The sequence below is a fragment of the Pantherophis guttatus genome, chromosome 7 (assembly GCF_059756535.1).
Source record: "Pantherophis guttatus breed Tessera chromosome 7, ASM5975653v1, whole genome shotgun sequence".
NCBI lineage: Eukaryota > Metazoa > Chordata > Lepidosauria > Squamata > Colubridae > Pantherophis > Pantherophis guttatus.
The window spans coordinates 9,281,355-9,403,596 of NC_142069.1; the positions used below are offsets into that span (position 1 = coordinate 9,281,355).

Genomic DNA, 122,242 nt, shown 5'->3' on the forward strand with positions numbered 1-122,242 from the left:
AAAGAAAGAAAGAAGAAAGAAAGAAATGACATTTGCATCACTACTTCAAGAGCCAGGAAGCTGGCATTTGCAACTTCACAATGATTGATTTTGCTGTGAAAGCTGAATATTGAGACAAAAGTCGAAATATTACAACAGGTTAGATATCCAAACTACTCACTTGCCCACAACTGTGGTCTTCTTTATACATCTCGATTTAATTGTGGCTTACTGAATAAGACAATGTTACTCAAGTTCACACAATATGCTAAATTTAACAAACCACTTTATGGATTAGCATAGTACTCTTATGGCAAGTCTGAGGTAATTTTTTTTTTTTTAGATCCACATTAAACTTGATTTTATTGTACCACAATTATCCATGGCATATCAGTCTAACTCTCAAAGCCTTTCATTTCTTAGCAGCATCCACTCCTTCATCCAAACCAAATAGCAGGCTGCAAAATTCAGTTTCACATCTGGTAACCCAAATCCTCCTCTTTCTTTTGCATCCGGTAACACTTTAACTCATGTTTTTCCCCGATACACAAATTTAGATTACCCTTTTGCCACTATTTAAAGCAGACTTCAGATGTCAAAAGAGGTAATATCCGGAACAAAAACATAATTCTAAGCAGGACATTTAATTTTTATAACATAATGTTCCCTCAGCAATTACAATAATAGTTTGTCCCATCTTAAGATATCTTTTTTACACTTCATTCCACATCTTAATATGTTTTGAATAACATATAATTCATATTTGTCATAATGATACCCAGATATTTTTAATTTTTTTTCTTTCTTTAAAACCATTCTGTTTCTCGATTCTGTATGATCTTCTGTATTCATGTTATTCGTGGACATCTTCCTCTTCTGTTTGTTGATCTTAAAACCTACAAATGCACCAAATTCTTCTAGTTTTCCCATGAATGTTTCAATTTCTTTAAATTGTCGTCATCTGCAGAAGCCCTTAAAGCAGAGGTCTTGGCATGCTATGCTATGCTCATAGCTGGCTAGAAAATTCTGGGAGTTGAAGTCCAAAAGTCTTAAAGCTGCCTAGTTTGAAGACCTCTGCCTTAAACTATATGTTTCTTTTTTTATCTTTACCTCCACAATTCTCTCATCCTGTCTTCTATCTCTGTTCAGTATTTCAAGAACCAAAATAAACAAGAAAGACTTGGCCAGTGGTGGTATTCAGCTGGTTCTATCCGGTTCGTGTGAATCGGTAACGGTGGCTGCGGGAGACTCCGCTTACCCTCCCGGATGTTATCCCATCCCGTTTTTGATGCTTTGCGCATGCGCGGAAGGCCCTGTGCATGTGCACAGGTGGTACACATGCGCTCACTTTTGCGAACCGGTAACAAAGGTAAGTGAATACCATCCCTGGACTGGGCATCTCTGTCTTGTCCTTTTCGGTACCTCACAAAACTTTGTGAAATCTCCATTAACAGTTATTGGTGCTTTCTCTGAAGTATAAATCCATCTTACCCATTTTATAAAGTTCTGTCCAGAATTTATACCTTCCCAAACTTTGAACACGAATGCAAATTTTCAAAGGCCTTCTCTAAGAAAATCAGTGCGGCTTGCTTTTTATGATGTTGCGCCAAATATTCCAAAATATCCTTAACTATCCAAAATACCTGCCCTTTCACTGTCTTTAACTTTTGAAGGGATGCGGTGGCTCAGTGGCTAAGATGCCGAGCTTGTCGCTCGAAAGGTCGGCAGTTCAGAGATTCGAATCCCTAGTGGCGCGTAGCGGGGTGAGCTCCCGTTACTTGTCCCAGCTTCTGCCAACCTAGCAGTTTGAAAGCACGTAAGAAACGCAAGTAGAAAAATAGGGACCACCTTTGGTGGGAAGGTAACAGCATTCTGTGCGCCTTTGGCATTTAGTCATGCCGGCCACATGACCACGGAGACGTCTTCGGACAGCGCTGGCTCTTCGGCTTTGAAATGGAGATGAGCACTGCCCTCTAGAGTCAGGAATGACTAGCACATACGTGCGAGGGGAACCTTTACATTTATCTTAACTGTCTTTTAGATTAAAACCAACATTGATCCCTATAAGTAAATTGCCAAAATGAAAAGAGCTATTATATAAATTGAATATTGTATCCTTTTTGCCTTCTCTTTGCTTCCCCTTCCTTCTTAAATCACAACCTCCACTTCATTTTCTTCCCTTAATAACATCAGTTCTACTTATTTCTTGGCTGATCTTTGGATTGTCCGTTTTTTACAGCCATGTAGTAAATCAGCCTGAACAGCATTAAGATAACAAAATCCTTCCACTCTTGACCTCAACAAAGAATTCAAGCAACTGGCCAAGTCCTAGAGCCTTTGTGACTTGGATTTGATCATGCAAAATAGCCAATTCAGGTGGAAGGCAGAAGGTATTTAAGACCTGCTGAAGAGAACAGAAATTCCTCAATTTAAATTTAAATTTGACAGGCAAGTCAAAAAAAAAAAAAAGCATAGCAATTAAAGTATTGAAGCGGGCAAGAGATGATGGATAGTTTATTTCTCTTTTTTGTTGCTCTGATTTGCCTTTCCTCTTATCTCTCTTCATTTTCTTTTCTTTTTAGGTAGGTGACATGATTAGAAATTAGGTAGGTTAGAAAGAAAATGTCTTTTAATAAAGGGTGATATGATTAAAAGTTAGAATCAGTGATAGAAGTAAGAGAAGGGGGAATATTAGTGTATATACACTTTTACATAATAAAGGAATAATAAGAGAAAACATGGAATAATTGAATAATGACAGATTGCAACTTAATATAAATGGGTATTATTATTAGAAATATATAAGTTGATTGAATGTAATAACCATGATTAATTATACTAGTTTTATTTGTATGAGAATGTATGACATCCAGGTGCCACACTGTTCACGCATTGATATGTTTGTAAAAAATAAGAAATTCCTCAATTTAATTATTTGGCATGTGGAGGCCTTTCTTTTGTCTATTCCAGGGGTCTCCAACCTTGGCAACTTTAAGACTTGTGGACTTCAACTCCCAGCTGGCTGAGGAATTCTGGGAGTTGAAGTTCACAAGTCTTAAAATTGCCAAGGTTGGAGACCTCTGGTCTATTCTAAATCTTGTTCTAATCAGTTTCAATCAAGGATCCCTTTTCCTTACAATTTGAAAAGAGATAAAACTAATTTCCCTTGTCCAATTTTTCCATGCTATGCAGATAGAACACATTTTTTGGCTGATGAACATTATCAGCCAAGTCAGGAAGATTAAAATGTCCATGTTTCAAAGTCTTAGCTATGATCTGAATCAAATTTTCCTAGCCTGCTGCCCTTCAGGGGGTACACATTTCCATAGCCACACTTTAAATCTTACCATCTCCTTTTAAGAACATCTCCAGGAAATTTGGCCAGGAATCTACGGTGGGAAGATTTGGATTCTCTTGATAGTAATGGAACATGGATACAGCGATATCCTTTGGATTTCTGACTATATAAATGGTCTACAAAATAGATATAGAATGTTATAATTGGACCTCAAGAGCTGGGTTCATCCAGAACCTTTAAAAATCTAGCATCCACATTTATCCAACATTTTAGATTTGCTTACTTTTTAATGTGTATTTGATAAATAAATAAATAACTTTATTGTCATTGTACATGTATACACAGTTTACCCATACAACGAAATTCACTTAACACCCAAAGACCAGATCCAACACACATAACAATCCCCAAACACACTCCCACCCACCACAATTCCCCACCCCTAAACCACCCAAACATCCACACAACAGATTAAGTAATGGTGCCAAGATCTCAAATTAAATTTAACCTTGCAATGCTTGACCCTGAATGTCGGTGGCAGCAGATTGCTGTCCAAGTGAGTCGGAATGATCCTTTTGCAGGAAAGGCGATCCAGTTGATCCAGTTTGGAAAGGTCTCCAAATTCAATGGGAGAAGTCAAAGCCACTTTGGATGCATAGATGTGGGTAAGGATTTCCGCCAGCCAATGGGTCCCTAACAGGAGAGAGAAGTGAAAAAGGCATCGGATTGGCAGAATGTCAAACCAGGGTAGGACAAAGGTTGTGTGAAAAAGTCTGTAGAGATTCTCCGTCATTCAGGACATGGTTGTCCCAAAGGTGCCTTTTCAGGAGGCAAATGGACTTTCTTGTTTTTTTCTTTTGAAGATGTTTCGCTTCTCGCCCAAGAAGCTTCTTCAGCTCTGACTGGATGGTGGGGAATGGAAGGATTTATACTCCTTGCAGACCGCTGGTCATTTGCATCCTTTTGGAGCAATGTTTCTCAACCTTGGAAACTTGAAGATGGGTGGACTTCAACTCCCAGAATCCCCCAGCCAGCAGTGCTGGCTGTGGGATTCTGGGAGTTGAAGTCCACCCATCTTCAAGCTACCAAGGTTAAGAAACACTGTTTTAGAGGGTCGTTGAAGCGCTTGGAGGTTTATCTGTGTCACTCAGGGTCACCTGAGTAGCACTCCTATAGCTAAAAGTCTGTAGAGATTCTCAGTCATCCAGGTCGTGGTCGTTCCAACAGAGCTTTTTCAGGAGACAAAAGGATGGAAATGACCAGCTGTCTGCAAGGAATGTAAATCCTTCCATTCCCCATTATCCTGTCAGAGCTGAAGAAGCTTCTTGGATGAGTTTTCTGTCCCCAACCACACGCACACACACCAACAGACGTTCAGGAGTTAAAGACCAAACCAGCCGGCAAAATCCTTTTCCTTATGATAACGGAACTTGGCAACAACCTAGTGGCTGCCTGCCAAGAGTTTATTATTTACAAAGAGGAGAGATAACGTCTCCCCACTTCTGATACATCAAAGGAAAGCAGTTCAATAATTACAGAATTAAATCAAGTCCAGAGATACTTCCAGCAAAGTCTTAAAGCAAAAGTCCGGCAATGCAGAATGGCGTGGAAGCTTTCAACTTTGTTTGTCACAAGGTTTGACTGGCCACCACGCTCCCTTTTATATCCTGTGGGGTGTGGTCCAGTGACTCAGCCTAATCTTGGGCACGCCCTTTCTTCTGTTGCGCGCGCTTATCTCTGCGACGCTGGCGTGGGTCCAGCCAAGACTTATTACCCTCATCACTGTCCATCTGTGGCTGCGTGGACGTGCTTGGCCCCGGCCCTATCTCTTGCCCTTCGGCGGACACCGAAGGCATTGCCAGAGAGGAGAGTCCTGGAGAGGGAGCCCTTGCCAACTCCTCCCCTTCACTCTCGGAGTCCTCTCCTGCCGATGACACAGGCTCAGGTAACGGAGCCACAACAATGAGAAGCGAAAGGTCTTCAAAGAAAAAACAGAAAGTCCAGTTGTCCCCTGAAAAAATCACCTTTGGGACAACCATGACATGGATGACTGAGACTCTCTATAGACTTTTAGCTCTACAATTTGGGATGGACACCCTTGGAATGGTGTGGGAGTAGGAATGGATTTCCAGAGGAAAAACTGCCGACTACAGGAACCAGGAGCACCACTCAGGTGACCCTGAAGACAAAAATAAACCTCCAAGTGCTTCAACGACTCTCTAAAAGGATGCAAATGACCAGCTGGCTGCAAGGATGATAAATCTTTCCATTCTCCACTATCCTGTCAGAGCGGAAGAAGCTTCTTTCAGGAGAAGCGAAACGTCTTCAAAGAAAAAAAAAACAAGAAAATCCAGTTGCTTCCTGAAAAAGCACCTTTAGGTTGTGTGAAAGCAGGCTTGGAAGAAGCCAGTGGAGGGATTCAGCCGGTTCGCACCACTTCAGGAGAACCGGTTGTTAACTTTCTGAGCAATTTGGTTGTTGGAAGAAATCATTAGGGCAGAGAACCGGTTGTTAAATTATTTGAATCCCACCACTGGAAGAAGCCTACCATCTATTGGCCAATGAGAAGAAAATAATGCAAAGGATAGGCAGGTGAACCTTGTAGAGGTAGATGCAGAAGCATGAATTGATTGCACTGCAGGTAGTCCTTGACTTACCAACCTTGAATCACAGTTCAAAGTTACAACAGACCCCTGAAAAGCTACATACGACCCATGTTTAAAGTACTGACATTGCCCTCCCACCCTGCAGTCACGTGACCACTGTAGGAAGAGGGATGACAGAACCTGGGGGTGGAGTTAAAAGGGGGATCAGCCTAGAATCTCTACGTAGCCACACGTAATCTCTACGTAAATCCAACCCCCCCTCCCTTGAATTCTATTGACTCTTATTTAAGTCCCAGCAGGTGCCGACAATAGTTGAGATGTTTCCTGTCCATAGGCATGATTAGCAATAAATCAATTTAATGTTGGACCTTCATGTGTGGATCTGATCTTCTGAGCCTAACATCTACATTTCAGATTCTCGGGAACCAGTCCGAATTTACAGCCATTTGCAGTGCCTGGTGATCAAATGACCACTATTTATAACATTTTTGCCAGAACGGAATGTTTACTTCCATTTTTTACAATGCTCAAAAAAGGGCTTCAAGTTCTTGATTGCAAAAACCACAAATTCACCCATTTTTTCTACCGTGTTTCCCCGAAAATAAGACCCTGTCTTTTATTTTTTTGAACCCCGAAATAAGAGCTTGGGCCTTATTTTCGGGGAGGTCTTATTATTTTGGGGCGCGTGGAGGAAACCAGAGGAAATGGCAGGGACCAGCTGCGCATGAGTTTAAATATTTTCAGGGAGGGCTTATTTTCGGGGGAGGCTTATTTTAGTGCATGCATTCAAAAGCCCGATTGGGCTTATTATCAGGGGATGTCTTATTTTAGGGGAAACAGGGTATTTTGTACAAGATCCAGTAGTTACAAAAACTCACCAATTGGATTCACCTGACCGGCTGTGCACTTAGAAAGCCAATCACCTAACTAATATTAAAACCAACATAGCTTAGTTTATTGTGAGGGTGAACCCAACCTGGTTCCTTGCATTCCTTGCATTTCTTACGGTACAGAATTTCTAGCCCAGCTTTCGACAATATTGAACGAATTCAGCCGAATTCGTTTTCTTTTCTCACTCATTTAACTGAATAACGAATTCTCTTTCGGCCAAATTCCAAACGAACCTTACCAGATTTGGGGTAGGAAACCAACAGAATATCGTCTTCTCTAGCATTGAAGGAAACCAAAGAATTTAAAAGTTCCGGCGTGGATCTTGTAGTAAACCTGATGCCGTTGAAAGTGTGCATGAGTTTCTCTTCGCTCCACGACATTTGCAAAATATAATCAGAGGTTACCACTGCAAAGAGACGGTGGGAAAAAGCTCCTCGCAGACCAGATGGTTATAACTGACCAGGGAGAGCATCAAAAAAGACATATTTATGCACTTTGGACAATCTTTAAAAAAAAAGTATTGGGAGGATTATCTTTATGGATTACCCTACTTGTAAAGCTATATAAAGGTTATCCAGATAAGCCTCACTTGCAAAAACAAATAAACTAAGGAATTTGGTTCACACGATGCCTGGTGTCTGGAGATAAGGAGGCCAAGATAATGCACAAGTGGAAAAAAAAAAAAAGAAGTCTTCAGACTTGTAATCCAAGCAGGGTGTGCAGGGAACTTATTAACAAAGTGTGACCTTAGCGCAAGGGCCATGTCAGTTCAGGAGCTGAGTTCCTAATGAAGCAGTGTAGCACGTGAGTGTCGAAACTACCCTGTATCTGGTTGGAAAATTCCATCAGTGGATGGAAATAGCACTAGCTATAGCCCTTAGACTTCGCAGTGTTTTATAGCCCTCTCTAAGCGGTTTACAGAGTCAGCATATTTTTCCCAACAATCTGGGTCTTCATTTTACCAATCTCGGAAGGATGGAAGGCTGAGTCAACCTTGAGCCGGTCAGGATCGAACTCCTGGTCGTGGGCAGAATCAGACTGCAATACTGCATTCTAACCACTGCACTACCATGGCAGAGATAGCAATAGCACTTAGACTTATATACCACTTCACAGTGCTTTACAGCTCTCTCTGAGCGGTTTACAGAGTCAACCGCTACAATCTGGGTCCTCATTTTTACCAGTCTCAGAAGGATGGAAGGCTGAGTCAACCTTGAGCCGGTCAGGACCGAACTCCTGGTCGTGGGCAGAGTCAGACTGCAATACTGCATTCTAACCACTGCACCACCATGGCAGAGATAGCATTAGCACGTAGACCTATATACCACTTTACAGCCCTCTCTAAGTAGTTTGCAGAGTCAGCCTACCACGCCTAACAATCTGGGTCCTCATTTTACCAACTTCGGAAGGATGGAAAACTGAGTCAACCTTGAGCCGGTCAGGATCGAACTCCTGGCAGTGGGCAGAGTCAGCCTTCAATACCGCATTCTAACTACTGCGCCACCATGGCTCTAATGCTTGGGGATTTTAGAAACCTTAAAAAAAAAAAATCACCACCTCTTAAGAATTTTTTTCTCTGACTCTAGAAATATGAGTAGTAGCTAAAAAATTTTTTTTAAACCCCACAAAACCATTCCCCCCCCCCCCGTTCTTCTTCCAGGAAGTTTCAAGACAGGGATGGGTAGATCCACGAAAGAGAGGCATACTTCACCTTCTTAGGGGCCGCTGGGGGCTGGCCAGGGATGGTATGGGGGTCTCCAGAATGGGGGGAATACAGTATGCCTGGTCCTGTTGGGGGATGTGGAGAGTACCCAGGAGGTGAGTATAGGTTAATAACCGATGCAAACTCTACCTGTACCATCGCATGGGCTATCTCACAATGCAAATTCAAAAGGTGGAGCTGGCATGATGATGTCATAATGCATATTTGATCAGGTTGGCATCATTGTGGGAAAAGACAAGTGCCCCTTAAAATGGATGGACGACACCTGTTTTGTCCCCAAACTCTCCAGAATAGGATATGCCCCACACAACAGCAAGGCCGTAGGCCTTCCCACTCCTCGATGGTCTGGGGATCCCCAGAAGAGACAAATGTTTGCAGGGGAGTGAAAAATGGGGAGTCAAGGATGGCAGCCTTACAACTACACAATGATTTTATTTTATTTATTTATTTATTTATTTTATTAAATTTCTATACCCTCCTACTCCCAAAGGACTCAGGGCGGTGAACAGCCACAGAATAAAACACATAAATACAAAAATTTAAAATAGAATAAAAACGAATTAAATAATTTGGCCGAGACAAATTTAAAATACCCCATAATTTAAAAACAAATTAAAATTTACATTTAAAAAGGGGAGAAGATTTAGGCCAGGCCAGCTTGATGAAATAAAAAAGTCTTAAGTGCGCGACGGAAGGCGCGCAGATCCGGGATCCTCTATATCTCCGGGGGGAGCTCGTTCCGGATCGTAGGTGCCCCCACAGAGAAGGCTCTCCCCCTGGGGGCCGCCAGTCGACATTGTTTGGCCGACAGCAAACAATGTCGTTTTTACAGGAACAATTTTGTTCCTGTAAACATGTAATAAGGTGGGATTGGCATTCATAGCTCGGGCACCCTGGTCTGCTCTATCTTGAAAGTGAAGATCAGTCTTGCAAATCTGAATGCACTGCCCCCATCCCTCTATCTTCATGAGTAGGGGTCTCCAACCGTGGCAACTTTAAGAGTTGTGGACTTCAACTCCCAGAATTCTGGGAGGAATTCTGGGAGTTGAAGTCCCACAAGTCTTAAAGTTGCCACGTTTGAAGATAGAGGGAGGAGGGCAGCGAATGGCACAAACTTTAAGACTGGTGGACTTCAACTCCCAGAATTCCTCAGCCAGCCATGAGGAATGCTGGGATTTGAAGTCCCACCAGTCTTAAAGTTGCCACGTTTGAAGATAGAGGGAGGAGGGCAGCGAATGGCACAAACTTTAAGACTGGTGGACTTCAACTCCCAGAATTCCTCAGCCAGCCATGAGGAATGCTGGGATTTGAAGTCCCACAACTCTTAAAGTTGCCAAGTTTGGAGACCCCTGCTCATGCAGATAGAGGGAGGAGGGACAGAATGTATCTGCCCTCAGTGTGGAAGGGATTGCCACTCTCAAATTGCCCTTTTTAGTCACACCAAATGCTGTTTTAGGGCCTCTTTCCAGAGCACGATACCATAGTCTTTTGAGACTGAAGGTGGCCAATGGTCTACAAAGGGAAAACACTCTATTGTGAGTCCATATTTTGGACGGAGAGGACCACTGGTTTGGCAGAGGGGTTAAAGAGGCCATCTATGTTAAGGCCATCTCCTTAACAGAGGAGGACGGATACGGCATCATCTAACTCCAATCTACAACACAGTCCTTTCAGCAGCTCCAAGAAGGCTCCACTCAGGTGATCCTGAGGACATAGATAAACCTCCAGGTGGCCTCAATGACTCTCTAAAAGGATGCAAATGACCAGCTGTCTGCAAGGAGCATAAATCCTTCCATTTCCCCACCATCCAGTCAGAGCTGAAGAAGCTTCTAGGATAATAATAATAATAATAATAATAATAATAATAATAATAATAATAATAATAATAATAATAATTTTATTTATATACCGCCCATTCTCCCGAAGGAATCAGGGCAGTGTACAGCCAAAATTAAAATACAAATATACAAATATACAATATCTAGTTAAAATTAATTAAAATCATTAAATAGTTTTGGCCGAATTTTAAAACCCAAAAATTAAAACCCAATTTAAAATCAATCAATTTGATAGCCCCGTCTGTCAGAACAGTAGGGTCTTGAGGGCGCAGCGAAAAACCCGGAGGTCAGAAATGTTACGAATATCCGGGGGCAATTCATTCCAGAGGGCAGGAGCTCCCACAGAGAAGGCTCTCCTCCTGGGTGTCGCCAGCCGACATAACTTGGCTGACGGCACCCTGAGGAGTCCCTCTCTGCGGGAGCGAACTGGTCGGTGGGAGGCTGTTGGTGGCAGAAGGCGATCCTGTAGATATCCTGGTCCTATGCCATGGAGCGCTTTAAAGGTGGTGACCAACACCTTGAATTGCACTCGGAAGACCACCGGGAGCCAGCGCAGCTCGCGCAGGAGAGGTATTACATGGGCATAACGAGGTGCGCCCATAACCACCCGCGCGGCCACATTCTGGACCAGTTGGAGCCTCCGAGTGCTCTTCAAGGGGAGCCCCATGTAGAAGCAAAACGTCTTCAAAGAAAAACCAGAAAGTCCAAAAAAAGCCCCTTTGGGACAGCCATGACCTGGATGACTGAGGATCTCCATACTGTGAGAATATGAAAAAAGACTTTGTAATATTCACCTGCCAATCAATGCAGATTTCACTGGTGCTATAAATAGGCTTCGCTTGAGACATCTGCCTATTAGGGCAGCCAGAAACTTGCTGGCTAACAACTTCAATCTGCTTCAGGCCTGGACACAAGAATGGTCCTCTTCTGCTCCTTCGGTGTGTCATTCCCTATTTTACAGCTGAACTTAAAGGATTCAATCTAACCCATAAGACCTGGATCAATCCTCAATAGCAGTGTTTCTCAACCTTGGTAGCTTGAAGATGGGTGGACTTCAACTCCCAGAATCCCCCAGCCAGCTCTGCTGGCTGGGGGATTCTGGGAGTTGAAGTCCACCCATCTTCAAGCTACCAAGGTTGAGAAACACTGCTCAATAGGATTAGGACTCAACATGCCAGGTGTACTACAGTGGTGGGTTTCAAAAAATTTTACTACCGGTTCTGTGGGTGTGGCTTGGTGGGCGTGGCATGACTTGGTGGGCGTGGCTTGGTGGGCGTGGCAAGGGAAGGATCTGCAAAATCTTCATTCCCTCCCCACTCCAGGAGAAGGATATGGCAAAATCCCCATTTCTTCCCATTCAGCTGGGACTTGGGAGGCAGAGAATAGATGGGGGCAAGGCCAGTCAAATTTTTTACCACTGGTTCTCCGAACTACTCAAAATTTCCACTACCGGTTCTCCAGAACTGATTAGAACCTCTGGTGTACTAGTGTCCTCCATAAATGGGGGAAGATCTCCTCTTTGGAATGTAATTCTGGTACTCCAAAGCAGACACTGTGACATATGATGGAACAGTGTCCTCTGATCACATATCAGGGAAATCCCGGAGACTTTCTGCATGCAACTGCATCATGTATTGACTATAAAAATAGCCTCCCATTGAATTTATAAATACAGGTGGTCCTCTGACTTACGACCACAACATTTCTGTTGCTAAGTGAGATATGTCAGGGTTCCAAGTAACACCCCACAAAGAAAGGAGACTCCGAGGCTTGAAGTTCCTCCAAGTTCCATTTTATTAGAGATGTCATATTGGCACATCTGGGAAAACCCAAATCTGAAAGCTTCCAGGTTTTCCCCACCCAAAAGAAAGTCCAGATCCCTGCCCAGCACCCACAAGTCCATCACATGGTCCAATCAAAGCACCATCCCAACTGGAGATGCCTCCCAGTTCCAGCCTTCCAGGTGCAGGGCAAGATGTCCTTGACTCTCTGAGAAAGGAATGTTATTATGACTACATATCACCCTGGCTCCATACAATCCCCCCCCTCCCAGTTTCCCACAGTAGGAAATGTGGCAGGCCTGAAGGCCCAATGCAAAAGAGGGCTTCTGGGCCTGACAAGATATTTGTTAAGGGAGTTTTGCCTATATTTGCAACATACCTTGCCACAGAACAACTTCACTTAATGTGAACCACTGCAGTTGTCAAGGTTGTAACACGGTCTTTAATCTGGCGTCCCCATTGACATTGCTCGTCAGAAGGTCACAAAAGGGAATCACATGACACCCCCCCCCAGGACACTACAATTGTCATAAATACGAGTCAGTTGCTAAGCATCTGAATTTGGATCATGTGATGCTGCATCGGTCGTAAGGGGTGAAAAATGGTCATAAGTCACTTTTTTCAGTGCTCTTGCAACTTCAAATCATCGCTAAATGAATTGTCGTGAATCAAGACTGCCTGTAGAGGAAAGAGTTTCATATCGTATTTTTTGGAGTATAAGAGGCACCTGAGTATGAGACACACCTTAGTTTTTGGGGTGGAAAATAAGAAAACAGCTGATTGGCAGGTGGATCAGCCTCCCGGAATATCCCCAATCAGCTGTTCCCAGAGGTGAATTTTAGCAACAGGTTCCTTGGTTGTGAGCTCTGTGCCTTGCTTTTTTTTTTGCTTTTTTTCCTGCCTCTGAAAGCCTCCGAAACAGAGCTTCAGAAAAAACCTTTTCCTGCCTCTGAAAGCCTCCGAAACAGCTTCAGAAAAAAAGCCTCTGAGCCTCTATTTGGGGGCTTCTTTTCTGAAGTTTCGTTTCTGAAGCTTTTTTCAGCCTCTGAAACCTCCATTTGAGAAGCTGGGTGGGGCTACATTTGGAGTAAAAGACGCATCCAGATTTTCACCCTCTTTTTTTAGGAAAAAAGGTGCGCCTTATGCTCCGAAAAATACGGTATTTTCTCATTGAGAAGGTAATTGTCATGTGCTTTTTAAACATTTTTGCCACATGATAAATAAATAATTTAAGATATAAACGTTTCCTTTCACAGATGGAAGGGAGCTGAACTCAGCAGGTCGTTCATTCATTCCGTCCACTTCATGACCTGAGGTACTGATTAATGATGGCAATTGGGATTGCTGGGATTGCAGTCATTGAGTGAAGCATTCTCACAGACATCTTGTTTAACAACCACTTCGTTCAGTGACCAAGATTTCACTCCCAGTTGTGGCTGCAGGCTGGCATGTGAGTAACATCCCTATGAGTTTAACTACTGGCTAAGCAGCTGAGAGGTTGTAGTGCTGACCTATGTTATATAATTACCCTTGTCAAAACAAGCATATTGTGATGATCCTCAGTGGAGCAGGTAAGTAAACGAGCCACGGTGGAAAATTACCCACAGAAACCCTTCGATGTGCTCAAGCAGAGCTGAACCTCTCATAAACCTTTTAATTTGGATACCTGAACGAAGGACGGGATTAAACTCTTTGAACTCAATGCTTCTATGATCATCTCAGTCAGCAGCTGGAACGGTGGAGAAACGTTGAGGGCACTACATGTTCCCTGTTTAAGAAAACAACTTTGTTGACTTAAAAGTGAAGTGGGTGACCCGAGGAAGCCAATATATTTACGAACAAGATCACAGAGACATCAGAGGTAGGTCCAGTAGTGAAATCCAAATTTTTTTACATCCGGTTCTATGGGCGTGGCTTGGTGGGCATGACAGGAGAAGGATATTGCAGAATCCCCATTCCTTCCCGACTCCTGGGGGAAGAATACTGCAGAATCCCCATTCCCTCCCCACTCCTGGAGGAAGGATACTGCAAAATCTCCATTCCCTCCCCACTCCAGGGGAAGGATATTGCAAAATCGCCATTCCCTCCCCACTCCTGGGGGAAGGATACTGCAAAATCCCCATTCCCACCCCACTCTGGGGCCAGCCAGAGGTGGTATTTGCCGGTTCCCTGAACTACTCAAAATTTCCGCTACCGATTCTCCAGAACCTGTCAGAACCTGCTGGATTTCACCCCTGGTTGGGTCTCATTTCCAAAATAAAGTTTCTCCACTCTTCGTGAATGGAAGGCGTCACCTGAGTAGAGGGAAAGAGATGGCTTTGGAAGGATTCGTAAACATGGCTGCAAGCGATGACAGAACAGAAAAGAGTTCAGATTTGTAGATGGCACACAGAATTTGTGGATGGCACATAAAAAAAAGCCAACACAGTTCTAGGAAGCATAAAGAGAGGGATAGAATCAAGATCACGTGAAGTGTTAATACCACTTTATAATGCCTTGGTAAGGCCACACTTGGAATACTGCATCCAGTTTTGGTCGCCACGATGTAAAACAGATGTTGAGACTCTAGAAAGAGTGCAGAGAAGAGCAACAAAGATGATTAGGGGACTGGAGGCTAAAACAAATGAAGAACAGTTGCAGGAACTGGGTATGTCTAGTTTAATGAAAAGAAGGACTAGGGGAGACATGATAGCAGTGTTCCAATATCTCAGGGGCTGCCACAAAGAAGAGGGAGTCAAGCTATTCTCCAAAGCACCTGAGGGCAGGACAAAAAGCAATGGGTGGAAACTAATCAAGGAGAGAAGCAACTTAGAACTAAGGAGAAATTTCCTGACAGTGAGAACAATTAATCAGTGGAACAACTTGCCTCCAGAAGTTGTGAATGCTCCAACACTGGAAGTTTTTAAGAAGACGTTGGATAACCATTTGTCTGAAGTGGTGTAGGGTTTCCTGCCTGACCAGTGGCTTGGACTAGAAGACCTCCAGTGTCTCTTCCAACTCTGTTATTCTGTTCTATTTTAATTGTTATTTGTGGTCTTTCTGATTTCTCATATATAGGTAGTCCCTGTCTTGCAACCATTTGTTTAGTGACCGTTTGAAGTTACAATGGCAGTGAAAAAAGTGACTAATGACTGTTTTTCACATGACCATTGCAGCATCCCCATGGTCACAAGATCAAAATTCGGATGCTTGGCAACTGGCTCCTATTTATGACGGTTGCAATGTCCTGGGGCCTTCCGAAAAGCACATTCAGTGGGGAAGCCAGATTCACTTAACAACTGGGGTTATTAACTTACCAGCTGCAGCAATTCGCTTAACAAGCGTGGCAAGAAAGGTGGTAAAATGGGACAGAACCAGGGGTGAAATGCTCCCGGTTCGGACCGGATCACCCGATCCGGTAGCAATGGAGGCAGGTTCGGAGAACCAGTAGCAAAAATCCCTGCCCCCCCCCAATGCCCAGCTGACCCGCGCGATCATCAGAGGCTTTTTTTCTTTTAAATGCCTCAGAAGATCCAAGCTGAGTTGCCTGATTATCAGAGACATTTAAAAGAAAAAAAGCCTCTGCTGATCAGGCAACTGAGCTGGGATCGTCAGAGCCTTTTGAAAGCATTTTTTTACAACCTCTTCGCCGAAGAGGTTGTAGAAAAAATAGTTTTAAAAGTAAAAAAAAAAAATTGGCCACGCCCACCCAGTCACATTACCCCACCATCACCAAGCCATGCCCACAGAACCGGTAGTAACAAATTTTAGATTTCACTACTGGGCAGAACTCACTTAACAACTGGCTCACTCAGCGACAGAAATTGTGGCCTTGGTTGCGATTGTAAATCGATACTACCTGTATCACTTAGTCATTTAAAGGTCCAATGGCTGCATTTCCCTCCTCCCAAAAAATCAGACTTTAGTTCATTTTAATTTTGCCTTGATTTTTCTCAGGGTTGAGTAGGTTGTGTGGATTGCAGCAGTTTGAACAGTCCCAAGTTCGCTAAACTGGGCGAACTCAGAAAATTGGTTAACTGGGTAAACAGGTGGATAAATAGAAGTCCGAGGGCCGTGATGGCGAACCTATGGCATGTGTGCCCGAGGTGGCCCGCAGAGCCATCTTTCCGGGCACACGAGCTGTCGCCCAACTCACCTGCAGCTGTGCATCCACGCACGCCCCAGCTTGTGTTCGGGCCTCTGATGCGCATGCGTGCAATTCAGGGGACCCAGCTGGTCTTTGGAGCTCTCCTACACATGAGCGCGCATTTGCACATGAGTGCGAGAGTCTTTGCGTGCAGTGCGTGCATGTGGAGATGCCGTTCATATGAGTGCATTGCGCGTACGAAAACCACACACATGCGCAGATGGGGCGATTGCGCACGCAGCACACGGGGGAGCCGCACAAAAGCCGTGTGCATGCGCAGATGGGGGAGGAGCCATGCATTCACGCAAATGGCACGCACAAGCATGAAGTGTGCAAAGTGTACGAAGCGCATACCTGTTCGGCATTCGGAAAAGGTTCGCCACCACTGTCCTAGGGGATGACTACCTAAGAGAATTGCTTTCTTTTTCTTTTCTAGGCATATTTGGTATTCAGAAGAATAATTTGAAGAATTTGAAGAAAAATTTGGAACACACTCAGAAGAATTTGAAAGGCTATTTGTATCAACTTCTCTGAAAAAAATGTTCCCAGCGGTTAAGATGCTGGGCTTATTGACCGGAAGGTTGATGTTTGAGACCCGAGCGGCGTGTGATGGAGTGAGTTCCTTAGTCCAGCTCCTGCTCATCTAGCAGTTTGAAAGCATGCAAATGTGAGTAGATAAATAGATTAGATTTAACAAAAAATATGCATCAATATGGTTGCCATCATCACCACTACCATCTGTTTAATTAGAAACGCCCACAGCCTGGCACCCTGCCAGCCCACTTTTAAAACCCAGGCAAGATTCTATTACGCTCACTTGGACTGAAAAATTGGCAATATCATGTTATTAAAACTTCAGCCAGGGGCAGCGTTTAACCTACCTTGGCTGACCTCCGAAAACTAAACTGGCTTGCTAAGTGCTTGGATGCAACCGGTCAGGAATTCTACAGCCGTAGACATAATCAGGATATTAAAAAAAAGCATTTCAGGATGACAAGTCTCCTTTTTGATTCTGCTAAAAAACAACGATGATATAATCCCTAGCCCTTGAGTTCAAGCTGAGGACATAATATCCTTTTCTGAAAGGTAATAATGTGCAATATATAACTTAAACCTGCAATAAAATGTTCTGTTATGGGAAAACCTTGGCTGTCTTGCTTTGTTTTTCCCCTAGAGCAGGGGTCCTGTGGGCCGGATGTGGCCCGCTGGACCCATTAATCCGGCTCCTGTGGGACCATGAGGCTGCCCTGCCCCCATCGCCCCACCTACCCGCTGGCCCCTACCTACCTTCTGGAGGCCGAGGAGGCCAAAAACGGGATGCGCGGAGGCCTCGGGTGGCCAAAAATGGGCCCGTTTTTGGCCTACCCAGCCTCCAGAGAGAGAGAGAGAGAGGGAGAGAGGCACACACACACACACACACACACACACACACAAATAGAAGTCCCTCACACATACCCCAAGTTAGCCACATCCCTTCACTAGCCACCTTTCCACCCCCAAGAGCATAACAAATGAAAGTTTAATTTGTGTGTATTGTTTAATGGACTTCTAAATTGGCCACGCTCACTCAGTCACATGACCACCTAGTCATGCCCACTCAGCCGGTCTGCCCCCCCCCCCCAACAGACCGTGAATTGGCCCCCTGTTTAAAAAGTTTGAGGGCCCCTGCCCTAGAGCAATGTAGCTCAACCTTGGCAATTTATTTTATTTATTTTATTTTATTTTATTTTATTTCCAATTTATATACTGCCCTTCTCCCTGAGGACTCAGGGTGGTGTACAGCCAGAATTAAGAACATGAAATACAAATATTAAAAAAAAAAACAATTAAAATATATATAGATTTGGCCCCAAAATTAAAAATCACAAACCAATTAAAACATTTAAAATTTCTTCTTAAGCCAGCCCGGCTTGCTGGAAAAAATGGGTTTTAAGGGCACGGCGGAAGGCGCTGAGGTCTTGGATTCTCCTTATCTCTGGGGGCAACTGATTCCAGAGGGTAGGTGCCCCCACAGAGAAGGCCCTCCCCCTAGGGGTCACCAGCCTACATTGTTTGGCTGATGGCACCCTGAGGAGGCCCTCTCTGTGGGAGCGCACGGGTCGATGGGAGGTCGTCGGTAGCAGCAGGTGGTCTCGAAGATAGCTAGGCCCTATGCCATGGAGCGCTTTAAAGGTGATGACCAACACCTTGAAGTGCACCCGGAAGACCACCGGGAGCCATTGCAGCTCGCGCAGGAGCGGTGTTACATGGGTGTGCCATGTTGCTCCCCTCACTAGCCACGCTGCTGCATTCTGGACCAGTTGGAGCCTCCGGGTGCTCTTCAAGGGGAGCCCCATGAAGATGGGTGGACTTCAACTCCCGTGCTGGCTGTGGAATTCTGGGTGCGCGAAGAGAACCGGTGGTAACACCAATTGGAACCCACCACTCTGCTTTAGTGTCTTGTGAGAACTAGCCTGGACTTCTTTTAATCAAACCCAAGGAAGGGTTTTTTCCCCCGTGGAAGAGCTGCCAAGCTCGACCGTGAGACGCATAAAATCGTTTATGAAACTTTAATTGGAATCTAAAGTCCAACTTGAAAGGTAAGGAAAGAGACAGGCTTTGTTGTAAAAAATTTTTTGTTTGTTTGTTTGTTTATTTATTTTAAAGGCTCATATGGCCGCCCATCGTCAACAGCTCTGGGACACTCACAACAGCAGTAAAAACCAGGAGCTATAAAACGGTCATAAAACAATAAAACGGTAAAACGGTCAGACAAAAACAAAAAAACTGCAACATAATCATCATCTCCCTAGGATTCCCCACAGCAAGCTCTCCTCTCCCCTCTCCCCTTTCCTCCTTGTTTTGTAATATTGCCAGGGGTGGGCTTCAAAAATTTCGGCAACGGGTTCTCTGCCCGGTTGCTGGGTGGGTGTGGCCATGGTGGGCGTGGCCTAGTTAGTCTCCACCACAGCGGGGTGGGGGTGGTGTTTTTACCTTCCCAAAGCTCTGGAGGCTTTCCGCGAAGCTCTGGGAGGGCGAAAACTGCCTCCCCCAGGCTCTGGAGGCCCTCCGGAACTTGAGGTGGCCAGTTTTTCTCCCTCCCCGAGGCTCCACGCGGGCCCTGCACTTACCTTACATTCAAAACGGGCCACGTGGAGACTCCTGGGAGGGGAGGGGTGGGCAGGGTGGGGCCAGCCAGGGGTGGGATTTGGAGGTTCTCCAAACTGGCCATAATGTTACCTATAGGTTCTCCAGAACCTGGGCGAACCCGTAGCAGCCCATCCCTGAATATAGCAGAGAAAAAAACAACCTCTTGGATCAGGTCAATTCACATCTCAGTTCAGCAATTTCTTACCTTGGCCAACCAGATTCCTCTCGTGTTCTTTCTTCTTCAACCTAGATGTTAGGAGGAATTTCATGGCAGTGAGAACAATTACAGGTGGTCCTCGACTTACAACAGTTCATTTAGTGACCGGCACTGAAAAAAAAAGTGACTTATGACCGTTTTTCACACCTACGACCGTTGTAGCAACCCTACGGACACGCGATCAAAATTCAGATTCTTGGCAATCGACTCCTACCGTGTTTCCCCGAAAATAAGGCCCTGTCTTATATATTTTTGAACCCCAAAATAAGCGCTTGGCCTTATTTTCGGGGAGGTCTTATTATTTTGGAGCGCATGGAGGAAACTAGAGGAAATGGCGGGGACCGGCTGCGCATGCGTTTAAATATTTTCGGGGGGGCTTATTTTCAGGGGTGGCTTATTTTAGGGCATGCGCTCAAAAGCCCGATTGGGCTTATTATCAGGGGATGTCTTATTTTCGGGAAAACAGGGTATTTGTGACAATTGCGGTGTCCCGGGGTCACATGATCCCATTTTGCGACCTTCTGACAAGCTTGGGGGGAAGCCAGATTCACTTAAAAACTGTGATATTAAATTAACAACTGCAGGGATTCACTTAACAACGGTGAAAAGAAAGGGCGTAAAATGGGGCAAAACTGACTGAACAAATGTCTCACTTAGCAACAGAAATTCTGGGCTCAATTGTGATCGTAAGTCGAGGACTACACCCAATTTTAAGCCGTGCCTGTTGAGTGAATTACTGTGGACAAGTGAACCCACGGTTGTTAACCAAATCCAGCTTTCCTCACTGACTTTGCTTATCAAAAGGGAAGGCAGCAAATGACAGTCACAGGTACCTAGGTTGCTGCAACCATCGTAAATCCCAGGTCACATGACCGCGGGGATCACACAATTGCAAAGCTCATACATGTGAAGATCAGTTGTAACTCATTTTTTTCAGTGCCCTCATTGCTTTGCACAGTTGTTAAACGAATGGTCGTAAGTCAAGGACTTCCTGCACCCAATCTGTTTCTCGTTAACAGCATCACCACGTCTTCTGCTAATGAATCCCATTGATTGTATTGTAATTAATCCCATTGATTAATTACAGGCTAATTGAAGAAGTGCTTCCTCACATCTGCTTTAAATCTTCTGCTGAATTGTAGTTGTTGTGGCCCGCCAGCGGCATGCGCGGATTGTAGCTGATTCCGACAGCGAGGAGGCTGGTGTGGTGCTGCGCCAGCAGCCTGTGCAGCCGGCGCTTGAGTCGGACAGCGAGGAGGCTGGAGAAGATGTGGTGCCAGAGGCAGAGATTCAGCCAGGGCCTTCAGAACCTCCAGAGGCTCCTTTAAGTAAAGAGGATGAAGAGGAGGAGCCTCTTCTCAATGCACGGGCACACAGAGCTGCCAAAAGGCAGGAGTGGTTCCTCAAGAGTAAGGCTTGGGGCTAATTGGCCACGCCCTTAGCCTGTTTAAGAAAGAACGCAGCTTGTAACAAGCTGCAGGAAACAACTTTAGGTCATTAATCATCACGTTGGGATTTCTCTGCAACCTTGCTTCAGGGCTTTCTGCCAACTCCAGTAAGACTCTGACTATCTTATCTGTGGAATTCTGGCAGGCTGTTAAGAACGCTTATTAACAGCCGGCTTTTGCTAAAACTGTGTTATTTGAGTAAACTAAGTTTTGTTCAGAGTTTGTGTGTGCTGTGTTCTTTGGGATCCGGAGCTGGGGCAGAACAATAGTTCAGCTTTGACCACAAGACCACAAGAAAAGAGCCTGTAGTACAGTGGACTAAAGCACTGTTATTAACATCTGCTGCTTGCAATTACTGCAAGTTCAAATCTCACCAGGCTCAAGGTTGACTCAGCCTTGCATCCTTTCTAAGGTAGGTAAAATGAGGACCCAGATTGTGGGGGCAATAAACTGACTTTGTATAAATATACAAAAGTATGAAGGCTATTGCTTAACGCATTGTAAGCCACCCTGAGTCTCCGGAGAAGGGCGGCATATAAATTAAAGCAAAAAAAAAAAAAAGTTATTAGATTCCAGCTCTCCTGGGTAAACCAGACAGAAAACAACTAGGTGAGCTAAATCCAGTGGTGGGATCCTCCCGGCTTAACAACTGGTTTGGTGATCGCGTGCTTCGCTGTGTACGTAGTTTGAACAAATCTTCACTTCCGGGTTTATTCGGCGGAGTAACACAGCTGATTTGCGTGGCAATCGGCTCTGCCATGCAAATCAGCTGAGGAGATAAAGGTAGGAAAATAGCACGGGCAGGTGGATGGACCCATCTGATTGTCAGGCCGAACTGGTTCTCTCCCAGCTGATTGTCGGAGCTACGGGTTCGCCTGAACTGTTCTGAACTGGTAGAATCCCACCACTGGCTAAATCTACTTTGTTGTAGAGCAACATTAGCTGAAGATGTTGTGGTGCTATTAACCAGAAGAGCCGTGGTGGCACAGTGGTTAGAATGCATATTGAAGGTTAACTCTGCCCCACTGCCAGCAGTTCAATCCTGACCGGCTCTAGATTGACTCAGCCTTCCATCCTTCTGAAGTCGGTAAAATGAGGATCCAGATTGTTGGGGGCAATAGGCTGACTCTGTATACTGCTTAGAGAGGACTGTAAAGCACTGTGAAGCCAGAGGTGGGTTTCAGCAGGTTTTGGAGAACCGGTAGTGGAACTTTTGAGTAGTTCGGAGAACCGGTAGTAAAAATTCTGACTATTCTCTGCCTCCCAATTCCCAGCTGATCGGGAGGAAATGGAGATTTTACAGTATCCTTCCCCTGCCATGTCCACCATGCCACACCCATCAAGCCATGCCACACCCACCAAGCCACACCCACAGAACTGATAGTAAAAATTTTTGAAACCCACCACTGTGTGAAGCAGTATTTAAGTCTAAGTGCTCTTGCTCTTGCTATCTTACAAATTTGAAGGCACAGACTTCCTGCTGTCAAAACTGCTTGATGCATTAGGGAAGATCCTTCCTAAATTTCTTTCTCTGATCTTTAAGCCACTGGGAGGCCTCCTGCCTCTTTTTTCTGATTGTGACTTTGGCAGCTTCTCTCCCTCTCGTCCCCCAAGGTCACCCACTCATCCCATCACAAGCGAGGAGTTTCCATTACGTTTCTATGAAACACTATTCCCATGAAACACGGAACCATAAGCGGGTACATCAAATTTTAGCCGAATGAGTTAGACAGATCCAACTTGCATGATTAATTTATGACTGATTTGAGTAAAAAAGGATTAAATGAATCAGGAGTGTGTTGCCGAGACATAACCACAATGTCCTTGTTGGAAATGATTAGATTATTCAAGGTCAGAAAACAAGCCATGGATGGTTAGGAACCTTGTAACCCTTTTATTAATATATAGCTAACTATGTGATATAACATACTAATATCTAAAGGTTATTGCTAGACCAATTCTCGAATACAGCACATCTGTCTGGAACCTGCACTGCATATCATACATTAATACAATTGAGCGCATCCAGAAATAATTCAGGAGAAGAGTCCTCCACTCCTCCGCTCGCAACAAAATACCTTATGCCACCACACTTGAAATACTGGGTTTAGAAAATTTAGAACTACCCCGCCTTCGGTATGACCTAAGCATAGCTCACAAAATCATCTGCTGTTGACTACTTCAACTTCAACCACAACAATACACGAGCGCACAATAGATACAAACTCAAGGTAAACTGTTCCAAACTCGATTGCAGGAAATATGACTTCAGCAACAGAGTTGTTAATGCCTGGAATGCACTACCTGACTGTGGTTTCATCCCCAAACCCCCAAAACTTTAAGCTAAGACTGTCTACTGTTGACCTCACCCCATTCCTAAGAGGTCTGTAAGGGACGTGCATAAGAGCACCAAGCGTGCCTACCGTCCTTGTCCTAATGTTTCCGTTAATTGTATTCATTTTATGTATTCAATTCATGCTTATACTTACATATATTATCTAATATGTACTCGACAAAATAAATAAAATAAAAAATAAAGGTTTTCAAGAAATGTTAATTTTATCTTTTGAAATAAATAATTTAAACCTTCCAAATTTTAACCTTTAGGTGGGTGTGTTTTGCTGTAATTAAATCAATTGTTTTACTGAACAAAACATTTCACCTTTAAACTACCAAAATGCTTGAGAATCAGAGTGGCAAAAAAACAGCTCACCTTTTTTTTTTTTTTAATTTGATTTATATGCCGCCCTTCTCCGGAGACTCAGGGCGGCTTACAGTGCGTTAAGCAATAGCCTTCATACTTTTGTATATTTATACAAAGTCAGCTTATTGCCCCCACAATCTGGGACCTCATTTTACCTACCTTAGAAAGGATGGAAGGCTGAGTCAACCTTGAGCCTCTAATGGAATTGGAATGGGATAAAATCTGACTTCATGAGTTTTTAATTCAAAATTGGACCTGCCTCTGTTACAAAACAGAATTCCTACAAAGCTTGCAAATTTTGTGGGTTTCATCCATCAGTAATAAGACAGATGGATGTATTTCCAAGGGACAATAAATGAATGAAAATATAAGGTGGCCTTGAAGCCACCGACACACTGAGCCAAGAAAGCTATTTTTTAAAAATTAATAAATGAGTTCTACTAAAAGCTTCTGAGATCATCATTCTTGATTTATTTCTTTATATTTTTTTTGCAGGTCAGTTATCAAAACAGGCTGCTCTCTAGCTTAGTATACAGTCACTTTTATTCTTTCTTTCCAACCTAACAAAATGTCTCTAAACATTGAACAGAAGGAGCGGGGAAATGGATATCGGAAGAGAAACTGCTGCCGGAGAAAAATTCAATATGAAATGGAAAGTTTTTTTTAAAAAAGAGAATATTTAATAGAATCATTTGCATTTCCTTCACTTTCCTCTAAAAAAAAAAAAAAATCCAGATTCAAACTTTTTGATCAGTTAATTAAATGGAATGATTTTAAAAAGGACTGAGTAGCTTTTGGGAAATAATTTGGCTCTCAAATTTAATATTTGCTTACAACTCTTTAAAACATCTATATCCTAGTCCGGAAGGATTCAGCTGCTCTTTGAAGCTGTCATGTGGTCTTGGCTGCAAAGACCCTTTTTGAAATGAAGTTTGAAGTATTACAAAGGATCTAGGACAGGGGTATCAAACACGATTTAATTGAGGGTCGCATCAGGATTATGTTCGACCTCGGGGTGTGGGGGAGGCTGGGGTTGGTGTGGCCAGGGTGGGCATGGCCAGCTTCATTTCACTCATGTCAGAAATGCCTGTGGTGGCCTGAACAGTCTGCCAGCGAAAATGGGCTCCCGAGTTCCGTTTTCAGCTGTGACAGCCTCCTGCAACCCTCCGCCAGCAAAAACGGAGCTTGGGAGGGCCCCATGTGGCAGAGGTATCATGGGCCAGTCCTTCACTATTTCCACGGCTGCCCCACGGGCCAGATCCGGCCTCTGGGACTTGAGTTTGATACTCCTGATCTAGGACAATTTACCACGGCCGATTCATCCCAGCTAATTCACACCAACTGTCTTGCCCCGGCCAACTCGCCGTGGGACAACTCATCGCCAGACAAATCACAGGACAACTCGCCGTGAGACGATTCAAGGCGGGATCACTCAAAGGAGGGACAAGTGAATTTCAATGTGCCTTATCTTGCTTTAGGTTTGAACCTTCTTAAGTTAGAAGTCCTCGAGGCTGGGATGAACTGCCTCATCTACTTGTGCCTCTCTTGAGTTATACTGCATTAAATTGTCCCGTGGTAAATTGTCCTGAGGCAAATTGTCTGTGGCGAGTCATCCGGGATGAATTGTCCCATTCCATTGCAACAGCCTTTTTTTTTTTCTTTTGGCAAAATTGAAGATTTGGAAGCAAGTAAAATGAAACTATCATCGGAAAGTTATTGTCAACCCTGAAGCAAGCCATCTTTGAGTCTTCATGGTTGCCACAAAGCGAAGAGGGAGAAAGGGAGGGGGAAATTTTAGATAGCTCCGCTTGGCCATCAAAATAAAGCGTTTTCCTGTGGGAACCAAGGTCATTCCAACAGGTAGCTGAGAAGAGGAGGAGTGGAGTAACCAGGAAACCTACCAGCACCACTATTGGACAATGTGATCCGTGATCTGGGGGGAAGGGGGAACGTTTCCTTTTTAATTAGGTGAAAAACCGTGGGAACCTTCAGAGTCGGTTGTCACCAATTGTGCCAATATGATGTATCCAATAAATTGTTCTTTGAGGAATACACCTGCCTCGGAGTTCTGCTTTCAATGGGTGCATTTCTTGAAACGTTGACAGTTATATGGAGTATAAGGCTGTTCTCAGTGGCAAAAAGGCAAATACTGGATATTTGTAGCTCAGGGTTGACCTGTGGAGTCCTTGGTGCTCTCTGAGCTCGGTGGTTTTCTTGCAGACATTTCATTACCCAACTAGGTAATGTCATCAGTGTTGCTGATGAGGTTCTTGGTGCATCAGAGAGTCAGAAGTACAGAAGCACAGAAGTCAGCCGCTTGGTTCAAGGAGGCAGCAGAGGTAGACGGAGGCCAAAACCTGCTTTGAAGGCCACCTGGATGGACAAGGTCAATTATCCAGGGGTGAAATCCAGCAGGTTCTGACAGGTTCTGGAGAACCAGTAGCGGAAATTTTGAGTAGTTCGGAGAACCGGTAGTGGAAATTTTGAGTAGTTCGGAGAACCGGTAGCGGAAATTTTGAGTAGTTCGGAGAACCGGTAGCGGAAATTTTGAGTAGTTCAGAGAACTCTGGGACCAGCCAGAGTGGGGTGGGAATGGAGATTTTGTAATATCCTTCCCCCAGGAATGGGGTGGGAATGGGGATTTTGCAGTATCCTTCCCCTGCCACGCCCACCAAGCCACACCATGCCCACCAAGCCAGGCCCACAGAACCCGTAGTAAAAAAAAAAAAAAATTGAATTTCACCACTGCGATTATCCTCTCTCAGCCCAACTTAGCTCCCTTGTTTTGGGAGTAAAATGAAGACAACCTTTTCAAAACGTTTATGTCAGCTGTCCTGAAATCCCAGAACAGGGATGGAACATTTATTATTATTCATCAAGGAATATCATATCGCAAGAGCCAATGGGGTGGGGGGGAAACCCTACCTCTTTGACGGATGTTCTTTGACATTTGAGTTCCAGATTATGGTACACGTAAGTGTACCGAAAGAATGTATTATTCTTAAATAAGCTGCACGCTAGCTTATTTGGGTAGGAAAATAAATCGAAGACTGGGCTAGCGTGACTCTATAAGCACCACGGAAGGAATGCTATAGCAGAGTCAGGCTGAGCTATGAGGAAAAAGGCAAGATGCATATTCATTGCATGTGTTCGCAATGGGAGCCTGTAGGAAGAAAACACTTTCGGCATAAGGAAACAGAAAAGGTTGCTTTGTGTTGTGAGTTTCCTACGCACTCAAAGTGGTGCGGAATAATGCAGTCACGATGCAAATCAACCATGCAGCTTCATTCATTGGGGGAAATACTGTTGAGGGGAGAAACATATAAATAAACTTTTGGAAGGCTGTGAAAATATTTACACACCTCTCACATCCTGGACATAAACTGTTTCAACTCCTACCCTCAAAACGACGCTATAGCGCACTGCACACCAGAACAACAAGACACAAGAACAGTTTTTTCCCAAACGTCATCACTCTGCTAAACAAATAATTCCCTCAACACTGTCAAACTAGTTACTAAGTCTGCATTACTATTAATCTTCTCATCGTTCCCATCACCCATCTCCTCCCACTTATGACTGCATGACTGTAATTTTGTTGCTTGTATCCTTACGATTTATATTGATATTGTTTCCTACTATGATTTGATTGCTTATTTGTACCCTATGACTATCATTAAGTGTTCTACCTTACAATTCTTGATGAATATATCTTTTCTTTGATGTACACTGAGAGCATATGCACCAAGACAAATTCCTTGTGTGTCTAATCACACTTGGCCAATAAAGAATTCTATTCTATTCTATTCTATTCTATTCTATTCTATTCTATCCTATCCTATCCTATCCTATCCTATCCTATCCTATCCTATCCTATCCTATCCTATCCTATCCATATTTTCTATTCTATTCTATTCTGTTCTGTTCTGTTCTGTTCTGTTCTGTTCTGTTCTGTTCTATTCTATTCTATTCTATTCTATTCTATTCTATTCTATTCTATTCTATTCTATTCAACTTTTGGAAAGGTCAGAATCAAATATTCAGGTGTCCAGTAACAGTAACAGAGTTGGAGGGGACCTTGGTCATCTAGTCCAACCCCCTGCTCATGCAGGAGACCTATACTCGGGATTCAAACCAGAGGTGGGTTTCAGCAGATTCTGACCAGTTCTAGAGAACCGGTAGCGGAAATTTTGAGTAGTTTGGAGAACCAGTAAATACCACCTCTGACTGGCCCCGCCCCCATCTATTCGCTGCCTCCCGAGTCCCAGCTGATCAGGAGGAAATGCAGTAACCTTCCCCTGGATTGAGGAGGGAATGGAGATTTTGCAGTATCCTTCCCCTGCCACATCCACCAAGCCACACCCACCAAGCCATGCCACACCCACCAAGCCATGCCCACAGAACCGGTAGTAAAAATTTTTGAAACCCACCACTGATTCGAACCACCGGACTGCCGACCTTTCTGATCGACAACTTCAGTGTCTTAGCCACTGAGCCACCTAGCCCAAGTCCAGATCTTGATTTGATCTTGATTGGCAGTCATTCTTCCTGGTTTTCCTACCAGGCGCTACCTGGATGCAATCCATTGCCATGTCCTTCCAAGGAAGTCCTTCCCTTTGAGATCAACCCAAGGCATTTTTAGACTCTTAACTACCACCACCACAATGGCAAAAAAAAAAAAAAAGGTCATAAAATCGGTTGCAACTCACTTAATGACCACATTGCTCGATGACAAAATTTCCAATCCCAGTTATGATTGTAAGTCATGAACTTGTGTATACATAAAAGCTGAAGAAATTCATCAGGCTAAGTTTTGCCTTGAACGTATTTCTAACGGCGTTGAGTCAGTTTGGTCTAGTGGTTAGGGCACTAGGTGAGAAAGCTGGAGATGGTGAATTCTAGTTCTGCTTTAGGCATGAAAACATCTCTTTATGCCAATCATCAGGAGACTGTGGGTTCTAGTCCCACCGTAGGCATGAAAATGAACTAGGTGACTTTGGGCCAATCATCAGGAGATGGTGAGTTCAAGTCCTACCCTACCCACATGAAAATCAACTGAGTGACTTTGGATTAATCACCAGGAGATGGTGAGTTCAAGTCCCGCCTTAGGCATGAAAGCCAGCTGAGTGACCTTAGGCCAATCACTAGGGGACTTGAGTTCTAATCCTGCTTTAGCCATGAAAGCAAGCTGGGTGACTTTGGGCCAGTCACTCAGCCCAATTCACCCCGAAGGATTGTTGTTGTTGTTGGAGAAAATAGGAGGAGGAAGGTATGTTGAATATGTTTGCCACCTTGTGTTATTTGTAAAAATAAGGAAGGTGGGAAATAAATAAAAAAATACATGCCCCATTTTGGCTCCCAGGTAAGTTCAGGGAGGCCTCCTAGGCCCAAAACGGGGCATGAGTGGGTGCGGCACCTCCCCCCCCACCCCGCAGCCCGTTTTTGCTCCAAGGAGGCTTCAAGGATGCCTCCTAGGCCCAAAATGGGGCACAGGGGGGTGCAGTGCAACCCCCCACCCCCTGTCGCCTGTTTTCACTCCCAAGAGGATGCAGGGAGGCCTACTAGGCCCAAAATAGGGCACCGGGGGGACCGTTCCCCCCCGTGACCCATTTTTGCTCCCAAGGGGGTGCAGGAAGCTGAGTGCTGCCTGTCACATCCCCTGGCCACACCCACCATGGCCACGCCCACCCAGCCGGTCATTAGGGCAGAGAACCAGTGGTTAAATTATTTGAATCCCACCACTACATACATACCAGTGATGAGTTCCTCCTGCTTCGGCCCGGTTCCACCGAGCCGGTAGCGGTGACGATATGACATCACCAAACCGGTTCTGGCCCCCCGCCCCCTGCCCCCCCGCCTTATTCTTACCTTTTATTTGGCCCCACCCCCAATCTATTGCTGCCTCCTGAGTCCCAGCTGATTGGCTAGAAGGAAAAAAACTGTTTAAACTCTTGCCGAGGGGCTTCAAAGGGCCGCCCTACAGCTGATCAGTGTTAAAAGGCAGTGTGGTGGTAGACCAGTGCCTCCAAAAACAAATGAGTAAACCGGTGCCTGCAAAAACAAATGGGTAGACCAGTGCCTGCAAAAATAAATGAGTAGACCAGTGCCTGCAAAAACAAATGAGTAAACTGGTGCCTGCAAAAATAAATGGGTAGACCGGTACAGCTCTGCAAGCAGTTAAAAGCCTGGTAGACCAGTACCTCTGCTAAATCCTAAAGAATTGTCACATGACCATCAAGCCACATCCACAAAATAAGCCACGCCCACAGAACCAGTAGTAAAAAAATTAGAACCCACTCCGGACACATACATACATACATAATGCTCTCGTTCATCGGGATGGCCTTTGTACAAAAACACAGCTGCTGAGTTGCAAATCAGAAGGAGGAGGAGGAGGAGGGGTGTGTGTATCCCTGTTGTTCAATCACAACGCAATCAATAACTCATCTTGTTTGCACACACATTGTTGGGAGTTGCTTCAGGCTCTTCAGAGAACAAAGAGACCAAGTCTTCTGGCAAGCTAATCAGGAGATGAAAGGTGAGGAACAGAATGGCAGCTGTGGATATAATGCGTGAAAACAAAGGAAGACAAATGTTCGCTCTGTGTAGTTGTTAAGGTGGAGGATCATCCATCAAACAAAACAAGAAAGCAAAGCAATTAATGTTCTCTCTTACGAAATATAAAATGCTGAATATTCCATCTCTGTTTTTGGATTCCAGCCAGTAGGAAAGAAAAGCCTAGAGCATTAGAAATTAATTGATAAATAAAACTATCGTCTCTAACTAATGTGGAGAAATATATTTCTATCAGGCGGAAAAACGAAGGGGAGATCAATACTGTTTAAAATAAATTAGTGTTTTGTAAAGAAGAAGGTGGCCATGGTTCCCCCCCCCCCCGTGGTTAAATGGCAGGTGAGGAATAAGGGGAAACTTCCCATCTGCTAGCAATGTTTTTTCCTTTTCTTCAGTTAGAAGAAAATGTAACTGCAAGGCTACCGTGATTTGAGGGATTTAAGGAAGAAACCAGACCTGAACATCTCAAGCTAATGTGCAGATCAGACCTTGGCTAACAACTGCATTTTACACTTCAGCTGTCGTTGCCCTAAATACAGTATTTTTCAGAGTATAAGACGCACCGGAGTATAAGACGCACCTTAGTTTTTTTGGGAGGAAAATAAGAAAAAAAGCTAATTGGTGGGTGGATCGGCCTCCCGGAATACCCCCAATCAGCTGTTTCCAGAGGTGAATTTTAGCAACAGGTTCCTTGGTTGTGAGCTCTGTGCCTTGCTTTTTTTTCTGCCTCTGAAAGCCTCTGAAACAGAGCTTCAGAAAAAAAGGCTTTTTTTCTGAAGCTTCTTTCAGAGGCTTTTTTTCTGAAGCTTCTTTCAGAGGCTTTTTTTCTGAAGCTTCTTTCAGAGGCTTTTTTTCTGAAGGGCTATTTGTACTCTGTTCAATCTCCTTTCTTTGGTATTGGTATGTAGATTAACCTTTTCCCATCTGTTGGTTATTGTGTCATTCTCCAGATTTGTTAACATGGTTTGGTTAGAACCTTTACTGATTCTTCTTTTGTTGCTTGCCATATTATTTTAGATAAAAGCTTTTCAGAGGCTTTTTTTCTGAAGCTTCTTTCAACTTCTGAAATCTCCATTTGAGAGGCTGGGTGGGGCTACATTTGGAGTATAAGACGCACCCAGATTTTCACCCTCTTTTTTTGGGGGGGGGGAGGTACGCCTTATACTCCGAAAAATATGGTAAGTGTTTCTCAACTTTATGACTCCAAGATATGTGGACTTCAACTCCCAGAATTCCCCAGTCAGCATGTGACCAGTTTTAAATCAAGGACTTCCTACTCTCTTACCAGAGGTGTGAAGCCAGCTGGTTGATCTTGGGCCAGTCACTATCCCTCAGCCCTGGGAAGAAGACAAGGTCAAACCATTTCTGAATAACACTGCCAAGAAAACTGCAGGGAATTCTGCAGGCATTTGCAAGGAGTCAACAACTGATTTAAATTGTAGTGAGAATCCCCACCCCTCTTTTAATATAAGAAAGCCACGATATTAGCAATAGCACTATAGCGCTTAGACTTATATACCGCTTTCCAGTGCTTTCCAGTCCTCTCTAAGCGGTTTACAGAGTCAGCCTATTGCCCCCAACAATCTGGGTCCTCATTTTTACCCACCTCAGAAGGATGGAAGGCTGAGTCAACCTTGAGCCTGGTGAGATATTAGCAAAGAAATGCTCCCCCCCAACCCTCGTGGAAGAAAAAATGCTTCCCTGAAGAAAAACCACTCAAGTGGCTGGCCCCTCTGAATGGATATTTAGGTTCACAAACTGTTCCATTCATAAACAAAACGCCTTCAGTTACAGCCACCACAGAAGGCTGGAATTGATCAGATTAAAAAAACGGAGAGACAAAAGACACCTAAAATCTACATTTCCCCACCCAGCTCCAAGGACAGGGCATGACCCATCAGCCACAATAGGAGTCAGGCAACAATAATTAGAATACTAAAAGGACACACTCAAGCACAGATTAAAGTACATTTTACAATGAACTTGGACATCTAAATCACAAAGCCTTAGAACCACATAAAAACCTTCCACTCACCAGACGGTTTGTTCAGCTGTCCCAGAACCGATTGCTGTGTCACTTCGCTTCTGATTCCTAAAGACCTCCTTTCCAATTGCAGCTTGCCTCCAAATTCATTTCTCCTGCATCTAGCTTGGAACCGGACCAGATTTTACTTCCAAAAATTGGTACACACGCACAAGTATACATCCACAATTATTTGATGCCTACCAGAGGTATCCCTGATGTTGCCACTAGGTGTCACAAGAGCATCCCTGATGTCTTCCCCCCTTTGGAGGGTAAGAAGATGGCATAGGTGGATAACTTCTTTTGGTCTTCAGAGCTCAGAAAGGCCTATACCAGTGATGGCTAACCTTTTGGCCATCGAGTGCCAAAAGTGGGGGGAGTGCGGGGGGGGGTCGCGCATGCGTGTGCCCACACCCATAATTCTATGTGCCCCGGCCAACACACATGCATGTGCCCCCCCGCACTCCCCCCACTTTTGGCATGCAATGGCACGGTAGGCCACCAGACTTCCGGTGGGACTGGAAGTCAGGAAATGGGCTATTTCTGGCCTCTGGAGGGCCCCCAGAGGGGTGGGGAATGCCGTTTTCGCCCTCCCCAGGATCCTAAAAAGGCTCTGAAGCTGGGGAGACCGAAAAACGGGCCTTCTGGTCCCACCTTTGCCCTGACTTCTTTCACAAAATCTTTTTTTTTAGAGGCCCCTCCACAAAAGGGGTTTGCTGTTCATTCCTAGTTAATGGTGTGTCTGGCCAAACCAGTTTCCTGGGAGCAACTCTTGGTAGAACAGAGCAAGGGTCTGTGTTGATTGAAGGCCAAAAATTAAATGAAAAAAAAAAGAAGAAAATAACACAATGCTTCGTACCAGGATTGTGAGGTAACAGTCAGCATCACATTTTCACCCGCATGTTTGAACTCTAGATTCCAGATACGCTTCCTCACAAGTTTTGCTTTACCTTTTAGCTGTGTTTGCGTTTTGTTGCTTGGGGAAAGCTTCCCAGAAGGACTATTACGAGAACAATATGCAGCTAAACGGTTAGTCTCTGTTTCGAACTTTACTATGGTCCACTAAGCAGAAGAAGATTAATGACAGCCATCCATAAGCTACGACAGCAAGCCACCTGGAATCACTGTGAGTTGGACGTCCATATACATGTCCTTAATAAATAAAAATAAAAAACCAAGATGGGTCTAACTATTTATCTAAAAATAATAAATAGATTACTATACAATTTGGAACAAATGGTATGAATGGCCCAAGAGCAGAAATAAAGAACAACACAATAGGGGAGAAGATAAAATGTAAAATATGTATGTAACAAACATATATATATATATATATATATATATATATATATATATATATATATGTATATGTATATGTATATGTATATGTATATGTATATGTATATGTATATGTATATGTATATGTATATGTATATGTATATGTATATGTATATGTATATATATATATATATATGTATATATATTTGTTTTCTCAGGTTTTCGCGGGTGTTTGTATGTAGGTCTTTGGTTATTCGGGTCTTCTCCCATGTAAAATTGGAAGTGTCTTGGCGACGTTTCGACGAAGTCTCATTCGTCATCTTCAGGCTGGTGTTCTCAGCTTCGTGCTTCCAGAAGCAATGTGAGATTGCAGCTGTCTCTTCCTTTTAACTGCTAGTGGGAGTTAAAAGGAAGAGACAGCTGCGATCTCACATTGCTCCTGGAAGCACGAAGCCGAGAACACCAGCCTGAAGATGACGAATGAGACTTCGTTGAAACGTCACCAAGACACTTCCAATTTTACGTGGGAGAAGACCCAAATAAATATATATATATATATATCTTAGCTAATTGTTTTTAAGGGGAAAAAAAGTTAAGCATTAATGGGGTTTTCAGGCATCTGAAACAAATATATAGAAAATGTATAAGATTAAGGCTATTAGGATTAGAAAATCCATTGTAATCAATCAAAAAGGGGACAATGAAGAAAATGAAACAATATGAGAGACATGGGGGGAAAAGTCACAGTGGAAAGCAGATCACGAAGAAACATTTGTTAAAAAGAGGATATATTTATATGTTGTATGTGATGTGTTTGTCATAATGTGTAGTAATAAAACAACAAAACTTTAAAAAAAATAAATAATAAAATAAAAATAAATAAATAAGCTGGTTGACCTTGACAAAGTTAAGGTGGGTCTAACTTGGTTAATACTTGAATATAAATTCCCTGAATAATTAAAAGTAAATAAATAGAGGGTTATAATTTAAACCTACTCCTAGCAAAGTCGGTTGACAAAGCTAAGCTGGGTCTAACTTTATTAATATTTGAATATAAAGGTAGGACAAAAATTTAATAAATTGATAGATTTTCTGATTAAATAAAAATAAGTGCCATACTTTTCGGAGTATATGACACACTTCCCCCCACCTAAAAGAGGGTGAAAATTTGGGTGCATCTTATGACCCCTTGCAGGGTCGAGCTGAGGATTTTGTGCAGTATCTGTATGACAAAATCGCTCAGATTCGGGAAGGGCTGGCCTCTGACTGGGTATGTCCAGATGGGATGACTGAGGCAGGTCTTGAGAGTGTTATCTGGGGGGAGTTCGATCCTGTGGCTCCCGAGGACATGGACAGGGTCCTGGGACGGCTGAACGCGACCACATGTTTATTGGACCCGTGTCCCTCCTGGTTGGTACTGGCTTCCCGGGAGGTGACACGAGGCTGGCTCCAGAAGATTGTTAACGCTTCTTTGAGTGAGGGGGTCCTGCCGGCCGCTTTGAAAGAAGCGGTGGTGAGGCCCCTCCTCAAGAAGCCTTCTCTGGATCCGGCTGTTTTGGCTAACTATCGTCCAGTCTCCAACCTTCGCTTCATTGCGAAGGTTGTTGAGAGTGTGGTGGCGCAACAGCTTCCCCGGTACCTGGATGAAGCTGTCTATCTAGACCCGCTCCAGTCCGGCTTCCGGCCTGGGCACAGCACGGAAACGGCATTGGTCGCATTGGTGGATGATCTCTGGAGGGCCCGGGATAGGGGTTGCTCCTCTATCCTGGTCCTGTTAGACCTCTCAGCGGCTTTTGATACCATCGACCATGGTATCATGTTGCACCGGTTGGCGGGGTTGGGGGTGGGAGGCACCGTTTTGCGGTGGTTCTCCTCCTACCTCTCTGACCGGTCGCAATCTGTGTTGACAGGGGTGCAGCGGTCGACCCCGAGGCACCTTGCTTGTGGGGTGCCACAAGGGTCGGTCCTCTCGCCCCTTCTGTTCAACATTTATGTAAAGCCGCTGGGTGAGATCATCCGTGGCTTCGGGGTGGAGTTCCATCAGTACGCTGATGACACCCAGCTGTACATCTCCACCCCAGGCCACCCCAATGATGCCCTTGAAGTGATGTCCCAGTGCCTGGAGGCCGTGCGGGCCTGGATGGGGAGAAACAGGCTCCAACTCAACCCCTCCAAGACCGAGTGGCTGTGGCTTCCGGCGTCCCGATATAGCCAGCTGACGCCATCGCTGGCTATTGGGGGCGAATCACTCGCCCCCACGGAGAGGGCTCGTAACTTGGGCGTCCTCCTGGATGCACGGCTGTCGTTAGAAGATCATTTGGCGGCCGTGGCCAGGGGGGCTTTTTATCAGGTCCGCCTGATACGCCAGTTGCGCCCCTTTCTAGATCGGGACTCCCTACGCACAGTCACTCAGGCACTCGTCACTTCCCGCCTGGACTACTGCAATGCTCTCTACATGGGGCTCCCCCTGGGGTGCACCCGGAGGCTCCAGCTGGTCCAGAACGCGGCCGCGCGGGGGATTTTGGGGGCGACGAGGCGCTCCCACGTGACACCTCTCCTGCGCGAGCTGCACTGGCTCCCGGTGGTCTTCCGGGTGCGCTTCAAGGTGTTGGTGACCACCTTTAAAGCGCTCCATGGCTTAGGGCCGGGGTACTTACGAGACCGCCTTCTGCCACCAATAGCCTCCCACCGGCCAGTACGCTCCCACAGAGTGGGCCTCCTCAGGGTGCCGTCCGCCAGACAATGTCGGCTGGCGACCCCCAGGGGGAGAGCCTTCTCTGTGGCGGCGCCCACCCTCTGGAACAACCTCCCCCCAGAGCTACATACAATAATAGACCTCCGGATTTTTCGTCGGGCCCTAAAAACCCATTTATTTCAACTAGCTGGGCTGGCTTGAGTCAAATTTTAAACGGATTTTAAATTGGAATGTTTTAATTACGGCCAAAATTATTTAATTATTTTAAACAGATTTTAGATTTTGTATGTTTTGTATGTATGTCTTGTTTTTACTTTGGCTGTTCACCGCCCTGAGTCCTACATTGGAGAAGGGCGGTATAGAAATTTAAACAAATAAATAAATAAATAAAAATAAATACACCAAATGTAGCCCTGCCCACCCACTGGCCCCCACCCTTCGGCCGTTTTCAGCCTCTGCGCATCGTGTTTTCGGCCTCCACAAACTGTTTTAGACCTGTTCCAGGCTGCAGGGATTGCCACAGCACATTGCCGCCACCATGCATCGCGTTTTTGGCCTCCGTGCATTGTGTTTTAGGCCTCTGAACGCTCCGTTTTAGATCCGCTCCAGGCTGCGGGGATTGCCACAGCATATTGCCGCCAATCGCCACCTCCATGCATTGCATTTTTAGCCTCTGCATGTTGCGTTTTCAGCCTATGCACACCCTCTTTTTGGTCTCCACGTTTCATGTTTTTGGGTGGTTCCAGGTGGTGCGGATCAGCAGCTGCGATGGTGATCTCTGCCACCTGGACCTGCCCAAAAATGTGGCATGCAAAGGCCAAAAATGTGATGTGCAGAGGCGGCGATCAGCGGTGATGTGCTGTGGCAATCTCCGCAGCCTGGAACGGGTCTAAAATGGAGTGTTCGGAGGCCAAAAACGTGAGGCACAGAGGCCAAAACCATGAGGCACGGAGGAAGCAATGGTCTGTGGCAATCCCTGCAGCCTGGAACAGCTGATTGGGGGTATTCCAGGAGGCCGATCCAATTTAACAGACTGGATGCAGCGGACCAGATTTCTGTCTGGACATCTGTCTGAAATAACAGACCAAAGTAGTCTGAATGAAACAGTTACATCAATATCAATTTTATCTTAATTTTAAAGCATCCATGGTGGCACTCTTCTAATGGAAAAGAGCCTTGGTGGTGCAGCAGATTAAAGTGCTGTTAAGTAACACCAGCTGCCTGCAGTTACTGCGAGTTCAATTCTCACCAGGCTCAAGGTTGACTCAGCCTTCCATCCTTTCGAGGTAGGTAAAATGAGGACCCGGATTGTGGGGGCAATAAGCTGACTTTGTATAAAAAAGAACACCGCTTAGGGGGGCCCAAAAGCCCTACTAAGCAGGTATATACAAAAGTATGAAGGCTATTGCTTAACGCATTGTAAACCGCCCTGAGTCTCTGGAGAAGGATGGCATATAAATTGAACCAATAAATAAATAAATAAATAAATAAATGGATGATGTAAATGATGTCATATTCATCTACTTTGCTAAAGTGACAAATAACACTGCTATGATATACTGTTGTATTTAACAGACAGCCTTCCCAGAAGTGATCCTTTAAAATAAAGTTACACAATATTGTTTCTTTTTTTTCTAAGGACAGCTCCTTGGTTTCTAGAGATGCTGACATTAAACATTTGTGTTTAAGTTTTTCTATCGTGAAACCATTCTTCAGCCACCAAAGGATTTGGAGGAAATTGTAAATAGCTTATCTGTTTTTCTTAAATCCTCCCAACTTTTCTTTTATATTAATCAACTGAGCACCGAAATGGTCAGCTGAAGGAGATTTCTGGTGAGCATTGCCTCCAAAAATAAATATTGACAAAAATACTGCATTATTCCAATGCAACTTGCTGACAATTCTGATTGCTTTTCCCCTAGAGATTACAGATACATTACCTCTTGGATGGGGAAAAAAAATAACCCTAAACAAAATCTAATATATGTTTGACTTTCCTCCTCAAATGTTCTTTTCTTACTATTTGAGGTTATTAAAATTTCATTAGTAACCTTTTGGTGGGACACTGAAGTGAGCTTCTTGCTAGTTTTTGATCCTGTTGGCAGTTAGATAAAATGTATGGAGGTGCGTAAGACCCGAAGATGCCTTTAGAAGTCTGAGATACAATACAAAATGTCAAGCAATGCTGCCATTTTCTTTTGTGAGACCAGTGGTGGGTTGCCCCCAGTTCGCACCAGTTCTATAGAACCGGTAGTAAAACCAGTGAGAGGCTCCACTCACCAACCCTGATGTTATCAGAACGCGTGCGTGCGCATGAGCAAAGCGAGCATGCGTGCGTGGCCCCGTTGTGAACCGGTAGTAAAGGTAAGTAGAACCCACCCCTAGGTGAGACACTTCCTCCTACTATTTGGTGTTTTAAGCCAGTGGCCCCCAACCTTTTGGGCGCCAGGGATCGGTTCCATAGAGAGGTTTTTCCATGGACCAGTGGGAGTGTGGTTTCGCATGCTGCCTGCATCCCACGAATGGGGCTTCGCTTGTTTGCGGGGCCCGGTTTCTGGCATGCTGAGGCCTGGTACTGGTCCATGGACCGGACGCTGGGGACCCCTCTTTTAGGCAGTCAATCATAGCAATTATTGCTATTTGGGGAAGCAAAGCTAGACAATGGCACCCACACACAAAAAAAGAAAAGTAAAAATATTGTCTAAAGAAAAAATTTCCTCTTTGTTTCATGGCAATGGGGAAGACGGTTGTGTATCGTTGAGAACAATGATTTCCTGTGGAAGGCAATTTTGCAATTCAAATTTTATTGAAGACGAGAAAATAGTCGCATCTCGCTAGCAACGGGCTGCCCTGTTTCTCCTAGTTCAGATCTAATGCAGTCTTTTTAAAGGATTCCACCTGAATTTGTAAAGCTTTTCAAAAATGACAGCATCAGTATTAACAGAGGAAAGCATTCTTATGGCATTTAATAATAGCATTCGCAGAGTAGGGAAGAACCACGACTGGGGGAAAAAATGTGGATCAATTCAGCCTTGTAAAGTTGTTTGTGATTGTTATCCTTTCTTTTTTAGCTGGATTAAATCAGTGTAGCCCGGAGTTGATACTGTTTTGTGATGTTTGAAGGTGGCAGGTGGCGGGAGGGGTTGGACAATGCTAGATAGTTCAGGCTAATGACGTAGATTTGGTCAGCATGATATAAGAGACTCTGGAAAGAGTGCAGAAAAGAACAACAAAGATGAGTAGGGGACTGGAAGCTAAAACATATGAAGAACAGTTGCAGGAATTATGTAAGTCTAGTCTAGTAAAAAGGGATGTGGTGGTTCAGTGGCTAAGACGCTGAGGTTGTCGATCGAAAGGGCGGCAGTTCAGCGGTTCGAAACCCTAGTGCCGCGTAACGGGGGCGAGCTCCCGTTACTTGTCCCAGCTTCTGCCAACCTAGCAGTTCAAAAGCACGTAAAAAATGCAAGCAAAAAAAATAGGGACCACCTTTGGTGGGAAGGTAACAGCGTTCCGTGTGCCTTTGGCGTTGAGTCATGCCAGCCACATGACCACGGAAACGTCTTCGGACAGTGCTGGCTCTTCGGCTTTGAAACGGAGTTGAACACCACCCCCTGGAGTTGATACTGTTTTGTGATGTTTGAGGGTGCCGGGTGGAGGGTGAGGTTGGACAATGCTAGATAGTTCAGGCTAATGACGTAGATTTGGTCAGCATGATATAAGAGACTCTGGAAAGAGTGCAGAAAAGAACAACAAAGATGAGTAGGGGACTGGAAGCTAAAACATATGAAGAACAGTTGCAGGAATTACGTATGTCTAGTCTATCAAAAAGAAGGACCAAGGGTGATCTGATACAGGGGTGAAATGCCCCCGGTTTGGACCGGATCGCCTGATCTGGTAGCGATGGCGGCAGGAGCAAAAATCCCTGCGGGCCACCCCCCCATGCTCAGCTGAGGCGCACAATCATCAGAGGCTTTTTTTTTTTTACTTTTAAAAGCAATTTTTCTAAAACCTCTTCTGATGAAAAAATGCTTTTAAAAGTAAAAAAAAAAAAGCCTCTGATGATCGCGCAGCATTTTTTTCTGCAACCCCTTGGCCAAAGAGGTGGTTAAAAAAATGCTTTGAAAAGTCTCTGATGATCCCAGCTGAGTTGCCTGATCGGCAGAGGCTTTTCAAAGCATTAAAAAAAATGCTTTGAAAAGTTAAAAAAAAAAGTTGGCCACGCCCACCCAGTCACATTATTCCCCCCCAAGCCACGCCCACAGAACCGGTAGTAACACATTTTACATTTCACCCCTGATCTGATATCAATGTTCCAATATTTGATGGTCTGCCATAAAGAAGGGGGGCATCGACCTATTTTCCAAACCACCTGAAGGCAGAACAAGAAGAAATGGATGGAAACTTATCAAAAAGAAAAACAACCTAGAATTAAGGAGAAATTTCCTGACAATGAGATTAATCAATCAGTGGAACGGCTTCAGAAGTTATGGGTGTTCCATCACTGGAGTTTTTTAAAGAAGAGACTGGACAAGCCATTTGTCTGTATAGGATCTCTTGCTTGAGCCGAGGGTTGGACTAGGAGACCTCCAAGGTCCCTTCCAGCTCTGATGTTTCTACGTTCTAAAATGATCTGGTTTGAGATTGAAACAGCAGCGCAAAAATGTTGGATGTGTTGTCAATTACCAACAGATGGCAATATTGATGAGCTAAAAGCCCTCGTCTTCCTTAGCATCTACTGTTTCACTTCAGCTGGCAGACAAGTTGTGAGAAAAGGTTGCAGTACTGTGTGAAATGGAGGTTTCAAATGGGAACCTCCAACTGAAATTTAATGCAGATTATGTCTCATATAATCACTGTGCATCACTGGGCCACAAAATGTAAAAAATCAGGACCGGGAAGAAACTGCTTCGTGATCAAGAATGAGATGGATGGAATGACAACCAACACGTTTTACACAGCGGTGGGATTCAAAGAATTTAACAACCAGTTCTCTGCCCTAATGACTGGCTGGGTGGGTGTGGCCATGGTGGGCGTGGCCATGGGTGTGTGACAGGCAGCACTCAGCCTCCTGCACCCCCCCCCGGGAGCAAACATGCGCCCAGTTTTGGGCCTAGTAGACCTCCCTGCAGCCTCCTGGGAGTAAAAATGGGCCACGGGGGGAGGGGGGATGCCACACCCACACAAATCCCGTTTTGGGCCTAGTAGGCCTCCCTGCACTTACCTGGGAGCTAAAACGGGCGCGTGGGGACTTCTGGAAGGGGAGGGGCAGGGAGGGGAGGGGCCAGCCAGCAATTTAACAGCCGGTTTGGCTGAAGTGGTGTGAACTGGTTGAATCCCATCACTGGTTTTACACGAGGAAGGTAGATGAATCAATTCAGAGCAATTTATTACTTAAAGGGAAACTGCTGGGTATTTTACAGGAATGTGGGTAACGTGATTGACATTCTGAAATAATGAAAGACTATGCAAGATGGGCTCCTCACATGAAAGCTCATTCCAGGTACAAAATAAACACTTCTCTGAAAAACCCTTGCAGAAAGTCATGAAAACTGGAACTGAAAGTTATATTCCTTGAATTATAAGGGAAGCCTTGGGTTGTTCATAGGTGTCCAGTTATCCTTTCAGCCTAGGATCTGAGATGGGTTCTTTGAACAGCAAGGCAAAAAATATTGACTTCCTGAACATAGAAAGCCACATCCTATCTTTACCAGACTTTCATGCCAAGCTTGGCCAATTCGCTACCAGATTTCCAGATCTGTTACAGAGATCTGGAGAGCAGAATTGAGGAATATACAGTAGTTCCACTTCAATAAGAAGGGCTGAATTTTTATTCAGTAATCGAAAGTACTTTAGCTCAAGTCAGCATTCATAATACTGAAGCCACCTGTAACTATTTGCCAAGAGGAGAGGAGGTGAGGTGAGGAGAGGAAAGGAGAGGAGAGAAGGAGAGAGAAGAGAGGAGAGAGGAGAGAAGAGAGGAGAGGAGAGGAGAGAAGAGAGGGGAGTTGAGAGGAGAGGAGAGGAGAGGAGAGGAGAGGAGAGGAGAAGAGAAGAGAAGAGAAGAGAAGAGAAGAGAAGAGAAGAGAAGAGAAGAGAAGAGAAGAGAAGAGAAATCTGATAAACTCAAGTGACTGAGGGTGGATTTGAACTTGGATCTTCCAGGTCCTACTCCAATTCCTTCCTGAGCCATACCACAATAGCTCGGTCAAGTATTTGAAAAATATTTATGAATTCCTGACACTTCCTCTTCTGTTTTTTAACCCTTGTTTTCAGTTGCATCCTGTTCTAAAAATGAGTTAGGACTCGTTTTTAAGATTTCCTGGTGGAAGAGGGATTCTTTGTTGAGTCATTACTACTGCTAGTAAATGACCTATTGGTCCTCTGGTATGCAGAAATAGGAAATGAGATGCCTTTTTAGATATTTGAATGCCCCATTCCATATATTCAGGAATTGGATGAAAGGCTGCCCCAAAACCCCTTTAGAAACACAAATATTCCTACAACGTGAGCATCTGTCTTTGATTCTGAAATAAGAGCCCATGTGAGTAAAACTCAGTTTCTGACAGCATACATTCTTCTTCTTCTTCTTCTTCTTCTTCTTCTTCTTCTTATTCTTATTATTATTATTATTATTATTATTATTATTATTATTATTATTATTATCCTTCCCTATCCAACATTGGATCTTGGCCATACAGAATTAGGCACAGAAAAAAGAACCACCAAAAGATATAAACAGGATGGATTTTCCCCATTAATGTTGTAAATGTACATCTAAGACACATTATTAAATCGGGCTACTGTTGTGATTTAACACTTTTGTGGGTTTTTTTACAATCATTTACAGTAGTGGCCAAAATTGTGGAAACCTTTTGGGAAAAGTGTATTTTCTAAAACTAGCTAATAACACCACTTTTTTTTTTGGAGTAGTACCATAAAATTATATATCAATGGAAAGATAATTTAATCAAGAACGTAATGCAATAACTTTTATGAAGGATTTGCTATTAAAATAGCAGTTACAGGATAAAGAAGAAATGTGAAACACCTAGAAAAAACGAGATATACAAAAACTATCACCATAGAAAAAACGAAATATACAAAAATTATCACCACATCAATTAATAGTTGGGTAACTTTTAAGCATGAATTATGGCCTTACTAAAGTAGATCGTAAAGTGAGATTTGGCTATAAGAGTGAAAAGATACGGGGTTGGCCTAGATGATCTTTTAGGGTCCTTCGACCTAAATATTGTAAGACAAGTTCTGAGTTCGCAATGTTCAAAATGTCAAACCACAGCAGCTAGCTTTCTCACCTCTGAGGCAACATGCAGAGTTAGAAACCACATAAGTCAATATGAAACTAGTATTTCCTGCCGATGTTAGTGCCTCAAACGCAAGGTTTAATCAGCTTTCTGCACAGCTATAAGGAGCCTAGCCAATAGGAATGAACTAACATATTTCCATACTTCACAACTATAAGAATATGTGTTTTGTATCACGTCGGTGTTCAGATGTGAGATGGTTAACTTTCTGTCTGAACCATTGGCCAAATAAAGCTTCTCTTCAACTCGAGGTCTGACTCCTTTGATTTTCTATGACATTACAACGTCTTCCCATGGAGTGAACCAGGTGTTTTAGTTCTGCAGCTGTTCTAATGTGAAACCAAGATTGAATGATCGCTTCTATTAACTGGGTTTTATTGCTGGGTCGCTTCTGACTAACAAGTTTCTTTAATCGGCTTCATAGATTTTCAATTGGGTTAAAGTCTGGTCCAGTGGTGAAATCCAAATTTTTTTACTACCAGTTCTGTGGGTGTGGCGTGGTGGGCCTGGCTTGGTGGGCATGGCAGGGGAAGGGTATTGCAAAAATCTCCATTGCCAGCCCATTCTGGGGCCAGCCAGAGGTGGTATTTTCCGGTTCTCCGAACTACTCAAAATTTCCGCTACTGGTTCTCCAGAACCTGTTAGAACCTGCTGGATTTCACCCCTGGTTTGAGCTATTCCCAGGCCAATCCAGCAGTGGAATATGATTATTTTGAAACCCCCCCCCAAAAAAGTGGTGTTATTAGCCATCAAACCTCAAAAATACACTTTTCCCAAAAGGTTTCCACAATTTTGGCCTCTACTGTATATCACCAGTAGAGAAGGACTCTTTTTTTTAATAAGAATTTAATTGGGATTCTGACTGTCAGCGACAAAACTGGGAAAAATTAATCAAGCAACATATGTTAAAATTCTTGTTTCAACAATCTAATATTTCAAAATATTGCTTTTTCTTTTTTCAAAATTCTTTTTATTGGCGGAAATGAGGGAAGACAGAAAATGGTGATCACATCGCCACTAACGTAGGAGAAAGAATGACTGAAGTCAAAGTAATTTACAAACACATGTAGAACAATGCACAGTAAAGATAATTACGACAGATTTATGCACAGGGGTTTAATACTGGCCCCCTGGATATGTAAACATACGAGAATATTCTAATTTCTAATTACTGTTTCTGAACGTTTTTTTTTTTGGTTTGGCCATAAGCATAGCTTTTTTTCTTTTAAAAGGAGACGGCCGATTTGTATTTGGAAATTTGAATTTTAATCACATGTAATAAGGCTGTATGCTCAACTCCCATTATTAATTGGTTTGATATGATACGTTGCAAGTTAGTCTGGATGGGGAGGAAGGCTGGATCAATTTGTCTTCTAGAGACAGGATTCAAAGTCATGTCTCAACCTTTAATTTTGCATCTCTAAAATGGGGCAGTTGCAATTGGCATTTTAGTTCTTGCCAAGAAAAAAATTCCTTAAAGTTGAACTTGATTCAGGAATGCATTTATTTATTTATTTAATTATTTATTTGTTCAATTTATATGCCGCCCTTCTCCAGAGACTCAGGGCGGCTTACAATGCATTAAGCAATAGCCTTCATACTTTTTGTATATACCTGCTTAGTAGGGCTTTTTGGGTCCCCCCTAAGCGGTGTTCTGTTTTATACAAAGTCAGATTATTGCCCCCACAAACCGGGTCCTCATTTTACCTACCTCTGGAAGGCTGAGTCAACCTTGAGCCTGGTGAGAATTGAACTCGCAGTAATTGCAGGCAGCTGGCAGCTAAATGCTACTTTAACAGCAGTTTAGTCTGCTGCGCCACCAAGGCTCATTTGTGTTGTTTTGCTTGGCCACCTATAGAAGTGGTTTGCTATTATTATTTTCTTTCTTTTATTAAAAAAACAATGAACCTAACTAATGAAAAGAGTTTGTGAATCTTTCTTTTTGGCTTGTATTCTGCTCTTATGTTCTGACTCTAACAAAGCAAGTATCAAGTATTGCAGGAACTGGGCTGGGCTAGTCTAGTGAAGAGAAGGACCATGGGAGACATGATAGCCGTCTTCCAATATCTGAGGGGCTGCCACAGAGAGGAAGGGGTCAAGCTATTTTCCAAAGCACCTGAAGGCCAGACAAGGAACGATGGATGGAAACAGAACAAGGAGAGATTCAGCCTGGAAATAAGGAGAAATTTTCTGACAGTGAGAACGATCAAGCAATGGAACAGAAGTCACCTTTGGAAGTTGTGGGAGCTTCATCACTGGAAGCTTTCAAGAAGAGACTGGACTGCCATCTGTCAGAAATGGTGTAGGGCAGGGGTCTTCAACCTTGGCAACTTTGGGACCTGTGGACCTCAACTCCCAGAATTCCTCGGCCAGCAAAGTTCTGGGAGTTGAGGTCCACAGGTCTTAAGGTTGGAGACCCCTGGTATAGGATCTCTGGGGAGTTGGACTAGATGACCTACAAAGTGCCTTCCAACTCTGTTAATCTAAATACCTGCGCATTTCCTTTCCCTAAGTGATATATTTTCAGCAAGGAAAAACAAAGCAAAAATTTATCTGAAGTGGTGTAGGGTTTCCTGCCTAAGCAGAGGGATTAGTCTAGAAAAACTCCAGGGTCCCTTCCAACTGTTATTGACTTTCAGCCTTTTGGGTCTTATATTCAATTTATCAATGAATTTGGGTTTTAATGATATATAAACAAAAACGTTGGGTTTCCCCCCCCCCCAAGAAAGACATTAACAGTGTATATTTTTATTTATAGGCATTATGTTACTACTTCACTCTTTCTAGTAAATTTCCAGGAATTAAAATTTCAGTGATTTATCCTCTGTTTCATCTAGATTACTTCTGCATTGGGCCAATGATTTATTTATGTGAATTGGATGAAAACCACAGTTTCCCTAAATGGATAAAAGCCTGTCAATCAAAACTAAAAGCTTTTTATTGAGAAATCCAGACTAATTCTCAAAACTACGTCCTGCTATATAGTGATTGTAAAGAACACGGTTTTGATCCTTCTATTTAAAAAATAATCCCTCTAATCTTTTCAAGATCTCCAAAAGAGCCTTGGTAGTACAATGGTCTAAGGCACCCTGTTATTAAGCTGGTTATTAAGACCAGCTGCCTGCAATTACTGCAGGTTCGAATCTCGCCAAGGCTCAAGGTTGACTCAGCCTGCCATCCTTTCTAAGGTAGGTAAATTGAGGACCCAGTTTGTGGGGGCAGTAAGCTGACTTTGTATAAATATACAAAAAAGGATGAAGGCTATTGCTGAGCACATTGTAAGCCGCCCTGAGTCTCCAGAGAAGGGCGGCATATAAATCAAATTTAAAAAAAAAAAAGGGTAGTTTTATTTTTCTAGGCATTTTTTTTCAACCGAGGTCGACTGAAAAAAATAAAACACATTAAAAATGACTCAGAAATGAATTTGAAGAAGATCCTCAGGTGATTGGCTGTTGTTCCTGTTGGGTGATCCCCGACTTCAGATTTTGAACTGTGCAACTGAGCAAACAGGTCGAATAATGGGCAGCTGCCTATCTCCAGAATGTATTTTGGAGATAAGACTGACATTCCTGTCGTAATCCAATCTAATCTTCAGTTTACCTTTTCACGCCTCTATTCAGAACCCGAAATGGGACATTAATTCTAAATTGCCTACATTTTAGTAATGTGACTTCGTTCTCAAGATTCCTATCGGGCTAACCGGTGATTGGACTTGATCCTAGCTAATTGGGGGATCATTTTGCACATCACACCTAGCGACAAGAAACATTACACAGCCAAGCCAATGTTGTCCAAGTGAAACGGACTAAATGCTTACTCAAAGCAAAGATTATGCTTATGTTTATGTCGGGAAGTGGATCATATCTTGTAAAATTTCTCCATCTTTGCAGCTTCCTGAAATGGAGACTAAAACAAGGAGGAAAAACTTGCAAGATGTCATTTTTTCCCACCTCCACCAATTCGGCCCAGGGTTATTTTGCTATTCTAGAGTAAAACTGAAGTAAATTATTGTCTTTAGGTTGGGGGAATGGGTGGGGAAAGCTGCAGCACTTGCTGCGATGGGCAAAGGAACTTTTTTTTTTTAACAGAGAAAGGACAAGATCTACATCAGTGGTGGGATCAGCCAGTTCGCACCACTTCGGGAGAACCAGTTGTTAACTTTCTGAGCAGTTTGGCAAACTGGTTGTTTGAAGAAATCATTAGGGCAGAGAACCGGTTGTTAAATTACTTGAATCCCACCACTGATCTACATGTATTGTGAGGGGAAATTCCCTTATGGATTTTTTGCACAAAATGAAACACATCACCTTCTACCAATAAAAGAGAATATTTGAAGCTCAGGGTTGAAGGGAGTTAGCCTTGGGGGTAGAACTGTAGGGGTCCTTGGTGCTCTCTGAGCTTGGTTGTTTCCCTGAAGACTTTTCATTATCCAACTAGGTAACATCATCAGTGCTGCCTTGTGACTTACGGTTTTGATGATTAGATAGGATAGATTACAAGAAGGTGTGACATCTCATGATATAACATTAGAGAGGGAGGTTAAAATATAATTGTACTTAGAACTGCTGGGAAGAATATTGGAGTCCCTTCTTTGTATATTTTATTACTTTCTTTTTCTTATTTCTACTTTTTTCTTATTGCACTTTTAGCCTTTCTTTTATTTGTTTCCTTTTCGTTTTCTCTGTTGTTATAGTTTCAGTTCTTATCACCGCTGTTAAAACTTTCAATATATGTTGTTACATGTGTATGTATACATATACAGATAGATATATTGGAGCCAAACTCAAAATTGTTAAGCCAACCATCTATGGAACATTGATATTAGTAGAACAGAATAGAATAGAATAGAATAACAGAGTTGGAAGGGACCTTGGAGGTCTTCTAGTCCAACCCCCTGCTTAGGCAGGAAACCCTACACCACTTCAGACAAATGGGTATCCAACGTCTTCTTAAAAACTTCCAGAGTTGGAGCATTCACAACTTCTGGAGGCAAGTTGTTCCACTGTCCTAATTGTTCTAACTGTCGGGAAATTTCTCCTTAGTTCTAAGTTGCTTCTCTCCTTGAGTAGTTTCCACCCATTGCTTCTTGTCCTACCCTCAGGTGCTTTGGAGAATAGCTTGACTTCTTTGTGGTAGCCCCTGAGATATTGGAACACTGCTATCATGTCACCTCTAGTCCTTCTTTTCATTATTTTATTTTATTATTTATTTTATTATTCTCCGAGGACTCTGGGCGGCTTACACCAAAGACAGGATACTAAATAGCATATTGCCCCCAACAATCTGGGTCCTCATTTTACCCACCTCGGAAGGATGGAAGGCTGAGTCAACCTTGAGCCGGTGAGATTTGATCCGCTGATCTGCTGAACTAGCAGTCAGCTGAAGTAACTGCAGTACTGCACTCTAACCCCTGCGCCACCTTGGTTCCATTATACTAGACATACCCAGTTCCTGCAACCGTTCTTCATGTTTTAACCTCCAGTCCCCTAATCATCTTTGTTGCTCTTCTCTGCCCTCTTTCTAGAGTCTCCACATCTTTTTTTACATCATGGTGACCAAAACTGGATGCCATATTCCAAGTGTGGCCTTACCAAGGCATTATAAAGTGGTATTAACACTTCACGTGATCTTGATTCTATCCCTCTGTTTATGCAGCCCAGAACTGTGTTGGCTTTTTTGGCAGCTGCTGCACACGGCTGGCTCGTATTTACATGGTTGTCCACTAGGACTCCAAGATCCCTCTCACAGTTACTACATTAGCAATGTAGCAGCAGCAATCATTCCTTAAGTAATTTTTGTTAACCTAACCTTGTAATCTGTATGTTCCTTCTAACAAGGCTCTTCTTGAGTGATTTTGGCACTGAGCAAGGCCCAAATCCTGATAAGTTGCCAACTGTTCAAACGTTCTCGAACATTCCCATCAATTTCTCCACTGTAAAATATCAACTGTAATTCAGTAAAGTAAAATGTTAAGTACCAATAAATATTGAAACAGCTACTTTCAATTAATGGGTTGGGCTATATCAATTTTTAATTTACTAAAAATGCATCTGAGATTAATTGCTTGCCTGGGGGTGGTGGTGGTCGGGAGAAGCCCTCTTGGAGATGTTGCAAATCTCTCAGTTTCAGCAAAGCTGGCAAAACCCTGGAGCACTTTAAATTATTACCTTACAGGTATTGTCTTTGATTACTTTTGATAACTTTTGGAAAAGCAAAAGCTACATTAATCATTGTTAAAGTTAAGTCTACACCTTACCAAAGAGAGGACTGCATTCAGTTTGGGGAAATTGCCATTTCTAAGACACATTTTTTTAAAAAAAATTTGATTTATATGCCGCCCTTCTCCGGAGACTCAGGGCGGCTTACAATGCGTTAAGCAATAGCCTTCATACTTTTGTATATTTATACAAAGTCAACTTATTGTCCCCACAAACTGGGTCCTCAATTTACCTACCTTAGAAAGGATGGAAGGCTGAGTCAACCTTGAGCCTGGGGAGATTCGAACTTGCAGTAATTGCAGGCAGCTGAATGTTAATAACAGGCTATTAGTCTGCTGCGCCACCAGGCACCATTTTACTACGACACTTAGGTGGGCCCCCCAAAAAATGAATTAGAAACTATACTTTTAATTTAGTTAGACATCCTCCAGAATTCAACTTTATTAGGGAAGAAGCCATAATATTTTATTCATTTATTTAAGCGATTTATATGGCTATCCATCTCACAACAATGACTTGGGCAATGTACAAAGATCAGTGGTTAAGGCACCAGGCTAGAAAGCGGGAGATGGTGAGTTCGAGTCCTGCCTTCGGCCTGAAAGCCGACTGGGTGACTTTGAGCCAATCACAGGAGACGGTTGAGTTCTAGTCCCGGCTTTAGCCATGAAAGACAGCTAGGTGGGCCAGTCCCTCTCTCTCAGCCCAACTCACCTCACAGGTTTGCTGTTGTGGGGAAAATAGGAGGAAGAAGGAACATTGCATAGGTTCGCTGCCTTGAGTTGTTTATAAAAAAAATAATAAAAGCGGGATATAAATTAAACAAAATTAATAACCAAGGACAGATTAAGAGTTGGCAAACAACAACAGCAGTATTGGGCAAGATGTGCCTTTTGTGTTGGCTGTGAAGTTGCATCTTGGAAGAACTTGGGTTGTTTGCAGGGCCTTTTTAGCTTTATCAAAGCAAAAATCATCAGCAGAGAGCAGATTATTGATGTTTCTTTCCCCAGTTTTTAACACCAAAGATCAAGTGAGGTACTAATACCACTCTATAAAGCCCTAGTAAGACCACACCTAGAGTACTGCATCCAGTTTTGGGCACCACACTATAAAAAAGATGTGCAGACTCTAGAAAAAGTGCAGAGAAGAGCAACCAGGATGATTAGGGGACTGGAGGCTAAAACATACGATGAACGGTTGCAGGAACTGGGCATGGCTGGTCTAGTGAAGAGAAGGACCAGGGGAGACGTGATAGCAGTCTTCCAATACTTGAGGGGCTGCCACAGAGAGGAGGGGGCCAAGCTATTTTCCAAAGCACCTGAAGGCCAGAAAAGGAATAATGGATGGAAACTGATCAAGGAGAGATTCAACCTGGAAATAAGGAGAAATTTTCTGACAGTGAGAACAATCAACCCATGGAACAGAAGTTGCCTTTGGAAGTTGTGGGAGCTTCATCCCTTGAGACTTTCAAGAAAAGATTGGACTGCCATCTGTCAGAAATGGTGTAGGGTCTCCTGCTTGAGCGGGGGGTTGGACTAGATGACCTAACAAGGTCCCTTCCAACTGTGTTCATATATATTCAGCACATGGGGTTGAATAAATAAGGGGGGAGAGAATACAGCCTTCTCATGTTCGTTTGACAATTTGGAGTCAGTTTGTTCCACCAGATTCTGTCACATTAAGTGGAGATATCGGGGTTTGACAAAAATGCAATTACAGGTAGTCCTTGATTTACAGCCAGCCGTGTAGTGACCATTCAAAGGTACATCAGCACTGAAAAACGGACTAATGACTGGTTTCCCACTTACGAACATTTGCAGCATCCCACATGATCAAAATGTGGGCGCTTGGCAACTGGTTGTAATGGTTGCTCTATTGTGGGATCACAATTTGTAGCCTTCCCAGCTAGCTTTGGACAAGCAAAGCCAATGGGGGGAAACCAGATTTGCTTTACAACTGTATGATATGCTTAACAACTATGCTGTTAAACTGTATGATATGCGTTTAACAACTGTGACAAAAAGGTCGTAAAACGAGGTAAAACTCACTTAAGAGCTGCCTCGCTTAGCAACAGAATTTTGGGGCTCCATTGCAGTCGCAAGTCAAGTACTATGTGTGTCAGCATGCGGCCTTGGGTTGAAATTTCTGCTTTTTATAAAGACAATGCAAGTCCTGGAATGTAAGATGAAGTAGTCCAAATTTATAGAGCACAGGTTACTTTCAGACATCAAAGAAATGGCCCAAGGTAATAAAAGAACCTACAGAACATGTCGGTTTTTCTTTATCATCCAGGATGAATATTTTGATATTAAAACCACCAGTTTAGAACGGTTCCCAGTTTCATTTCGCAAGCTCAAGATAGGATGGGCTTTAAATGACCGGGGAGTGACTTTATTCTTCTGAAAACTAATGCATTTCACCTCCACAGATCTATGTGGAAGATGCTGAAGTTTCATAAGAAAAATCTGGCTAAAAACATTTCCCTTGGTTGATTCTTTTTTCCCCCCCTTAAATCCCAGTTTATGCTACAAAATTTGTAGAGTACACTATTGAAAGTAAATTGCTGTTTTCTGGAGGAGGAGGAAAAATCTTGGCCCCTTCTGCTACTTTCAATATTTTCTCAATACACTATTCAATACCCTATTGAAAGTAAATTGCTGTTTTCTGGAAGAGGAGGAGGAGGAGGAGGTGGAGGAGGAGGAGGAGGAGGAAAAAACTTGGCCCCTTCTGCTATACTTTCAATATTTTCTCAATACACTATTCAATACCCTATTGAAAGTAAATTGCTGTTTTCTGGAAGAGGAGGAGGAGGAGGAGGTGGAGGAGGAGGAGGAAAAAACTTGGCCCCTTCTGCTATACTTTCAATATTTTCTCAATACACTATTCAATACCCTATTGAAAGTAAATTGCTGTTTTCTGGAGGAGGAGGAGGAGGAGGAGGAGGAGGAGGAGGAGGAGGAGGAGGAGGAGGAGGAGGAGGAGGAGGAGGAGGAGGAGGAAAAAACTTGGCCCCTTCTGCTATACTTTCAATATTTTCTCAATACACTATTCAATACACTATTGAAAGTAAATTGCTGTTTTCTGGAAGAGGAGGAGGAGGAGGAGGTGGAGGAGGAGGAGGAGGAGGAGGAGGAGGAAAAAACTTGGCCCCTTCTGCTATACTTTCAATATTTTCTCAATACACTATTCAATACACTATTGAAAGTAAATTGCTGTTTTCTGGAGGAGGAGGAGGAGGAGGAGGAGGAGGAGGAGGAGGAGGAGGAGGAGGAGGAGGAGGAGGAGGAGGAGGAGGAGGAGGAGGAGGAGGAGGAGGAAAAAACTTGGCCCCTTCTGCTATACTTTCAATATTTTCTCAATACACTATTCAATACACTATTGAAAGTAAATTGCTGTTTTCTTAGGGAGGAGGAGGAAAAAACTTGGCCCTTTCTGCTATATTTTCAATATTATTTTTTTTTTTGAACGAAATGAAAATGAATTAATGCAGGCACCTTTTGAAAATCCAGTCTCGGGAACAAATTAAAAAAAAGCAAGTAAAACACATCTCCCAGTAATTTTGGGAATCAGTTGTATATCTGAGCATCAGGAAGTATTCAACGCGATTGTTGAAAGCCCTTTGTGAATTCACTCTTCAGTTCTTATTTAGAAGCTCCCCAATGGACCGTTGCATTCTGCATATTCTTTTTTTTTAGGGGGGGGCGCGGGGGAAATATTATCCACCAGGGAGCCCCCACATCAGTGTCACAAAATCTCAAGTCTTCGGTTCGCGTTCAGCTTATGAACTGAAGTCATGCACGTTTTTTTTTTTTAAAGATTGTTTCATTCCCGCAAACCCCTCCCTCCCTCCCCCCAATGTTTGTTGGTTTGTTTCTTTACGCCGATGGCGAATGAAGTCAGCACCGGCAACTGTAAAACACACAAGTTTTGCGCTCCTTGTAGAGCAAACTCAAAAGTCCTCGCAACGCTCCAGCTGCATTCGTAAGACGCCTCTCTTGTGGAGAAGCCATAGCTGTAAGAATTCCTCCGGCATGGCATGGAAGCCGGTATCTGGCAAGATATTGTCGTAGTAATGATGGCTAATGTATCGCCCATGGAGGTCCATTGAAAAAGGCCAGAAACCATAAATCGTCACTTCTTCGCAAAGAGCAAGAGCCGCGCTGACCAAGAAGAGGCCGGTGGAAAGCCGTTTAGCGTGAATCCCTTTGCTTTTCCAAAACTTGCCGATGTCCCGTAGGAAGTTAGGGTTGGCAAAGATCACCTTTTGTTTGGCTCCGACGTCAGTCAGGGTGTAGTACACTCGGAGAGAAAGCTCGGTCCCTGTTTTCATGGTGAAAGCTGGCATGTAGATGTAGCTCTGGTTGTAGACTTTGACTTTGTCCACAAATGTTTTTCGGGACCAAAGAAGATTCTGGAACCTGGGAAAGAAAAGAACAAAAGAGGAGAGGAGAGGAGAAGAGAAGAGAGGGGAGGGGGAGAAAAGAAAGATGGATGGATGGAAGGAGAGAGGGAGGGAGGAAGAAGGGAAGGGAGGCAGGGAGAGAGGGAGGAGGAGAAAGGAAAGTTGGAAGGAAAGAGGGAGGGAGGGAGGAGAGGAGGAGAAAGGAAAGATGGATGGAAGGAAGGGAGAGAGGGAGAGAAGAAGAAGGTGAGGAGAGGAGGAGAAGGTAAAGTTGGAAGGAAGGAAGGAAGGGAGGGAGGGAGGGAGGGAGGGAGGGAGGGAGGAGAGGAGAGGAGAGGAGAGGAGAGGAGAGGAGAGGAGAAATAAGTTAGATGGTAAGTTCATGCTTTACCAACTACTCAAAGCATACTATAAAAAGGCCAACAAAATATTGATAAGAGTAACTTGTCAAAGTTAGTGAAGATTTAGGGTCTCGCTGCAACTAGGATCAAAGAAATAAGTTAGTGTTTCCCAACCATGGCCACTTTAAGATGCCTGGGCTCCAAAAATTCTGGGAGTTGAAGTCCACACATCTTACGAGTTGCCACGGTTGATAAACACTGCAATAAGCAAACAGGTTAATGTAAATGAATGCTGGTGCTTAACTCTAGGGTTTCTGAGAGGTTATCATAAGCATTCCATAAAATAGCAACTAACAGGTAGTCCTCGACTTACGACCACAACTGAGCCCCAAATTTCCATTGCTAAGCAAGACAGTTGTTGAGTGAATTTTGTCTCATTTTACGATCTTCCTTGCCACACTTGTTAAGCGAATCTGACTTCTTCCCCCATTAAATACATGCCAGATGCCAAACATCTGAATGTTGAACATATGGCCATGCGGATACTGCAATGGTCATAAGTGTGAAAAATGGTCATCGGTCATGTTTTTCAGTGCTGTTCATTCACTAAATGAATAGTTATAAGTTGAGGACCAAAGTGTAGAAGTGTGAACAGGTACCAAATACTTATTTCCTAGAAGGCAGATACTTCTTGTAGCTCTCAAGAAGAGTCTTTACCACCTGAGTTTATCACTTCTTCTTTCTTTTCTTTTTTTTTTAAATTTGATTTATATGCCGCCCTTCTCCAGAGACTCAGGGCGGCTTACAGTGCGTTAAGCAATAGCCTTCATACTTTTGTATATTTATACAAAGTCAGCTTATTGCCCCCACAAACTGGGTCCTCAATTTACCCACCTTAGAAAGGATGGAAGGCTGAGTCGACCTTGAGCCTGGGGAGAATTGAACTCGCAGTAATTGCAGGCAGCTGGATGTTAAATGCTGCCTTTAGGAGGCATTAGCCTCCCACGCCACTCAGGCTTTTTAACTCTTCTAGGCATTTTTTTTTCTAGCTGGAACAGCAGGTTGCAAGCATCCCATAATTGTTTAAAGAATGCTGCCCAGAAACATGGGTGAGGCCGGCACTGTTTTTTGCAGCATGTTAGCTTCTATTTTTTTGAATTGAATTGAATCAAGCAGGATGGCCTGGCAGCCGCCAAAAATTGTGTTTGCAACTAAATTGGCATTTCTGAGTGGCCACTGATGGCCCCACAGCTCTTAAAGATTGCACTTAACTTGAAAATAAATCTGCATACAGAAGGAATCCTAAATAAACCTTTTTGCCATCACCGGAAACAATTCAATGTCTATTTTTCTTCTAACTTAAATACGTTCATGTTTTCCTTTGGTTGCCAGATTAATCTGCCTTCCTATTTGTACAAATCTTTGCTGATCTTGCTTTATGCAAACAAGACGAAAAATAAGTTGAAATAAACATTTATTTATCTCTTTAATGGCTGCCTTGGAAAATGAAATGTACTTTAACCTCACTGGGGTGGGGGAGAAGGGCCTCCCACTCTGCAGAGTTTATAGAAATGGAGAAAGTCTTAGTTCTCATGCCTTTTGTAGTTTTTGTTTTTAATCTTTGGTGAGATAGATCTTTAATAAATGGCTTATCACATTTCCCCCCATTCTCCATTCATATAATGTGTCATTGGACAGATGAATTTCAACAGAAGGAGCTAAACTCAAAAGCATAAAGCTTTTTCAGGGGCTTCCTGAAAAATAGATGCTGCTCGTAATTCAATTCTCTAAAGACAAAATACGATAATAACATTTTCAGTAGGCACTAGTCCCATTTCAGCAAATGGAGCAAAATGCTAACGGCTAATGAGAATTCAAGACTATGAGTCCCAAAATCTAAAATATGATAGCTTAAATTGTTCCATGGATCAGATCCATCCAACATGCCCAACCCTAACATTTTCATTAAGGAATTGCCAAGTAATGTTTCTTCTTTTTCTTCTTATGCCGTATCCGTCATCGGATGTTAGCGATCATGTTGGCGATCCTATTTTTATCAACAGCCTCACGAAAAAGTGCTGCTGAGTTTTGTCCAAACCAGTCCCTTAGATTTTGAAGCCATGATGTTCTTCTTCTGCCTGAACCTCACTCTGGGTGTTGCATCACATGTCCGAAATATTCTAACTTTCACTTTTTAATGGTTTTGATTATTTCCCTTGCCTTTCCCAGGCGGCTTATCACTTCCTCATTTCTGATTTTGTCAACCCAACTTATATGTAACAGTTGCCTGTAAATCCACATTTCAAATGCTTCTAGTTCGGGACTTCTTGTGCACGGTCACTCACGCCCTTGTCACTTCCCGCCTGGACTACTGTAACGCTTTCTACATGGGGTTCCCCTTGAAGAGGAGCCTGGATAGCTCAACAAACTAAAAGCCTGTTATTAACATTCAGCTGTCTGCAATTATTGCAGGTTCGAATCTCCCCAGGCTCAAGGTTGACTCAGCCTTCCATCTTTTCTAAAGTAGGTAAATTGAGGACCCAGTTTGTGGGGGCAATAAGCTGACTTTGTATAAAATATACAAAAGTATGAAGGCTATTGCTTAACGCATTGTAAGCCGCCCTGAGTCTCCGGAGAAGGGCAGAATATAAATTTAATTTTTTTTTTTTAAAAAAAAGAGCACCCGGAGGCTCCAGCTGGTCCAGAAAGCGGCCGCGTGGGTGATTATGGGGGCGATGTGGCGCTCCCATGTAACACCTATCCTGCGTGAGCTGCACTGGCTTCTGGTGGTCTTCCGGGTGCGATTCAAGGTGTTGGTTAACATCTTTAGAGCGCTCCATGGCTTAGGACCTGGATACCTACGAGACCGCCTTCTGCTACCAATAACCTCCCACCGACCAGTACGCTCCCACAGAGAGGGTCTCCTCCGGGTGCCGTTGGTCAGGCAATGTCGACCGGCGACCCCAAGAGGGAAAGCCTTCTCTGTGGGGGCACCTGCCCTCTGGAACGATTTGCCCCCGGAGATTCGGAGAATCCCGGACCTACGCACCTTCCGCCGTGCCCTCAAGACTCTTTTGTTCCAACAAGCCGGGCTGGCCTAATTCTAATTCTTTTTAACTTTTAATCTTTAATTTTTAATTCTTGAGGTTCAAAAATGGGTTTTTAATTAGTTACGGGTCATATTGTTTAATATATATTTTAAATTGTTATTAAATTTTCTATTTGTGTGTTCTTATTCTGGCTGTACACCGCCCTGAGTCCTTCGGGAGAAGGGTGGTATATAAATTCAAATAAATAAATAAATAAATAAATAAATAAATAAATAAATAAATAAATAAATAAATAAATAAATAAATAAATAAATAAATAAATAAATAAATAGTCTCTTCAAGTGTCTTTCTGTTAGAGACCAACTCTCTACTCTCTAGAGCAGGATAGAAAAGATGTAACATCTGACAAGCCTAGTTTTCAATGTTGTGACTTTCATTTTGAAGTAATGTTTACTGTATCCAAATAAATCATACTACAAGTGATCCTTCACTTATAACCATTCATTTAGCAACTGTTTGAAGTTGTAACAGCACTCAGTCAGATGACTAACAAACCGGTCCTTGGGACTTAAAATTGTTGCAGTATCCCCACAGTCACGTGATCAAAATTCAGGGACTTGGTAAGTAGCATAGATTTACAGGGGGGATTTAAATTTAAATCACTAGTAAGAAAACTTGGTTTAAATCAACTCAATTTAAATCATAATTTTTAAAGAGCAACTTGTCATCTCTATCCCGCAGTGACTCCCCGACAATCCCAATATTGCAGAATATACAGCCTTATGCTACATCACTAAGCTCCATTTCATGGTGAATAAACTAAATTATTATCTTAATATATCTTAAATAGTATCTTAAACAGAAAACTATCGTTAGATAGATTTTACTCCAAAAGCATTTTATTAAAATAAATTTAATAAAAATAAAAAAAAACCTGATTTAAATTAAGAAAAACCTGATTTAAATTAAGAAAAACCTGATTTAAATTAAAAAAAAATCTGATTTAATTTTTTTTAAAAAAAATCATTGATTTTTATCCACCCTGTATATTTATGATTGTTGCAGCATCCCGGAGTTATGTGATTTGCCATTTGTGACCTTCCCAGCCTGCTTCCGACAAGCAAAGTCAATGGGGGAAATCAGGTTTGCTTAAGGACCATGTGATTCATTTAACAAGTGCAGTGATTCACGTAACAACCGTGGCAAAAAAAAGTTTGTCAAATCGTGTGTGACTCACAGGTCCATCGCTTAGCGATGGAAATTGTGATCCCAATTGGGGTCGTAAATCGAGGACTACCTGTGTAGCTTAGACACAGCCAGCGCATCCAAGGTGCCAAAAATCCAAATACCCCCCCCCCAAAAAAGTCCAACTTTTTGCTGGACATAGATAGAATAGAATAACAGAGTTGGAAGGGGTCTTGTAGGTCATCTAATCCAACCCCCTGCCCAAGCAGGAGACCCTACACCAGTGATGGCTAACCTGTTTGCCGTCATGTGCCAAAAGTGGGAGGAGCGCGGGAGGGTCGCACGTGCCCACACCTATAATTCAATGCACCCTGCACCCCTCATGCGTCCATGACCCCTGCACTCCCCCCACTTTTGGCACGTGATGGCACGGTAGGTTCGGTGGGCCCGTTTTTCGCCCTCCCCAGGCTCCAGAGGCTTTCTTGGAGCCTGGGGAGGGCGAAAACGGCGTTCCCCACTCCCCCTGGAGGCCCTCCAGAGGCCGGAAACGGCCCATTTACCGACTTCCAGTGGGCCTGGAAGGCCCGAAAATCAGATGGCCGGCGTGTGCATGCGCGCTGTAGCTGAGCTAAGGTAATGCTCGCGTATCCATAGATATGGCTCCGCGTGACAGAATCTGGTGAAACAAACTGACTCCAAATTGTCAAACGAACATGACAAGGCTGTATTCTCTCCCCCCTTATTTATTCAACTCCATGTACTGAATATATATTAACAGAGTTGGAAGGGACCTTGTTAGGTCATCTAGTCCAACCCCCCGCTCAAGCAGGAGACCCTACACCATTTCTGACAGATGGCAGTCCGGTCTCTTCTTGAAAGCTTCCAGTGATGAAGCTCCCACAACTTCCGAAGGCAACTTCTGTTCCATGGGTTGATTGTTCTCATTATCAGAAAATTTCCAGGTTGAATCTCTCCATGATCCATCCATTTGTCTAAATTGTCCTATTAAATTCAGGCATTGATCACAGAACAGGCTAAGAGCAGTTTCCCACTATATTGCATCTCCAGTAACATGGTGCATTCTATGAGCCCTGTCCTTAAGTGGTACAGTAATCAATGAAAATTTGAAGTGACTACTTTTGTTCCTAAAAGATTACAAAAACATAGGCAAAGATTTCTTTTTGCACAGTGCTTTCCTGTGGAACGGGATCCCTCTAGAGATCCAGATGGCCCTAACTCTGCTAACACTAAAATCCTGGCTGTTCCCCCAATTTTATTTTTTTGGCCAGGAGGTTACACAAGCTTCTCCTGGTTGATGTTTTTAATTTACCAAACTTGTTTTTATTCCATTAAACTTGTAAGCTGCCCGCCATGCCAGAGGCGAGTCTAGTCGGCTTACAGACATTCATTTAAAATGCAATATAAAATATTAAAACTGTAAGTAGGGATCATAAATTAAATTCTGCTTGACGGAGTGTTGGAATTTGCGATCACAGGTATTGTTTGGACGGTTTTAATTGTTGGTGTAAATGCCCAGAGTCATTGCTATAAGATGGGAAGTTGTAGAAATCACTAAAATAAAATAAAAATAAATGAGATTCATGGTTGTTTAGTGGCCACAGTGAAAACTGGACTTGCACACATGACAATCTCAGATGTTGTTATTCAAGATAGTTTAAAGGAGATGGTGTCTGCTTAAATCATCTTATTTAATTAAATCAGCTCAGACATATGCAGATCTCAGCAGAAGGACGAAAACTCATCCTTTACTAATAAAGAGGAAACGGTGAGAAATGGGAGGGGGGGTCATAGAACTGGCCAAGGGGAGGTCGTAGGTCTTATATTTCTTCACAGAACCAGCTGCCTAGACTGTTAAATAAGAGGAAAAGTGCTTAGATGAGCAGAAGGGATAGGATGAGTACAATTATAGTATTTTATATCTGCAGTGCTTAATGCAGAGGTTTTGGCTTTCCTCAAATAGTGACAAGACTGCAAAGGGTAGTGTCTTTCAGAACTTTGGACTACAATTCCCATAGTCCCTTGCCACTGGGCATGTCTTGCTGGGCTGATGAGATTTGAAGCCTCCAGCTTCTGGAGAATACTGAATTTTATTTATTTATTTTTGTCCCACCATTATTATTTTTTACAAATAACTCAAAGTAGCAAACATATCCAACATACCTTCCTCCTCCTATGTTCCTCACAACAACAATCCTCTGAGGTGGGTTTGGGCTGAGAGAGTGATTGGCTCAAAGTCACCCAGCTGGCTTTTATGGTGAAGGTGGGACTAGAACTCATTGTCTCCTGGTGATTGGCCCAAAGTCACCCAGCTGGCTTTCATAGATAAGGCGGGACTAGAACTCATTGTCTCATGGCGATTGGCCCAAAGTCACCCAGCTGGCTTTCATGGCAAAGGTGGGACTAGAACTCTATGTCTCCTGGTGATTGGCTCAAAATCACCCAGCTGGCTTTTATGGTGAAGGTGGGACTAGAACTCATTGTCTCCTGGTGATTGGCCCAAAGTCACCCAGCTGGCTTTCATAGCTAAGGTGGGACTAGAACTCTATGTCTCTTGGTGATTGGCCCAAAGTCACCCAGCTGGCTTTCATGGCAAAGGTGGGACTAGAACTCTATGTCTCCTGGTGATTGGCCCAAAGTCACCCAGCTGGCTTTCATGGCAAAGGTGGGACTAGAACTCTATGTCTCCTGGTGATTGGCCCAAAGTCACCCAGCTGGCTTTTATGGTGAAGGTGGGACTAGAACTCATTGTCTCCTGGTGATTGGCTCAAAGTCACCCAGCTGGCTTTTATGGTGAAGGTGGGACTAGAACTCTATGTCTCCTGGTGATTGGCCCAAAGTCACCCAGCTAGCTTTCATGGCAAAGGTGGGACTAGAACTCTATGTCTCTTGGTGATTGGCCCAAAGTCACCCAGCTGGCTTTCATAGCTAAGGTGGGACTAGAACTCTATGTCTCTTGGTGATTGGCCCAAAGTCACCCAGCTGGCTTTCATGGCAAAGGTGGGACTAGAACTCTATGTCTCCGGGTGATTGGCCCAAAGTCACCCAGCTGGCTTTTATGGTGAAGGTGGGACTAGAACTCATTGTCTCCTGGTGATTGGCTCAAAGTCACCCAGCTGGCTTTTATGGTGAAGGTGGGACTAGAACTCTATGTCTCCTGGTGATTGGCCCAAAGTCACCCAGCTAGCTTTCATGGCAAAGGTGGGACTAGAACTCTATGTCTCCTGGTGATTGGCTCAAAGTCACCCAGCTGGCTTTCATGCCTAAGGCAGGACTAGAATTCAGAGCCTCCCATTTTCTAGCCTTAATCACTAGATCAAACTGGTTCTCATGCTCCAAACTTGGCTACCTCTAGAAGAGTTGGGAGAAGCAGAGATATCTTCAGCTGTTCCTCATTATCTAATCATCTTTGAAATGGGTTTCTGCTCGCATTTTAATGAATTTATCTAGGTCAATTCCAGGACTTTTGGGGCCAAGAAATAAGCCCTTCTTCCTATCCTGTCTTCTTTCAGAGACCTGGAAGAGATGGATGCACGAAAACCTACAGGACACTGAAGGAGCTTTTGAGATCAGATTTCATTTCTGAAACTGAAGGTCTCCTGGTGACCTCAGTAGGGGAGCCCTGATACATCCCAGGGAGAATTGTTATCTTAATAAAGGTTATGCTAAGATGGGAATGACTTCTTTCCAGTGAAATCGAATAGATAGCTCAGGGTAGACCTATTCTTGCTGCTCTCTGAGCTACTACAGGTAGTCCTCAACTTACAACAAGTTCATTTAGTGACTGTTCGAAGTTACAACAGCCCTGAAAAAAAGTGAGTTATGACTGTTTTTCACACTTACGAATATTTTAGCATCCCTGTTGTCATGTGATCCAAATTCAGACACATGGCAACTGATTCATATTTATGACGGTTGCAGTGTCCTGGGGTCACTTGATCCGCTTTTGCGACCTTCTGACAAACAAAGTCAATGGGGAAGCCAGATTCACTTAACAATCAGGTTACTTATTTATCAACTGCAGTGATTCACTTAACAAATGGGGCAAAACTCAATCAATGTTTCACTTAACAACAGAAATGTTGGGTTTACTTGTGTTCGTAAGTCGAGGATTACCTGTATATATAAACAGCAAAACCCACACTCACTCACACAGATTATGCTATGTAATTGGATAATTAAACACCCGAGTGCAATGGAAGGAAACCGAAACTCAGAAGGTACCAAGGACTCCATAACTGCTTCTTTGACCTCAGGGTGGATTTGATTTAAATCAAGATGATTTACATCACTAGTAAAAGGGCTTGATTTAGGTCAACTTGATTTAAATCATAATTTTTAAAGAGCAACCGTCATCTCTGTCCTGCAGCGGCTCCTCTTCTGACCTGCTGTTGACTCACCGACAGTCCCAATATTGCAGAATATACAGCCTCATGCTACATAACTAAGCTCCATTTCATGCTGAATAATCTAAATTATTAATGTATCTTAAATAGAAAAGTATCTTTGGATAGGTTTTTACTCTAAAAGCGTTTTATTAAAATAAATTTGAAAAAAAAAAATCCAATTTAAATAAAAAAATTCCAGATTTTAAAAAAATCTGATTTTTTAATTTAAAAAAAAAAAATCATTAATTTTTATCCATCCTGATGGACCTTGTCACATGGAACATGTCAGATCAGATTTAGTCATTCAGAATGAAGGATAATATGGAACAGTAAATAGAGTTTGTGAGCTTGTGGCAATTGCAGTATAATTCAATAACATGTCAGGATAATTCCAGACTAGAGAAAACTGCTCTACAGCCACATCTGTTTATACAACTGAGATTTAAAAATCTTAAAAAAAAAAAGAAGGAAGGTGCACTCGATGTTAGTACAACTTATATGAAACCAAATTAATGACATTCTAATTAATGATCTGTAGCATGTAGCAGATTAGAAAGCAATGGGCCCAAATTTTCCTATGGAAATTCCTAAATCTTGCATGCCTGTTAAATGTAGGTCTTATTTAAAGATAGTTGTGATTTACTTCAAGTCTCTAAGCATTGTTTCCTTCCATCATTAACATTTTCTTGGGTTTTGAATTGGTGATTACATCAGATTTGTTATTTTTTTATTTAATTTCAAAAACATTACAATTAAACTTTCTTTTATTGTTGCAGTTTGTGGTATTATATGTAAAGTAAATATCAATATTTATCTATCTATATTTATCTATCTATATCTATCCACCTATCTACCCACCTACATCCATCCATCCATCATCTATCCATCCATCATCTATCTACCTATCTATCTATCTATCTATCTATCTATCTCTATCCATCCATCCATCCATCCATCCATCCATCCATCATCTTTCTCTCTCTCTCATCTATCCTTATCTATCTCCATCCATCCATCCATCCATCCATCTATCTATCTATCATATTAAATCACATTGCTTTTAAAAAAATCCTTACTTGCTACATAAAAAATATACTGTATTGGAGAGACAGAGGAAAAAACCTATACTCAACTATTTAGAAAAAAACAGAGACAAAAACAAAAAAACCCTCTTATGAAATAGGAAAAAATGAAACATATCACTAGAAACTAAAACTAAAACTTTAACAAAACAAAACAAAAAAAAAACACAAAAGGAAGAAGTAAAAACATGGTAATTATAGCCCTTCCTGTCTATCTGTTTCTTGTCTATTTAAAGATAGCAGATGTCAGGCTATAAAATTTATATAACTTCCTTCAATATTTGACAAGATTGTTATTTTATTTTAAAACAATGAATTAAACCTAGAGTGTACAGAAACATGCTGTCTGGTCTTGCTACACTGATAATTAATAGCTGTCAAATTTAATTAAGCAAGATTTATAATCTGGGAAACATTTATTTTAAGGGGTGAAATTATATGGGCAAAGGGTTTTAAATTTTGGAAAGCCAATTTGATTTAATTCTGTTTTAATTCATCTTAATTTTTATATTGTATGTATTTTAGTCTTGGCTGTTCACCGCCCTGAATCCTTCGGGAGAAGGGTGGTATACAAATTTAATAAACCTAAACCTAAACCTGAAAGCAGTGGTGAAATCCAAATTTTTTTACTACTGGTTCTGTGGGTATGGTGTGGCTTGGGGAAGGATACTGCAAAATTTTCATTCCCACCCCACTCCAGGGGAAGGATACTGTAAAATCCCCATTCCTCCCCACTCCTGGGGGAAGGATATTGCAAAATCTCCATTCCCACCCTAGTCTGGGGCCAGCCAGAGGTGGTATTTGCCAGTTCTCCAAACTGCTCAAAATTTCTGCTACCGGTTCTCCAGAACCTGTCAGAACCTGCTAGATTTCACCCCTGGGTGAAAATCAGATTCAGGCTAGCTGGGGTACCAAATTAAGATAACTTCGCTCTCTGTTAGTGTCTTTGAGTCATTCTTGATTCTTGGCAACTGTCTAGATAAGATCCTGAAGTTTTCTAAGCCACATTTTTGAAAATGGTTCGCCACTGCCTTCTTCTTAGGGCTAAGAGGGAATGGCTGGATCAATAGATTATTCTTTGGACACCGCATGCTATATAATATAAAGTTAGATTTTTTAAAGCTAGCTTTAGGGCTGATGTTGTAAGAACGCAACCAAGGAGAGGCAGAAGAGTGAAGAATTGCTAGAATTCCCTAGAATTGCTAGAGAAATACAGGTAGTCCTCGACATACGACTACAATTGAACCTAAAATTTCCATTGCTAAGCAATTGTTAAGTGAATTTGTCTCATTTTACAACCTTTCTTGCCACAGTTGTTAACCGTAGCAATTGTTAAGTTAGTAACAGTTGTTAAGAGTCTGGTTTACCCATTGATTTAGCTTGTCAGAAGGTCACCAAAGCTAGATTGCATAATCCCAGGACACTGCAAGTGTCCTAAATTTGAGTCAGTTGCCAAGCGTCTGAATTTTGATCACATCACCATGGGGATGCTGCAACGGTCATAAGTGTGAAAAATGGTCATCGGTCACTTTTTTCAGTGATGCTGTAACTTTGAAATGAACTGTTGTAAGTCAAGGACTGCCTGTACATTGTATGCAACGAAATTTCATTTTAACGTATGCCAATTAGGGTACTTTTAAAGTGACAATAAAGTTATTCTAAGTCATTGTAGATTAAAATTGCAATTCCTGTTCATAACTGCTTGCAATTGCCAGTGAAATTTTGCAATCCAATCACAGCACAGTCTAACTCAGGGGCGTCAAACTCGATTTCATTGAGGGCTGCATCAGGGTTGTGTTTGACTTCGGGGAGATGGTGGGGGGGGGCATGGCCTCGATGGGTGTGGCCAGCTCGATGTCACTCGTGTCAGGGGTGCCTGTGGTGGTCGGAGCACTCTTCCAGTGAAAACGGGCTCCCGAGCTCCGTTTCTGACCGCAATGGCCTCCTGCAACTCTCTGCCAGTGAAAATGGAGATTGGGAGGGCCACGTCTGGTCCTTCAAGCTCTGTTTTCGCTGGCAGAGGCCATCGGGCCAGTCCTTCGCTATTTCCAGGGCGGCCCCGCAGGCCGAATCCGGCTCCCTGGCCTTGAGTTTGACACCTCTGGTCTAACTCCTTGTACTTTCTGCAACTCTACTAAACGTCCCCAATTCAACCGTTAAATCCCTGCTCTACTTCTCACGCGATAAACGCTTTCCAAAATCTACCCTCTTCCCTATACCGTTACATTCCTATCTGAAGTTTCTCAGGATATTGCAGAGGAAAATAACAAGAGGTCTAGAAAGCATCTCCTTCAAAGCGCTTGGAGGAAAAGTCACCTTAGATGGCCTGGCCTGCTCAGGAGTGCAAAGAAAGAGAAATTTCTCATTTGCTGCAGAGAAGAGCAGCTGGCAGGCAGGTCTCCTGTCTCTGCATTCCCTTCTCTTTGCCAGGGAGAAAAATCCCAGAGTCAATCTAGGTCATATACTGCAGAATCGAAGCGTGGCATTTCTGTGGCTCACACGCTTCCTTTAAAGAAGCTGCAGAGATGCCAGGAAGACACGCTGAATAACCGCAGATTCAAGGCAGAATCTTAGGGGAAAATAAACGTAGCACGAGGCATGGCTGCTATCACAAAAAAATTGCTGCAAGCACAAGAACAGCTACAAAGAGTTGGCTATGTGTAAAATGACTCATGTTGAGGATAAAATGCTGGCGGGCAGGGCTGAGGCTTCGTAAAGGCTACTTGGGCCTTGACCCTCAAGTACAGCTGTGGTAAGAAACAGCAGCCCAAGCCAACAGCCTAGCACTGAACATCCATTGTTAAGAACTGTTTTGTTCATTAAATCACTTTTAAGCCAAAATTTGTGACACAACCATTAGGACAGAATGCCACGGATAATCTAGATCGCATCTGGTAAGCCACCCAAGCCAGAGAACGGACACAATTAAATGCATATTCTTGTATACACTACAGCTGGGCCATAATGCTGTGATTGATGCATCCCATCAAAGCAGATTTTTAAACCAGGAGATGGTGGTGGGCTAGTCCTGCCTTAGGCATGAAAGTCAACTGGGTGACTGGGCCAATCAGCAGAAGACTCCCCTCCCCCACTTTGAGACAGTCACCAGGAGACGGTGAGTTCTAGTTCCATTTTAGGCATGAAAGCCAGTTGGGTGACTTTGGGCCAATCGCTCTTTCTCTCTCTCTCTCTCAGCCCATCACACTTTGCAGGATTGTTGTTGAGGGGAAAATAGGAAGAGGAAAGAGTGTTATGCATGTTCACTGCCTTGAGTTACTTATAAAGTAACAAAGACAGGATAAAAATCAATCAATCAATCAATAGCAATCAATGCCATGATACTTCAACTTCATTGGCACCTTCCATGGACATTGTCAGCACTTCAAACTACATTCGTTCCGGTGCTGACATAAGGAGAAGAGGGGGCAGCTGGCAAGAGGACGCTTGACTTTTCACCTACTTATTTTCCCTGAAGATAATATCCCCTAGGAGATGGGTTGGGAGGGGGGACATTCCTGGGAGCTGGAGTAGTAGATATGGGGAGAGTGATTTGGAAGATGGCCAATGAGACACACAGAATTGGGGAACGGAAAGGGAAGGTTTGGGGTCAGGAAGTCAGTGTTGGCTTTGACATAATCAGGGACAGGTTGTCGTGCTTAATAAATGAAAGATTTCATCAAAGACTATCTGTTTGGAAAATGCAATTTATTTGAGACGACATCGAAACCTGACAGACATACTGCATATGTCAAATCCAGTGGTGGATTGCTCCCGGTTTGGTCCGGTTTTATAGAACCAGCAGTAAAACCGGCGGGAGGCTCCGCCCACCCACCACAATGTCATCATGGGTGATCTGTGCACATGCAGAAGCTTCTGAGCATGTGTGCTCCTGTTGCGAACCGGTAGTAAAGGTAAGTAGAACCCACGCCTGGTCAAATTCTCTTCCAGCTAACTGTAGCATTGGCATAGTTAGTTTTAAAACCCCATTTTGTTGAAAAACTTTCATTTTTCTTACTTGTTTTTAGAGGATTTCCCTCTGGGCCTCACATCCTAGCCTTAAAATTGAGTTCCTTATCAGGAAACTCATGTCAGCTAGATTCTGGGTTAACTCTACTTTCCTGTTGCAGATAAATTAGCTAGAAAGTTGGTATCAACCTCATCGTTTGGGGACAAAAGGGGAGAGAGCTGTAATATTTTAATAAGGAACCCACTTTCTTGGGTGGGTGAATCAGTGGTGAAATTCAATTCTTTTTTACTAACAGTTCTGTGGGCGTGGCTTGGTGGACGAGGTATGGCTTGGTGGGCGTGGCAGGGGAAGGATATTGCAAAACCTCCATTCCCTCCCCATTCCAGGGGAAGGATACTGCAAAATCCCCATTCCCTCCCCACTCTGGGGCCAGCCAGAGGTGGTATTTGCCGGTTCTCCGAACCACTCAAAGTTTCCGCTACCAGTTCTCCAGAACCTATCCGAACCTGCTAGATTTCACCCCTGGCGTGAATGCTCTATTGCTCATTGGGAAGATCAGAGATATTACATTAAGACAAAATTTACATTAACAAAACAGAGATCACGATAATAGAAAATAGACAAAAGAAATAAAAAATAGATCATAGAAAAAAAATCACCCAAAGAGAAAGCAAGACAGCCAGATGTTCAGCAAGGGCTACTCTTCAATTACCAGAATTATAAGCTTATCCTGAAATAGACATAGCAGATGATGAAAAATGAAGTATATAAGTACAGGGGGAAAAACTGCATATTTATAGAAACAGAAGCAATCTGGGGCATGTCAAGGAGCTCTTCTTTTGCAAGAAAAGCATTAACATTTATTTAGAAAATAAGTATAAATGCACACATGTGGTGCTTGCAGTTAAAAAAAGTTAAAAAAGAAAAAAAGAATGTGGGCAGAAGAGAAAAACGGGTGGATGTATCTAGCTCAGATATTAATATTTTGATCACTGTGAGGGGGAAGACTGCTTACATTTTTAACGTGCCGTAATATCAACAAGCACTGCAATTTTTTTTACAGTGCTAAAAAATAGCATATTTTTATCTCTTTGGACCAAAGCCCACATTTTGGCTGTTCTGATGGTATCTCCAAGACACCTGGGGGAAAAAAACAGCTGAGGAGAGGAGAAAGAATGAAGAGGAAAGGGCCAGGAAAGAGTTAGCTTTGTTTTAATTTGCATTTTAAAATGATTCCAACTTACTTAATTTATAGCAAGAACAAACAGCTTTACGGCAAGAACAAAACTGAATTAAAAGATGGAGGAAGGAGACCACTGAGCATGAAATAACATTAAAGGAAGAGCTGGCTGAAGGCTCTGACCTCCCTTATTCTACCTGGAGGACTCTGAATAGGTTGAGAGTTGGGAGCGCCTACAGTAGTGGCCAAAATTGTGGAAACCTTTTGGGAAAAGTGTGTTTTTGAGGTTTGATGGCCAATAACACCATTGTTTGTGGGGTAGGGGTGGGGGGAGTTTCAAGATAATCATATTCCTGGGAATAGCCTAGACCTTAACCCAATTGAAAATCTATGGAGCCGACTAAAGAAACTTGTTAGTCAGACGCAACCCAGCAATAAAACCCAGTTAATAGAAGCCATCATTCAATCTATCTTGGTTTCACATTCGAACAGATGCAAAACTGTTGCATCTGTAGGATGCAAAAGAAGCCTGGATAGCTCTGCAGACAAGGCACTGTAATTTAACACCAGCTGTCTGCAATTAAAGTAAGTTCGAATCTCACCAGGCTCAAGGTTGACTCAGCCTTCCATCCTTTCTAAGGTAGGTAAATTGAGGGCCCAGTTTGTGGGGGCAATAAGCTGGCTTTGTATAAAATATACAAAAGTATGAAGGCTATTGCTTAACGCATTGTAAGCCGCCCTGAGTCTCTAGAGAAGGGCGGCATATAAATCAAAATTTAAAAGAAAACCAAAAAACTAAAAGACTTGGTTCACTCCATGGGAAGACGTTGTAAGGCCATAATTCATGCTAAAGGTTACCCAACTAAGCATTAACTGATGTGATAATTTTTGTATACTGTATCTCATTTTTTCTATGGTGATAATTTTTGTATATCTCATTTTTTCCATGTATTTCCCTTTCTTCTTTAAACTGTAACTGCTATTCTAATAGCAAATCCTCCATAAAGGTTATTGCATTACATTCTTGATTAAATTATAGAATAGAATAGAACTTTATTGGCCAAGTACGATTGGACAAAAAAGGAATTTGTCTTGGTGCATACACTCTCGGTGTACATAAAAGAAAAGATACATTTGTCAAGAATCATAAGGTAGAACATTTAATGATAGTCATAGGGAAACAGTCAACATAAAACTTAAGGATACCAGCAACAAGGTTACAGTCATACAGTCATAAGTGGGAGGAGATGGGTGATAGGAACTATGAGAAGATTAATAGTATTGCAGACTTAGTAATTAGTTTGACAGTGCTGAGAGAATTATTTGTTTAGCAGAGTGATGGCGTTCGGGGAAAAAACTGTTCTTATGTCTAATTATTCTGGTGTGCAGTGCTCTATAGCGTCGTTTTGAGGGTAGGAGTTGAAACATTTTATGTCCAGATTGCAAGGGGTCTGTAAATATTTTCACAGCCCTCTTTTTGACTCGTGCAGTATACAGGTCCTTCTTATCTTTCCATTGATATATAATTTTATGGTACTACTAAAAAAAAAGTGGTGTTATTAGCTAGTTTTAGAAAATACACTTTTCCCAAAAGGTCTCCACAACTGTGGCCACTACTGTAAATGTAAGACCAATATGCTGAAGTAAGAAGCTCTTAGCAGATAACAACACGCGTGAATGTGGAGAGACGCAGGGCCTATTTGCTGGTATGTTGGCTACTACCAGAAACTTCCCTTTTTTAATTGTAAATTTTTAAAATTGTCTTAAAATAATGGGGGTGTTTTAATCTGTTTCGGGTCAAATTATTTAATGGGTTTTTATATTGTCTTTTAAATTTTGTAGTCTGTGTGTTTTATCTCTTTGGCTGTTCACCGCCCTGAGTCCTTCGGGAGTAGGGCGGTATATAAATCTAATAAAATGAAATGAAAATGAAATGAATGTACCGATAAGGACTTATTTTTGGCCAATGAAAAAGCCAGGAGAATGGCTTCATTCTGGCAGTTTAAAGTTTGATCTAGGCATGGAAGAAGAAGAAGAAATTTACTTAGTTCAGTACAATTAATACATCTTCCTCCTTGTATTGAATAGTTTTTCCCTTCAGTCCAATGAAACACTTAACACTGGTAGCAACCCTGGAGTTACTCTGGAGGGTCACAGCCTCAGCTTAAGGACTGGGAAGAGAAAATGGCTTTCAAGACTTGAGGTCAACCCTTCCAGGAAGAGCTTCATGAGAAATCCCAGAGCTGTACTGATGCAATAGAATCTCAAAAGTTTTCCCTTCTTCCCTCTTCTCAAAGCGAATCAATGCAGAGTCGCCTTATGGTACTGCTCTACATGCTTACAACTACAAGTAGATACCTGGTTGGATAATGCAAAGGATGGGCTGGATATTTTGAGGATTTCAGGTGCAGCTGAAATTTGGCAGTGCTGGTACCAGTCCCATCTCATCTTTCATTAAACCTGGTGGGTTTCAATCTGTCCTGCAGCTTATCAGATCAAGACTTTGCAGGGGATTTGAATTCTGAGTGGGACAGTGACTCAGTGGTTAAGATGCTGGGCTTGTCAAGTTGGAAAGGCCAGTAGAGCCCAGGTTCGAGACCCCAAGGCCATGCAATGGGGTGAGCTCCCATCCTCGCCCCAGCTCCTGCCAATCTAGCAGTTCAAAAACATGAAATGCAAGTAAATAAATCAGTACAACTTTGGTGGGAAGGTAACAGCACTCTGTGATGTCATGCTGACCACATGACTGTGATAATGTCTTCGGACAGTGTTGGCTCAATGGCTTTGAAATGAAGATGGGCAATGCCCCTATAATCGGCAATGACTAACTGAGTAAAATCTGAAGGGACTCCTTTAGTTCTGACTCAGCTCCCAAACACAAAAAACCCTCTGCAGTTAAATCAATGAATCCTTTATTGGGAGCGCCAGCAGCTCCGGCAAAAAGTCTCTCTCTCTCTCTCTCTCTCTCTCTCTCTCTCTCTCTCTCTCTCTCTCTCTCTCTCTCTCTCTCTCTCTCAGTTGTCTGCCACACCTATTCATCTCTGCTCCCAGCCTTTTATCCTCAGAGCTAGGGTCGGGCTTCGCTAGCAGCGGTGGCTTTTCCGTCCCAAGGACCGGCCCACAGATTTCCATTGCTCTCCTCTCCTCTGCCTTCTGTGCATTCGCATGTCAGGCACTGGACCCAGCTATTCCTCCTCTTTCTCATCAGCCACCTCCAGATCTGGGGGCTGTTGACTCTCCATCTGAGGGCTGATAGATGGCCCAGGCTCTGCCTCTGTCTCTATCTCTCTGCCAGCTCCATTCCCTCTTCCCCCTCAGAGCTCTCAGGTTACCTTGATGCTGACCCTGACTCCCATGCCTCCTCCTCCTGTGATTTCATTGGCCGACAGGCCGCAACCCCTTTGGATTCTGAAGGAAAATGTCCATGTTCTGCTGTATGGGAGGTGGGCATAAATCTTTCTGCAGAAAATAAATCTTGGTTCTCTGTCTGGGAGCTTACCAAAGCCTGTGAGACTTTTGGAAAATCACACCCAGGCAGTTTACATAATTTTCAGACGCTGATGCTGAAAAAGCACTCAATTCCAGACAATAATAAAAGCAAGGGAGATGTAATTTCCTAAACACTCTAACCGAGTTATGCGCAGGCATGAAATGAAGGTTTACAAATACAGAAGATGACTTCATTCCGTACACAAAGATAACACTCTGTGAGAACAAATAAGTTTCAGGTTGATTTTTGTTTTTAAAGGAGGAATCTAAATGTAGGTGCTGTCTCAAACAGTTGTGTGTAGAACTTCAGGGTTTCAGCTCCTTCGTTGTATGTCACTCATCCAAAAATCACTTTTTGATAGTTAATTTGGATGTTTTGAGCTCTTATTTGGTTAGGCAGGGAAATTATTCCAGAATTCAGAGACACGAATGCATCTAGTATTTATTATAGACAAAATGTAGCAAGGGTTCCCGTCCTCCGGGGGGCATGGTCTGGTTTGAGGCTGCAGCCCCTCGGGAACTGGGCTGTGCAAGCAGCGTGCAAGTGTGCAAAGCTCCATTTGCACAACTGGCAGGGGAATGCATGAAACCACGCCCTACCCCCCCACTGCAGGTCCGCAGATATATAGTACAGGTAGTCCTCGAGTTACGACCACAATGGAGCCCCAAATTTATGCTGCTCAGTGAAACATTTGTTAAGTGAGTTTGCCCCATGTTACGACCTTTCTTGCCACAATTGTTAAGTGAATCGTTGCATTTGTTGAATTAGTAACACGGCTGTTAAGTGAATCTGGATTCCCCATTGACTTTGCTTGTCAGAAGGTCGCAAAAGCAGATCACATGACCCAAAGACACGGCAATCGTCATAAACGTGAACCAGTTGCCAAGCATCTGAATTCTGATCATGAGGGTGATGCAATGGTCGTAAGTGTGAAAAACAGTCATAAGTCACTTTTTTTCAGTGCCATTGTAACTTTGAACGGTCATTAAATGAGCTGTTGTAAGTCGAGGACTACCTGTAATGTGCAAATTGCTTTTTTTTTTTCTGCTTGTACTTCTCATTTGGAGAAACCTCATATAGAATTGAGACTCATTTACAGATTTTTTGTTTAGTTACATATTTGGCTCCTGAAATATTACGTGGTTCGGGGCCAGGTTCAAGGGCTTAAAAAAATCTCCTTTTTAAAAACTAAAATTGGCAATCTTGTGAGCTTTTGACCCGTGCTTACTTCACATAGTTGGCTCCGACTATCAAATTCCAGTGTTCGCCCCTCTTTTTTGAAGCAGGTTGATGCAAACCAATTTCAAGCCAGCTGAGATGACAGGTGAGTCTTTTCATTTCTTAACCCACCCCTGCAAGATTGTTGTTGATTGTCCACGGGCTGCTAGAAAGACAATTCTGCTCACAACATTCTGACATTAAAATGCCTCTTTTTCCTTCCTTCCTTCCTTCCTTCCTTCCTTCCTTCCTTCCTTCCTTCCTTCTTTTTTAAAAAAAGACCCCAAGACGCCTCATTTTTTTTCCTTCTGGTCTCAGCCTAGGAATTGAAAAAGAAACAGGCAATCTGCTCCTTACCTTTTATTAATTATGCTTGGATTCGCTGTTACCAGTTGACTTTTGGATCCTACATCATTGCTGTATGCATTGCTTAGTGGAGGGAGGTTACATCTGAAGGGAAGAGAAAAGAAAAGCATGTTATCATAAATTATACTTCTTATTCATATATTTGTAACACCGCTCCTGCGCGAGCTGCACTGGCTCCCGGTGGTCTTCCGGGTGTGATTCAAGGTCTTGGTTGCCACCTTTAAAGCGCTCCATGGCTTAGGACCTGGGTATTTACGAGACCGCCTTCTGCCACCGATAGCCTCCCATCGACCAGTACGCTCCCACAGAGAGGGACTCCTCGGGGTGCTGTCGGTCAAACAGTGTCGACTGGTGACCCCCAGGGGGAGAGCCTTCTCTGTGGGGGCACCTGCCCTATGGAATGAGCTGCCCCCGGAGATTCGTAGGATTCCCGACCTTCGCACCTTCCGCCGCGCCCTCAAAACGCTTTTGTTTCAGCAGGCAAGACTGGCCTAAATGTTATTTTAATGGGTTGTTTTATGTTATTTTAGTTTCGGCCAAATTATTTAATACTTTTAATTTGCTTTTAATTTTTATATTTGTGGGTTTTATCTTGGCTGTACACCGCCCTGAGTCCTTCGGGAGAAGGGCGGTATAGAAATTTAAATATAAATAAAAAATAAATAAATATTTGAGGGGTCCTTGGTGCCCTCCGAGCTTGTTTTCTTGCAGACGTTTCATTACCCAAATGCGGTAACTATGCAAAAGAGACCATCACCCGTTCCACAAAAGGAACAAGAAGACTCAAACACCACCAACAATCAGCACCCAGATCAGCATAGATTAACTCCAAAGTTAACATCAGACCAACAATCAAGAAAAGAAAACCTCAATCAAGAAACTGCCAAAGAAGCCAACAGCAAACAGCCCAATCAAAGAATCTCTAAGACTGTGATGGCGAACCTATGGCACGCGTGCCCGAAGTGGCACACAGAGCCACCTTTCCAGGCACACGAGCTATCGCCCAATTCACCTGCAGCTGTGCATGCACGCACACCCCAGCTGGTGTTCGGGCCTCCGGTGCGCATGTGTGCAATTCAGGGGACCCAGCTGGTCTTCAGAGCTCTCCTGTGCATGTGTTTGCACATGCACATGAGAGTACTTGCGAGCAGTGTGCACATGCACAGAGGGTTTTCATGCATGTGCATTGCACGCGCAAAAACCATGCACATATGCAGATGGTGCAATTGTGCGCGCAGCCCACGGGGAGAGCCCCATGAAACCTGCGCGCATGCACAGATCATGTGGTTGCGCGCGCAGCCCACGGGAGAGGAGCCGCAAGTTAGTGCAGATGGCACGCATGCGTGTGAAGCCCGTGAAGCATGTAGCTGATTAGCACTTGGTGAGTAAAAGGTTTGCCACCACTGCTCTAAGACCATCCCCACCAACACGGACAGGAAAGCCACTAGAACAGGGGTGTCAAACTCAATTTCATTGAGGGCCACATAAGGGTTGTGTTTGACCTCGGAGGGCCGGGGAGGGGTGTGTGGCCAGGAGGCGTGGCAACGGTGGGCATAGCTGGGGTGAGCATGGCCATGGTGGGCCTGACACGGGATTCATGTCAGAGACATCTGTGGTGGCCAGGTGCTAAGACAGGACTTCCCTGAGACCTCACTCTCATTATAATGTCCTTTCTTCTTTCTCTTCTTTTTCCTTCCCTCTCCATTCTTTTTTCTTCCTTTCCCTCTTTCCTTATTTTGCCCTCCTTGCTCTCTTCCCATCTTTTTCTTTGTCTTTCCCTTTCTCCTTTCCTGTCCCTTCTTGCATGCTCAAATGCAAAAGGTGAAACATTTCTCCTTTTGTCTTGTTTTTAATTTGTTTTGATAGCCTTCTGCCAGCGAAAACGGAGTCCGGGCCTGTGTCTTTTAAATGTAGATGGACTGCTGAATCTAATCCTAATGTGTTTGTTCTCCTGTGTTGTGCCATGAGTTTGTGAAGTGGTTGTTTTGTTTCCCTAATGTACGGATCTGCACGTGGCTTGCTGCATTGTACTGCATATACTACGTTGCTCAGTTTATGTCTGGGTGTTTTATCCTTGGGGTGGGCCACAATTTTTTTTTTTTTAATTTGATTTATATGCCGCCCTTCTCCGGAGACTCAGGGCGGCTTACAATGTGTTAAGCAATAGCCTTCATACTTTTGTATATTTATACAAAGTCAGCTTATTGCCCCCACAAACTGGGTCCTCAATTTACCTACCTTAGAAAGGATGGAAGGCTGAGTCAACCTTGAGCCTGGTGAGATTCGAACTTACAGTAATTGCAGACATCTGGTGTTAATCACAATGCTATCAGTCTGCTGAGCCACCAGGCCCTTTCACAGTGGTGAAATCCAATTTTTTTAGTATTGGTTCTGTGGGCATGGCTTGGTGGGCATGGTGTGGCTTGGTGGGCGTGGCAGGGGAAGGATACTGCAAAATCCCCATTCCCTCCCCACTCCTGGGGGAAAGATATTGCAAAATCTCCATTCCCACCCCATTCTGGGGCCAGCCAGAGGTGGTATTTGCCAGTTCTTCGAACTGCTCAAAATTTCCGCTACTGGTTCTCCGAACTGCTCAAAATTTCCGCTACTGGTTCTCCGAACTACTCAAAATTTCCGCTACTGGTTCTCCAAACTGCTCAAAATTTCCGCTGCTGGTTCTCCAGAACCTGTCAGAACCTGCTGGATTTCACCCCTGGTGGACCAGCTTCTGCCTTAGAGTATTCTTTGGATTGAAGTGTGCACGTATGTTGTGTTGGCTGAAGATCCTCCTGAGTTTTTCCGATATGCCTGCAACATACGGAATGACAACGTTGCTTCATTTATTGTTTTCTTCGTTGTCTGTTGTGGAGGATCTCCTGTAGGGTCTGTTTTGAGATTTGATGAAGGCCCACTTGCGATAGCCACACATTCTGAGGGCTTCCTTGATGTGTGTTCGTTCTTTTTCTTGCTGGTAGGCAGGCTTTCAGCTCGATGGCATAGGATTTTGATGACTCCCATTTTGTGCTCCAGCGGGTGATGGGAATCAAAATGTAAATATTGATCTGTGTGGGTGGGTTTTCTATAAACTTCAATGTTAAGGCCTTTTCACTTCCTTAATGTATATCGCACAGTTCAGGAAGTTTATAGAAATTTGTTAAACATTGAAGTTTATAGAAAATCCACCCACGCAGATCAATATTTACATTTTTTTTTTTAGAATAAGAATTCTTTATTGGCCAAGTGTGATTGGACACACAAGGAATTTGTCTTGGTGCATACGCTCTCGGTGTACATAAAAGAAAAGATACATTCGTCAAGAATCATAAGGTACAACACTTAATGATAGTCATAGGGAATCAGTCAATATAAGTCTTAAGGATACCAGCAACAAGGCTACAGTCATACAGTCATAAGTGAGAGGAGATGGGTGATAGGAATGATGAGAAGATTAATAGTAATGCAGACATAGTAAATAGTTTGACAGTGTTGAAGGAATTATTTGTTTAGCAGAGTGATGGCATTCGGGAAAAAACTGTCCTTGTGTCTAGTTGTTCTGGTGTGCAGTGCTCTATAGCGTCTTTTTGAAGTTGAAACAGTTTATGTCCAGGATGTGAGGGGTCTGTAAATATTTTCACAGCCCTCTTTTTGACTCGTGCAGTATACCGGTCCTCAGTGGAAGGCATGTTGGTAGCCATTGTTTTTTCTGCAGTTGTAATTATCCTCTGAAGTCTGTGTCTGTCTTGATTTTTTAATTCTCATTACCCACTGGAGCACAAGAGAAGACAGAAAGAAAGAGCTGCCTCTTTTCACTACCGTAAAGGTTAGACTTCATTGCCAAAATTTCTAATTCAACTACTTTAGCTACCACTACCACAGCTGGAGAAACAACAAAAGCTTTATAAAGGAACAGCTCAGATGGAACACTCCTGAATTTAGTTACTAGTCCATATGAAGTATGGGGCACCTATCCTGCCTTGGGGTGGGCCTCAGAATACATTCTGAAGGAGTCTACTAAATTTCAATTGTAATACAGGTAGTCCTTGACTTACAACCATTGATTTACAACCAAAGTTACAACAACACTGAAAACAAGTAACTTTCAACCACTCCTCACACTTATGACCATCGCAGCATCCCCATGGCAACCAGCATGTATTTATGATGGTTGCAGCATCCGCGAGCCATCTGTGACCTCCTCAGCCAGCTTCTAACAAGCAAAGTCACTAGAGGAAGCTAGATTTGCTTAAAGACACGTGATTCACTTAACAACCGGAGCAAAAAGATCATTAAATTGGGCACGACTCACTTAACAACCGCCTTGCTTAACAACAGAAATTCTGGTTCCAATGGTGGTTGTAAGTCGAGGGCTATTTATATGACAGAAGGGGAAAACAGTTAACTATGTAGGAAATAATCAAGTGGAACAGTTTTACTATATGGGTAGTCCTCGACCTACGACCACAATTGAGCCCAAAATTTATGTTGCTAAGCGAGACATTTGTTAAGTGAGTTTGCCACATTTTATGACCTTTCTTGCCACAGTCGCTAAGTGAATCACTGCAGTTGTTAAATTAGTAACACGGTTGTTAAGTGAATCTGGCTTCCTCATTGACTTTGCTGGTCAGAAGGTCGCAAAAGGAATCATATGACAATGCAACCGTCATAAATACGAGCCAGTTGCCAAGCGTCTGAATTTTGATCACATGACCATGGGCATGATGCTGCTACAGTCGTAAGTATGAAAACCGGTCATAAGTCCCTTTTTTCAATGCTGTTGTTACTTTGAATGGTCACTAAATGAATGCCTGTAAGTCAAGGACCACCTTTTCTATTCCAGTTTTCAGATTTTTCCTGAGAAAAGGTTCTCTATACAGGTGATCCTTGACTTACGACCATAAATGAGCCCAAAATCTATGTTGCTAAGTGAGAAATTTGTTAAGTGAGTTTTGCCCCATTTTATGACTTTTCCGGCCACAGTTGTTAAGTGACTAAACCGCACTTGTTAAGTTAGCAATACCGTTGTTAAGTGAATCTGGCTTCCCCATTGACTTTGCTTGTCCGAAGATCGCAAGAGGGGATCCCATGAACCCCTGGGACATTGCAACCGTCATAAATGTGAGTCAGTTTTCAAGCATTCAAATGTAAATCACATGACCACGGGGATGCTGCAACGGTCATGAGTGTGAAAAATGTTCTTGAGTCACCTTTTTCAGTGCCGTCGTAACTTCGAACGGTCACTAAATGGACTGTTGTAAGTTGAGGACTACTTGTACTGTGAAAAAAAAACAGTGGAAGGGAGCAGAGGCAAGCGTAGCCAAAATGGCGGCTTACCTCATGACGAAGTCCGCTTGATCGATCTGCTTGCCGCAGCGGCTATTCTTCAGAATGCCACCATTGCCCACCACATGACATCTCTTCAAGGGCAGCTGGAATGGAATCACCTGGCAAGAGAAAACAGGAGCCACAATCACACCTGAAAAGTAGCAATGCATCTGGCGATTTCAGAAGGAGCGCGGTGGGAGCACAGACTTTTGGTCTTCAAGAGACACGCGTTGTATCTAACTGAAAGCTATTAAATTTTGGAATTCAACAACACAACAGGAATTGTGGTTGGTTGGACCAATTCAATTCAAGGAGTCCTGGGGTCAATGGCTATAGGACGGCCTCTGAAGACCATCTCTTGGGAGACCAGAGAGCTCCTTGTGCAGTTGTGGACTGCTGGACTAGTATTGGAAGGGATCTTGGAGGTCTTCTACCCTGTTTCACTGAAAATAAGACCCCACCGGAAAATAAGCCCTAGCATGATTTTTCAGGATGCTCATAATATAAGCCCTACCCCCAAAATAAGCCCCAGTTAAGATTGTTAGCCAAATGGATGCATTTAGTACAGTATTTCCCCCCAAAATAAAACCTAACCAGAAAATAAGCCCCAATGCGTCATTTGGAGCAAAAATTAATATAAGACCCAGTCTTATTTTCGGGGAAATGCGGTAGTCCAACCCCTGCTTAGGCAGGAAACAGTATATCAGTGATGGCGAACCTATGGCATCTGTGTCAGAGGTGGCATGCAGTGCCCTCTCTGTGGGCACACGAGCCATCGGCCCAGCTCAGCTCTGCCATGCATGCGCGCGCACCTCCTGCCGGTCAGCTGGTCTTTGGGTCTCTGCCGTGCATGCGTGGGGAGTGGGGCACATGTGGGGGTGTGTGCATGCACAGGGGTGGGGCACATGCAGGGGGCCCACACATGCATGCATGGGGAGCAGGGTATATGCATGGGGGGGCATGCATGCATGCTTGGGGGGCGGGGCGCATGCGCAGGGCTGCAAATGGATTGCATTTTTGGGATTCGGCTGCATGTACACACATTCACACGCGTGCTTTGGCCACTCAGTCCAGAAAAGGTAAGCCATCACTGCTCTATACCAGTGATGGCTAACCTTTTTGCCGTCGTGTGCCAAAAGTGAGGGGAGTGGGGGGGGGTTGCACGCACGTGTGCCCACACCCATAATTCAATGTTGCCTGCCCCCTCGCGCATGCGCGCATGACCGCCCCCCTGCGTTTCCACTGCTTTTGGCACGCAATGGTACAGTGGGCCCGGTAGGACCGTTTTTTCGCCCTCCCCAGGCTCCAGAGACTTTCTTGGAGCCTGGGGAGGGTAAAAATGGCCTTCCCCACCACGCCAGAGGCCCTCCGGAGGCCGGAAACGGTCCGTTTGCCGACTTCCGGTGGGACCGGAAGACCCAAAAATCAGCTGGCTGGCACATGCATGTGCGCTGGAGCTGGGCTAGCGCAACGCTCACGTGCCCACTGAAATGGCTATGCGTGCTGCCATAGGTTCGCCATCATGGCCCTATACAATTTCAGACAAAGATGGGATGGGTATGATCCAGCAGGGCACCACTTATATTTTTATGTTTTCTATCAGTTTCTGAACTTCGACATTTCCTAAAATCATAACCGGAGTAGGATTTGAACCACAAGGAGCCTTCGAAGGTCAGCAAATAAACCTCATGGATTCCACAGGATGTCCACTTTGGAGGCAATGGGAAAACTTGCAGCTGGATACACACATTTTACAAGACTTCCTTCCTCTTTCCCAGTAGCAGGAAAACAACTGAACTTGTGGCATAACAGCAAAATCACACATGAGTTAAACTATACTTAAATATCAACACAATACGGTGCAGTAGACCCGAGCTTGAAGCCAGCGAGAAGGTGAATAGCCAAATGTGAAGAAGTGATTTGACATGCCTATTCTTCTTCTATGGTGGATGTAGGCAACTGGTAACCTTCCAGATGTTTCCTAATCACAATTCCAAGAAATCCTCATTAGAGGCCCTGCTTCCTTTCAGAAGTTGTAGGTAATCCATCACTGGAGGTTTTTAAGAAGAGATTAGACAACTATCTGAAATGATGTAGGGCCCCCTGCTTGAACAGGAATTGGATTAGAAGACCTCCATGGTCCTTTACAACTCAGTTATTCTGTTCTGTTCGACTCAAACAATTAATTTAGAAAGATATAGAAGTCACCCATTCCTCATACACATGGATGAAGATTTCTGTCACGTTTATGGATCAATTTTACAAGGTATACTTACATTTTATGTTTGTTAGATGCTTTCAGATCGGGATTAAACAAGGGGATAGAACTATTTATTTTAAATAATGGAACTCTTTTAAATGTAAAACAAAATATTTTCAGGTTGAGAAGCTCATATCCCTTGAAAAAAGCTAAGACATATCCCAAAGGAAATGTTCTGAAATGCAGAAAAATTGCTATGCGCATATCCCTGAAATACCACTCCATTCTTGATAGTTTACTTTTTTAAAAAAAAGGAGATTAAAAAACAAACAAACCAGTAACCAAAATGGAAAAAAAAAGCAATACAATCAATACTATGTAGCTATAACTCTTGCCTGTCTGTCTGTCCATCCAGTTTTACACAAGTTTCAAGCATATTTCATTATAATTATCCATTTATAATCTGTCTGTAAACAAATTGTTCATAAACCTCAAGTACCATCACATCTTCAATCCACTGTGTAATTGGGGCCATAAATTTATTTTTCTGATGTTAATGCTTCAGATCCCTGCTGTTTTCTCCATCATTCCATCATGTTTAAATAGAAAAAAACCACACTAAATATTTGACTCTGATAATCCAACCATGATTTGCTCTCTCTGTTCCTTTTAGGGTAGCAAAAATGATGTTTCTATTGGTGCTTTCTGCGTTGTTCTTTCTAGCATGCTGCTCCAACTCAGAAAATAACATCAAATGTTCAAGATTGATAGCTGTTCGACACACCTGTCCATCACGAGCAGGGTAGATAAAAATCAATGATTTTTTTTAAAAAAATCAGATTTTTTTGATTTAAATCGGATTTTTTTTTAATTTTTATCGAATTTATTTTAATAAAAAACTTTTGGGGTAAAAATCTATCGTAAGATAGTTTTCTATTTAAGATACATAAATAATTTAGTTTATTCAGCATGAAATGGAGCTTAGTTATGCAGCATGAAGCTGTATATTCTGCAACACTGGGACTATCGGTGAGTCAACAGTGGGTCAAAGGAGTAGCAGAGATGACAGTTGCTCTTTTAAAATTATGATTTAAATTGAGTTGATTTAAATCAATCCTTTTTACTAGTGATTTAAATCATGATTTAAATCAACTCGATTTAAATCAAATCCACCCTGATCACGAGTTTATCTGATCTCCCTTTTAAAGCCACCCAATGTAGTGGCTATTACTGCATTTGATAACGAATTCTAGGGACAAATGATGGGCTTTCAAAAATAATGCTTTCTTTTGTTTGTTCTCCTTCAATTACATTCATTCAATGGACAACTTTAAGATGTGTGGACCTCAACTCCCAGAATTCCCCAGCCAGCAAAAAACAAAACAAAACCCCAACTTTCTTCCTTTTCCCAAGGCACAACAATTGCATACTTTAATTCTAGCTCTGTGTGGCCCATACAGCATAATCTTCAAATCTCTCAGCTAAGACCTTTCCCAGGCCCTTTAACCTTATGATTCTTGACAAATGTATCTTGTCTTTTTATGTACACTGAGATCATATGCACCAAAGACAAATTCCTTTTGTGTCCAATCACATTTGGCCAATAAAGAATTCTGTTCTATTTTTCTATTCTATTCTCCCCTCCCAAAAAATCATAGCTGCTGCTATAAATATTTTTTTAAAAAAAGTCTGCATCCCTATTAAACAATTCCGAAAGACCCAGATCACTTACAGCCTACTTTAAAAAAAATAAAAATGCTTCCAACCTCCTATTATTTGACTTTTCCTCCCTTTGCTCATATAAAGATAATTCTGGGAAGGAGGGGGGGAAAGGGCTCAATAATTTAGCTCTGTGCTTTTCTTTTAGCCTTCCAGTTTCATCCCTGCTGTGCTCTGTGTGAATCTGGAGCTATCACATGTTATCCTCGCAGTGGTGTCCACAGCTTTTAGCCTGCTACCTGAGGGATTTGGCCTCAAAATCTATCATCCAATTTCCGCAGTAAACCAGAAAACAAGAGGTTTATCACGGGAAGGATGTCCTAGAAAAAACAGCAATCGTGCACTAACTCAATTTGCTAGACTTACCAGCTGAAGTACAAGTAGATCCTTCATAAATGTGTTTGGTACAGAGGCCTCCAACTTTAACAACTTTAAACCTGGAGGACTTCAACTCCCAGCAAAGCTGGCTGGGGAATCCTGGGAGTTGAAGACCGCCAGGCTTAAAGTTGCCAAGGTTGGAGACCCCTGGTTTGGTAAACACAGGTTTATTTGTACACAATGGTTTGTATTGCTTTTGGATTGTACGGCTGGAGAAGACTCTTGAAGAGTCGCTGGGACTGCAAGGAGTTCCAAACAATATCAATCCTAAAGAAAATCAACCCTGACTGTTCTTTGGAAGGACAGATCCTGTAGTTGAAGCTGAAATACTTTGGCCAACAAATGTGAAGAGAGGACTCACTGGAAAAGACATTGATGTTGGGAAAGATGGAAAGCAAAAGGAGGAGGACAGCAGAGAATGAGATGGTTAGATAGTGTCATCAGCGCAACGGATATGAATTTGGGCAAACTCCGGGAGACAACGGAGGACAGGAGAGCCTGGCATGCTATGGTCCATGGGGTCGTGAAGACCCTCCTCCTCAAATCACACAGCTCCCACGAATACATCAAGATAGTGCTTTCCAGGGGAATTATTATTATAGGTAGTCTTTGACTTACAACAGTCACCGCCATTTAGTGACGGTGAGAAGTTGCAATGGCACAGAAAAAGTGTCTTAAGACCATTTTTCACAGTTATGACTGTTGCAGCATCTCCATGGTCACATGATCAAAATTCAGATGGTTCGTGTTCCTATTTATGACGGTCGCAGTGTCCCTGGGATCATGTGATCACCTTTTGCGAACTTCTGACAAGAAAAGTCAACGGGGAAGCCAGGTTCACTTAACAACTGTGTTTCTAAAGGTGCTTTTTCAGGAGGCAACTGGACTTTCTGGTTTTTCTTTGAAGACATTTTGCTTGTCATCCAAAAAGGTTCTTGGAGGAGAAATAAAACATCTTCAAAGAAAAACCAAAAAGTCCAGTTGCCTCTTGAGAAAGCACCTTTGGAACTGCCATGACCTGGATGACTGAGAACCTCCATTGACAACTGTGTTTCTAACTTAACAACTTCACTTAACAACTGTGGCAAAAAAGGTCACAGAATGGGGCAAAATTCACTTAGCAAGTGCCTCACTTAGCAACATCAATTTTAGGCTCAACTGATGTCGTAAGTCGAGGACTGCCTGTGTTGTGTTGTCACGTCTATTGTGTTATTTGTTATTAGTTGCCCAGAATTGGGAGAACAAGATATATAAATCTAAATTAACAAGGAAGCAAACGAGTTATGCCACCTTTGTTATCTTTTTCGAGGTTGAGTCTATAAATTTCCCTTCCAGAACATCAATTATTTGCAGCAAACCTTCCAGAGACAGATGCTGTCCTGGTTAGATAATGTAATTTTGCAACAAAATCAGGGCTGGTCCTTCTCTTTGTAAAAATCAGGACTGTTGTATTTATTTGTTAATCTTTTTATGTAGAAAAAAGAGAGATAAGAGGCCTGGTATCCATGGTGATTTCGTAGCCATCTTTTGAAAACCTGTTTTCTGTTTCAAGAAGAAGCCTGGGGAAATGCTTTCTGAATTATTTACAGTAATATATTGGGGAAAGATAATGCCCTTTGTATTTGCTTAATAGATGGGAAACATATGGGATTTTTTCTGTTTTTCTAATGCAAACAATAACCTTTCAACACCGCCCCTGCTTGGAATAAAGTCATTTTCCTCCCAGGAATTGGAGTGCAGGAATTCAAAATCCTTTCTTCTTAGATGCTTAAGATTTCTTGTATAAAAAAGGCATACATTTTAAAATGATGATTAGAAATCAGCCGGCTGGGGAATTCTGGGAGATGAAAGTCCACCTATCTTAAAGTTGCTAAATTTGAGAAACATTGGATTGCAGAAAGTAGAAGTCCTGTACCATACCACAGTCATATTCCAACTAAATATATATTCTAACTAAGTTCATATTCTAACTAAGTACAGTATAAATACCTCGACTTATAACCATTCATTTAGTGACCGTTCAAAGTTACAATGGCACTGAAAAAAGTGATTTAGTCAAAAAGAGGGCTGTGAAAATATTTACAGACCCCTCGCATCCTGGACATAAACTGTTTCAACTCCTACCCTCAAAACGACGCTATAGAGCATTGTACACCAGAACAACTAGACACAAGGACAGTTTTTCCCCAAACGTCATCACTCTGCTAAACAAATAATTCCCTCAACACTGTCAAACTATTCACTAAGTCTGCATTACTATTAATCTTCTCATCATTCCTATCATCCATCTCCTCCCACTTTTTTAAAAAAAGTTTTTTATTTTTTAGGCAAACAAACATTTAATACATCAATTATCTCTTCCCTGCCACATCTCGGTGTTATCTTCCATAAATTCTTTCTTCTTCTGTATAGTTATTATTTCTTCAATCTTGATCCTTATCCAATCCATAGTATCAATTCGTCATTAATATAATATTCTACTCATCACATATTTATACATACTTATATACTTAATCATTTATATCTCTTCTCCAACCAATAATAGAAATAATTCCAAATTTTAAAATATTCTGAGTCTTCTCTATCCTTAATCATCAAAGTTAATCTGTTTATTTCAGCACAGTCTAAGATTTTTTTTTATTACTTCTTCTTCCAAAGGCATCTCCTCCCACTTATGACTGTATGACTGTAACCTTGTTGCTGGTATCCTTAAGATTTATATTGACTGTTTCCCTATGATTATCATTAAGTGTTGTACCTTATGATTCTTGACGAATGTATCTTTTATTTTATGTACTCCGAGAGCGTATGCACCAAGACAAATTCCTTGTTTGTCCAATCGTACTTGGCCAATAAAGTTCTATTCTATTTTTCACCCTTGCAACATCTCCATGGCCAGGTGATCAAAATTTAGACAACTGACAACTGGATCATTTTCATGACAATTGTAGTGTCCTGGGGTCAACGTGATCCCCTTTTGCGACCAGCAAAGTCAATGGGAAGCCAGATTCACTTAACAACCGTGTTACTAACTGAACAACTGCAGTGATTTACTTAACAACTGTGGCAAGAAAGGTTGTAAAATGAGGCAAAACTCACTTAACAATTGTCTCGCTTAGCAACACATGATTTGGGCTCAATTGTGGTTGTAAGTTGAGGACTACCTGTATTTAAGTGATTAACTGAATTAATCTATTTTCTGATATCACATAACTGATTATGTACTATCAAGTTGTTGCTGACCCTTAGGTGTGTCCATTTATAATCATTTCATCTTGCCTTTTGTTAAGCTTTTTTATCTTCATGCTTCTTACATTTCTTGTTCCTACTGCAATTTTTTTGTAGCTTCAGATTTTTTTTCCCCTGTCTAGTAGCATCACCAATTAGATATCCCAAAGGCTTCAGTCTAGCCACATTGTAAACACCATTAATTCTCTGAAAGATCCATAGTTGTCTCCAGCAGTATGTGGCATGCCATCAGACCAGAGGGGCCATCATCCAGCACTATATCATCTATCATTTTATATTTTCTAACCAACTGGTTTTCTTGGTAAAAATATAATAATAGAGGAATGCTTTATTATAGCTTTGAGGAGGGAGAGGGGGGAGGGGACGGGAGGGGGGTGAGGAGGAGAGGAAGAAGAAGAAGAAGAAGAAGAAGAAGAAGAAGAAGAAGAAGAAGAAGAAGAAGAAGAAGAAGAAGAAGAAGAAGAAGAAGAAGAAGAAGAATAATTTGTCTTGGTGCATATGCTCTCAGTTGAAGAGAAGCTTTATTTGGCCAATGGTTCAGACAGAAAGTTAACCATCTCACATCTGAACACCGACGTGATACAAAACACATATTCTTATAGTTGTGAAGTATGGAAATACGTTAGTTCATTCCTATTGGCTAGGCTCCTTATAGCTGTGCAGAAAGCTGATTAAACCTTGCATTTGAGGCACTAACATCGGCAGGAAATACTAGTTTCATATTGACTTATGTGGTTTCTAACTCTGCATGTTGCCTCAGAGGTGAGAAAGCTAGCTGCTGTGGTTTGACATTTTGAACATTGCGAACTCAGAACTTGTCTTACAATATTTAGGTCGAAGGACCCTAAAAGATCATCTAGGCCAACCCCGTATCTTTTCACTCTTATAGCCAAATCTCACTTTACGATCTACTTTAGTAAGGCCGTAATTCATGCTTAAAAGTTACCCAACTATTAATTGATGTGGTGATAGTTTTTGTATATCTCGTTTTTTCTAGGTGTTTCACATTTCTTCTTTATCCTGTAACTGCTATTTTAATAGCAAATCCTTCATAAAGTTATTGCATTACGTTCTTGATTAAATTATCTTTCCATTGATATATAATTTTATGGTACTACTCCAAAAAAAAAAGTGGTGTTATTAGCTAGTTTTAGAAAATACACTTTTCCCAGAAGGTTTCCACAATTTTGGCCACTACTGTAAATGATTGTAAAAAAACCCACAAAAGTGTTAAATCACAACAGTAGCCCGATTTAATAATGTGTCTTAGATGTACATTTACAACATTAATGGGGAAAATCCATCCTGTTTATATCTTTTGGTGGTTCTTTTTTCTGTGCCTAAGTATGTATGGCCAACATCCAATGATGGATAGGGAAGAAGAAGAAGAAGAAGAAGAAGAAGAAGAAGAAGAAGAAGAAGAAGAAGAAGAAGAAGAAGAAGAAGAAGAAGAAGAAGAAGAAGAAGAAGAAGAAGAAGACGACTTGGTGCATATGCTCTCAGTGTACATAAAAAGAAGAAGGAGAAGGAGAAGGAGAAGGAGAAGGAGAAGGAGAAGAAGGAGGAGGAGGAGGGGGAGGAGGAGGAGGAGGAAGAAGAAGAAGAAGAAGAAGAAGAAGAAGAAGAAGAAGAAGAAGAAGAAGAAGAAGAAGAAGAAGAAGAAGAAGAAGAAGAAGAAGAAGAAGAATTTGTCTTGGTGCATATGCTCTCAGTGTACATAAAAAGAAGAAGGAGAAGGAGGAGGAGGAGGAGGAGAAGAAGAAGAAGAGGAGGAGGAAAAGAAGAAGAGGAGGAGGAGGAGGAGGAGGAGGAGGAGGAGGAGGAAGAAGAAGAAGAAGAAGAAGAAGAAGAAGAAGAAGAAGAAGAAGAAGAAGAAGAAGAAGAAGAAGAAGAAGAAGAAGAAGAAGAAGAAGAAGAAGAAATAATTTCATTTCTCACCCAAGAAGCTTCATTGGCAGGATGGTGAGAGGCTATGGAGGGATTAGTTCTGAGAGGATGGAGGGGGAGTTGGAAATATCCTGTTTCTTGGCAGTTATCTGGTCGTTAGCACTGTCCCTGAGAGCTCTTGAGGCTACTTGGAGTTTTATCAGACCCCTCAGGATCCCCTAAATCAGAGCGCAAATGAGGGTGGAGCCTTCTTGGAACTGCTGAAAAGATTGTGTTGTAGACAGGAGGTGTCTTATTCCTCCTCTCTGTAGAGAGAGGGCTACTCAGTATTAACATAAATGGCCTCTTTTACCCCTCTTTCAGGGACATGGTGGCTCAGTGGCTAAAATGCTGAGTTTGTCGATCGAAAGGTTGGCAATTCAGTGGTTCGAATCCCTAGTGCCGCGTAATGGGGTGAGCTCCTGTTACTTGTCCCACCTTCTGCCAACCTAGCAGTTCAAAAGCACGTAAATAAATGCAAGTAGAAAAATAGGGACCACCTTTGGTGGGAAGGTAACAGCATTCCGTGAGCCTTTGGCGTGGAGTCACGCCGGCCACATGACCACGGAGACGTCTTCGGACAGCGCTGGCTCTTCGGCTATGAAACGGAGATGAGCACCGCCCCCTAGAGTCAGGAACGACTAGCACATATGTGCGAGGGGAACCTTTACCTTTACCCCTCTTTCAAGCCATTGGTCCTCACTATCCAGAATATGGAATTAGGGCACAGATAAACCCCCAACTACCCTCAAGAGCTCTCAGGGAGAGTGCTAACGACTGGATGACTGTAAAGAAATATGATCCTTCCCCCCACCCCACCCCAAATTCTGTGAGAACTCCATAGCGCCCCCCCCCCCCCATGATGAAGCTTTTTGGAGAAGCAAAACATCATTCTTAAGGAAAAAACAGTCCACTTGCCTTTGTTCTTTTTAATATACCTTTGAGACAACTATGACCAGAATGACTGAGAAACTCCATAGACAGTAGGTCTTGAATTACAACTGGTTACTTAGTGGTTGTTTAAAATTACGACAGACATCACAAAAGGTACTTAGTGACAGCATTAAAAAAAATGAGACTGCTGTGATAGATGGTACAGGTAGTCCTCAATTTACAACCATAATTGAGCCCAAAATTTGTTGCTAAGTGAGACATTTGTTAAGTGAGTTTTGCCCCATTTTACGACTTTCCTTGCCACAGCTGTTAAGTGAACCATTGCAGTTGTTAAGTCCATAACCATTAAGTCGGTTGTTAAGTGAATCTGGCTTTCCCCATTGACTTTTCTCGTCAGAAAGTCGCAAAAGGGGATCGTATGACCTGGGGACTCTGCAACCGTCATAAATATGAACCAGTTGCCAGGCATCCAAACCTTGGTCATGCTATCAGGAGGACGTTGCAATGGTCATAATTATGAAAAAGGGCCATAAGTCATTTTTTTTCAGTGACGTCATAACTCCCGATGGTTACCAGGTAAACTGTTGTGAGTTGAGGACTACCTGTATAACTGGGGACATGTTAAGGATGGCTATCAGTTCTTGCATGTGTTGGAAGAAATATCCTTCTGGGTTCAGTTCCAAGTGGGGGAAAAGACACTGGATTCATGGAAGTTGCTTGGAAAGAAGGTTCATTGATGAACAGGATCACATGGCTTGAGATCCTGGGCAAAAAGGGCAGAGATCAACAGGGAATGCAGGAGTAACTCTGTAGATCAGTGGGTCTCAACCTTCCTAATGCTGCGACCCTTTAATACAGCTCCTCATGTGGTGGTGACCCCCAACCATAAAATTATTCCTAAAACCATTGAAAATATGTGTTTTCCGATGGTCTTGGGCGACTCCTGTGAAAGGGTCATTTGACCCCCAAAGGGGTCCCGACCCACAGGTTGAGAACCACTGCTGTAGATTATTATTATTATTATTATTTATTAGATTTCTATACCGCCCTACTCCCGAAGGACTCAGGGCGGTGCACAGCCAAACAATAAAAACACATACAATACAAAATTTAAAAAATAGAATAAAATCAAATTAAATAATTTTGGCCCCGACAAATTTAAAACCCCAAACTTTTAAAACCAATTTAAAATTGAATATATAAATACTAAAAAATATTTAAAATTTTAAAAGTCTTTTATAAAAGAGGGGGAAAATTAGGCCAGGCCGGCCTGGTGAAATAGTAAGGTCTTTAAGGCGCGGCGGAAGGTGCGCAGATCCGGGATCCTCCGTATCTCTGGGGGGAGCTCGTTCCAGATAGTAGGTGCCCCCACAGAGAAGGCTCTCCCCCTGGGGGCCGTCAGTCGGCATTGTTTGGCTGACGGCACCCGGAGGAGCCCCTCTCTATGGGAGCGTACCGGCCGGTGGGAGGCTATTGGTGGTAGTAGGCGGTCCCGCAAGTACCCGGGTCCTAAGCCATTGAGTTCCAGGCTTGGTTGAGAGATGCAATCCTATCTTTGTTATGTAGAATGGACTGGCTCAGGCCTTAATGCTCCATTGACAAAGATGCGGGGACTGAGTTTCTGCCTCCCTTTTAGGGGAAATGTTCTGCCCTTTTAATATCTCATTTATCTGAAAATATCTAAAATATCTCATTTTCCTAGGAGAGGGGCGAGTGCTAACTTCCTACACATGTCTTTGTAAAAACTCCATGTGGGACCCTTTGCTATCTGTCGGATAGATTTAGCCCTGAAGGACGCTGCTTTCAGCCTCACGATACAGACACAATTTCAGTTTTTGAAAGCAAGAGAAAGGCATGACTTCTCCTGGCTGGAAAGCTGTTAGTGGGCACTGTAACGTCTCCCCGAAGTCCTCCCTTCCTTCAAAAGTTTAGATTAAGTTTACACATTAAGCCATCATAAAATTATGTGCCATCAAGTTGGCAGTGACTCAGTTTTGTTGTGGTCTCTATAGAGACATGATGGAATGCTGTGCTGGGATCAAATGAAGTGATCCTGACTTTAAAAGCAGGTTAAAAATCAACCCGAGAGCAACGGCATAATAACGACATAATTTTTCAGGAAGGTTCTTTATCCAAGAAGAAATAATACCAAGCATTAGGGTCAAAATAAAGCTATGGTTATTTGAAAAATGTACTACATCATTTGAAATCTTATCAAAATAAGAGTTGTTTTTAGGAGAAAAAAAAAAACTCCTGGCCAATTTTGGAAAGTAATACTTACAGTATCTTGTGGGATGGTGAATGGACGGGTGTTATTTGACAACTGCAAGTTTCAACAGCCTTAATCTACTTTTTCATTTTAGAAAATGAAATAAGGAAAGGGAGCTAGGAATATAATAAATTCCGTTCGAAAGCCACTGCAAATAAGACTTTCAAGACTTTTTGAAAGTCTTCAAGGCTACTTTTCATCAAGCAATGATGAAAAATAATGTATCATGTGATCAGACCTGTCAGAAATGGAAGACCAAGGGAATAACAGAATAACCAAGTTGGAAGGTCTTTTAATCCAACCTGCTGCTCAAACAGGAAACCCTATGCCATTTCAGACAAATGGCTGCCCAATCTCTTCTTAAAACCTGCAGTGATGGAGCACCCACAATTTCTGAAGACAAGCTGTTCCACCGGTTGATTGTTCTCATGTTAGGAAACTTCTCCTTAGTTCTGTGTTGCTTCCCTTCCTGGTTAGTTTCCATCCATGGTTTCTTGTCTTGCCTTTTGGTGCTTTGGAAAATATTTCACCCCCTCTTCTTTGTAGAAAGCTCTCAAATATTGGAATACGTCTAGGATCAGGTTGGAGACAGATTGTCCTGAACAAAAATCTATCTATGTGGTCACTAAGAGTCAACACAGACCTGATGGCACATAATCAATCAATCAATCATGACATGGCCATTCTACTGCATCTAGATCTGCTTTTTTGTACCTTCTACCAAAAAAAACCCCATATGCGCAACATAAGAGCATTGAATTGTGCCTGATTTATGAGCAATTCACAGAACACAATTGCTTATATTGACATTTCGTGGCCCCAACACCCCAGCTTGTTTGCTTTCTTCCTTTCTACAACTTATCCAACTGCCCAATTTACAAACAGCAACTCTTGACTAGCTTCAAACAATATAGGTAGGGAACATAAACACCACAAAAATACACTGCAATGTAACACAGCTGAGGTCAACCTCCAATCTTATTAGCATTCCCAGGACACATTTATCCGATGCCTTGCTTCACTGCTTGGGGGGGAAAACTGGTTTTCAAGGACTTAACAGAAGGCCTGCAGAGTTGAGACTCTCCAAATCTTGTTCCAAAAGAAATATGAATAAAAGTTGATAGATAAATGATATAGATAATAGAAAGTTAAATGAGGGATAAGACAAAAAAGAAATAGAAACTCAGATGACACCAGAGTAAATGGAAAAGGAGGATGGGGGGAGGGGAAAGAAAGAAGATTATAAATATAAATGTACAATTATGAAATGATAGATTGAGTAAAATAGGAAAGAAATTGAAAAGAAAGTATATATTGTTAGAAAATTGGAGTTGCTCGGATGCCTAATAAGGGAAATATTGCACAACAAGGAGAAAGGAGTAGTGGGATAGAGGAGGAGAGGGAGAGAGAGGAATGGAAGAAAGGGGAAGGAGAGGAAGAAAGGATAGGGGACAAGAGCAGGAAAGAAGGTGAGAAAGGAGGGAAAGAGGGGAGGAGTGGGGAGAGGAAGGGGAAGTAGGGGAGGAGGAAGAAAGTAGAAGAGAAGAGGGAGGGAGGGGAAAGAAAGAAGGTTTGTTGTGAAAAGAGGGCAAAGAGAGGGTAGAAAAGACCCCAAATGTGATTAAAATGTCTTATTTTTATGCTTTTGTTAGAAAAAAAATATGTATATATATGATCAATTATGGATAAGAGAATGTACATTTACAATATGTGTATAAGAAATAAAAATAAAAAACTTTTTTCAAAAAAAAACCAAAAACAAATCTTGTTCCAAAAGACAGGTGCCACAACGAAGAAGATATAGTATCCACCTGAGTTCTACCAGGTGGTCTTCTTTCACAGAGAGGAGTTGAGATGACTATGAGATGGGCAGCTCTAGAAGCTGAATAAATAAATTGAACAAATAAATAAATGAGCTATTTTCTCCCAGATATTGGGGAAGAGGGTGAACTTTGAACTGAACCTGGCCGCAGCCATCTTTCTGTTCCTCAGTTGCCACACATAGGGGGAAGATGGGGAGGAGGTTGGAATGCATTACTGGACACAACAAAGAGCTTTTCTCCTGAGAACCAAGGTCATCTCTACTAGCAACCGATAAGGTTGGGAAAGGAGTGCCTGAAGAGCCCACCAATTAGCTCAATTGGCCAACGTGACCTGTGACACTTGGGAATGGGGTTATTCCCTAGTTTAATTGTACTGAAACCGCGGGAAAAATTTAGACTCGGCTTTCCATTGAAGCTGTGCTGATATGATGTACTCATTAAAGAAGACCTTTGAGAAAAAGCCAAGTCTGATTTGCTTGGGTATGTTAGTAGGAGCCTTGACACACTGAGGTTGGAGCATAGTGATTGTGATGTTTTTAATATATTGAGAGTGTTGCTTTAAGGTTCTGGGGACTGTTTACTTATTCAAGTATTATTATTGTTTATGTTCTTATCTCTGCTGCTGTGAATCACGCAAAGTTAGGACACATAAGAGCGGTGGCCATATAAGGCTCATTTACAAACGAACTGCTAGCCCTCATTTGTCAACCCTATGAATGTCTATATTTCTCCAAGCATAAGAATGTCTTTTTATTGTCTACTTGTGTCCACCCATACACCTTAAACTGAACTGGCAAAGGGATGTCCTTTTTTACTCTCCTCTTTCTGGCCAATTATGTCACAAGAAGAGGGAACAGGACTAAACAGCAGTAATAATAGCAGCATGAAAGAAAGGAACTCAACTATGGAATGTGTAGAGAGTAAGGAGACAAGCTAAGATCAGCGATTAAAGTGACAAGGAAAAACATATAGTTTAAGTCCAAAACAAAAGAAAGGCATGTGCAAATTGTCAGGCAGACAACTCCCTAATTCACATGAGCCTAAGGGGATGGGGGGTAAAGCACAATTAGACTTGAACGATTGTTATTATAGTAGCGGAGGCACAGTGGTTGGAATAAAGTATCGCAAGCTAATTCTGCCAACTGACAGCAGTTTGATTCTCACCAGGCTCAAGATTGACTCAGCCTTCCGTCCTTCCGAGGTTGGTAAAAATGAGGAGTCAGATTGTTGGGGGCAATAGGCTGATTTTGTAAACTGCTTAGAGAGGGTTATTTATTTATTTATTTATTTATTTATTTATTTATTTATTTATTTATTTATTTTATTGGTTCGCTTTATGTGCTGCCCTTTTCCGGAGATTCAGGGTGGCTTACAATGCATTAAGCAATAGCCTTCATACTTTTGTATATACCTGCTTAGTAGGGCTTTCAGCCCCCCCCCCCAAGCGCTGTTCTTTTTTAAACAAAGTCAGCTTATTGCCCCCAGAATCCGGGTCTTCATTTTACCTACCTTGAAAGGATGGAAGGCTGAGTCAACCTTGAGCCTGATGAGATTTGAACTTGCAGTAATTGCAGGCAGCTGGTGCTACTTAACAGCACTTTAGTCTGCTGCGCCACCAAGGCTCTTTATAATGCACTATAAAGTGCTGTATAAGTTTCCAGGTCAGTGATGGCGAACCTTTTTGGCACCGAGTGCCCAAACCGGAATGCGTGTGTATGTACCGGAGCTCTGGAAACCCGAAAACCAGCTGGCAGGAATGTACATGCCTGTTTTCAGGCTGTTTTTCAAGCCATTTTTCGGCTGTTTTCTGGTGCTCTGGCACCTGCGAAGACCAGCTGGCCAGAGCTCATGTGTGCACTGGAAACCAGAAGAGCTGGTGATGGCACACATGCCCGCAGAGGACTCTGCATGCCACCTCTGGCACGCATGCCATAGGTTCGCCATTGCGGCTCTAGGTGCTAGTGCTAAATATTATAGTCAATATTAACAAAATTTTAGCCTTCTGTTGGAGTGGATTTTTTGGTCTGGCCTACACCATGGGGCTGAGAAAATTTTAGCCTTCTCCAAACTGAAACTAGCAATTTCTCATGGTCCCGTGAAACCTTCTCACACAACCCAGATATTTTTTCCCATAGCACTTAAGGAAAATAATCACAACAGCACTCGGGATTCTGAAACAGAATTGTACTGACCTTGTGAGAACACAGTCATGAATCACTCATTATTAATCTCTACTTGGCATAGTCCTTCATAGTATCCTATCGCTGTGGATGATTAAACCTACATAGCTGAATGTGGCAGAACGATGTGGTCAGTTACTCATTGGGAACAAAAGATGGAGGGCAGAAGGGAATTTGTGTCTGTGTTTGTGTGATTTTTTTATGTGCATGCTTGCTATAGACAAAAGACTGTCGTTCTTCCATCTTTTTCAATTCGGTAAATGGTCCCTTGTCCACTTACTTACATTTAAATGTTTTCATGCTTTGATAACTTTTATTCTACCAACCTTTTACAGCAGAGGTGTCAAACAGAGCCTTGGTAGTACAGTGGTCTAAAGCACCCTGTTATTAAGACCAGCTGCCTGCAATTACTGTAGGTTCGAATCTCGCCAAGGCTCAAGGTTGACTCAGCCTTCCATCCTTTCTAAGGTAGGTAAATTGAGGATCCAGTTTGTGGGGGCAATAAGCTGACTTTGTATAAATATACAAAAGGATGAAGGCTATTGCTGAGCATATTGTAAGCCGCCCTGAGTCTCCGGAGAAGGGTGGCATATAAATCAATTTTTTTTAAAAAAACTAAAAACTCAAGGCCGGGGGCTGGATCCGGCCAGTAGGATGCTTAGTAATGGCCCACAGGGCTGCCCTGGAAACAGCGATGGACTGGTCCACAGTGCCTCGGCCAACGAAAATGGAGCTCGGGATGGCCGCAGCTGAAAACAGAGCTCAGTAGCCCGTTTTCACTGGCGGAGTGCACAGGTGTCCCAGTGACATTGAGCTGGCCATGTCCCCCCCCCAGCCACACACCCCCCAAGGTCAAACACAACCCTAATGCAGCCCTCAATGAAATTGAGTTTGACACCCCTGATCTACGGTATGATAGTAATAGCACTAACCCATCTAACAGGCAAGTAGTATGACTTCAAAGGGTAAGTACAGGTAGTCCTTGGGACTACGACCACAACTGAGCCCAAAATTTCTATTGTTAAGTGAGACATTTATTCAGGAGCTGGGCAACCAGCACATTAAGTTACGATGGGATTGTCATCTGCAACTTTCCTAGGGAGTTTCTGACAAGCAAAGTCAATGGGAGAAGCCAGGTGTGCTTTAACGACTGCATGACTCGCTTAACAACAGTGGTGATTTACTTAACCACCATGGCAAAAAAAAAAAAGGCCGTAAAAATGGGGCACAACTCACCTGCCTTGTTTAGCAAGGGAAATTTTGGGCTCAACTGTGGTGATAAGTGGAGAACTACCTGTATTTATTTACTGATTTCGGTGTGGTAGAATGTAGTCTGGATTCCCAAGAGTGAAGAGCTGCATTCCAAAGGAGCACAAAACATTGAAATTTAGATAGTTGGTTGAGAGGAAAAGAGTTAAGAAGGCTCTTCCTTAGAAGTTCTGACAGTTTATCTTTAATAGTATAAGTAGTGAATAGTATACCATATTTTTCATATTTTTTGTAAGACGCATTTTCCAAAAAAGTGGGTGGAAATGATGGTGTGTCTTATAGAGCGAATATTGCGACGGAGAGGGGGTTGGTGGGGCACCAATTAGTTGTTCTAGGCGGCGGGATTGCTGCCGCCTGTCATTGCCGCCGCCCGTTTGCCGGCAAATGGGTGGCGGTGATCCCTGCCACCTAGAACAGCTGATTGGTGGTGTTCCGGGAAGCAAATCCAACAGCCAATCAGCTGCTCGGCTCCAAAGACTCCAATGTTCCCCGGTGGTGGCAGCAGCTCAGCTCAGTTGACCGGTGGTGGGCGCAACGGAGCAGAGCCCTGATGAGCCACATGCTGGGGCTGTGACAATGTGCTTAAGCTGACCAGATTGTTTGCTGCAAGGATGCTAGCCAGATGAATACCGGATGAATGCTGGGAGGCAGAGGCAGGTTTTTTTTTTCCTTGTTTTCCTCTTCTAAAGCTAATGTGTGTTTTATATTCTGAAAAATACGATAAGCATGCTATCTTTAATAGTACCGGTATAAGTAATGCCATGGATTTTGTAAATTGCTAACTAACGTAATTACTTTGTATTTCGATTTGATTTATTTTCTCTCTTTTAAAATGAAGTTCAGATTTATTAGCTTTTAGCATTCCTAATTTGATAAAACAGGCTGGAGTAAGTCTCCAGATAAGAAAAAGTTTGTTAGTACAAACTGGCCTCTGGTTTATCTCTTTTGTGAACTCCAAACAACCTTTTTCCTTACAATTTACTCCCCTTCTGTCAGACCTCATTTCACTGAACATGTGTGATTTTATGGGATGCAAGTATCTAACACGTTTGACTACATGTAATTGATTTTCTATGCAAAGGAGAGGTTGTTTTTATCCCGTTCAATCAACTTTCCTCTTGCATTTTGTTGTTGTTAACTATAAAAAGGAGTGAAACATGGGGCTTGAGGTTCTCTCTCTCCTTTTTCATAGAGAGATCCCACTTTATCAGGATACCCCCGTGGTGGAATTCATTTTTTTTTAACTACAGGTGGTGTGGCTTGGTGGGCGTGGCAGGGAAAGGATACTGCAAAATCCCCATTCCCTCCCCACTCCTGGGGAAAGGATACTGCAAAATCTCCATTCCCACCCCATTCTGGGGCCAGCCAGAGGTAGTATTTGCCGGTTCTCCAAACTACTCAAAATTTCCGCTACCAGTTCACCAGAACCTGTCAGAACCTGCTGAATTTCACCCCTGGGGTACTCTAATAAACTGCTTTTAATGATCTTTTGACTCAGTTACTTAATTGGGAAGGTAAATTGAGGCAGAATCTGGGGCCAGATTTAGCTATCAGTAGTTTGCTTTAGTTTGGCAATAATTTTTCTCTGTACATGAAGAACAATAAAACAAGCTGCTTAGAAGAAAGACAGCATGTCTTCCTTGATTTTTGGAGCCCGACATTTGGTTCGGTTTGAAACCATCCAATGCGGATGTTTTATTAAGTACACTGCGATACCAGTTATGATTTACTCATAATTACTCTGCCACAGGAAGGAGTCAACCTATTTTCCAAGGCACCTGAAGGCCAGACAAGGAATAATGGATGGAAACCTAGAAATAAGGAGAAATTTTCTGACAGTGAGAACAATCAACCAATGGAACAGAAGTTGCCTTTGGAAGTTGTGGGAGCTTCATCACTGGAGGCTTTCAAGAAGAGACTAGACTGCCATTTGTCAGAAATGGGGTAGGGTCTCCTGCTTGGCCGGGGGGTTGGACTAGATAACCTACAAGGTCCCTTCCAACTAACAATCTAATCTAATCTTAATACTCAGCAACTTATTTAAGCCATGATGTGCAGTCCTGACAACAGTGATGTATTCAACAAGCTATTGTTACATGTTGACAGAGCATATTGGGAAAAGCAAAACTGGCTTTTTGCAACAAGAGTAATCCAGGTCACTAACCTTTGGAAACAGTGAGAAGGTTTCGTTGTCAATTGTGTTGTAGTACAGAAATTCGCCATCGTACCAGACTCTCTTTCCCACCGGAGAATTTTGTTTCGTCATTGCAAAGAGATGGCTTGGATCGCAACAATCTTTGAGAAGCTTCCTAATAGAAAAGAGGAAGGAGAGAAGGTAAAATAACCATGGCAGATATTATGGTAAGAGATATTATTTGTAAGCTTTCTGGAGCACGATTAGGCAAATTCTCAACCCAAAACTTGTGGTAGGACCAAGATCCAGATATGTTTATAGGATAGTCTGTGGACACTAAAACTAATCCATCCTTCCAGAGCTGTATGAGGAGTTACTTCTGCCTCTGTTTTGTCATCTAAAGCAGTGTTTGAGGGGTCCTTGATGCTCTCTGAGACGTTTCATTACCCAAACTAGCATCATCAGTGTTAGCATGAAATGTCTACAAGGAAGCAACCAAGTTCAGAGAGCACTGAGGACCACTCATTTCAACCCTGAGCTACAAATGTTCTCCTTTATTGGTAAAACAGTATTTCTCAATCTCAGCATCTTTAAGATCTGTGGACATCAGCTTCCAGAATTCCCCAGCCAGCATGCTGGCTGGGAAATTCTGGGAGCTGACGTCCACCCATCTTAAATTTGCTAAAATTGAGAAATGATTATCTGGATTCCTGCAATCTTGAGATTGTCTTTAGCTGCCCAACATTACCCAGCTACGTATGGATCTTATAATGGAAGTTAACTGCAGCATCTGCTTTATACTTCCGGAGTCCAAGAAGACGAAATTCTGGGAGTTGAAGTCCACAAGTTGCTAAGATTGGACACTCCTGCCCTACACCATTCTTAGCTTCCATTTGTCTCTTCTTCCTGGGCAGATGGGCAGATTGGGCAACAGTCCGTCTTCGTTTTGAGATGAGACTTATGAAGCTGAAACCTGGTAAATAAAGGTGACCCTGTTTTGAAATAGAAACGCAAAGGAGAACTGCTTGGCACTCATTCTGTTCTGACCTAAAATAATTATAGAGGTTGGGTCTTGGAACTCTTAAGCAACTTGGAAGAGATGCCTCCAAAGACCTTGGCCAGTTTCTGCCATCTGTGACTAATGGGATGATTAATTCATCATGCAGCTGATAAATCCTTCCCTTCTTTCTTTTTCTTTTTGCTTCTAAGCCTTCTTAGCGTCATATGTTTGCTAAAAATGGATTGCATTTAAGCACCTGGAGATCACGAAAATAATACAGAAGGAGGAGATTCACAAGCAGAAATTTGGATCAGGTGGACTTAGGGTAAAGGAGGAGAAAATTGCAAAAAGATCCAACCTTGTAATGTTACAGGGCATAAGTCCTAGCTAATGCTGATTTATGCTCTCAACAGCACTTCCTGAAAGAAAGACCCACTGAGTTCAATGGGATTGACTCTTAGTTTAAGTGGACACAAGACGCCCTTCCCCGCATCTGAATCCTGCAAGGTAGTATTTAGATTCATGTAACCCTGTCAAGGAATGATTAATTGCATTTGAGGGTGCAAAAGTTGGTGTATTTTTATGGGTTAGTGTTTTGTACAGATCTGGTTCACCCTTGAGGCATTGCACAAAACCAGATGTTAACCATGAGATATGAATGTAGCTATGCAATAGATCCCCAGATTCACAATCTGAGCAGTGTTGTAGATTAGTTAATAGTTGGATTGCCTAGAATTCAGCAAGATGAACATAGAATTTTGGATTCCTCTCTCTCTCTTTCTCTCTCTCTCTCCCTCCCTCCCCACACTCACACACGCAAACTTCCGCTGTGAAAGTTCCCTAAGATAAGGTTGCCTTGTTTCAATTTTACCTCCACAAGTAAAAGTCAAAACTCCTTATATATTCTGAGGATTGCCAATAGCAATTTATCTATTCCCCTCTTCCTGCTTAGCCAAATATTTACTGCATATACCAGTCGTGGTAGCTTAGAATAAAGGTGTTTCCAATTCCAAGAAATTTCCAACAGTGGCCAATCAAAGGATTCCAGAGAAATGCATGAGCTGGGATTAGAGGTACGGTAATGATAGGATAGTATTAAATCCTTTTTATAACCTTGTAAAGTTACAGATAAATATAACTCATAATTTCTCCCTTTTCTATGCTGATTAGGCTGTGCCTATGCAATTGCATCCAATTATGGGCACTGCATTTTGGCTGAACACGCATAAAGGAGAACATTTCAGAGGATCAGGGGCCTGTAGCAAAAAATATACAACTAATAGGTGTGCCTAGCCTGGAGATGGGAAGTTTGCTAGCTGTTTTCAAATATGTGAAGGGCTGTCATTAAAAGACAGGGCAGAATTGTTCGGAATGATTCCAGAAAACAGGATAAGGAACAGCAAGTTTAACCAGAGTGGACATCAGGAAGAATTTTCTGGCACCACCTTGGAAGGCGGGGATACTCCTTTGATGGGGATGTTGAAAGAGACATATTAAGCATAGTCATTCATCAGGCTTAGCCCAAGAAAGACATAGAATAATCTAGCCAAAGTTCAGCTCGTTCCAGGTAGTCCTTGATTTACGACCACAATTGAGCCCAAAAATTTCTGCTGCTAAGCGAAACAGCCTTGGTAGCACAGTGGAGCCTGGGGAGGGCAAAAAACGGGCCTACCGGGCCCACCGCATACCAAAAGCGGGGGGAGCGCGCACGGGGGAGTGGGGCACATTGAATTATGGGTGTAGGCACACACGCTCACGACCTCCCTGCTCCCCCCCCGCTTTTGGCACACGACACCAAAAAGGTTAGCCATCACTGGCCTATAATGAGCCCGAGTCATGCTTGATCAAACCAATCTTTTAGTAATAGTAATCCATGCAAATCTATCACCAGAGCTGTGATACGATCATAGTTATATGCAGCTTCGAACACCGTCCTCCTACACTCTGCACTATGGATGGCCTTCTAACAGTCATGTAAAAATAACTTGGAGGATGTGTGTCAACTTCGAAACGATCGGGCCTTTTGGCAGCCATTTTCTCCATTTCTCAACTTGACACACTTGGGGGGGGGAGGGGGAAGGAGGGAGTTTTGGAATATCAGACCAGACATCAACAAGTTACTAACTCATGGGAACCAAGATCATCCCAACAGGTGCTGGCCAGAGACTGGAAGAGGTTACTGAGGAGACACCAGAACACCTAATTGGACAATGTGACCTGTGACAAGGAGTGAGGGAGTTGTCTAATCTTTAATTATATAGTACTTAGATTTATATACCGCTTTACAGGGCTTTACAGCCCTTTCTAAGTGGTTTACAGAGTCAGCCTATTGCCCTCAACAAGTTGGGTCCGCACTTTAACCCACCTCGGAAGGATGGAAGGCTGAGTCAACCTTGAGGCTGTCATAGGAAAATTCCAATAGGTGTTGTGGCTCCATTACAATAGGAAACAAAGACAACAACACAAGCAATAATCCTTAATTTAAGATCAGAGGTTTATTGTTTCTAATAATTTGGAACGTAAGAAATGAATGGATATGAAAGATATAATAGCAGTAATACACTTGCATTAACAAGCCATTGCAATGGGGTCCAATGACATATAGCAGATCCTACAAGGGCTGCTATAAATCAAAGGGCCCCAAGCTGATCTCAAACCCTATCCTTGATACTTTTCTTCTAACCACATACACAACTTCACAACTTCACTAATTGTCATTTTCCCTAAACTCCTGTGTACATTACTGTCAGTTCCTCATTTCCAACAATTTCATTCTTTCATGACCATGGGGATGCTCTAATGGTCATAAATGTGAAAAACCGTCATGTCCCTTTTTTCAGCACTGTCATATCTTTGAACAGTCACTAAATGAACTGTTGTAAGTCAAGGGCTACCTGTAGAGGTAGTTTTTGTTTAGCAACTGTCTGCAGTTTTGACAGTGATGAAAAAGTAAGCGTGGGGCCCATCCTCGCATTTACAACTTTTTCAGTTCCTGTAAAGACAGCTGAAAGCTGAAGTAAGATGCTAAGCACAGTAGCAGTTTCACTTAGCGCACACGTTGCTTAACAACCAAATTGCCAGTCGTAATTGTGGTTGCTAAATGAGGACTATCTGCAACAAAATTTATAAAATCAATGGAAATAACAATAGTGTTATGGATGGTGCATAAGGACACGCCAGAAAGTTGTATCGAATGCATGCCATCAAGTTTGATTCAGATAAACCATTTCCTTCCCATACATCTGCCTAATTTTCACCAAGTTCAGATTTTAAAATGATTTTATTTAAAATGTAAAATGAGTGGATTTCTTGGATTTAAGAAATGCAAAAGTGCCATAATTCAGCATTAACCAGGGAAATCTTCTTTTCATTTTATCAAAAGGGAGCTGTTTAATTTATTTAGAAAATTTATGTAGCCTCCTACTCGCTCACAGCGACTCTGAGTGGCTTACAAGCAATAAAAACAAAACAAACAATAAAAAAAAGATAAAAACACAATACAGGAAGTCCTCAATTTACGACCAGATTGAGCCCAAAATTCCTGTTGCTAAGTGAAACATTTGTTAGGTGAGTTTTGCCCCATTTTACAACTGTTCTTGCCACAGTTGTTAAGTGAATCACTGAGGTTATTAAGTTAAGAATATGTTGTTCAGTGAATCTGGCTGGCCGGTTGTAAATAGTAGTGGGCTGTAGCCTGGGGACCCCTGCCTTAAATGGCCCTTTCGCATTATATAATTCTATGTTTACCTTTTTCTGAGGAAGGATTAATTTTGAGGAAGGTGGGAAGAAATAGGCAATGACTTCTCTTCTTACATTCTAGCAAGATTCTCATCTATCTTTCCAGGAGTTGGCAATCCATATCTTTAGTCCTATGTGTCCTTTTATTTTCTATTTCCCCCCTTCTTAATTGATGGCATGCCATTACTAAAGGTTTCGGATGCCACTAGAATTAAAAGAATAGAACAGCCTCTCATTTCTGCTGGCACCAGAAGCTTTTCAATGTTTTCTTGAGTCGGGTTCTTCAGCATCCCCACCCCTATAGTCTGCAGCAAAGGAAAATTTCAGGTATATTATTTGTGCCAGAGCTTGGCCTGAACATGCTTGACTGTCAGGGTGGATAAAAATCAATGATTTTTTTTAAAAAAATCAAAAAAATTGGATTTTTTTAAATTTAAATCGGATTTTTTTGATTTAAATCGGATTTTTTTTTATTTTTATTGAATTTATTTTAATAAAAAACTTTTGGGGTAAAAATCTATCATTAAGATAGTTTTCTATTTAAGATACATAAATAATTTAGTTTATTCAGCATGAAATGGAGCTTAGTTATGTAGCACAAGGCTATATATTCTGCAACATTGGGACTATCGGTGAGTCAACAGCGGGTCAAAGGAGTAGCAGAGATGACAGTTGCTCTTTAAAAATTATGATTTAAATCGAGTTGATTTAAATCAAGTCTTTTTACTAGTGATTTAAATCATGATTTAAATCGACTTGATTTAAATCAAATCCACCCTGTTGACTGTACAGGGAAATTTGCAGCCAAAATGGAATTTGGAGGAAGAGAAGGAGGAAACAGTGAGGGAAAACTGGGAGGAGGATGAAGGAGGAGGTGGAGGAGAAAGAAGAAGAAGAAGAAGAAGAAGAAGAAGAAGAAGAAGAAGAAGAAGAAGAAGAAGAAGAAGAAGAAGAAGAAGAAGAAGAAGACCACCACCTTTAGAGAAGGGGAGAAGAGAGCAGTTAAGGATTTTATTTTGAAAGCAACTTAGAGAGGAAGTTTTCCATGACATTTTGCAGTTCTGGCGGCAGGCACAGAAACGGAGCTGAAGGATGTCTTTATCACTGACACACAGTTGCTGTGATTACGTTTTATCAATATTCACAGAGCAAATGATGTGTAAGAACCATGTTAACTCTGTCTTCACTCTTCCTGCCTTATTTACTCAGCCCTTTTCTTTATTTTTGTTCTCTTCCCCACCCCCACCCCCTGGATCCCCAAATTTGAAGTGCTTTTATACTGTAGAACATTGACTTAATAAAAATTAATTCTAAAAAATATTTTCTTTGCTAACACGCAGGGTGGATAAAAGTCAATGATTTTTTTTTAAAAAAATCAAAAAATCAATTTTTTAAATTTAAATCTGATTTTTTTGATTTAAATCGGATTTTTTTATTTAAATCAGATTTTTTTTATTTTTATTGAATTTATTTTAATAAAAAACTTTGGGGGTAAAAATCTATCGTAAGATAGTTTTCTATTTAAGATACATAAATAATTTAGTTTATTCAGCATGAAATGGAGCTTAGTTATGTAGCACGAGGCTGTATATTCTGCAACACTGGGACTATCGGTGAGACAATAGCGGGTCAAAGGAGTAACAGAGATGACAGTTGCTCTTTAAAAATTATGATTTAAATCGAGTTGATTTAAATCAAGTCTTTCTACTAGTGATTTAAATCATGATTTAAATCATGATTTAAATCGACTCGATTTAAATCAAATCCACCCTGCTAACACGATTCCATTTCCATAACATCCATCCATATTCAGCACAACAATGCTTTTGATGTTTCACATAATCCAATGGGGAGTTAAGATTCCTCTTTTCTTTTTTTAATTGGATGGCAACAAACATTAAGGACTTGCCAATCTGTCTTAATGAACTGTTTTCTCAAATGTTCCAATCCAGTACAGATTTCTCCAGAGGGAGCTCAACCCAACACATTGTCCAATTTACTTTATTTCCCCGTGAAAAAGCTCTTGTTCTTTGAATCACAAACTCATTTCCTTCTCCAGCTAAGTCCAATTTCTCCAGCAAAAGACAAAAGTTTGCCACTGCCATTCCTAATCTTTACCTTCACTTGACCCACTCAAGTCATTTTCGACTCGTAGTGACCACATAGATATTCTCCAAGATATGGATAGACTCACCTTGGAACTCAAGGATAAAAGCAAAACATTGTACTATAAAATCTGGGCAAAATTCTATGAATGATTAGATAAAAGGAGGATAGCCGAGACAAATGTGTAGTGTTAGACTAGAATTATATACGTTATTATAAATAAATATGTATGTGAATTGTATAGATAGGTACAGTATATGTAGGTATAGATATGTGTAATTGTATAGGAATAAGGCAGGGTGGATAAAAATCAATGATTTTTTTAAAAAAATCAAAAAAATCGGATTTTTTTTATTTAAATCGGATTTTTTTTATTTAAATCAGATTTTTTTATTTTTATTGAATTTATTTTAATAAAAAACTTTTGGGGTAAAAATCTATCGTAAGATAGTTTTCTATTTAAGATACATAAATAATTTAGTTTATTCAGCATGAAATGGAGCTTAGTTATGTAGCACAAGGCTGTATATTCTGCAACACTGGGACTATCGGTGAGTCAACAGTGGGTCAAAGGAGTAGCAGAGATGACAGTTGTTCTTTAAAAATTATGATTTAAATCGAGTTGATTTAAATCAAGTCTTTTTACTAGTGATTTAAATCATGATTTAAATTGTGATTTAAATCAACTCGATTTAAATCAAATCCACCCTGGAATAAGGTATAAATGACTATTATTATACTATGTTTAAATAACGTATAAGGTGTAAGGAATATATTATTATATTATCATTAGTATATTATGTATTAACTTAAAGTGTTGGAAGATGCTTGGGACCAGTGATGTCATATCTTTGTCCAATGTTTTTAATTTTGAATTACTAACAACAAACTTTTTTAAAAAAGATATTCTCCAAGATGATCCACCCTAACCTGGGCTTTCATGTCTCTCAATGGTGGACTCATTACCACCATAACTCAAATCCATCCACCAAGCTGCTAGCTGTCCTTTTCCTTTCTTTCCTTCCATCTTTCCCCGCATTACAGCCTTTTTCAAAGCTGAGCCTTCACATAATCTTCAACCTTCTCTTGAACTCATATCCAAGCCTTCCTTTATCCCACTCACAATTTCCATAATCCCAACTAGTCACGAACCATCCAATTCTTTTGAATGTCCAGCCAGCTTTCTATTTACCAACCTGCTCCCCCTCACAATTAAACTGGAGAACCAGTTTTGTACAGCGGTTAATTAGCTAATTTAGAAGCTGGGAGACACTGTGTTCTAGTATGTCTTAGGAATAGAAACTGGTAGGCTGACTTTGAACCCACAACGTCTTTTAACTCAACCTTTAGGTGAGTTGTGAATTAAAAGAAAAAAGAAAAAGAGGAGACGCCACCTTGAAGAGAGGATAAAATATATTTTATAGAATAAACCTTTTATTGGATTTATGTTTGCCTCATTTGGCAGAGCTCTAATGTCCAGAGAAACTGTCCAGCAGAGTGTTTCTCTGGACATTAGATCCAGCATATAAATTGATTAGATTCAGTCTATCTTTTCTGCCTTGGAAAAATGAAATTTTGATTGAAATTACCTTGCCTGATATAAGAATATGGCCCAATCTACTGCACATCCCTATCCTGAGCAAAAGCAATACTGTAATATTTACCTCGCAATTCACTTACAATGAAATATTCTATTTTTCTACATAATTCCAGAGAATCTTAATTTTTTTTTTTTACAGTTTTTAGCTCTTTTTAGAAATGGGTTTTGTTATAGGAAAAGGACTCTGCTATCTTTCTTTAGAGTTAATTTGCCACAGAGAAGAAGAGAAAGACGAATGAAGGCTAAAACAAAGATTTGGCACAGCTTTCTCAATCAACTCGTTCTTAACAAAAAATGCAAAAAAATCACACAGTGAGAACTTTACTTCCTCTTTCTCTTTTTTGTAGGGGAAAAAAAAGCTCAAAGGTTTTTCGGTTCCTTCAAATTCAAGGACAACGAATAAGTGATAAAAAAAATATTCTTTCCTTATTTATTAAGAAAGATGTGGTCCCACCATGTTAACTTAGAGGACTTGCGTGAGCAAACATGTTTACTGGACAACAGCAATAAGTTGCCCAGCCTAGGCAAGTATCATAAAGACACAAACAGATTTCCTCATTCTTGTTCTTTCAATACATTATTTTAGAATTATTTTGCAAATGTCTCATTGTTTGAATTTGGGTCAGGGGATTTAAGCAATTGATGGATTTTATGACAGGTTGGCAGGGACCTTGTAGGTCATCTAGTCCAACCCCCCGGGAGACCCTACACCAGGGGTCTCCAACCTTGGCAACTTTAAGACCTGTGGACTTCAATTCCCAGAATTGAAATGGAAGTGGAAGTCCACAGGTCTTAAAGTTGCCAAGGTTGGAGACCCCTGCCCTATACCATTTCTGACAGATGGCAGTCCAGTCTCTTCTTGAAAGCTTCCAATGATGAAGCTCCCACAACTTCCGAAGGCAACGTCTGTTCCATGGGTTGATTGTTCTGTCAGCAAATTTCTCCTTATTTCTAGGTTGAATCTCTCCTTGATCAGTTTCCATCCATCGTTCCTTCTTCTGGTCTTCAGGTGGTTTGGAAAATAGCTTGACCTTCTTCCTCCTCTGTGGCAGTCCCTCAAATATTGGAAGACTGCTATCATGTCTCCCCTGGTCCTTCTCTTCACTAGACTAGCCATGCCCAGTTCCTGCAACCGTTCATCATATGTTTTATCCTCCGGTCCCCTAATCATCTTGGTTGCTCTTCTCTGCACTTCTTCTAGAGTCTCAACATCTTTTTTATAGTGGGGCGACCAAAACTGAATGCAGTATTCTTGGTGTGGTCTTACTAAGGCTTTACAGAGTGGTATTAGTACTTCACTTGAACTTGATTGTATCCCTCTATTAATGCATTTTAGGATTGCATTGGCTTTTTGGCCCCCACCACACACTGCTGGCTCATATTTAACTGGTTTTCCACTAAGACTCCAAAATCCCTCTCACAGTTACTGCTATTAAGCCTGGTTTCACCCACTCGATATGTGTCCTTTTGGTTTTTCTTGCCTAAGTGTAAGACTTTACTTTTCTCTACATTAAATTTCATTTTGTTAGATGGGGCCCAATGTTCAAGTCTTTAAAGAGCCATCTTGGGTACCTTGTTCAATCCTTGAATTGCAACACAGTGACTGAGCCTGGCATAAGTTGAGGACTACCTGTACTAACTTAACAACTGCAGCGATTCACTTAACAACTGTGGCAAGGAAGGTCATAAAATGGGGCAAAATTCACTTAACAAATGTTTCGCTTAGCAGCAGAAATGTTGGGCTACATTGTGGTTGTAAGTTGAGGACCACCTGCATAAGCCTACATCGAGAGATAACTGTCCCCAAATACATCATCTGTATTCTATGTGGAAGACATGAAAACAAAAAGCTGAATTCAAAAGCAAATATGTGAACCAACATCCAAGAGACAGATGCAGACGTGATAGTAGTTGCGTGTTATATAATTATTTTACAACTATGTTCCCATGCCAGAGACTAAGCACAGATTATGCTCTACAAATTAACAGCAGCGAAAGTGAAATGCAGTGATTTTAATCAGTATTTAGCTGAACTCTTTTTAACCTTAAACACAACATCATTAGGGTTGAAGCTTAAATTAAGTCAATTAAAGATCTTACAGCTGCATTCACAGGATATCCTAAATCAGGCAAAGAGCTAGCCTATAGGGATTTGCGAGCACAGTGCGTAAAGAAACTACACTGTGTAAGAAACTACACACAGCTACAGAAAATTTAAAGGGGATTTTTTTTTTCAACAATAAAAAAAAAGGAAGGGAACTGGTGGGATGGGAATTAGCACATAGTACCAACTCAGGCTGTTTGCTTAATTTACGATTCAATATATTGCATTCAGAAAAAGGTCAATTCAATAATCTAAGTTAAATATTTGTCTCAACATTTGAACAGAAAGGCTCTTCACAGGTCTAGATTTCCGGTTCTTTCTATTCAACATGGACTCAATCCTAAATGTTCGGGACTGTTCCTAGCATGGAGAGAATGCAAGGAAAAAATTATTTGTGGAGTCCTCGGTGCTTTCTGTTGTTTGCTTGCCGACCTAATGAAACTGCAAAGCAAACAAGTTCAGAGAGGACCAATGGCTCAATCCTGAGCTACAAAGATTCTCTTCTGAAAGATGGTGTTTGTATCTCACCAACTAAACCAATCATCTAAATAGTACATTGCTTAATCTACAAAAAGGGTTGCTAAATAAGCTTTCTTTAAAAAGAAAGCACAAAGGGAAGGATAATTTTTAAGCACAGATTTCACTGCAAAGAGACACTACTAATTTAGCTTACCCTGTGTCTCAGAAAGGAAGTGGGATTTTTTAACTGTTTAAATGCAGCCAACTGGGTAAGAGAAGCATAACATGTTAAAAATCAAAGCAGGAACTTCCTGCAATCTGGCATAAGAGTGTTGCAGAACACCTGAATTTTCTTAAATGTTTATGGAGATTTTTCAGTCATCAGGTCATGGTTGTCCCAAATGTGTGTTTTTTTTTCTCCCAAAAGGCAACTGACTTTTCTTTGTTTTTCCTTGAAGACATTTCACTTCTCATCTAAGAGGCTTTTTCAGAAGAACTGAATAAGTTTAGCTAAATATCTATGGAGATTCTCAGTCATCCAGGTCATGGTTGTCCCAAAGGTGCTTTTTCAAGGGGCAACTGGATTTCCTTGTTTTTCTTTGAAGATGTTTGGCTTCTCATCCAAGAAGCTTCTTCAACATTTTCAAGGAAAAAGAAAGTCCAGTTGCCTTTTGAAAAAAAAAAAAACATCTTTGGATGAATCTCTTTAAGGCAACCCCACCTTCGCATTAATGGTGTTTTTTTTTTTTTTTAATTTGATTTATATGCCGCCCTTCTCCGGAGACTCAGGGCTGCTTACAGTGCATTAAGCAATAGCCTTCATCCTTTTGTATATTTTATACAAAGTCAGCTTATTGCCCCCACAAACTGGGTCCTCAATTTACCTACCTTAGAAAGGATGGAAGGCTGAGTCAACCTTGAGCCTGGGGAGATTCGAACTTACTAATTGCAGACAGCTGGAGTTAAATTACAATACATTAGTCTGCTGAGCTATCCAGGCTCAGTTTAAATCTGCTGGGCCCCATTTCATGCATTCAAATCATCAGGTTTTTTTTCTTCAACTTAAGTGAAATCCCTCCTGTTCAAATACACCACCATTGTCGGCAAAGTCATACTGAACTGGGATGGGCGTGACCTGCTTAGAAGGTTTATGCAACATTGCATCCAACCAGCCGGTGCGCATTGTCTGAACAGCCCAATAATTTAAAATGTGACATTGAAACCATGGTAGAGTAAAACGGTTGAAACATTCCCTACCCTTTGAAATAGAGAATTATTTTTCCTAGACCTTTTTTTTTTTAAAAAAAAGTCATTAAGAAAAGACTTTTAGCCTTATTAAGACTTAGAGGATTTTTTTTTTTTTTTGCTTTGATTTATATGCCGCCCTTCTCCGGAGACTCAGGGCGGCTTACAATGCATTAAGCAATAGCCTTCATCCTTTTGTATATTTATACAAAGTCAGCTTATTGCCCCCACAATCTGGGTCCTCATTTTACCTACCTTTGAAAGGATGGAAGGCTGAGTCAACCTTGAGCCTGGTGAGATTTGAACTTGCAGTAATTGCAAGCAGCAGATGTTAATCTGTTAATAACAGTGCTTTAGTCCACTGTACTACAGGCTCTTTCTTCATCCTTCCTTGCATTTTATCGGCAAGGACACAACTTTTAAAACACCTGCTCCCAAGATCCTTCCCAGAGGAGGTTTTCAAAGAGGGAGCTAGATCTTCCTAAAACGGGCGCCCTTAGACAAAGAGACGCGCGTTTTCAAAGCATCAAAAAGCGGCCGCGCCATTCAAGATTCACTGCGCAACTCGGGGCTCTTTGTCTGGCTCCGAGCGAGCGCGCCGCACACCGGCCAGAGGGGAGGCGGGGGGGGGGCATGCTCTGTCTTGAGGACTAGTAACATGTTCACACTGGTGCAATAGGACTGGGCGTTTCGTTCATGTGATTTATTGGGTTTTCTGTCTTCACTGTGAGTTGTATTGTATTGTGAGTTGTGAGCTGTGAGTTGAGCTGTGACTTGTATTGTATTGTGTTGGGGTGGTGGGGATGCACTGAGGGACCTCCACCAATCTCACTGCACATACGTTTGTGCATTGACAATAAAGATTTGAATTGAATAGTTTTCCCCCACCACCCACTCCGCGTGGTCAAATCGACGATGCCGGCGGCCCCAAGGGCTCGTCTCCCGGCTTGCCCAACCCCGGCGCGACCCTTCCCCGCAGGAAGCGGCGAGGCGCAGCTCACCTGAACTCGGCCGCGGCGCTGAGGTTCCTCCGCCAAACTCTGCCTTGCTGCCGGAGCACCTCGGGCACGATCTCCTTCTCGTCCGGCAGCCGGTAAACCGGGAAGATGTAGAGCCAGTAAAGGACCAGGAAACCCAGAGCGCTGGCGCCCACCGGCAGCCGCGTGCGCGGGCCTTTGCAGAGCGCCATCCTCCGCTCTCGACCTAGGCGTCAGTCCTGGGGAGGCTGAGGGAAGGAGACGCCGGCGGCGGCGCCGCCGCTTTCTCTTCCAAGGGCCGGCGGGAAGGAAGGTGGGCGACCCCAGACCCCCCATGCAGGGACGGCCCCGCGCTGCCGGCGCCGCGGACCTCACGCCTGGCCGCGCGGCGATACGCTTTGGAGGATGCTGCTGATGCTGCCCACGACGCCGAGGACTCTGAGGAGGAGGAGGTGGATGAAAGAACCGGCCGGGCGCCTAGCTGGCCTTCGACTTCTAAAAACCCAAGCGAGGGCAGCGGGGCAAAAGCGCCGAGGCTTCCCCGCCGGCTTCTTGTGGCCGCACGGGGCTTCCCACCCCACCCCCTCGTTTAGAGGGACAGCGGCGGCGGCGGTTCCCCTCGGCCGCCCATCCTTGCGCCCGGCTGGCGAGGAAATGGGGCGCGGGGAGGGCGAGCCGGGGAGAAAAAGCGGCCGGCCGTCAGAGGGGGGGTTGGGAAGAAGGAGGAGGAGAAGAAGAAGGAGGAGGAGAAGAAAAAAGAGGAGGGGGCGAGAGGTGTGATGGCGGCGGCGCGCGCGCCGAGCGTTTGGGGATGCTCGCCTTGCCCTCGCCTCAGTCTCCTCCTCCTCCTCCTCCTCCTCCCGCTGCCCTCGCGCTCGCCCAGGCTGGCGGGTTGGCTGGCTGGGCTCCCCCCCCCGCCCCACACAATCCCCCTTCCCCGGGTCTCCTGCACACATACCCTCACCCCCACCCTCACCTCCCTCTCCCTCGCGGACTTGCTGTCGCGAGGACAAAAGGAGAGCCCAAAGGGTGGGGCCGGGGATGAAAGGCCCAATTGAGGGGAAAGGGGGAGCTGGGAGGGTTCCCCCCCCCTCGGAGAAAAGAAAAGCGCGCGCGCCGTGACCAAAAGCGCCCCGTTTTCTCCTCAAGAAAGGAGGAGGGCGGGCTGGGCTTGGGAACAGAGGGGGTGGGTGGGTGAGGATTGAGAACAAGAGGAAAGAAAACCGAGATTGGAACAGACTGAGGGGGGAGGTGGGGGAGGATTAAGGGGAAGGGGCCTCAGCCCCCCCTTTTTTTCCCCCTCACAAAGGAAAAAGCCTCTCCCTTTTCCCGGGTTCGTTCCCCACCCCCCCAATGGCTTCCCAGGCTGGGCTGGGTTGGGCTCCCTTGATATAGATGCAACGTCCTGCACAATAGATGCCTTGGAGTCGGTGGTGGTGAGGAAAACTGCTGGAGTCGAGGAAGATTTAGGGAAAATGGATTGGTGTACATCAGCCCTGGCTTGTAAAAATGAGCGGTGGTGGGAAATGTGTTGTGCTTGCGAATAAGGTACTGAAGCTACCTGATTCGTACAACATGTTTAAGACCCTAAACTGGTAATTTCTCAACTTTGGTGGTTGGGGAATTCTGGGAGCTGAAGCCCATCCTCTTAAAGCATAGTGGCTGAGGGATTCTGGGAGCTGAAGCCCATCCTCTTAAAGCATAGTGGCTGAGGGATTCTGGGAGCTGAAGCCCATCATCTTAAAGCATAGTGGCTGAGGGATTCTGGGAGCTGAAGCCCATCATCTTAAAGCATAGTGGCTGGGGATTCTGGGAGCTGAAGCCCATCATCTTAAAGATAGTGGCTGGGGATTCTGGGAGCTGAAGCCCATCCTCTTAAAGCATAGTGGCTGAGGGATTCTGGGAGCTGAAGCCCATCATCTTAAAGCATAGTGGCTGAGGGATTCTGGGAGCTGAAGCCCATCATCTTAAAGCATAGTGGCTGGGGATTCTGGGAGCTGAAGCCCATCATCTTAAAGCATAGTGGCTGGGGATTCTGGGAGCTGAAGCCCATCCTCTTAAAGCATAGTGGCTAAGGGATTCTGGGAGCTGAAGCATACATATACTAACTAAAGCATACTGGCTGGGGAATTCTGGGATGGGGGGGTGAAGCCCACAGATAGCAAAGCATGCCGACTGGGCAATTCTGGGAGATGACATCTAACCTGTCTTAAACGCACTGGGGTTGAGAAACACTGTCCTAAACCCAGTTCTACAAACCCAACAGCTGAATTCGTCTAGTAGGCTCTGCCAGATTAAAATGGGTCATGTCTGGGAAGCATTTACTGTCTGGGAAGCACTTATCAAACTTGAGTCATTCTGCCTGGAACTGTAGGGAGAAATATCCTTCTGGGTTCAGCTCCCAAGTGGGGAAAAAGACACTGGAAACATGGAGACTGCTTGGAAAGATGGTTTAATGGTGGACAGGATCACATGGGTTGAGTTCCTGAAAGGGAAAGGAACGAGATACAGCGAGTCCCCGGGTTTTATGCTTTCTCTGGCTTTGAACTTCCTAGGGCCCTGAAAGACTATCCCGATTGGTTGTCAGACTCCCAGGGTCTGAGGGTCTTAGCTAGCCTTGCTGGCTGATGTAATCTTCCCAGGTGCCATGTGGTGAGTTTCTGTCCTATTATGTTGCAGATGGGTCCTATTGTCAAAGATTGAGTTTCTGCCTCTGGCCCATTAACAAAGGGGGGGAGGCAGGAAGGTGGGAGTTGCTTTGTCTTTAAAACATGTTTCTCCATTTCTCAACCAGGGAAACATAATATTCTGCCTTTTTAATATTTCCCAAAATATTTCATTCTTCCAGGAAAGGGGTGGGTGCTAACTTCCTACAGAATGACTGCAGCACCACTGATGGGTTCAGTTGTGCCGACAAGAAAAAAACTTCATCTGCAAATGAAAGAGACCGATGGCAGAATGACAATCATCTCCGTTGCCAGCGTGAACAGCCTTCTGTCCACTACAGCAGATTGTGCAAACCCAGGTCTCAGGTTATTTGCTTTGGGGGAAAAAAATAAATGAGAAAGAGACTCGTGTGCATTGTATGTGTGTATGAGACCAAGAGAATCACAGAATTGTGAAAGATTTGAATATGACATACGATGTAAGAGCCCCTATCCTTTATCTAAAAAGTAGAGTTTTAACCTGTGGGAAACAGAGTTTGTTGTTTTTACAAAAACTAAGAAGACATGCTAGACTGTGAAGAAAATACATTATATATATTTCTAATCTCGTGAGTGAGGCTGAAGCTTGAGAATTGTAGAATAGAATAGAATAGAATAGAATAGAATAGAATAGAACAGAACAGAACAGAACAGAACAGAACAGAACAGAACAGAACAGAACAGAACAGAATAGAATAGAATAGAATAGAATAGAATAGAATAGAATTCTTTATTGGCCAAGTGTGATTGGACATACAAGGAATTTGTCTTTGGTGCATATGTTCTTGGAGTACATAAAAGAAAAGATACATTCATCAAGAATCATAAATTACAACACTTAATGATAGTCATAGGGAAACAGTCAATATAAATCTTAAAGGATACCAGCAACAAGGTCACAGTCATAAGTCATAAATGGGAGGAGATAGGACAGTGATGGCGAACCTTTTAGGCATCAAGTGCCCAAACTGCGCACGCTCACATGCCCAAACGGAAAGATGCAGACATGTGCAGATGTGCACGAACATGTGCATGCACATACATGCATGTGGACATACACGAGTGGACGTGTGGATGTGTGCATGTGAAAACGTGTGAATGTGCGCATGCAGGGACATGCACGCATTTGCAGACATGCATGCCTGCAGAGACCCAAAGACCAGCTGGCCAGCGCGGTAAGAGGTAAGATCTTTTTCTTTCATGAGCTTCTGTTTGCAGGGAAACAGAAGCTCACGAAAGAAACGCCATGGAGATCTGACCTGGGGTGATGGCACGCATGCCATAGGTTCGCCATCACAGATATATCTACATGGGTGTGCTTGTTATAAAGAATTTTATAATTCTTTATAAAATTCTCCCCAAGATTGGATGTTCACCTCAGCTCCTCAACATCATCAGGTCCTTTCATGAGGAAATGAAGGGCACTGTAGTTTTTAATCGCTTAACTTCAGATTCCTTTGATATTCGAAGTGGAGTGAAGCAGGGCTGTGTCCTCACGCCAACTTTATTCAGGATCTTTTTTTGCTGTCATGCTGAAACATGCTGTTCTGTCCCCATCCCACACGCACACACACCAACAGACGTTCAAGAGTTAAAGACCAAACCAGCCGGCAAAATCCTTTTCCTTATGATAACGGAACTTGGCAACAACCTAGTGGCTGCCTGCCAAGAGTTTATTATTTACAAAGAGGAGAGATAACTTCTCCCCGCTTCTGGTACATCAAAGGAAACAGTTCAATAATTACAGAGTCAATCAAGTCCAAAGATAATCCAGCAAAGTCTATAGCAAAAGTCCAGCAATGCAGAATGGCGTGGAAGCTTTCAGCTTTGTTCGTCACAAGGTTTGACTGCCCACCAGGCTCCCTTTTATACCCTTTTGTACATGCTTTTGGAACTGCAACAGAGGGTATTTACCTCCAGACCAGATCAGATGGAAAACTCTTTAATCTCTCTAGATTGAGAGCAAAATCTAAAGTTCAGCTGAAATGCTTATGGGATTTCCTCTTCACTGATGATGCTGCCGTCACTGCTCACTCTGCTGAAGACCTTCAACAACTTATGGACAGTTTTAGCAAGGCCTGCCAAGACTTTGGATTAACAATCAGCCTGAAAAAAACACAAGTCATGGATCAGGACGTCGATTCACCTCCCAGTATTACAATCTCTGCACAAGAACTGGATGTCATCCATGACTTTGTGTAGCTCGGCTCAACTATTTCTGACACTCTCTCTTTAAGATACTGAGCTGAATAAACATATTGGTAAAGTAGCCACCACATTTTTCAGACTTACAAAGAGAGTATGGCTTAATAAGAAGCTGATGGAACATACAAAGATCCAGGTCTATAGAGCCTGCATCCTGAGCACACTCTTGTACTGCAGTGAGTCTTGGACCCTCTATGCACGGCAGGAGAGAAAGTTGAGCACCTTTCATATCCGCTGTCTCCGACGAATTCTTGGCATCACCAGGCAGGACAAAGTTCCAAATAGCGCAGTCTTGGAACATGCTGGAATTTCTAGCATGTATACACTATTGAAACAGTGACGTCTACGCTGGCTGGGGCATGTGGTGAGAATGGCTGATGGTCGGATTCCGAAAGATCTCCTGTATGGAGAATTAGTGCAGGGAAAGCGCCTCAGAGGGAGACCACAGCTGCGATATAAGGATATCTGCAAGAGGGACCTAAAGGCCCTGGGAATGGACATTAACAGCTGGGAAACCTTGACCTCCGATCATTCAGCTTGGAGGCTAAAGACACAGCATGGCCTTCTCCAATTCGAAGAGACGCTTGTTCGGCAGGCTGAGGCAAAGAGGCAGTCCCGGAACCAGCAAAATCTGGGAGCTGGGCAGGGGACCGAATGTATCTGCCCTCAGTGTGGAAGGGATTGCCACTCTCGGATTGGCCTTTTTAGTCACACCAGATGCTGTTTTAGGACCTCTTTCCAGAGCACGATACCATAGTCTCTTGAGACTGAAGGATGCCAATGATGTGCTTGTTATTTGACTTTCCAGACTAACCCACCTCTTGGACTTCTTGATGGTCTCCCATCCAAGCGAACTCTTATTTTGTATTTTTTTTTTTAAAAAAAGATCTTTCAAGATTGGCTAGTGCTGTCACTTGTGGTGAGGATTGACATTTTAGAACAGAAATGACTTATTTCAGTCTGGTATTTTTTTCGACCAACCACGAGAAGGTTTTGCTTCAAAGTAGCTGAACCAAAACTGGACCTAGGTAGGAAGGGATCTGGATCTGTCTGAATTCAGGAATTCTCTGGCCAGCCCCAAGCAGGAGAATCCAAAGTCTGCAGCATAGGAAAAGTGACAGAATTGTAGAAATCTTTGAATTACCCATTGCAGGAGAGGCAAAGACAAGCCTTCCTCAGCTCTGTTCCTCATATTCTGTGGCTGTAAAATTGAAAGGAACTTTAAAACTGCTTTCTCGAAGACCCAATTCCTTTGGCAGTAATAATTTGATGCCATTCTCATGTGCAGGCAGAGTTTAGCTATAGCTCATTTTATATTAAGACCGTCTCTCATAAACATAGGCGCTGTAGTTCGGCTGATTTTTTTTTTAAACCATTAAGCAAAAATGTTCATGTTCCATTTATGCGTAAAAATCAGCCAAGGGTTTGATTTTCAGATCCAGTGTAATCAGCAATTTTCATGCAAAGGCCAGAGTCTTCCAAAGTAAACCTATTTTCAGCAGTTATATGAGAAGGGATGTTTTGTTGGATCAGGGCAATAAATAACCTTTTTTCCGGGTTTGTTTGTTTGTTTTTTACTTTTTTATACCACTTTACAAACCCTTAGTAAGGCCACACTTCTGCATCTAGTTCTGGCCACCACGATGTAAAAAAGATGTTGAGACTCTGGAAACAGAGTGCAGAGGAGAACAACATAGATAATTAGGGGGCTGGAGGCTAAAATATATGATGAATAGTTGCAGGAACTGGATACATTTAGTAACAGAGTTGGAAGGGACCTTGGAGGTCATCTAGTCTAGCCCCCTGCTCATGCAGGACAAAGAAAAGGACTAGGGGTGACATGATAGCAGTCTTCCAATATCTTAAGAGGCTGTCACAAAGAAGAAGTCAACCTTCAACCTATTTTCCAAAGTACCTGAAGGCAGGACAAGAAGCAATGGATGGAAACTCCTTAATCTCTCCTTAATCAAGGAGAGAAGCAACTTAGAACTAAGGAGAAATTTCCTGACATTGAGAACAATTAATCAGTGGAAGGGCTTGCCTTCAGAAGTTGTGGGGGCTCCATCACTGGAGGCTTTTAAGAAGAGACTGGACAGCCTCTTGTCTGAAATGGTATAGGATCTCCTGCTTGAACAGGAGGTTGGACTAGAAGACCTCCAAGGTCCCTTCCGGCTCTATTATTCTTATGTTCTATGTCCAGGCTTTTTCACAGATTTTCAGGAAAGACTTTCCTATATCCTGATATCCCATTCTTTGGCAGCAGGTAACCAAAAACAAATGCAGAAATGCAAAGATGGGATTACCTGGGTCGGTTGAGGTATTTGTGAAAAACAGATATATTGGAGGAGTGTTTGACTGCAAAATTAAATGGAGCCAGCTGTTGTGATGTAGCTGCAAAAAAGATTAAGACGGTTTTGGATTACATCAATAGATACATCAGTCCGGGATCATAGAAAGCACTTGTTCTAGTTTGTTTTGCATTGATCAGAGCTCATACCAAACACTTGTCCAGTTTAACATACTTGAAAGAGAATTTAGAGAAAATGGAACTTCAAATCCAGGTTGTAAGGACCCATGTGGCGCAGTGGTTAGAATGCAGTACTGCAAGCTAATTCAGCTCACTACCAGCAGTTCAATCCTGACCAGCTCAAGGTTGACTCCGCCTTCCATCCTTTCCGAGGTGGGTAAAATGAGGACCCAGATTGTTGGGGGCAATAGGCTGACTATGTAAACTGCTTAGAGAGGGCTGTAAAGCCCTGTGAAGCGGTATAGAAGTCTAAGGGCTAATGCTATTGCTCTCCCTTTTTCTTGTCTCCTTCCTTCCTTCCTTCCTTCCTTCCTTCCTTCCTTCCTTCCTTCCTTCCTTCCTTCCTTCCTTCCATGGTGCGCAGTGGTTAGAATGCAGTATTGCAGGCTAACTCTGCTGATTGCCATCAGTTCAATCCTGATTGACTCAAGGAAGGAAGGAAGGAAGGAAGGAAGGAAGGAAGGAAGGAAGGAAGGAAGGGCTGTGGTGGCACAGTGGTTAGAATGCAGTACTGCAGGCTACTTCTGCTGGCTGCCGGCTGCCTGCAATTGGGCAGTTCGAATTTCACCAGGCTCAAGGTTGACTCAGCCTTCCATCCTTCCGAGGTGGGTAAAATGAGGACCCAGATTGTTGAGGGCAAGAGGCTGACTCTGTAAACTGCTTAGAGAGGGCTGTAAAAGCATTATGAAGCGGTATCCGTCGCAACTTCAAACAGTAGGCAATTCGATTGTAACTCAAGGATTACCTGTATGTTCGTTTGTCTGTTGATCCGCTAAAGGTTTTAAAAAAAGAAAGGTAAGGATCAGAGGAATCCTTGGGAGGTGAGCGGGGGTTTAAAATATCAAAATCTAATCATGGCCATGCAATCAAAATTCCTCCCCTTTTGACAACTGACAGACCTGTCCCACATGTTAAAAAAAAAATGGGTGGGGGGAGGGTTTCAGTTGAACAGCTAGTCAGGAACAGCCTGAACCTCTTGAGCTCAAAGGCTGGTCACAGTGCGCATCTATGCATGGAGGTTCTATCTATCTATCTATCTATCTATCTATCTATCTATCTATCTATCTATTGATAGATGATAGATAATAGATGATAGATGATATTTGATATCATCTATCATCTATTATCTATCATCTATCAACTATCATCTATCTATATCATCCATTTATCTATCTATCTATATCATCTATCTATCTCTATCATCTATCATCTATCAACTATCATCTATCTATATCATCCATCTATCTATCTATCTATCTATCTCTATCATTTATCGTCTATCAACTATCATCTATCTATATCATCCATTTATCTATCTCTATCATCTCTATCATCTATCAACTATCTATCTATCTATCTATCTATCTATCTATCTATCTATCTATCTATCTATATCATTTATCATCTATCAACTATCATCTATCTATATCATCCATCTATCTATCTATCTCTATCATCTATCTATCATTATCCATCCATCCATCCATCCATCCATCCATCCATCCATCTATTATCTATCTATCTATCTATCTATCTATCTATCTATCTATCTATCTATCTATCACAGTGATGGTGAACCTTTTTGGCACCGAAACACGCCCGCGTCTGGGATGCAACCCGAAAGAGGAGCTGCCCAGGGTGCATGTGCATGCCCAAAAATGAACTTCCAGTTTCCAC

At 42.6% G+C, this 122,242-nt stretch overlaps 2 protein-coding genes and 2 long non-coding RNA genes across 5 annotated transcripts in view; 2 read left to right on the top strand and 2 right to left on the bottom strand.

Annotated features, from left to right (window-relative positions):
• Nucleotides 1–2,483, top strand: part of LOC132710792 (uncharacterized) — a 4,104-nt gene extending 1,621 nt beyond the window's left edge. Inside the window, exons 2-4 of the long non-coding RNA XR_009621513.2 lie at nt 1–138; nt 1,129–1,348; nt 2,219–2,483. The exon at nt 1–138 is cut by the window's left edge and continues 40 nt beyond it. This is a non-coding gene — a long non-coding RNA (uncharacterized LOC132710792). The remainder of the gene's footprint in view (nt 139–1,128; nt 1,349–2,218) is intronic.
• The window catches only part of LOC117679865 (sulfotransferase 6B1-like), a 15,799-nt gene extending 7,201 nt beyond the window's left edge, over nt 1–8,598 (bottom strand). Inside the window, exons 1-4 of one of the 2 annotated variants that reach the window (XM_060687957.2) lie at nt 8,486–8,598; nt 7,013–7,229; nt 3,786–3,970; nt 3,327–3,453 (exon numbers count right to left, since the gene is read on the bottom strand). In XM_060687957.2, the coding sequence (XP_060543940.2) occupies nt 3,327–3,453; nt 3,786–3,970; nt 7,013–7,154 (454 nt within the window). In that variant the 5' untranslated portion in view covers nt 7,155–7,229; nt 8,486–8,598. The remainder of the gene's footprint in view (nt 1–3,326; nt 3,454–3,785; nt 3,971–7,012; nt 7,230–8,485) is intronic. The other variant, XM_087872994.1, reaches the window with a different exon arrangement.
• Nucleotides 8,599–52,027: 43,429 nt separating this feature from the next.
• On the bottom strand, nt 52,028–113,930 carry ST8SIA1 (ST8 alpha-N-acetyl-neuraminide alpha-2,8-sialyltransferase 1). Its single transcript, XM_034442142.3, has 5 exons — nt 113,153–113,930; nt 99,930–100,074; nt 79,868–79,977; nt 74,528–74,620; nt 52,028–54,267 (listed from the first exon to the last, which is right to left on the bottom strand). The coding sequence occupies exons 1-5, from the start codon at nt 113,338–113,340 to the stop codon at nt 53,799–53,801; spliced, it is 1,005 nt and encodes a 334-aa protein (XP_034298033.1). The 5' UTR covers nt 113,341–113,930; the 3' UTR covers nt 52,028–53,798.
• LOC117679861 (uncharacterized) lies at nt 100,094–101,467 on the top strand. The gene is made up of 2 exons (XR_004595472.2): nt 100,094–100,126; nt 101,109–101,467. It is a non-coding gene; the product is annotated as an uncharacterized LOC117679861 (long non-coding RNA).
• Nucleotides 113,931–122,242: the final 8,312 nt, after the last annotated feature.

Excerpts from the sequence above, each read along its gene's own strand:
- ST8SIA1 (XM_034442142.3), bottom strand. The coding sequence starts at position 113,340 with ATGGCGCTCTGCAAAGGCCCGCGCACGCGGCTGCCGGTGGGCGCCAGC. Across the intron at positions 100,075-113,152 it reads AGCGCCGCGGCCGAGTTCAG|GAAGCTTCTCAAAGATTGTT; the intron begins GTGAGCTGCGCC and ends CTTTTCTATTAG. Across the intron at positions 74,621-79,867 it reads CAAGCGGACTTCGTCATGAG|ATGTAACCTCCCTCCACTAA; the intron begins GTAAGCCGCCAT and ends TCTTCCCTTCAG.